The sequence below is a fragment of the Peromyscus eremicus genome, chromosome 11 (assembly GCF_949786415.1).
Source record: "Peromyscus eremicus chromosome 11, PerEre_H2_v1, whole genome shotgun sequence".
NCBI classification, from domain to species: domain Eukaryota; kingdom Metazoa; phylum Chordata; class Mammalia; order Rodentia; family Cricetidae; genus Peromyscus; species Peromyscus eremicus.
This window is the reverse complement of record NC_081427.1, coordinates 28720395-28854717: the sequence shown is the minus strand read 5'-3', so window position 1 is coordinate 28854717 and position 134323 is coordinate 28720395. Positions and strand designations below refer to the sequence as shown.

Here is a 134323-nt window from a genome sequence, read left to right as displayed (position 1 = left end):
TCTCTGTGCATTGTAGTGTGGCCGCGAGTGACTACTTGCTTAGCAGTGTGACTACTTGCCGGACACTTGGTAGTTTTTGGAGTATCATGGCTGTAAAGTGTATCAGATGCCCCCAAAAGCTTTCTGTAGTCACAGAAAGCGTAGATATCGCTGGGGGCTCCGCCGCTTTGGCTAACCTCGGGACCAGCCAAGCAGTGAAGAGCCCGATTTCCTCCGGGAACCGTGAGGGGTCTGTCTGGGGCTACCATGCACGCTGAGCCTTCCTTGTTCCTAGGTAGCAGAAAGAACTAGGACATTGGGGTAAGTCCCAAGTAACTTTCATCCCCAGCCACCGCGGTGGCTGAAGACTCAGCGGACTCCAGTGCTTCAGCAATCTGTGTGGATGGTGTTCACTCTTCTTCCCTGTCAGCTGCTTCTACTCGGTCCTTCACGAAGCCATTAGCAAATGTTTACAAATTGTATTGCTGGGAACAGACATGCTGCTCTCCTGGTTTTACTTCACAGTCTTGATGAGTGTGTTTGGATCTTCAGAGTGGCCGACACTTGGCAGCCAGCCTTGGTTGCTTCTATGGCTGCTACGCTGCTTCTTCCACTTCCATTCTTCATTGCTCTTGGAAAACTCTCCTGCCACCTTCCTCTTAATCCCTCTAGCGGCCCGCGCTGTCTATTTTCCCGCTCCTTTGCCCTTCTTCCTTCTCTCCTCCCTTTCACGGTTTCCATTCTGCAGTCCTCTGTGATGGCACACCAGTCAGATCTACCCTCCACACACCCCGCGCATCGCTGTCTTTTCAGTGCAGAGGGAGACTTCCACCCAGGCTTGAGAGATGGTTGTTCCCGCCGCAGGGCGGTGGTGGCACACGCCTTTAATCCCAGCACTCGGGAGGCAGAGGCAGGAGGATCTCTGTGAGTTCGAGACCAGCCTGGGCTACCAAGTGAGTTCCAGGAAAGGCGCAAAGCTACACAGAGAAACCCTGTCTCGAAAAACCAAAAAAAAAAAAAAAAAAAAAAAAAGGTTGTTCCCGAAGTATTCGCCACAGAGGCTGACCAGGCCGACCCAGGAAACGCTACCAGTTAATTTTGGCTCGGGGGCCCATAACACTCACCAGTCATTATGCTGTATTGGAGAGTAAAACCGATTTGGCAGCCTCATTAGAGTATAATCAGTTCAATTCTTCCCTTCTGGCTTCTTAGAGCAGCGGAGGGGCGAAAACTACCTTTCCTCTCAGCTTTCTGTACTCCTTCTAGGCTCATGTCTCAAATTAAATCTTCCTTCTGCTAGAGCAAAGAATGACTCATTGGTCACCGTGCTTACTGCTTTAAATGTGGTTCTAATTAGTTTCAGAAGCTGTTAAGAGAGCCCCAGGATAGCATCTCCAGTCTCGAAGGTGCCGTTCTGGGGTGTACACTGTATGGACGCTGGGCTTAGATGTTTGGACCACATTCAGTAACAACAGTAATAAGAGCCGTCACTTACCTCACGCTCAGTAAGTGCCGGATGGGTCTGTATTAACCTGCTTAATCCTCAGATCAGTTTGGTAGGGCGTGTACTGTATTATCTGATTCTAGGATGAGGATGCTGGAGCACAGAGGAGTCCGGTAACTTGCCTAAAGTAATGGAGTTATTAAGTGGTGGAATCAAGTCGGAATGTGGGCAGACTGGCTTCGGAATCTGTGCTCGGAAGTCTTCCCTGCACCAAGGCCGTAGAAAGTTGGGAAAGAAGCATGGCACAAAGACAGTGATGCTTATCGGGAGTCATTTGGAAATGAAAAGGGAGCAGTGCATGAGGACATCAAAGAATCCAGCAACAGAGTCTCTCGGAATCCTCATCTGTGAATATGAATGTCTGAATTGCAGTTGTCAAAAGAGACATAGCTGTTAGAAATGATGACAAGCTTGTATTTGACCTGATTTGAGACCCTGGAATGTTCACCCTGAAAGAACGGTGACGCTATTGCCGGAAGTAGGGGTACCCCTAATGTGTGTGCAAGCCTCTGAGGTATTGCGCTTATAAAGTTTCGAAGATGTAGGGACAAAATCTTCTCTAGTGTCAAACACTCTGCCTTCCAAAGGAGGGGCTCTTGCTTGGAGAAGGCAAGAAGAAACTGTAAAGAGACCTGTCCTATGTCCTTCATCTTCTCCAGGTGACTTTCTTCAGGGTCTGTGTTCCAGTGAGTGCCAGGGACCTTAGAGTCCCCTAATGCCCTTACAAGTCCTGGTGGGTGGAGTCAGCAAAAAGAAGTAGAGAGAAATGGTTTAGGGGAAGGATATGCCCATATTTCCCTCTGCTGGACCAAGAATGATAAGACTGGCATTAAGGTAAAGGTGGGAGCTGAGAAGTGGGGCAACTAACAGGACATTTCACCAGCCTTTACTCTGGATCTGGGGCTAAGGGGGCAGGGGAGTCTCAGAACTCAGCTCCCCAGGGTAGGGCTCAGAGCCTGAGACTAACACACAGGTCTATGTTGAAGACTATGCATTGTCCTTTGAGCAATGTCCTCTTCTGTATCCAAAGCAGAAAGCCATCAGTGGGGTAGAATTTAAAGATTCAGAATTCACCTTTGCCCACCATGATTCTAAAGTTTATTTTGTCTATTCAGACTTTAATTCCTTTGTCTAGGTTGTCAGTATTCTAATCTTCCCACATTTTCTCATTTCAAGAAGAGGAATTACATGGTGATAAATATCCTTGAAGAGCTAATAGAAGCTATAAAAATAAAGGCACCTTTCCCCCACGCTCCCAGGAACTTCAGTGCCTGAAAAAATATGGCATTGAAGCCCTGATTATAAGAAGCTTTCATTGCCAATAAACACATTAAAAACTAAGGCTCTGTGAATATTAATAGTTTGGAGATGTAGGTGGAGGTATCAATATTCTTGAACAACATATGTTCACACTTCATCACTTTAATTAGTGAAGTTCTTTTGCTTGTGGTTTCAGCGGGAGATGTCTCAGGGTAAGAGAACAAGACCTGGATTTATGTGAATGAGATTTTTTAAAATTTCATCACTGAATCCAAATAGCATTTTCCTAGTGTGAAAGCAGATGGTAGAGACTTTATTTGTGGTCAAAGGCGCAATGTCTGAGAACAAACCTTGCTTGGCAGGCAGATTTGCACAAATCCAGGAAATGATTTAAGACAGGACATGCCTCCCAGGACCTAATCAATTGACAGGTACTTTTATTAACAGCTTTTATACACTCAAATACAGTGACTAAGGGGAGCTAATTTTCATCCTGGCAAATCATGATTTTTTTTTTTTTTTAAATTGGCCACTGACTATGTATGTGGCGATTAAGATCAACTTGAAAAACCCAGCCAACCTGAGAATAAGATTTTGTAAGTTTCTTACATCCTAGCAGAAGAGTGTCTCCTGACCTGGTTTTTGAGATTTCAGTATATTTGAAAAGAATCTTTTTGCGGAGGAAGTAAGTAAATCTTGCTTTGCTATTTACCTTACTAGTCTCAAAATGGTGATTTTTAGTATTTCTAAAGATGTAAACTTGTAATGATATATTGTTCTTAAAGAATGATGAAATTACAGTATAATCTTAAAAAAATGGGAGAATTCAAGAATATTTGAAATCTCAGTTTACTTTTCAAATATAAGAAAGGATTGTTATTTTTAGAGCATATAGCCAAAATTCTCCTATATTCTCAATGGAATTAAGCAACAAGGAACAAGGTTACCCTTTCATTCTTCTAGAGCTAAACTGGCTTTAGAATCTAAGCAGGACAGTGGTTCTCAACTTGGGTGTCAGATGACCCTTTCACAGGGGTCACTATGACCATGAGAAAACACAGATATTTACATTGTGATTCATAACAGTAGCAAAATTACAGTTAGGAAATAGCAACGAAGGTAATTTTATGATTGGGGGTCACCACAACATGAGGAACTGAGTTGAAGGGTTACAGCGTTAGGAAGGTTGAGAAGCATTGGTGTAACGAACACACACAAGTAGGAGAGAGCAGAAAAGTGTAGTGTGCTGGCAATGGCATACTGTTGTGGTCTATGTTGGGGTCAGTTTTCTTTCTTTGGTGAACTTCTTGGATTATAATTTCTTAATTTTCTTCTGTTTTTTTTTTTTTTCCACCTGCACCAAATAAATACATTGCCTGAGATCTACAGAGTAAAGGAGGGTCAGGTGATACAGTCACCTGGGCTGAGCTCCTTGAGTTGAACATAGCAGAGGTGATATACACCAATGACATCACCTCCCGGCCACTTAAACTACCCAGGTCTCCGTTGGCCTGGCAGGCTCCCGCTTCAGCGTAATGAGCCTCTTCTAGTTAACAATTGTCTAGCTAACAATTATCTAGTTAACAATTATCTAGCAAACAAGACATATATACAAACAAAACCAGGTTCTGATCCAGTAATCTAGGCTGCGACTCAAGAACTCTCCCTAATCATTCCATGCTACTCATGTAGCTGGTTGAAGGGTCACAGTTTGAGAAATACCACATAAGGAGTCCTAACTCCATTGTACCTTCATAGTTAAAAATTTTAATTACAGAGACTAACTACTTTTTATTATATAAAAGCAATGCCTCGATAAACACAAATGAATCAGTGAGAATGACATGCCTTCTCTCTGAGGATTTAACGCTTCTGGTTCCTTCTTTACCGTGATTGGAGACACAAGGTGAGAGTGGATATTGAGATGTAGTTTGGTCACAGAGAACACAGAAAGCAGCGCAAGAATGCAGACCTAAGCTTTCAATTTCTGCCTTGACTTTTAAGTCAGTAATAAACAACTCGAGTTGGCCAATTAGTGGATACACAGGAAACCAGGGAACACACAGAGAACGGTGACATAAAGCAGCAGGGACCGAGGAGCAAGATAAATCATGACAGCTCAAAGAGCTGAGAGTGAGACTGTTTCAGGAGTACAAGGGAGTCTCCTTCTCAAAGTGTTTTTTGTTATACACGTGTGTGTTGGTGTGTGTATGTATGTTCATGGGGGGGTGTGGGTGCATATGCATGTTGCATATACGGGTATGTGCATGTACGTATGTGAGTATGCCAGGGAACAACCTTGAGTCTCATCCTCAGGAACCTAAAAGGGTTTCTCATTGTCCTGGGACTCACCAATTAAGCTAGACTGGCTAGCCAGAGAGCCCCAAGGAACCTCCTGTCCCTACGTCTCCCAGATCTGAGATTTCAAGCCTGTGCCACCAAGCCTGGCATGATGCTGTTGTGTGGCTGTCTTGGGGTTTCTATTGCTGCAGTAAAACACCGTGACCTCGAAAGTAAGTAGGGGAGGAAAGGGTTTATTTGGCTTACACTTCCACATCGCAGTTCATCTACAAAGGAAGTCAGGACAGGAACTCATGCATGACAGGAACTCAAGCAAGACCGGAACCCGGAGGCAGGAGCTGATGCAAAAGCTATGAAGGAGTGCTGCTTACTGGCTTGCTTCCCATGGCTTGCTCAGTCTGCTTTCTTATAGAACCCAGGACCACCAGCCCAGGGCACCACGGCACCACCCACAATGGGCGGGGCTCTTCCCTGTCAATCATTAATTAAGACAGTGCCTTATAGCTGGATCTTATGGAGGCATTTTCTCAGTTGAGGCTCCTTTCTGATGACTTTAGATTGTAATGAGAAAACATAAAACCCGCCAGTACAGTGACTTAATAAATGTGTGGAGATTTGATTAGTATTTCTGTGAGGTGTCACTTGTGTGATGTGTACAAGTGGAGCCCAGTATAGGTGGTATAGACATCTGTTATTCTGCTTACAGTAGGCCTCAATGGGGGTTGGAACTTCCAGATCAAGGCTGGAATGGCTACCTACTACAACCTACAGTACACACTTAGAATAAAATGGAATTATGTCTCTCAGAGCTTCTAGGTAATTTGGACAATATTTCTTGTGTACCTTCTACTTGCTCAGCATAGGACTAGGGATAAAATGACCTTGTAGTGGGTAGCTGTTCCAGCTTTAACCTGGAAGTACTACCCTCAGTGAGGCTTCTGATAATTGCCACGCCTACCCATAGCCTGTCCCTGATGCGAGGCCTGAGACCGAAGCCCGTAAAACCCGAGATCCAGATGTGCCGGCTCTCTTGGTTCCTGGTGATCCTGGATGCTGGATGGTACACTAAACAGAGTTCTCTGGCGGCGAACACCGCTGGACTGCACTCCACCTCTCCCAGATTCTGTAACCTATCCCTTTACTTGTTGTAAGTTACCCCAAAATAAACCTTCATTTTTAACTATGTGGAGTTGCCTTAATAAATCTCCCATTATGACCTGACTCATATTCTGTGTTCACTACCAGCCAGATGGCTTTATCTTGTGTTTTTTAGAACCAAACTGAGGCTGACTGGGTGTAGCATACAGGGTGTAGCAAACAAGGATACACAGGACACACATTTTGTAGTGATTTGGTTTTCATTCTTGTGAAGGGGCCAACTCTATCTCTCAACTCGGAGAGATTAAAATGCTAACTAATTGCTGCCGATCATTGAATTCTAAGCAAAAACCTGAAAACATAAAACAAACAAACAAACAAAAAACCCAAACCACTCAAGAGAGGTGCCTACCTCTGTGAGTTAAACTATGGGCGGGAAAGAGCATTCATGTGCTAATTTTATTGGTGCCGTGACAGGATAACCTCAGGGAGGAAGACTGATGTCAGATTATGGTTTCCGTGTGTTAGGGTGGGAAGGGCATGGCAAGGATGCTCACATCATGGTGGACAGATCACAGAGCGGAGAACTAACAGGAAGAGGCCAGGGCAGGATACAGGCCCAAATGTTTACTGCTTTCAACCAGGCTCCTGTTGGTTTTATGCGGCACAATGTTATTCATTAAACAGCGCTGTATACCGTTCGAGAAAACCCACTATGAGAGTTTATTAAGGGAAGGAACAGAGGGGAATGTGCTTTAGGCCTATGGAAGTTTGTGAATGGAGAGAGAGGAAGAAAAAGGAGAAGAAGGGGGTAGGAGTCTGTGACTTGTTTTTTATAGATTCCTCCCGCACATGTGCATAGATTACGTGATCACGCAGCACACAGATTACGTAGGACCTAAGGCCCCTTGCTTGGTTACTGAACAGTGCATGTACGGTCATGTAGCAACAGGTCCACCCTCCATAGTTCCACCACCTCCTAATCGTCTATTAAAAATTTGAATCCACCGGGCGGTGGTGGCGCACTCCTTTAATCCCAGCACTTGGAAGGCAGAGCCAGGCGGATCTCTGTGAGTTCGAGGCCAGCCTGGGCTACCAAGTGAGTCCCAGGAAAGGCACAAAGCTACACAGAGAAACCCTGTCTCAAAAAACAAAAACAAAAACAAAAACAAAAAATTTGAATTCATCAATGGACTAAACCCACTCATCACCCCGAAACCTTCATAATCTCTGGCAATGAAATGCTGTCTGGAAAAAAAATGGAGTACCATGCCAGGTTAGGAGATTTTTGGAGAGGACAAAAGCCAAGTCAAATACAAGACGCGGTTGGCAGAAAAATAGACATGTGTCTCCCCTGTCAAGCCTTTTGCAAAAGTGGCCCCAAGCTATTCCTCAATTGCTTCTGTGTGGGTTTCTGTGCTCTGACTGCACACTCAGTCAGCCATGTAGTACTGATGCCACCACCCTTTCTTCCCTGTTCTCTAATGTCTACGTTTTGGTTGTGCCTCCTCTGCCCACGACAGATTCCAGTCTCCCTGGCAGCTTCTGATTGTACGTTCTACTTCCTTTATACCTCCTTTCTACTTCACTGTGCTCGGCAAAAACTTGTTGAATTGAGCTTGCCTGGAGAACGATAAATCCTCTCTCTACAGGCCTTATTGTTTTCCGAGGCCTGTGGAGTCGTCCATGACTCTCTAACTATATTGAGACCTCCCAATTAATGGAGCTTGGAAAGTAGCATTTTTAATGAGGGTCAGGGAGCTAGGAGGACAGTGCTAGTGCCTTGGGGTGCTGTAACTTTTCCGTCAGCAATTCATTCTGCACTCTTTGTGGTTGGTCTTATTTGGATTGCTTCACAGCCAGTAGCACTCAGAAGGGACATATATTTAGAATAAACGTCCAGTCTTTTATTAAAGCTTTCTGTATACAAGGAAACACAAATGTTCTGGGCTTTCCTCCACCTAACTTTCCCCCTCTCTGGAGCAGCCTTTGCCTGTGGTAGACACTGTTGTAAGCCATGACTGGGGTGGGCAGTGGTTCACTGGTGGCTGCTAGCTGGATTCCTTTTCAGATGGCAAGCTATCCAACTTATCTTCAGTATGAATCTGGAGTCACCTCCATGACTTCCCCGTGGTGTCAGATTCAGGTAGGCAGCTTGTACATTATACAACTGTCCAGAAGCATCCACACTGCAGCCAATACACCCCAAGAAGGAGGATGCAGTGAATGAAGGCTCACCCAGTTCTACTGAGTCAGAATCTCGAAAGAGGGGACGCTGCATTCTAACAAATTTCTCAGGTTCCTATTATTGCTAAGGTTTGTAAATCACTGCTTAGGGGATCAGTTTGAAGAGAAAAACATACCTGAAGGAAAGAAATGAGGGAACTCATTTTAGTGTCTATGCCATCCGTGGTCTTCTGTTTCTCAGCTTCATGGATAGCTGTGAGTTATCGCCAATCAGAACGCATTTGCCTCATTAGTGATTTATTCTTCCAAGCAGGTCTCTCTTGCTCTCTTTAATTGAGTAGCATCTCAAACACATTGTTTCCTTGGCAACATTCATGTTTCAAGCTTCCTTAGATGCACGTGCCTTTGTCTGGGGTACTCATGGTTGGTGCAATGAATGTTCTGGTTTCCTTCTCTGGCTGTGACAAATATGATGACCAAAAGCAATGTAAAAAGGAAAGAGTTTATTGGCTTATGCTTCCAAGTCATAATCCATCACTGAGGGAAACTCAGGGCAGGAACCTGGGAGCAGGAACCACAGAAGAACGCTGTTGGCTGCCTTACTTTTGGGCTCACTGGAAGGTGCATGCCCAGCTACTCACACAAGAGGTAAGCTGTCTTACACAGGCCAGAACTACTGCCCAGGGGTGGTACTGCTTACAGTAGTCTGGGCCCTTCTATATCAATTAGTCATCAAGACAATTCCCCACAGGTATCTCTATAGGCCATTCTGATCTAGCCAATTCCTTGGTAGAAACTCCTCTCAGATGGACTCTAGGCTGTGTCAAGTTACAATTAAGGGCTATTCAGGACAAGGACCATCTAATTGGCTCTGATATCTTTTTTTTTTTCTTAAAAAAATAACAAAGCCTTCTCTCCCTCATGTGTCTTGTGGGGGGGGGGCAGTGTGTGCCATGGCATGCATGTACACATCAGTAGACGACCTTGGGTACTACTCTTTACCTTACACCTTGTTTGAGAAGAATCCCTCATTCCCTGTTGCATACAGCAGGATAGCTGGCACATGAGCTCTGAGGACTTTCCTGTCTCCACAGTCCCTCTAACCACAGGAGTGCTAGGATTACCAGCAGAGCTACCGCCTTCAGATTGTTACGTAGATTCTAGGCATCCAAATTCAGGTCCTCACACTTGCTTACCTACTCTACCCACTGAACCATCTTCCCAGCTCAGCTCTGGTCTCTTAATAAAGAGTATCTCTTCTTCTAAAGAGATCTGTTACGATTTGCATCTAAAATCGTCACCTAAAGGCTCCGTGGTAGGCTAGCGGGCGTTTCAAAAGTGATTGGCTCATGAAGGCTCTACTTCACCAATGGATTAACCCATTGATGATTTCATAGCTGAACAGATTATCAGGTGAGGTCTGGTTGGAGGAAGTAGGTCATTGAGGGCGACTTTCAAGGGTGTGTCTTGTCCCTGCCCTCTTCGTTTCTCTGTGTCTCTGTGCTTCTTAGCTGCTATGAGGTGAGCAGTGTTCTTTTGCCATGTCTTTGAGCCATGATGTTTCTGCCATGACATGGCCCTAAAAGCAATGGTGTTGACTGGCCGACCATTGACTGAAAAACCCTGAACCTATGAGCCAAAAGAAGTCTTTCCTTCCAAGTGTTTCCTGCTGTGGGATGGTCTGTATGTCAAATGTGTTGCTGATTGGTCAATAAATAAATCACTGATTGGCCAGTGGCCAGGCAGGAAGTATAGGCGGGACTAACAGAGAGGAGAATTGAGAGAACAGGAAGCTGGGTGAGGGAGACACTGCCAGCCGCCACCATGACAAGCCGCATGTGAAGATCCCGGTAAGCCACGAGCCATGTGGCAAGGTATAGATTAATGGAAATGGATTAATTTAAGCTGTAAGAACAGTTAGCAAGAAGCCTGCCACGGCCATACAGTTTGTAAGCAATATAAGTCTCCGTGTTTACTTGGTTGGGTCTGAATGGCTGTGGGACTGGCGGGTGAGAGAGATTTGCCCTGACCGTGAGCCAGGCAGGAAAACTCTAGCTACAGTTTCCTCTTGATGGTTTGTGGTAGTGATGAAAAGTGACCCACACTGGAGCCATGAACATGGCTAGCACTTAGTATTAAGATTTAATAACATAAATACACCACCCAGAGGCATGTCCATAACAGTAAGAGCTAGTGTAGATTGGACCACACCTTGCTTCAGACATTCTTTTCTAAGCACTTTATTAACATTTAACCCCTCAAAACAGGGATTTGCCATAAATGTTTGACTATTCTCATTTTACAGATTAACTAACTGGGGTCTAGAACTTTCCCAGCAGTTCAAAGATGACTCTATGACTGGACGTCACATAGTTAAGGAGCCTGAAAAGTAAACTGCTGTTATTTATGACTGGTAGGCCATGCTAGAAATACAGTGTGTGTGTGTGTGTGTGTGTGTGTGTGTGTGTGTGTGTGTGTATGTGTGTGTGTGTGAATGTTAAGAAGGAGAATACAAGACAGAAATTAGGTCAGAAAGACAAGAATGTTCAGAAATTGCCTCTGGAGTGTGTTAGGGGAGGGAGTTGAATGACACTATAAGGCAGCAAGCTAGGCAGCATTCCAGCAAGAAATCTCTGGTGTGTGTGTGTGTGTGTGTGTGTGTGTGTGTGTGTGTGTGTGTACACATGCATTATGCGTGTGTTCTCTTATTCCTTCCCTGACTTCTTATAAAGCAGTAGGAACGGCATATAATTATCAATGGTTCTTTTTTTTTTTTTCTTCCACATGAAATACCTTCTTTTGGAGTCACACCAGCCAGTACCAGCTGGGACCTGCCTCTATTTGACAGACAAGTAACGGATTTAGGACTAGACAGGAAAGCTGGGATCGGAGTGCATTTAAAGACATCAGAAAGAGGGGGGTATACGCATACTGTGGAGGAGCGTGGAGTTCACAGCAGGAATGTTGAAAGAGAAGTTAACTGTACTGTGATGACTGCTCTTAGGATCCAAGCCCAGAACAGCTACTAAACCTGTAATCCAGTTTCCACCAGTGAGAGGCAATTATTCCAATAATTCAGGTGGAGAGGGAACTATTGAATTACTGGAATAATTATCTCCATTTTCTTTCCTTTTTTGGAGAGAGGGGAGAGGGGAGCGGGGGGGGCAGAGAGAGAGAGAGAGAGAGAGAGAGAGAGAGAGAGAGAGAGAGAGAGAGAGAGGGCTGAAGCTGCCTCCTAAATTAACTTTTTGAGTAAATGTTTTTCTGGGCCTGTATGGGCCTTGGCAAGATCTTGCTCCTGAAACCGATCCCTTTTACCCTTCTTGGCTACCTTTCCCTTTCAATCAGTGTCTTGATAGGTAATAGGGGGAACTGATTTGAAAAGAAAATGGATATTTAGTGTCTCCTGTCATTTGCAAATCACAGACAGTTTCTGCTAGATCAAGAGTGGCTTTCCATCGTCCCGACTGAAGGCAGAGGAATGAATAGAATGAGCCCATCTTCCAAATTCCAAATTGACAGGCAGGTGATGCAGTGGGTAGGTTCTGCCTGATACTTGGTGCCCTGTGTAAAATGAATATGTATATACTCCAAATAGGTCTTGGTGTTGAGAGTGGACTTTGAAGGAGGGGACTGTTGTTGTCTGGGCCAGTTGTTCCTTTGAGAGACACTCACAAAGATCTTCACTGTTTCGGGCAGAGGGATTACTCCAGAGACCTTGGGAGTTTCTAGACAACTGAATGCAAGATAAGAAAGAGGATATCTTGAAAAAGGTAGACTGGTCATCCCCGCCGGGACTCTTCTGTATGGCACATTATTGACTTCAAGGCAAAAGGCCATGAAAGTGCTTTTCTTCAAGACAGTAAACTCTCTGTTTTTGGAAGTGAATGGAAAAAGGGGCTGTTTTGGTTCCCCATATCGGTTTTCAGAAATGAGTAAATTGTACAATGCGCTTCAAACTATAATGCTCCCAAATATCACTTACTGGTACCTGGATGGTTTAGAAGCTCCTTGGGGATCTTAAGATGAACAGAAAATGTTCTGTGCTGCAGCAGGGTGAAGGAGTCCTTTCTCAATGCCATCAAGCAAGCAGAAACAAACAAATACTTTCCCCTGACCCACAACTGTCGAAGGATCATGCTAGATAGGTGGGGAATGTAAAAAAAGGTTTGCAAATAGTTACCTTACATCGGATCTTTGTTATTGCTCTAGGCAAGAAGCCAGTATTTTCGATTAGTAGATCTGCCCCTAATGTCCACCTTACCTGCCCTCTGACATGCGTCCTGCACTGAAGAGCCTGGAGTTCCCAGATTCCTGGCTCTCAGGGTTTTGGATTGCATTTAAATCTAACCACGATGTTGTATGGGTGCAAGGCTGGGAGGACAGACTGAAGTAGGGGCCACCCTTTTGCTGCTTCTATTATTCTTTTACTAAAAAAAAAAAAAAAATCAGTCATAGAGGTATTTGCATTATGGATGTCAAGAGGCAGGCCATAGAGATCTCCCTTTGCATTTGAGGATAAAAGCATGTCTGGCCTGGTGTGAAGCCGACTTCCTGTCCGTGAGAGCTTCCACTCTGTGTGACTTTGACAGCAAGACTGTGGTTGAAGAGGTGGCAGATTCCTAATCTTGGGAGCGCTAAGACCTCCCTTGGTGACCCACTTCTAACATGTAGCTGTGGGAGCTATTTCTGGAATCTCGACCTTAGCCCATTTACTCAGCTCTTCCAATTGTTAAGTGAGCTTTTTAATGTCCTATAGCAAATCCCTTCATTCTCAAACTTGCTAGAATGGCTTATGTCCTCTTCAGTAGAGCCCTGATTATACTCCCATTTGTATCCTGAAGTTTGGGGGCAACAGACTAAAAAAAAAAAAAAATAGAACTCCAAATTTTTTTTTCTGATGTGCTTTGGTATGAAGGCAGCATTGATTCGGTTAGTACTGAAGCACAGAACACTGGCAATGCCTGGCAGGCCATGGCAAAATAGTTATCATCCATTGGTCACTTGGAATAAAGCATCCAGTGAAGGCAAAGCTTTGGTGAGCTGAGTACCTGACAGTAAGATTGAGGTATTCAAAAACTGTGGTGCTGAAGTTTTGCTTCTCCCTACACTGAGAGAACTTAGGAAAAAAATGTGCTGAGACCTAAATATACTGTTTTGAGGCATAATTAGGAGGGTGGAGAGAGCAGGGAGCTTTTGTGACTCCCCAGGAGAATCATTCCTTCGATGTATCTACAAGACTGATGTATTCTAATGCCAAATGCAGTTTGATTCTGTGGGTTGATGACTAACAGACGAATGGAACCCACAGTGTCTCTAGGTCTCTCATACATAAGTTTAGGTATTGACTGGGAAAAAACAGAACTCGGAGAGCGGCAATGGGGTCCTTTGTGTGGGTTCAGTCAAACTTGAGTTCATATATCGACAAAATCCCATCAACTCTCTCTTGCTAGTAGGAGTATTGGCTTTGTCTGATATGCCTAGTCAATCAGTTGCTTGGAGACTCTTATCTTTATAGACTTTGTAAGTAGAGTAAAACCCTAAACAGGCCCCAGAAGGATAGGTACAAAGAGCTTAGGCACAGGTTTACATGTCCAAGGAACTGCAGGATTTTGCTCATTTATATCAGTAAACCCCCAAGAGACTAGATTATAAGAATATAAAATATAGAGAAAAAAGCAAAACTTTTAATCTAACTTGATTCTCTGGTGTGGGGGCATTTCAAAAGACTCTAAATTCATTTTTCTAGTTGTTACAACTTGAAACATGGTTGTGACTCAGCCTTAGTGACTGGACACAGAACCAAATGGTGGTATACTTGGAAGGAAATTGTGATTATACAGGGAGAATTCCAAAGACTTAGGAGCATTATTTGTACATATATGTCATGCATGAACCAGTAACCCACCAAAATGGTCCTTTCATCAAAGTGTTGTGAACTCAAGGGTGAGGAATTCACTCTTGGGCAGTATTGCAGTAAATGTCGTACAGAAGCAGCAGTAGGAGATGCTACTGAGATTCAACGCATCTGTTGAGATACCGGAGTAAGGAGGCAAATAAGAAATCCCTAATGCCAGAAGAAAGGATTGAAGAAATTGAATCCTACTCCCTATGTGATGGTTTTCTGACACTTCAATTTCTTCTAAGTCTAACTCCAGTGGATCAGACAGCTCTGGCAACAGGACAGATTGTCATTTTATCTTTGTTGGTAGTTAATTGATTATGGAAGTCCTGGAAATTAATAGATACCCAGTTTACCAGAAAGACACACTTGAAGTTCTTTTATATCTATATGCATGAGTGTGTGTATGTGTGTGTGTGTATACATAAATGATTAAAAAATACCATAGATCTGAAAACCATTGTCACAAGTTGAATTGCAAGGGTAAAATTGAAAAAGCTTTAATCTAATTTTCAGACCTAAGAAGTTTATAAATTTAGAGCCACTGAATGAAGGGGAAGCCAGGGTCTTGAGCCCCTGTCAAGAGGAGCTAATGTCACTTTCTCAAATAAAGTCCAAGCTATTTGATAACTGAACTCCATCCTGTGAGAAGGGAGAACTCAAGACTTGGGAGGGTGTATTGGTATATTAATGTCCCAAGACCCACAATACCACTGAGGTTCTCTAGAGGCGGCAGACGAGATATGGGTGACAATGTAGGTTTGTGACACCATCTTGTGATTGTGTTCTCAACTTCTGAATACGTGTTTAGAGCAGACATATAAGCAGCAGGAGGATGGCACTGGCTTTCTAGTGTAAAGACTTAATGGTTGAGGGATGAGCAGAGCTAGAACCACTGTCCCCTGTCACAATAGGAAAACAAACAAGAGCACTACAAACCCCAAGGAAATCAGAGATCAGCGCCTCGCAGAAGGCTTTTAAAAATCGAAGGGTTTAGTCATTTTTCTCGAATTTGCCTTGAGCTCATCCAGTTGGGCTTTACATGAAAGCTATGGGTCTTAGAGACTGACAGTGAACCACTTCATCAGATGGTGACCACAATTATACTCACTGTCCCTCATATCAAATCACTGTGGCTTCTGTTCCTGGTATGCAGCTACTGCACTGGAAAATACCCTTTGTCTTAGTCAGGGTTTCTATTCCTGTGAAGAGATGCCATGACTATGGTAACTCTTACACAGGAAAATATTTAATTGGGGCTGGCTTACAGTTCAGAGTTTCAGTCTATTATCATCATGGTGTGACAGGCAGCACACAGGCAGACATGGTGCTGGAGAAGTAGCTCAGAGTACTACATCCTATAGGCAACAGGAAGTGGTCTGTCTCTCTGGGCATATATGAGAGTTCAAACCCCGCCTCCACAGTGACACACTTCCTCCAACAAGAGCACACCTACCCCAACAAGGCCACATCTCCTAATAGTGCAACTCCCTTTGGGGGCCATTTTTTTTTTTCAAACAACCACACTCTTTTTTTTTTTTCTTTTTCCGGTTTCAGTTGGTATGGAATTGTAGAATCAGTTGTTTTTCACCTCACAGACACAGCAGTTCATTTCATCATCTCTGGGCTGTGCCAACCATCATGTTCTCAAGGCCATTTTACGTTATTATTTTACTTACTTTCTTTCATATTGATTGATTGATTGATGGGTGGGTGGCATGTGCACACCACTATGTGAGCGTGGTTCTTTGCTTCCACTTTGTAGAGCCTAGGAGATCCAATTTAGGCTGCTGAGCTTGGTGGTGGATGTCTTTACCTGCTGAGCCATCTCACTGATCAGTTTGATTTTGGCTTGAAGGGACATTACCATCACATTGCGCCATAGAACACAACTTCTTGAACTGTGGGCTGCCATCCCTTAGGGCAGGGGTTCTCAACCTGTGGGTAGCAACCCTTTTGCAGGGGTTGAATGGCCCTTTTATAGGGGTTACCTAAGACCATTGGAAAACGCAGATATTTATGCTACGATTTGTAACAGTAGCAAAATTACAGTGATGAAGTAGCAACAAAAATAATTTTATGCTTGGGGGTCACCACGGCATGAGGAAGGGTCGCAGCATTAGGAAGGTTGAGAATCACTGCCTAATGGGGTCATGGAAGGAGGAGTTGCAAACCACGAGGCAATAGTAAAACATTCCCGAACTTACAATGAACAAATGCCAATTCAGAATCCCACACATAATCCTAGCTGCTTCTGGCAGCACTTTGCCCATAGTGTATCGTGTGGCTTCATGACAGCCTTGGTTCTGAGTGCAGAGCATGTGCACTTAGCACTGTGGATGCCGTCAAGACATGGAATGCCAATGAATGTGCCTGAAACGCTGTGGTCAGAGACTGTGGTATGCTATGAACTGTAGTGTTTTTAACTGTGCTTGGAGAAACATAATGGTTAGATTATGAAAAGCAAACAAACAAAAACTACTCCACTTGTGTGATGTATTGTGTCAGAATGTTTGACTTTCAAAATGGTTGTTATGAGTTCCTGGCTTGAGTTTCCTAACAAATCATCAAACTAATTTTGGCATGGGAATGGGACAGATTTTTTCAACAATTTTTGAAATTTCCTTAACCATATATCTTCCATTTTATACAATATTTGTGTAAAGCCATGTTCTCAGCATTGATGTTTGTCAGAACATGCTCCAAGAATGAAGTTGTGTGAGGAGAATTCTGAGTGCTTGTGAGAAAACGACCAAGAAAACAGACAAGAGTCTTGTGACCTCAGTTTCTTCAAAACATGGGATTGTTCTTGGAATGTGTTTTCATGCTCCTCCCAGCTGCAGCAAACAGGAGTGAGTTTACTTCAGATTTTTCATTATTGCTTGCTGATGTTGTTCAATTACATGTTTAAATTATCCTTTATATGCCCCTATGAAAAAACATGTTTTTGCCATGTGCAGCTCATCCTTGTGATTGTACACTTTACTCATGTGATTCTTCTTAACCCTCAGAGTATAAATTGTCTGATGCTCTGAATAAAGTTGACTATTGCATGGGACTTTAGTCTGCCTCATTTATTGGCTCCAATCTCCCAGGTCTCACTGCAGATCCAGAGCCATGACAGATAATCATGAAAGAAAAATATCAACCAACTCTGAAAAAAACTGAAGATGTTCTACATACTTCAGAGTAAAATATTAAGCCATGATTTCTACATAAAAATAAAGCACACCCACTCACTAGTGTTCAAATTTGCCTTTATCTCTAATAAGTTGTATGTATATCAAATAATTGTTTTAGAAATAAATTTCTTTATGATTTATTGTGGCATAGGTGTTTGACTTGTACATCTATGTTACAGGCTGATATACATGTAAGAATTTCTTGTGTGAATAGAGGTCATGAGTGGAGAAAACATAAGCTCTGCCGTAGAACAACAGATCTGCCCACTGTGTTGATGACATGTCTAAATGAACAAAGACTCATGTGCTCTTGATGACCTAGAATAATTTTTTAATCATACAGATGTAAGGGTTTATCACATCAGTAAAGTTTATGAGAGTCTCTGCTGGTTTGAATGAGAACGGCCCCATAGGCTCATATATTGAATGCTTAGTTACCAGGGAGCTGAACTCTTCGAAAGGATTAGAAGAATTAGGAGGTGTGGCCTTGTTGGAGGAAGTGTGTCACTGGGGGCGGGCTTTGGGGTTTCAAGAGCCCATGTGAGGTCTAGTTCTCTCTCAGCCTGCAGATTAGCATGTAGCTATCAGCTACCGCCCTACACCATGTATGCACCATGCTCCCCTCCATGATGATACTGGACTAAACCTCTGAAACTGTAAGCAAGCCCCAATGAAATGCTTTTTTTTTAAGAGTTGCCTTGGTTATGGTGTCTCTTCAGAGCACTAGAACAGTAACTAAGGCACTTGGTATATTATGTTTCATGGCAAAGTGGAATTAAGGTTGTAGGTAGAATAGAATTCTTAATCAAGACTTTGCAAGGGAAGATTATCCTCATGGATACAATATAACCATGTGATCCTTACACTCTGAATAAGAAAACATGCTTTGGGATCCTCTGGCAGGCTTTAAAACACGCAGTCCTGAACTGCACATTCAGAGATTTTGGTTTAGTTGGTCCAGACAGCCCAAGAATTCCTACTTAATCTAGCATATGTTTAGGATCCGGAGACTAGGCTATGACACTATTTTATTTACTGTGAGGAAATCGGGGACAAGGGTATGGGGAACAGACACCTGGGGATCTCTCCTCCACACTTTTTACACAAAAAAGAGCCATTTGGTATTAAAACTCCCAATGCAGATAAGTTCTCAACATGCACCCCAGGCTGGCCTTGAACTCTCTCTACCTTCTGCCTCAGCCTCCAGTACTAGGACAACAGTTTTGGACCACCACACCTGGCTTAACCATTTTAAAATGAAAAATATTCTTTTTGGCGGTTGTCCTCCCAATTGCCTTACTTCACAGTTAGTCTGCTGCAGGCTAACTCATCTAGCTCCTCTGGGGGCTGTGGCACAACTAATCCACCCAGACAGGTTCACTGGGAAGCTATTACTCATGAGGGCGTTTCTGAGACTTTTTATTTTTATTTTTTTATTTTTTTTTTACCTTGCTGCATGACTGGTAACACATGCTTTGAGCATTTTCTGTGTCAAGAGTGTTAGAGTTATGACCCTTGATATGGGACACCAGGAAGTTAGTACTTCATTGCTGACATGTTAGAAGCTGAGTGTTTCTTCACCAAATCCCTGGCTTTGCCCACAGGTAGCCTATGGTGGTTCTTTTTGTTATCTGGCTCACCTGATGTCAAAGGCATCTGGACCACCCTCCACCGGCATCTCTAACTGCACACTAAGTGGTTACACATTAGTTCTCAGTATGTGTCTGGAGCCACGTTGCAAGAGGATGAGGAGTGGGCTCATCTTCAAGGACACGAGCAAACCCTATCCCACACTGCTTGTCCTGCTGCAGACTCCAGGCCTTCCAGCCTGGTCCTGTGATAGGGGCATACTTGTTGTCTTCCTGGTAAAGCTGGAGGCTCTTGATGTCCCTGGCTTTCCAGTCTGAGGTGGGTCTCCTGGGTTCAGTTCCTGGGTTGGCGTTGGCTGCCTAGAAACTTCTTTCTCTACCTAAATCAAAGCATAGTTGTAGTACCTGTGACTCCCATGGGTTTTCTTCAGTTTTGACTTTCTATTTTCACGCTGTAGCTCTTTACATGCTATTTGTTTACATGTATATATTGTTGTTAAGAAACTCCTTAAAGCCAGGTGGTGGTGGCGCACACCTTTAATCCCAGCACTCAGGAGGCAGAGGCAGGCAGATCTCTGTGAGTTCCAGGCCAGCCTGGTCTACAGAGTAGGTTCCAGGACAGTCAGAACTGTTACACAGAGAAGCCCTGTCTCGAAAAACCAAAACCAAACCAACACACACACACACACACACACACACACACACACACACACACACAAACTCTTTAAATCCTCCATGGACCAACACATGACATAATGTTTAATCCCAGCACTGGGGAGGCAGAGGCAGGAGGATCTCTGTGAGTTCGAGACCAGCCTGGTCTACAGAGTGAATTCCAGGACAGCCAGAACTGTTACACAGAGAAACCCTGTCTTAAAGAACAAAAACAAAAACAAAACAAAATAAAACAAAACTCTTTAAATCCTCCATGGACCAACACACCACATAATAAGTTCTAGGTCATCAATGATTAACACCCAGCTCCATCCCCAGAGAAATAGTGGAGATGAACACCAGCTACTTATCTCACTCCAGCACACTAACAGGCCAGAGGGGGGTTGACTTAAATGTCACCCATTTCAGTACGGAGAGCAAGAGGTTCTTGGTTGCCTGGTGAGAAGGGAGAAGCTTTACCTGATCAACCACACTTTCCAAATATTACGGATAGGTAAATGACCCACGAAACCATAGTACCAGGATTGAATCTCAGGGGTGAGGAGACGAAACAAAATTGCCACCTGGGGCTTTCGTTTTTAATAAGGAAAGAAAATAAACAGGGCTAATTGCATTTCCAGCTTGAGACTGTGTTTTCTGATGTGAATGAAAAGTATGACAATTTTAACTCAGTTGGTGGCATCTAAAAGTCAGATCAAAGTGCTCATTCTGGATGGTGCATCCTGGGTATAAGTTCACACTGGGGAGCTTGGGAAACCCCTCTGTTGGTCTTTTTTTATCTGCCACCTCTTTCTCCCCTTATCCCTCACTGTACATTTCTCCTTCTTACTTCTCCTTTTCCTAACTCTGCGTGGAGTTTCCATGTGGGCCCCACTGCTGTGCTAATAAAAGTGGTAGCTGCTATTAATCACACCAGTACCACTTGCCAGGTGCTACGTGGATACCCTGGCTTCATCCACTCAGTCATTCTTCAGTGCAGCCTTCCCGGAGTATGTATGGCCTTATTTGTGTAATAAGACCAATCTGATGTGGTGTTTAATTGCTCCATTATGTCTTTTGTCAGCACTGCTAATAATAAAAGTACTGGTATTCTTAACGTTTTCATGCTTGACTTAAAATATATTGGTAAATATGATGCTGGCCACTGGGAAAATTAAAAGTCGCAGGCTATGGGGAATTGGGGTTTATGTTTCATTACTGTTTTAAATTTTATTTTCCTTGAGTAACAATTACTGGTGGCAAATGAAAGTTCTGGAAGCAGTTGTTTCACAGTAAACTTTAACAGATTCCTTCCCCGCGGTAAAACAGATACTGGTGAGTAAGAGCATGAGAGGCAAAAAGGCACTGCGCTGTGAACTCAACTTCTCCTGGTAGGTTTGGAATTAGTCATCCTTTTCAATGCCTGATCACCCGAGAAAGCAAAACTACTACAGCTCTGCTCTGAATTCCCCCAGCGGAGACCCTCTACACTGTATCTGGAAGATCCAGCCTTTGGGATGGAGACAATTGAATATGGAGAGGATGCAGCCCACAAAGGCTGGGAATGTTCTCTTTTTCTCCCTCCTGGACTGCACATTACCTTGGTTTTTCCCTGTGCTTTGTACATAGGATTCTCCAGAGTTCTGCTTTACCGGTAAAGCTCTGAAGGCTGCTTGCAAAGCCAGGCCTCTGGAGACTAGCGAATGTTCCACAGGCAGGCAGGCCAGTTGTCACACAGGGGCACAGAGCCAGCTTGCTCAGGCACGGGGTCCCGGGAGCCTGGCCTTGCATCAGCTGGGATGGAGCTTTCGTCAGTTGCTCTGCTTAGGAAGCCGGAGTCCCTGATGCAACAGGACAGAAGGGGCTGGTAGGCTGGGACTTAGGAGACCCTTGCCCAAGGGAAAATGAGAAGCAGTATCTGGAGGGACAGGATTTACCTGGCCAGCCAGCTCCTATACCAGGGAGCATCCCACATCTTCCAAGGTTCCCTTAAAGGGAAGCAGATAAAGTCTCTTGGAGGAAAGTGATGAGGTCTATTAGGAGAGAATTGCCAGAATACATCCCTCAGTTTTGTCATCATAAAAAAGGTGTGGTCAGCACCTCTGTCATTGCTACTGTGAGTAATTGTGTGTGTGTGTGTGTGTGTGTGTGTGTGTGTGTGTGTGTGTGTGTGTAATTGTAAGATGAAAGCTTCAATGTTTCTCGGAACTTACTGTAGTGGGGCTGAGTTACAGCTCTCAAGAACACCAAGTTTCAAACCTTGGAACCTGTAAATGTCATTTGTTGTGCTGATGCAGAACCACAACTCCCACCTCAGAGGGGTCTGAGACAGTTTATTCTAGAGTCAAATGTGAGTGACCACGGCCCAGACTTAGGTTACCCCTAATTCCATGCTCCATTATGGGAGCCGTCTCATGGAGTGTTTATAGTAAACAAATCAATCATTCATCAAGGCACATCAAGTGTATTTTGAGGTATATTGGCAGTTATATCAAGGCAGAGAAATTTCAGTCTCGGGTCTCAGATGTTGTCTGATGACTCTTGGCCTTCCAATAGGTAGAAACTATGGTTTGGTTAAATTAATATACTACAAAAGATTTATATCCGTTAGTCATGAGTGCTAGGCCTGAAACATAAGTGGGCAAGGAATGCCATTTAGGGGGCTAATGATAGCCCATGAAATATAATTCGGTTCTAAACCTGCAACATTCCAACCCTCTCACAGTCATTGACATTATGACCAGCCTATCAGCCTTCCAGAAGCTCCAGCTGTGGGCTCTTTCTGGGAATTTTCATTCGCAGTTGGAAAAGCATCTTTGCAGATGTAGTTAAATTAAGTACCTTGAGGTGGAGACCCCACCCTACCTTACCCAGTGGCCCCAACTGTAGTCAACAATGTAATTTTTACAAGAAGGAAAGAGTAAGATTTGATACACACAGAAGTAAAGGCGACGAGACCATGGAAGCAGATGTTGGAGGGATGTGGCCACAAGCCAAGGAATGCTGCAACCACAAGAAGCTGGAACAGGCAAGCAACAGATTCTCCAAGAGGGTTTTTAGAAGGACCAAGGTCCTGCTGCCACCTGACTGTAGTCCAGTGATACTGATTTTGGAATTCTGGCCTCTGGTACAGTGAGAGGATAAATTTCCGTTGTCTTCGGCCATTCATTAAGTTTGTGGTAATTTGTTATAGCAGCCACAAGAAATTGGCCATTTAAATAACTTGAACCTGATGAGTGTGATCACCTCAGAGAAAATAGTAAATAGTTAATAGGCCTCTTGTGTAGGCTGGACAATGAAGTTAGCTGGGTAGATACTTCTGTGATCTACCCTGCTTGTTTTCCTAACATTTGATCCTTTACAAAAAGAAAATTAATGTACTACTGAAAAAAAAATCTAAGACACACTATTTTCTGTATCCCTTTATGATAACCCAGGCCAGGTAATGGCTGCAGAACCTTAAGGGATTTTTCTAGCATATTTCCAGGATGCAGTATTGTGTGTGTGTGTGTGTGTGTGTGTGTGTGTGTGTGTGTGTGTGTATGCGTGTATCCATGTGGGTGTTCTCAGATATGCAGGTGTACATGTACAAGGTCAGCCTAGGTTGGCATTCTGTTTTAACTGAGAGGAAGCTGCTCTCTGGCCTGGAAACTCACTGATTTACCTAGGCTGGCAGGTCAGTAAGCACTGGGATTTGTCTACCTTCCCTATCCCTAGCATAGCATGCATGCACCTTTGGGCCTAGTGTTTTATGTGGGTTCTGGGTATGACACTCAGATTCTGTGCTTTCAAGGCAAGCATGTTACTGACTGAGCCTTCTCCCCATCCCCAGGATGCAGTCTGGATTGAGACTGATGCAAAGAAGGGCCCAGATTATTCCACAGCAACACTAAATGTTGTAATGTCACACTATCTGACAACAAATGTTAGACTCTAAGGGACTTTGCATCTTACCTGACTTGACCATTTTTCTGGGGAAAATTTAGATTTCTGATATGCAGAAACAAATTCTTTCTTCCTCTTATAACTAGCATAAGACTGCTCTTAATACCATATGAGTATGTAGACACTTTCCCACCTCTTGCTTTCAAGAAAATTATACATTGGCTTGGGAGCTAAAATGAATGAAAAAGCAACAGATGATGTGTTATAGAAAAGATAACTCCATAATCCTAACACATATGCGATTAAATTGTAAAAGCATCAAATGCGGAAAGCGAGGCCTCCTGTGGATGCAGCTTACACAGAGCTGACCAGCGAGCGTCAACAGAAAGGAACCACCCAGTATTCCCCTGGCGCGAGTGTCCTGAGTGATTGCTGCCTACCATTTCCAAACTGTTACTGTAAAATCAACTGGCAAATGTTTATCCTCCACCTAAGACATGTGAATGGGGGCCTACCAAACGACTGTGGTTCTCACTCCAGCTGCAACACTGCTATGCTCAGCTCGAGCTGTGACACATCCGCACTCCTCTGTCACAGGAGACTCCAACATATGCATGCATCCTCACCTTGCCAGCAGCAGTCGGAGCTGAATGGGAGCTGAACTGAGCAGCCTCCTCCACTACTTTTGGGAAAGGGAGAGACCCAACACGTGCAGGGTATCTATTCTGTGCCAGGCACAGTTAAAATCGCTTCACTCAGTCCTCAGGTCAGGACTCCAAAACAGCTACGACATCCCCCAGTGCTGTGGCTGAGGATGAACTTGGACACTTGGGGAAGCTAAGTAACTCATACAGTTGGTGCATGATGGTCAAGCTAGGACTCAGAGCCAAGTCGTGACACCTACATTTATCACATTCATAATTTCAGCCAAAAGAGATAAATGAATTTTACAACATCATGCTAAGAAACTAATGAAAAGCAAAACATAACAGAACTGTGGCATTGGAACTCTACACCCTCGCCTGCCTTGCTCCATCTTGGGCTCATATTGTCAGCATTTCTGTTCTCATAGTCCCCTCCGATCCCTGCCATTTCTCTCCTGGGGTTCATTCTACCCACTGATCTTCTCCTTTCAACCTTCCGCCACTCAGGGACCTCCTCTTTAATTTCCATTAATGATGCCATGAGCTCTTCCATAGCATCCCCCTGATATGTCGTGTTTCCCACTGTAAGGTGTATTAGAGTGTACAGTGTGTTTCTGGTTTGTAAAGAGTGTTTCTGTTTCTTCCATCATATTCTGAATTTATCCCTATCCATCTTTATTTCTCTGAAGTTCAGTTCAATGTTCACAGAGTAAGTGGTTAGCAATTATTTCTCCACTTGAATTCCCTTCTGGCTGTTTTCCAACATCCACCACCCGCTGCAACTTCTCTTCCCCAGCTATGTTTCTTTTGTAGAGTTTCACCACCAAATCCCAGCTCTTCTCTATCCACGTGTTCAGAGTGACATGATGGCTGTGTCTTATTTGTATTCTCCAATGTGGTAGCCACTGGCCACGGATGGGGAATTGCGGCTGAAGAACCAACTTGCTTTTTGCATGTTGGGGATTGATTCGGAATTAAGGATCAGACTGTAGAAGACCGGGGATGTAGTTCAGTTGGTAAAGTGCTTGCCCATCGTGCATGAAGTTTGGGGTTTGTTTCTTCGTGCTACCTAAACCAGGAGTGGCAAGCTGGGAATGGTGATGCATCCCTACAGTCTCAGCACTCAAGGCCATCCTCAGTTACACAGGGAGTTCGAGGTCAGCTAGGATCTTTCTCTCTTTCTCTTTTCTAAGAAAAGAAAAGAAAAAGGATAAAAAGAATCAACTTTAAATTAAATATTCTTTAAAATAACATCAACAGTTCAAATAACTACTGCCCATTGGACAGCACAGTTATCTAAACAGGGAACAAGCTAGTCCCTCAGTCTGAAGCCACACCAGGAGATTAGACACTTGTGGCCATCCCGAAGAAGTGCATTGTTGAGTTTATATGAACTATGTCTGACGGGAAGGTGTTCCATTCACTTCCAGGCGAGTCGTGGTTTGAGGCTTTCTCTCAAATTGTTTTGGGCAAGACTTCATGCAATGAATCTGGGAGCTAACTTGTAAGTACTGTCTACTGCCCATAGGGTGGCAGTGCCGTTAAAATGACAGTCACATCTGTAAGGGAATGTGGGGAGACGCTGAAGTGGGCTGTTACTGAATTGCCCTAAAATCTCTCCCAAGACGTTGAGATACTAACTAGAAAAAATGTCCTTCTCTTTTTCTTTCCCTTCACTTCTGTCAAATTTAATTTTCTTATTTTCTTTTTCTGAAGCTGTAGTAGCTGTCAAGAATGGATTGCTGGAAGCCAAATTTGTCATTTTTATCTCCGGTGGTTGGAGAACTTTGATTTTTTTCTTTCTAGGAGTAATGCATCTCCACTTAGAGGGCAGCTAAGTGAAAGCGCTCTCCGGAAACAAGATTTGTTCTGCTGCCTTCTTTCAATTTGTCAAAAAGACAAAACCCTCGGCAGCCTCACTTGGTAATAATGCCTGGGAATTACTCAGAGCCATCTTCTACCTACTTTTCTTGTCTCTATTATCTTGCATGTGTAGTGGAGAAGAAAGTGAGCACATTTACAACATAACGTTGCTGCTTATACATGGATTGTCGAAGCTGATTGTTCTAAGTGATGTGCTTGTTTATATTAAAGTGACCAGTGCCTGTGAGTATACAAGAACTAAAGACAGAATTTTACGTCTTTTCTATGACAATTAACCCTTTCATGTGCTAACATGGATAAAGGTGATACAAGGCCTTGCATAAGTAAAGGTTGTCCTTCAAACAGGCAAGCTGAATGGTAAACTCGTTACAGAAATTTCTTCGATGCAGTTGGAAAACACATATTAAATAAAAATATCCATTTGCAAAGAAGGATGCTGGGACCACCCATAATTAAAGGATTTTTACTTTATCAACATGCCTGTGTATCAGTCATGTTGAATGTCTATCACAACTTCTAAGCTCTCAAATCCCAGCATATAAGCAGCGCTTTAGGCTGGCCGCTTACTCCCGACCCAAACCTGATCTCTATAGCTCGCATGTCTAATGTTCATAGTGGAGAATAGAAAACTTAGAAAAAGATTTCTGCTGTTTTCCCAAGGTTGGTTAAGAGGGAAAGGGTAGCCCTCTCTGCTCTGGCCATCTGACCAACAGTTCTGGGTAGAGTTCTCTTAAAATCCCAGCCCGTCCCTGTGGTGAGCAGGCGTTTAGTGACAAAGCTATCTGGTTGGGCATGTCAAGCTCATTGACACCCAAGAGAGTCTCCAGGAACTTATGGATGAGATGTAACTGAGAAATCAATAGTGTTAGAGGCAGACTATAAAAACAAAACAGAACACCTTGAGTGTGCCTGACTCAAGGGAAGGTATATTCTATTAGAACTGGAGCCACCTTTCAGCTATAGTGGTTCTTGACCTGGGGAAGATTCTTCTTCCCAGAAGGACAGCTTCCTTAATGAGTTACTTCACCCCAAATTCCAATAATACTTATGCTTAGAAACAGTGGAAGAAGAAGTGCTTACCAAAATAGATGCTAATAATGGCCATTTGTTCTCTCTATATATCCCTTTCATCTATCTATCTATCTATCTATCTATCTATCTATCTATCTATCTATCTATCTATCTATCTATTATCTATCTACCTATCTAAATTTTATGCTGTACATTGAAGTACAATGTGAAATGAAATACTTTTTGGTCCCCAAAGAAAAATCTCAGCTGGGAAAGAAGAAGCATTTTAGTACAATAGTAGTAGCCTGGGAGGCCAAGGCATAAAAAGGAACAATTTGGAAAGACTTTCTGAGAGATCCGCTGCCCCTATTGAAGCAGATGATCAGGGAGAGGGTGGGTAGTGTTTGGGAGTGGGAGGTGTCAGCTGGAGTGGGAGGTGTCAGCTGGAGTGGGAGGTGTCAGCTGGAGTGGGAGGGGTCAGCTGGAGTGGGAGGTGTCAGCTGGAGTGGGAGGGGTCAGCTGGAGTGGGAGGGGTCAGCTGGAGTGGGAGGGGTCAGCTGGAGTGGGAGGTGTCAGCTGGAGTGGGAGGGGTCAGCTGGAGTGGGAGGGGTCAGCTGGAGTGGGAGGGGTCAGCTGGAGTGGGAGGGGTCAGCTGGAGTGGGAGGGGTCAGCTGGAGTGGGAGGGGTCAGCTGGAGTGGGAGGTGTCAGCTGGAGTGGGAGGTAACACAAACATGGGTGATTAGGCCTGGGATTCAGAGAGCCCAGTGCCACTGGGATGGGATAAGAAGTTCAGCATGGTATCCTTTGACCCTGACAAGGGCAAGGGTTGGAGATAAGGATGAAGGGGGACGAGTCCAGAATGACGGCCAGGAAACTCTATAGGAATGTGAGCTCTATCCTGGAGCTGGAGAAGCCAATGAAGGGTTTAAATCAATGGCGGCAGAAACCTGTGTCAGCAGCAATGCCACAGTATTCAGAACTTTGCTAAAATCAGTATTGCCATTGCCTTTACCTGCTGGCCAGGAAATGCGCGGAGGGTCACCTGGGACAAGACCCTTCTTTGTTTATTACTCCTTAACGCAGGGTTATGGTGTATTCACAAGGGCTGGGTGGACTTCCCTTACCAGCGTGGCCTGGTCACAGCCAGTGTCATCAACTGCCAGGCGAGGAAGGACTTTCTGTGGACAGAGACTGCTCAGTCTTCTTTATCACAACCAGGAGGCTGAAATCACAGGAAAGACCAGAAAGACTAGTTAAGGCCAAAGACTGTAACATCAGAACTTCCTGGTTGGGATTCCAAGTTCACCATCTGTTCACTCTACAACTGAGAACAAGTTAGGCTCAGCTTTCTCACCTGTAGACGAGAGTCACGGTAATATAACCATCTCCCAGGGCTTCATAAAGACTACACAGGAGCCGGGCGGTGGTGGCGCACGCCTTTAATCCCAGCACTCGGGAGGCAGAGCCAGGCGGATCTCTGTGAGTTCAAGGCCGGCCTGGGCTACCAAGTGAGTTCCAGGAGAGGCGCAAAGCTACACAGAGAAACCCTGTCTCGAAAAACAAACAAACAAACAAACAAACAAACAAAAAGACTACACAGGAAGATACATGCAAAGTGCCCAACACTTAATAAGGGCTCTAGGAAGGCTAAAAGATATACAGAACTTGATATTGAGGGGCTATTGGAGGGTAAACAAAATAAAATACCGATTCTCACCATAGATGGTCTTCTTCCTATGATGTCACGGGGACTCATAGAGAGTTTGACTAGCTTACTCAGGAACACATGACAGGAGGTGACCCTGACCCTGTGTGACTATAAGTGACCTTGTGGAGTACAGCTGCATGGAGAAGCAAGGTGGTCTAGGAGGAGTGAAACTCTGTTGGAGTTGGAGTTGATACCTTTTCCCTGGGTGTTGACATGCTGGCCTCTCCACAGCCACCAGATGTCAGTGCTGACAAAGGGTTGCTCTCGGGTTCTGTCTCACGAGGTAGTTCCAGAGTGCGCTCAGGTCTTCATTGAGCAGATAAAGCAAGCCTTCTGGTGGTGGCCATCTTCAAATTTACCAGAGTGTGGGATGCTTTTGGGGGGAGTAGACTGGAGTGAAGGGACACCAGCCCACGGAGTGTGTGGCTCTGGCAGGCCTTGCCCTTCTTCCTGTTCCTCTGTCTGTTCCTCTGTTCCGTTAGATTGCATTTCTGAAGCTCGGCACCAAGGTCTATTCCCTTATTTGGCCTGTCCCTCCTCCTGAGGCTAACAAGGTCCAGCTATCAAAGTATTCAAGTCCAGCAATCACAAGCTGCCTTTGGCTCACCTAATGAACATGCCCAGTTAAAATTAAACACCTCATCCTAACACGGGGTTTCCCCTTGTATCTTTATAAAGTGCCATTTTCCTGTGGGCCATGTCTGTCTCCTCTATCCCGAGACAGTCCTTTGTTCCCCGGGACAATACCCCTGCCCCCTTTCTCTTGTCCCCTTCCCCTTCTCCTTCGTCCTCTATCTCTTGTCTTCATGTCTTATTCCCTGTCCTCTGTCCCCCTGGGGCCAATAAATCTTTGTGCTGAGAACTTGGTCTGAGAACTTGGCCTTGGGGGGTCCTGAGTTGATATTTTTCCTTTCACAGAGGACCACAACAACATAACTCAGAATTGAATTTGCAAAACGTGTGGTAGGAAAGCATTTGGCTTTTTACAACATTACTCCCTGAAGTAGAACCTGTCTCTAAACGATGAACCTTTGAAAGCCATGAGTTCTGGAAACCAAAAGGTCCTCAAACTCTTATGGTCCATAAGATGAAAAATTGTTGATCAGTTATTAGTGATTGATCAGCAAAAGCTTGGAACTAAAGCTTTAGGCTTGTGATTCATGAAATATAACTTAGAGTAAAAGCCTATACATGTAAGTGATTGAAAATTTCTCAAAGCAGGAGGTCTTTCATATGTATGATTTTATATTCCTTCATTTAAAAGTGCTATCTAGGGCCCACTAGCCTCAAAACCTACAGAATGTTCTAGATGAAATCCTAGGTGTGCAGTGTTTAGCTGGAGTTAACCTCCAGGGTTAGCGTAGACCACACTACATGCTTTGGGCATAGACATGGTTTAAATTGCAACTTGACCTTGAATAAACTACCTATCCTCCAAGCCTCCACTTTCTCATAGTCAGGTAAATGAATTAAGGCCTATTAACAAGGTTGCTGTGGGTGTTGACATGCAGTAGGCTTTTAGGACTTGCTTTCCCCTTCTGTATGTGAAGATTTCTATACTATACACGACGAGACACTATAATTTAACTAAATCAGGGCATTTCTGATGTGCGAGGGAGATTGAGTACTTACACCAGAGCCCAGAGACTTGTAGGTGTGGAGTAGTCCTGATGTGGTCCCTGTATCATGGTGCTTGGGACCGAACACCTGACTAACTACCCCATTGAGATTTGGAGGGTTGAAGACAAACCTGGTTCATAGTTGTTCCCTGGGATGCCCTGTCTCACCCTCTTCTTATCATGTGAATGTCATTGCTTGTTCGTTTTCCTTGATAGAATCAGTGCTTGTCTAGCAAGTAGTAGGCACACCCCACATATCGATGAATTAGTGCATAATTATCATAAGCCTGGAACTGGTGGGTCAGATGCCTTTCTCAGAAGATGGTAATGAGGGAGTCTCCGGTGGTGGGGAAGATCTGGAGAACCGACAACAATAGGGACCTAGGATTTGTTTTATAGGAGTTTATGTAAGTTGTGGGTTTTTTTTCCCCCGTTTTGAGATTCTCCTAGTTCCCTGAGCAGGGGATTTTGTTGTACTCCAGCTCCTCTGAGTCTTAATCTGTGTTACTTTTTTCTTGTGATGTGTTGATAAATAGTCCTCCTCACCGGAGCATTAATTCCCTGGACCTGTCTTATAATAATATTCCAGCTAAATAACTCACTTCAACGGACTGATCCAGCTTTAGAGCTGGGAAGCACAATGGTGGCGATCTGCTGCCATCCTGTGGTAGCACTGTTCGCAGGGGACTAAGCACAGGGAAGCAGCACTTTGTGAGGACACTGGTACTGACAACATGGGGGTGGGGGGTAGGGAATGGGGGGGTGGGGGGTGGGGGTAGGATGGAAGGGTCTTTGGAGCCGCTGACCTTTCACAGAGCCCTTGTGACCAGAGATGTGCAATGAGGTCCTGCTTAATTTTAGTCCTAATAAAGATAGAGCTTTTTGAGCACTGTAGGTGCTGGGCATGAGCCAAGAGTGTCTTGATTAAATCTCCACCAACTTCGCTGATTCTAATGCTGCTTCCCCGGAGGAAGGGGAGACGCTGGGTACAGAGATGGGAAGTTACTAGGGCACGGAGTCGAGTGTGTCAGAGGAGGAGGCTGGGGGGAGATGGCTCGGCGGGCTGAGGCATTTGCTCTCACGCCCGAAGGCTGGAGTTGAATCCCTGGAACCTAAACAGTGGGAGGAAAGAACTGACTCTCACAAGCTGCCCTCTGACCTCCAATAGTAAATAATACATAAATAATTAAAAAAGGAAAAGAGAAAGGTTCTGATGTGATCTGGAGCTTCAGGCCACAAAGCCAGTGCACAGACTTAGCTGGGGTGACTCCCGGTCTCAGGAGCTCACAGCCAGCACCGGGTGGAGCCGGACAATGTGAGTAGGAGGCGAAGGACGAGGGAGTTTTTTCCTTCTGCTAAGATGTACCCTTAATTTCCTTCTGCACAGTGGGAAGTGGGTTTAAGAGGGGCTGCTGCCGACATCCCATTGCTGCTTCCCATCGGGACGAGAAGCCAGTGGCTACAGACTTCTCTCCTATATCAAAGGTTTCCTCCATCTTTTTGGGGGAAGGCTTGGAGGAGATGCCCGTTAACTTGACATGAAGCCACCTCTCCTCACTAGGGCTCTTTTTATGAGGAAAGAACCAGAGAAGATCCAGACACAATCTATGCCAGGGCAGGAAGGTGGGGCCAAGCTCCTTCAGCATCTGATGTCCAGGATGGCCCAGCTCTGTAGCTAGAGTTTTCCTGCCTGGCCCACAGTCAGGGCAAATCTCTCTCACCTGCCAGTCCCACAGCCGCTCAGACCCGACCAAGTAAACACAGAGACTTATATTGCTTACAAACTGTATGGCCGTGGCAGGCTTCTTGCTAACTGTTCTTATATCTTAAATTAATCCATTTCTATAAATCTACATCTTGCCAAGTAGCTCGTGGCTTACCAGCATCTTCACATGCTGTTTGTCATCGTGGCGGCTGGCAATGTCTCTCTGACTCAGCCTTCCACTTCCCAGCTTCATTCTCCTCCTTGTCCCGCCTATACTTCCTGCCTAGCCAATGGCCAATCAGTGTTTTATTTATTGACCAATCAGAGCAACACATCTCCTTCTTCTGTAGGGGCTCTTAACCTTTTATCTCATGGGACTCCAAAGTCCAAGAAGTCCAATGTGACTTGGTGGCCTGACTTGAAGTGACCTGTGATTTCAAGGGAGGGATGTGTGGAATAAATTATGGAGGAAAAACTCAGCCTGACATAAAAGGCCCAAATAGTTTCATAAGTGAATAAATCTCCAAGGGATAACTAGGAGATAGGAGATGAGTTTTTTAAAAAAACTTGTATGAAAAAGAATCCTAGGGAAGAAATCTCTACTGCCAGGCCCCCCCCCCGCCCCCCCCCCCCCCCCCCCCCCCCGCCGCCGCCGCCCCATAACAATGACATAATATTTGAGGAAGAGCTGATGCAATTTTCTCTTTTACTTCTCAGAATATACTTTCTGCCAAGCTGGCCAAGGCCACTCATTTGCCTGAAGAAATTGGGATAATTACAGGAGAGAGGAATCGATAGTACTCAGATTTTGGTTCTCAAAATAGAATCTTGTCTCAAGGCAACAGGCTTGAGAGCAGGTATTACAGAAGGATCCCATTTGCTAAATTCCCTCATTTCCCGCCTTACTTATCTTGAGCCAGACCACAGGGTTCTTGTGCAAAAGGAGAAGAGGGCAATGCAAAAACCCGGCCCTTTCAGCTGTGGGCATGGGTGGAAAAATAAGGATGCCACAAGGGAAGTTTCTGAGGAGAATGAGGTATGCCCTGACCTCATTCCCTGACTGTGTCTTGTGCCTGACTGACAGAGGGTGACTTCCCCATCTGAGTTTTTCTCATTCTTGTGAAATGAGGATGATGGGTTGAGAAACGGAGTCTCAAGGGGCCCTGTCTTGATGGGCCAGCCAGGGCTGGTTGAAGAATGTAGAGAGGGAGCAGAAAGAACAGGAGACAGTGTTAAAGGATCCCAACCATCTCTATAGAAAGTGGGCTGACTTACCCCGAAGATTTGGGCAAACACTGGGATAGTCAAGCTGGAGGACAAACAGCAAAGTGACGTATTATCTCAGTCCCATTTGCTATAACCAAATACTCGGCACTGGGGAATTTGTAAAGAGCAAGGGTTTACCTTCCCACAATGCTAGAGGCTAGAGAACTGAAGATAAAGTCTGGTGAGGAACTCATCCTCTGCAAGCAAAGAACACTGCCCTCCCAGGTGGAAGGCTAGAATGTGAGCGACCCAAGGCCTCAGGGAGCCTCTTTGATAAGGGCCATTATTATCCTAGTCACTGTCCATGAAGGAGAAGGGCCCTTGGCCTACTTAGGTCTTAATGGCCCAATGTTATCGATGTGTGAATTTTGGAGGAGGCACATTTACATCTAAAGAAAGGATCTTTTAGCCTTTCATGCCCAGAGGCATCCCACCCTAGGTAGACCAATGTCCACCTCCTCCATGTGGTTTATAAGACCCTCCCAGATGGAGCCTTGGTCCTTGTCTGACTCCATCCCCTTCATCCAGCCTCACCGGCTTCTCGTGGTACTTTACTTCTTGGGCAGCCCACACTGCACACCTGAGATGCCTTACCACAAGCTTTTTCTCCCCTCCGAGGCCAAAGCTGGTGCCTTACTTCCTTAAGATCTTTTACACAAGACTTCCCCAGGAAGCCTCCTGGACCACCCTGTACTCACAGTTCTCCAGTCCGTCTCCTGGTCTCATCCTCTACTGTTGTTCTTGCTAACAGTGACTATACTTATCCCATGTTTCAGTCCGCTTGGGCTGCCGTAACAGAACACCACAGACTGGGAGACCTGAAGGAAACACACTTACCGGGCACAGTCTGGAGGCTGAAAGCTCTTGGAGTGCCAGCATGGTTGACTTCTGGCGAGCGGTCCTTTCCTGGCTTTCAGATATGTGGCCTGTGCGCTGAGCATGCATGTCTGTGGAGGTTGAATTTCATATGCAAATGTTGGAAGGGAGACGTAGTTTAGTCCTCAGAAATCTATTTTACACCTGAATAATATAGAGCTCCACGAAGGGAGAAGCTTTATCTATAGTGCCCATTTCTGTGCCTGGCACATGAGCAAATTTATTAGCTCAGAATAGTAAGCCCTTGAACAAGATCCTTTTTTTCAAGCATATATATACACAAGAGGGACTTTCCCTCAATTTTGTATCTAATCTATTCCTCCACAATCCCAGAAAATAAAAATGAGCAAAGAGAGGCGTGGGAATGTTAAGCAACCTGCCCAAGGGCCGGAGCACATCGCCAAGGAAGGAAAAGGACGCTGGTGGTCAGTTCCACAGTCTCTTCCCTCTCAGACTCGGCATCAGTGGTCCTAAAGCCTTGGTGTGCAACTGTCTTGTTAAAGCGGACTGCTGGGTACCACCTTCCAGTGTCTGACTCCAGGTCTAGGAGGGCATTTCTATTAAGTTCCTATACTTTGAGAATCACGCCGCAGACACAGACTTCATCAAGTTCAGTTTTCATTCAGACTTCTGAGTTGTTTTTTTTTTTTTTCTCAACCCACAGCCCTCCTTCGGTGTTTCTAGACGGTGTGCTGCTCCGGGCGGGCCTGCTGGAGGCCCTGGCCACGTGGTGGCAGCAGTATTCCAGGCTCAAGAGTGGCCTTCCTCTCTGGGTAGTTTTAGCATCGCATCCCCTGGTTCCCACCAAGGGGAGGCTTGACTGGCTTTTCCATTACTTGGCTGAGAGGACAGGACGACAGAGGAAGGGGGCCGGCAGAGCCAGAGGTCACCGGCACACAGAGGGGCAGTTTTGTTCTCTGGGAGACTCTGGGAGAGGAAGCTGGGTGGTCTCTTCAGAGTGTCTGAATTATGCGCTTCACAGAACCACCATGCAGCGCCAGGCCGCTGAGAGAACCAGGCCTGACAAAAGCTTGGCAGACTCTGGCAAGGGACTGTTGGTGTGCCCGGCCCCCATCCCCCACCCCCACCCCCGTGCAGCAGCGCCTGGGCCCCTCCTGAAGAGCCCTGGCAAATTTTGGAAATGCTGGTTTCCAGGGGTGACGGGACTCCTCCCCACAGCCTCTCTCCCAGGAGATGCTGGGTTTACAGTCTTCCCATTAAGTTCCTTCCAGTCCCCCCCGTGGACTCAGGTGGAGCCTCGCACCGCTGCTATTTCCCCCACACCCCCCACCACCCCACTTCAGTGCCACCCCGAGGCCTTTTCTGCCTTTACTGGCCTATTTTGTTGTAAACATTTTTAAGAGTCATCCTGAGTGCCAAGAACTGAGCTGAGAATTTGATAAACATACACAGGCATGCACATGATGAATATGTACTCCGTTTACTCTCCATTGCCACCCCCCCTGCAAAAGGAATGATTACATTCATTTCAGATGAAGAAGCTGGACTTTATAATGTGCCAATGTTAGGGAACCATTTAACTAAGGCTCAGGTTATGAACATCCCTTCCAACATATGGTAAGCCGATGTGAAAGCTAGGTTTGGAGATACCGGGCTTTACCTGACCCCCACTTGTACAGATGGGTTCACTGAGGTATTATGGTGGAGAGTTACCCATTGTTGTGTCCACATTTGGGTTTAAACAACCTCTGAAAGTTGGAGGCCTTTAAATTTTAGGAGACATGAAGCTTTCTTTTCTTTCTTCTCTCCAGTTGAGATAGGATCACTGGGTAGTCCAGACTGGCCTCCATCTTGTGGTACTTTGGCCTCATTCTCCCAAGCACTGGGGTTTTATAAGAGTCATAAGCCACCATGCATGCCTGGTATGATGTATACACTACCATGCCTGGCGTTACATTTTCCTGAGGATAGCTGTGTTTTCTGTTTGTTTGGCTCACAGTTCTTCTGGGCTTAAAGACAAGACTGGCTCTCTGGGCTCCTGTAGCTTCAATGCAGTCGATCTGGGTGACAATTTTCAGAGGAGTATTACTGACAGAATCTTGGCCGGCCACGTTTCTCCCCAGGACAGGCCATCCGATCGGCTCACACTGAGCTAAGCGGATCCCTAAATCGTCTTTATTTTCTCTCCCAATGGCTATGTCTCAAAGCTCCTGGCTGGGCACTTCCGGGACTTTTTTATGATTTCCTGAACCTCCAGAGTTAGAGGAAGGACTCCTAAGTTGCCAGCTGACGCCATTTCCCAGGAGATCCACCCTGGTCTCGAAAGCCACTGAGTGCCTGCCATCACTGGGGAGAATGTGACTCTCTCTCTCTCTTCCTTCCGCAGTCCCGGTTGGTCCCTGCTCATCCTGGCCCCCAGGCCTGGCTTAATGTAGGGGCTTCTGCAGAGTAAATGCCATTCACAGTCTCTGGAAAAGATTTTGAAAAAAATGCCCCATTTCCCTCTTTATGGCCACTGGAAAATAGTCAGGTTTGAGTAGGACAGGATGACAGACAGGCAGGTACTTTTCTAAAAGCCACCCCCAAGTAAAAAGAAAAGTGCTCCGTCTCTTGAAAGCAATGTTAGTGACATGCCTGTGTTTTAATGGATTTCGGAAAGTATTCTATGTTGGAGTCGGGACAGAGAGGGAGTAGGGGGAGGGAAGGGAAGGGGAAAATGAGACGGAAGCAAAACAAAGCAAACGTGAGCCTTCAAATACTTCCAGCACGGATGAGCTAAACATCGTTGAACTTATTTAAGACAGAGGTTGCAGAGCCCCGAAGGTGATCCGTCAGGCTTTTAGAGGGCGGCCACAAGATTCACAAGGACATGATCAGTGCTAATGATGCCAAGAGAAATAAACGGTAGAGAGTTCTAGAAGTGGACGTTTTAAAGAGTGTTTTCCCTGTCGATGAGCAATTACAAATGGAAATGGGGATAAAGAAGACCCCCTCCCCCAACACACAGACTCCTTCACATATTACATCCAAAACTGTGCTGAGGCAAATAGAAATCATTTTCTAGGGCTGGAGAGATGGCCCAGTGGTTAAGAGCACAGGCTTGCTCTTCCAGAGGTCCTGGGTTCAATTCCCAGCACCCACATGGCCGCTCACAACTGTCCTAACTCTAGTTCCAGGGGATCTGACACCCTCACATCAATGCACAGAAAATAAATTTAGAAACCGTTTTTCTAATTTTCTTTTCACTTGTACGTGGGCCTCCCAAGTCACCAAATAATATGGAATGTCCAGTGCCCCGTTTTGCATCCTCAGTATATTATTTATTATTTAATGCTTAGACTAAAACAATATTTGTTACTTATCTGAAGTTCAAGTTTAATGGAGTGTCTTGTGTTTCATCTGACAACTCTATTTACAGGGGTAGAATTTAATGAAATGCGAATGTCCTAAAAGTCAAAGCTGGAGCAGCAGTTTTGTGGGTAGAAGGCCCCTGCCCAATGGTTGGGAGGTGTTGCCAGGCTGCTTTCAGAGTGCTGGCGTCTGGCTGAGAAAGTAAGAAAGAGAGAATATGGGAGAACGAGAATCCGCTACACTCCAGGACAGCGGTTCTCAACCTTCCTAATGCTGAGACCCTTTAAGACAGTTCCTCATGTTGTGGTGACTCCCAAACCCTAAAATTATTTTCGTTGCTACTTCATAACTGTAATTTTGCTACTGTTATGAATCGCGATGTAAATATCGGTGTTTTCCGAGGGTCTTAGGTGACCCGTGCAAGGGTCGAGACCACAGGTTGAGAACCACTTGTGCAGGGGTTCCTGAAAAGCGATGCCTAGGAAAATGGGGCCTCTTGGAGAGATTTTGCGCAGGTAGGGAGGCAGAATGAAACCGAGAAAAGAAGACCTTCAGGAATTTTCCGGCACTTGATGGCTTATTACAGATTAAGCCCGCTTGTTACTGCAGACTTCAGAATGAGGCGTCACTCAGGTGAATTCTCCGGCAGCAGGCCAGAGCCTTCTCCGTGGTGGTCTTGAATGGGCTTCCGTGATAGCTAGCGGATGTTCCCCGGATTTCTCTTCACTTCCTCCCTTGGGACACTACTCGTGGTCCCTTTCCTCTCCGTTCCTTTTTTTTTTTTTTTTGGGCTTATTCATTCAGAATGTGCCCTAGTCGGGACACCTCTCAGCTGCCCTGGCCCGGAGAGGAGGCCACACAGAGCTCGGCATTGTTGCTCCAGATCTGGGACCACCCGCGTGGGAGCAGAGGAGACACAACCCACTAACACAGAGGCCTGATGACTGACAGCAGCTTCGGGTCAAGTGCCCAGCGGGCTGCCCGGAAAGAGGCCCTGTGTTCCGGACCCCAGCGGGGTCTTGCCCACAAAGCTCCCCTCCAGGGGGAAGCAAACCCTGCCCCCCAAGCTCCGTTCAGACTCACACAAACGGCGGTGATCCCCCTCCCCCTTAGGAAGGACTCCTGTTGCTTTGGACAGTGTGGAGTGACAGGTTTACGACAGGAAAAGGAAGACATGGACCCTATCTTCTAAAGACCTAGACATTTTTAAAAATGTTAGGGGGAAAAAAAAAACCCCAAAGCTAAATATATGTACTTAGAAACAGTGAAAAATGTTAGCCTGATTTTCTTTTTCATAGTTCTGTTTGTGAGCAGATTTATGACCACCCACGTGGGGCTCTCTACCCGTTTCCGTCTCGTTCTGGTTAGACTGGGACTGAGGTGCCCTGTTCCTCAGCCACAGTGACCTCTCCACAGTCTCACCGACCAGGCTCTGGGGAGAGCCTCCACCTTAGGATGCAGAGCGAAGATAAACTGCTTAAGGAGCGAGTACTTTCTAGCAGGGGGGTGGTCTGCTGTGGCACCTCCCAGAACGCAATCCAATGTCCAGAAGACTCCGCAGGCTTGCAGATAAACCGCTCTCTCCAGGGTGACCAGGTTTTGATATTTTTAGATGTGAGCAATCTCCTTCCTAGTCCCAAATCGGCCAAGTGAACATCATCTATGCCTTGGGAAAAGGTTCAAATACAGTGATTTGTAAAAACTCCCATCCTAATAGCCTATACAGAAACTAATGAAAATTAAGGAAAATGCAAAATGTACAAAACTTTATAATTCTCGGCGCTGTAATCCCACCGAAGCCTTGCCAAGATGGCCTAAACTCCATGGGCTCTACGCAGGAAATTTTTCTGTAGGTGACTGCCCCCTGCTGGTAGCCGAAGAGATTAAAGAATCTACCGCTGGCACTTCAGGCTGGAGATTTCATGATACTGTCCACCAATCCTTTATTAAGAAGTTGGAGGGAAAACAGTCCTCCGTAAGTGGTTATTAGTAACTAGGACTGCTTTTGAAATACCTTTTGGGATCTAAGTCTGTTCTTTTCCTAAATGGCAGCGGTAACCACAGAGATAAATCTATTTAATTCGAAGGCCAGACAGGAAATCACTGTTTCAAAGAGTGCCATGGTAGCTAGCGTTCGCTGTTCTGGTTCCCAACACAGAAATGATTTCCTTTATCTGAGAAATCGGAATCCGACCTGGGCAACTAATTGCAAGTTGTCACAGCATCGTGCATCCCACCTCTCTTCCTCTTTTTGGCCTCCCGTTCTAGGAGGTGAGCTACAGAATGTATTGCCTCTCGGGTGACTCCCCCCAGCTGGTTCTGCTAAGATTTTACCGTCCAGAGTCGCATCTTTCCCCGGCATGCCTTGTGCTCACTACAGCATTTACATAAATGGGGAAAAAGAATAATAACAACATGCAAGTACGTTAATGTAAAACTATTTTTTTCTTTATTGAAAATACATCTACAAAGTAATGCTTTCCAGTCCATAGTGGGTGCAAGCGTAGGCAGAGCCTCTGATAGACTGGCAAAGGGATTACCTTGGAGGATCTGTTTTCATAAGAAATGGTTAGTACAAAAAAACAAAAAACAAAAACAAACAAAAAACCTCACACGGGGTAACAGCATTAACTTGACATGATTAAGTTTTGTTCTACTAGTGTCTAAAAAACACTGCCACATATATTAACTTCTGTAGTGTATTTCCCAAACAGAGTTTGCCGTTATTAAATGATTACTCCACCATAGCCTAGTGTTAACCTTTATATGCGTGGAATGCTCAAGATCTCTATAAAATATCTCTAATTGTAGATTGGGAGACGCATTTCTAGATACTCAGTTTGTTAGCATGATTATGTCCATTCATCATTTTCGGTCAGAAACTAAAGCAGCTGGTACTATCTGATGGCTCCTAATGAGTATCTTCGACTGAATATTCCTAAGGGGGTAAAGATACTTAATCTCTTTTAAACTTGGGAGCTGCCTTGCCTGAAAGTAATGCCCCTGCTGTCTTTTCTTGTGTCCTCATTGACGTTACTTTCATGCTGACTCATCTACCATGTTTTTGTAGGGCCACAAACAAAGCTAAAGCGAACTCCGTTCTAGATGAGAATTTCAAACCATTTGCCAAGTGCCATTTCTATACAAAGAAGTATCTTGTTTCTTTCGTTCTAAGCACTTCTGTTTAAATTGTAAAACAAAACAAAAACAACAACAACAAAACTTCCCCCAAACTAGAAAACATTTTCAGAGATGAGAACATCTATCCAGTTCGTGGATATGTCCCAGAAATCTCATTTGTTTGACTCTGAAGTATGAAAGAAGTGGCATTATATGTCATTTCTTTGGGGACTGATTGGAAACTGAAGACCTGAAGTGTTCAGGTTAACAAAAAGGGCCGAGATGTCTCTCTCCCTTTTACTCCTCTGAAAGAAGACCAGCTGTTCCTGATCTTTATAAAGAATCCTCCCTTTGTAATGTGGGCCATGCTCTGTTCTTTCTCTGCTCCTTAGTGTTCTGTAGTAAGACCATGAGCACATTTGCTAATTGCTAGTCTTCAGTTTATTTCCTAAACATCTAATTGTCAGTTGAGGAGTGGCGGGAAGCTTTCTTAGAGCCATCCCTTGGGTTTGGGGAGAATACCCAAGAAGTGAGTGCTTCTAATATTGGTAAACAAAACAAACCAAACAAAAACAGGCAAGGGGCCCCACAAATAATCCCACTCCTGGAATGGCCTTCCACATGTCTACTTATATAAAACCAACATTTTGGACCCAGGACCTAGTGAGCCACACACAGCCTGCCCTTAAAGAGAACTCTCCATTTCTATTACGTGTCCTCTTTGAGATCTCCATGTCATACAGGGCAGGATCTTCCTGGTGTCACAGAAATCTCAGCTAGAGAGGCCCAGTGTGTCTAAAGGAGTCGCTCATTTTCAGAATGAGAATACTTAGGCCAAGGCATGAGATGAGTCTCACTCAAGACCACACTTTCTGCTCTTCCTCAAGGCTGTGCGTGTGGGCATTGCCCTGGTACTGATGAAGTGTCAGGCGAAATGGGGAAACATCTCTGCTACCCAAAAGATAACTGATAATCGCTCATTACGTTGTTACGTTTTTAAGACTAAAACTCAATTGTGTTCTGAAGGGTTTTTAAATTTTGAAAGTTGATTCTAAAATTTTTTTTTACTTATCATTTGTTTAATGCTTTTACTTATAAAACAATCACTTAGGATTGTTTGCCATCTAAATTTGTAATATCAAAACGATGTTTGATTCCAATAACTTACTTGGAAAGAATAATATGAAGCGATTTAAAAATTCCAAATGTGGTCTGAAACCTATGTATGTATGTGCCCTCCCTTGTTTTTGGATTTTTCCAATCCTATCGGAGTAGGGAGGAAATGAGAAGGGGTTCACTGCATGAGCGAACTCAATGAGATGGACACACTGCAGAATAGTTTTTCCAACACCTGGTGCTTGAGAAAGCACTCCTGTGCTGGTCTACATCTTGGTTTCACTGTCAGCCACGGGTTTCTCAGGTTCGTTGTCCTGGGCAATCAGCTGATAGGGCTTCTTCATTTCGTTCTCCTCAATCACGGAGTTCCCCATTTCAACATCTCGGTTCTTTAGTTCATGTCTCGACAAGTGCTCAACTATCCCTGCTCCGAGGGAGTCACCCAGCACGTTGGTGGTGGTCCGGAGGCGGTCCCTGCAGGTGGGGCAGGAAGGGAGGAAAAGAGAGGGTCCCATGAACACCGGCCAGATCCCAGCTTCTAAGGATGAACTGGCTAACTGCAGGAGGCTTTAGAAGCATCTTTTAACTCTTTGTAGTGTGTACCCCTCCAACGGAATGATTTCATACTTGACACACACCTTCAACGGTCACTATCAAAAGTTGTAAGGACAAGTAGATGGTAAGTTTTCAGTGATTAGTCTGGCTATAAACAGAAGGTGAACAGTAAGGGCTGACCCCCCCCCACACACACACACGCACTCCCTGTGTGTGGGTGTGCACCCGTGCGAGCGCGCACGTGCGTGTGTATGTGTGTATGTGTGAGCTCACCTGCACACACACATGTGCGGAGCCCAGCAGTGTGGTCTTCAATTATTTTCTACCTTACTTTTTGAGATAGGGTCTCTTGTTGAACCTAGAGCTCACCGATCTAGCTAGACTGGCTCGCCAGCCAATCCCAAAGGTCCTCCTGTCTCTGCCTTTCCAGTGCCGACGCTGGAAGTATAGGGGTGTGCCAGTGCGCCCTGCTTCTTTTTACTGTGCTGAGGATGGAACTCAGACCCTCATGTTACACGGCAAACTCTCATACCGACTGAGCCACTTCCCCAGTCCCCTTCTCTGTTTCCATTTAACATTTTCTCTTTCCTCCATTCACCTGCCGTTGGACTAATGGTTCTCAAAGCATGGTACAGAGGCTCCTTGGGGAGGTGTCCTGGGATACAATCCATTTCATAGGAACGCTATGGTCTCATTTGCTTCCTTTACTCTTATTTTCTCAGGAATTTGTGGTAAATCTTGCATGGACTACATGGTGTGCAACCTCATAGCACACTGCATGCAGAGGTAGTCAGGACAGTTGCAGCTCTCTGATGTTAAGCAGGACGTGTAGGGGACTTACAAAATGTAACCCAGTGTCGTTCTTCTCGTCTACTAGTGATTATTTTTCACACACAAAAAATTGTTATTTATGTCAACCCATAATGAATTATTATTCTGGCTTTTAAAGGAAATGAAAACACGCGTGAGTTTTCACACCATGGTAATGGGTGTAAACCATATACCTTTAATATGCTGCCCATTTCAATCAGTTTTATGCATGAAGATTGAAAAAAATCTTGAGAGTGGAAGCTCGTATTCTACCAAAGTCCCTTTTGTTTTTGTTGAGACAAGTTTTCATTTAGCCCAGGCTGACTTTGAACTCATTGTGTGGCTTAGGAGGATGGCCTCTAACTTTTGATCCTTTTGACCTCACTCCCCACGTGCTGAGATTACAGGTTTGCACAGTCCTCCATCCATCCCCTCCCGGTTTATGGGGTGCTGGAGAATGAAGACAGAGTCTCGTGCACATTGGGCAAATATTCTGCCAATTGAGCTACATCCCCAAAGTGTTGGTGCCAATTGATGTCTCAGAGGTGTATCGTGGACTGAGTTTTTTCTTACCTGTCATTGAATGTAATCCCTAGTGCCAACAGGAGGCAGAGAACACGGGTATCTCCACTTTTAGGGAGGTGGAAGCTCTGGTGGTTAGGTAGGCTGATACTGTCACGGGGCCTGTGGTGATGACCCAAGTAACCCAGGAACTCATGCTCTGTCCCCTGGCCTTGGTGCACACTGTTGGACTCTTCCTAGCTCTAGTGAAGTCATCCCATGTAGACTCCAACATCCAATGTGTTTTCCTAGATACTCTCTTCGGGCATCCCTTAAACAAATTTTTTTTCCCAGTAGATGGGAATTTATGAGAGACTAGGGACAGACAATATCCCTGGAAGGGTGAGAGAAGAAGGCTTGAAGACAGACCCTACATGGTGGGGATCTAAGAATGTGGAGGCTACATTCCTTGGGATTTTCCTTAGAGTGCCAGATCAATTCCACTAGATGATATGAGCTCTCTGTCTGCAGGGCTATCCCTCACCTCATGGGTCTCAGACACAAACATCTGCCCTGAATTACCTCCACTGTTGTGGGAAGCACAAGGAGGAAGGACTGGAGCTGGCATGTGGGGTCTGTAGCTCCAGCTGCTGAGGGGATGTGTTGTGCAACCCAGAGAGAGCCTGGCTGACTGATGTCAGCTTTGCAGACAGTAGGTTTCCTAACTCTGAGTGACTTTATGGAGTGGGAAGGAGAGCAGCCAGATGTGCCCTACAGGCTGAGAGAGGAGGGAGTTTGCATGGCATGTTAGGCTGGGACTCGAGATAAGGACTGGGGACCAGGTCATAAGGAAGATTTAATTTCCAGCCTGTGTGTCTTTCGCTCTGTTCTTCTGCGGGTCCATTAGGCTGTTTGTTGTTCTAGAATTGTGAGGGTGTGGGAAGTGGGGTGGGCTTGTGGGTGGGAGCTACAGGGTGAGTCAGAACACAGTCCCCGATACTCACAGAAACCAGTCCACTGCGATGATGAGTGTGATGTCATCCGTGGGCAGGCCCACAGATGTCAGCACAATGACCATGGTGACCAGGCCCGCCTGAGGAATCCCAGCTGCCCCAATGCTTGCAGCCGTGGCTGTGATGCTGTTGACAGAAGGACCCAAACAGAGAAGTTTACAAATGCCTCCTAATGGAGAGTACCTCGCAAAACTCACATTCCCACGCTCGAATGGAAGATCTGCTATAGAAAAATGGAACTATGTAAATAAGAATCATCCACTGAGCTAACAGTCATACTAACTAAAATCGATCATGCACTTTTTATTACGTGTCAGCTGATAGGCCGGGCATGGTTTGCCTCATTTGATCGTCACAACGACCCTTGTGAAGTGAGCTTGATTACTGTGACCGTTTTTAAGTAAAGAAATTGGTGGCTATATCCTTTTCTATGTTCTTACAATCATTTTGTAAGGTCTAAAAGGAAGCGGGGGTGGGGGTGGGGGTGGGGGTGGTGACTCAGTGGTAGAGCAATTGCCTAGCACGTGCGAGAACTCACAGGTGAATCTGTGCTTTAAAGTGCCATAGGGTTGTAGTGACAATTTCTTTCTCATAATTGCCTTCCTCAAGAGGCTAAGTTTCCACGATTGTTGTCGCTACAGAATTAAATTCACTAATTCAAAAGCAGAATGATTTCTGAGCGAAATTCTATAGTGCTATAATTAAATCTCTCTCTCTCTCTCTCTCTCTCTCTCTCTCTCTCTCTGTCTCGTGTGTGTGTGTGTGTGTGTGTGTGTGTGTGTGTGTGTGTGTGTGTGTGTGTGTCTTCAGTATGGACCCAGCTACATGTGTGTTAATTGTCTAAGACTTATTTGATAGAGTGATGTGAGAGTGTGAAACTGTCTCCTCACGAATAATAAAGTATTGGCAAGATCTAAATGGCTTACGATTCCCCCATACTCCTTCCCTGCTGGGGCACTAGAGCGGCTAGTTTGTATGGCCACCTAGAATGAACTCAACACTTCCCAGCCTCCTAAATTCTGGATCATGACACATAGATGGAAGTGACTGGCCAGCCTCCGACTTGACTTCCCCTCTTCCTGCGGGCAAACATTTTAAGTGGTGAAAAGCCATCACGGCCCCCTGGCTGAAGGGGCCACCTAGAAACTTGGGAACTACAGCCTGCGTTTCCTACATTGTGGAACACCGACCAGCCTTGAGGGTTTTGTGGAGTCAACCTTAAAGAGAAATGTGTTTGTACCTTGTTTAGGTCACTGAGACCTTTTTCTTTATTAACTCATATACAGCTGCAGCTTTATCTTAACTCAGGGCTCTTCAGCCAATATGCCAAGGTGTGTCTGAGAACAGGCTATAGGGCACTGAGACACTGATCTCCAGCCTCCTGTGTGGTTATATTGGGGCTCCTGATCCCTGGAGATCCTACAATCCCAATCGCTGGTCAGCCTATGATCCCAATCGCTGGTCAGCCTATGATCCCAATCGCTGGTCAGCCTATGATCCCAATTGCTGGTCAGCCTACAATCCCAATGCCCGGTCAGCCTATGATCCCAATTGCTGGTCAGCCTACGATCCCAATTGCTGGTCAGCCTACGATCCCAATTGCTGGTCAGCCTACGATCCCAATTGCTGGTCAGCCTACGATCCCAATTGCTGGTCAGCCTATGATCCCAATGCCCGGTCAGCCTACAATCCCAATGCCCGGTCAGCCTACAATCCCTGATCATAATAGCCTAACCCCATCATTTCACTCTGTGTACACTGCAGCTATTACCCCTTCCTAACAACACACACCCAAATACAGAACATAACACATTTCTAAATACACATAAGAAAAATGTGGGGTGGGTGATAGAGATGAAACTCTTTTCCAAAGAGATCCAAAAACATACTTGAAGGCATAAAATCGAGATTTGATCTTGATGAGAGAGAGAGAGAGAGAGAGAGAGAGAGAGAGAGAGAGAGAGAGAGAGAGTTGAGAAGGACATGGGGGGTGCAGCTGCGGAATTCTGACGATAGGATGGGTATTTTGGAAGTCCTTTTGAGATTATTTCTTGTGGGTCTGTAGAATAAGTTTATTTATTCTTAGGAGATGAATGATGTACAAGTGACATATTGTGGCAGGAATAGAGAGGGAAGAAAGAAGGAACGAGAGAGGGAGAGCACAGACGTGGCAAATGTTAATTTGTAGGTCTAGGTAGAGGAGATTGTAATATTGTTTCAACTTTTCTGTATCTAGGGAAACTTCACTAAGGAGCAACTGTGGGAACCAAGGTTTGATTTCTAATATTGTTAATATTAGCTAAGTTCAAGCCCACAGCAGTGAAGGGCGCAGCTGCTCTGAACTTGGAGTCTTAGAGCCTCCTGCACTTGGTCCTTCCGGCTCCTTGCGTTTGCTCCGGTAGTGAGAAAGGACACAGGATTAAATCTGTACCTACGCGAGGGCTGTCTTTGGCAGGAATGACAGCTGCCCCTGCAGAAGGAAACTAAGAGATTGGAGAAAAGCACAAAAAAGGAAAAGTGCTTTTCACTGGACACCTTAAGTACGGGTTAAATGATTCTCCATAAAACTGAGTTCTCTGCCTTCCTTGCGTGGTCTGTCATTTATTTTATACTGTCCAAAAACTAACTCAAGAGAATAAACTAATCCAGTTTTCAAGGGTATTTTTGTTTTCCAATATTACCTATAGACATAGTTTAATGTTTTCAAATTTGGAGCATAACTTAATGTTTCTAAAACAGAATTTTTCTATACTATACATTTCTGTAGATATTAAAAATGAGCTAGGTATATCTGTAAATTCTGTATTGATAAACAAACCAATCTAGGGGTGTGGGAGCCCATTCTCGGGTTCCTCGTGGCTTTACCCAGCAGGTCCACATAGAGGATGATTGGACCACGGGCCTGAGTGCAGGTGTCTGAGATGGTCTGCACTTGGCTGTGCTGGGGGGAGGTCTTTTGCTCCACCCCTTGGCATTTCTATAAATACCCTAGGGCACAGAGAGTCAGGGCCCGTTGGAATAGGTTCCAGGCCCTCTCAAGGTTATCCTGTATTTTCTATCTGTTTATCTCCACACTCTAAATCCTTCTGTCTAATATTTCCTGCTGCTCTCACTCAAGGAAACTCTGGGGAACTGTGGGGTTGGTGGGCAGCTGCCCCACAAAGGGGTACATGGTATGTGTGGTACGGTTAATTACTAAAAAAGAAGTGTGTACATGTCTTTGCACTGGAAAAGGTCTTTGGAAATCAGTCATGGACAATGGTTACCTAACAGAAAGATTGAATATGGTAACAGGTAAGTTGTACTTTCCATGTCATACACTTCTGCATTATTTGAAAGAATATTTACACCTGAAGTTAAAATAGCTGAAAAATACGTAAACCCAAAACTGCTCCCTCCCACTCCAACCTCCTGTTTATGTGGGAGCCCCTTCCCAATCAAGTTCTTTGCCAACTTTGCACATTCAATCATTGGTTGAAACCATTCTGAAGGAAACATTGAGTAGAAAATCTTCTCTTGTACCTTATTGTAATAATCTGTCCAAAGTTCAGGTCAAAGTTGTTAACTTGAGCGATGAAAATGGCCGCCAAAGCCTCGTAGAGGGCGGTCCCATCCATGTTAATGGTGGCCCCCACGGGGAGCACGAATCTGGTGATGCGTTTGTCCACACCGTTGTTCTCTTCTAGGCACTTGAAAGTGATGGGAAGGGTGGCAGAACTGAGGACAGCAAAACAGGGCATGTCAGCTGAGTGCCCCCAAGAGTTCCGCGTTTTGTCTTTGGTCTTTGGCACAGACAGTTCCTTCCTCTCTCATGTCCTGACTAAGTCAGCACGTGTCTACATAGGGGTGTAGTGGCCTCACAGGGTCATGTGGCCACTCTTCTGTGCCTGGATTCCTCTGAGGAATTACTTGTGATTATTCCCGTACCACAGATGGATGCCTGGACCACATCATTTCCTCCCTTTCCTCTCAGGCAGACATCAATGGAAGACAAAAGGCCAGTGGCTAGGAAAAGGGTCTTCCTTCCCCTTCTCCCCCATCTCCTCACCCCCAAAAGGATTTACAGACAGCCGTTCCCTGGATCCCAAGGAGGTATGATCAGTGTCAGAAGTGAAAAGAGCCAGTTCAATATTCCCGAAATTTAAAACCCTGAATGAAATGCCTCTACTTACCCCCAACCCAAGAAGCTCAGGTCCAAGGTAAAGGCTTAGACACACTTTCTCAGAGGAGTAAGCCCTACGCGTGCACGTACCTCGAGGAGGTCCCCAGAGCGGTGATAAGGGCTTGCAGCAAACCTCCAATGAAAACCCAGGGGTTCTTCCGGGTTACCAGGAAGTAGAGGAGGGGCAGGACAATGACCGCGTGAATGAGGAGGCCGACAATGACTGTCACTGTGTACATGGCCAGCTGCCCCCCAATCACGCCCATGTCTTCCATCTCAACGATTTTCCCTGCGATCAAGAAGAGGATGCCCAGAGGTGCATACCTATGGAAAGCAGCGCATGCTCAATTAGAAGTCTGATCCCTATAAGTTGTTGCACGTAAGTTACCAAGTGGGTGGGGTTAATGAAGAGGGAAAGACAGGGCATTTCCAAAGTCCTGTAGAAACTACAGATGCCATTCTTTACTGTTTAAAATACACAATCCCCCAGATATTTCTAAGTTATTCTGAGTTGCTCTAGGACATCCCACCCTCTCCCCTCCTTAGGAAGAAGAATTTTTGGCTCTCTTATCTCCATTTTCCTAGACACAACTGGGGCCCTGCTTGGGTCTTCAGATGCCTGCAGTTCCCCTTCCCTCTTGACTCCTGCTAGGCACCTGGAACAGGCCACTGTACTAATATCCACCCTTTCCAGAACGTTTTCCATACCACAGCCTGCTTCCCGAGCTAAAGCAGGAGGCACGCTATGCCCTATAAGCTGTGCCATCATGTGGTCAGCTTTCTTAGTCTAAAATGGTGTTTCTCAATCTGTGGGTCACGACCCCTTTCAGGACGACAAATAACTCTTTCACAGAGGTTTCCTGTGACCATCAGAACACACAGATATTTGCATTACAGTTCATAATAGTAGCAAAACTACAGTTATGAAGTATCAACACAAATGATTTTATGGTTGGGGGGTGGTCACCACAGCGTGAGGAACTTTGTTATAGAGTTGCAGCTTTAGGAAGGTTGAGAAGCCCCGCTGTAGGGCCACTTTATTGCTTTCTCTCATAGCTATGTTCCACTTAAAATATTACTTGGTGATTTTCTTCAAGTCACCTTTTATACTTAAGTAAATTTCCTTTCACAGGAAATTTTATGTTACTATGCAAACTAAATACTAGTACCACTTACCATAAATAGAAGACCATAAAATAAACCCAGAGCTATTAAAATTAATAAAGTGTGTGGATGTACGACTGCAGTTGGGTTACAGGCATTTGCATTAAGTAATTATCCACAGGCTGTTACTCACGGCGCCTGCAAGAACGGGCAAATGACCCTATAATGACTCACACATACTGGACTAACCCTACTTGCTCAAAGGGGTGACTTTCAACTCCCTTCGCGTGATGTGTGCGCTAGGCTGAACCACACTGCCAAACGCAGAAGCCAATCACCCTTAAGGAGAAAGGTCTGCTGGGAACTGTGGAGGACTTGCTGCTGCAGCTCAAGCAATACAACACTCCTTTCAAAGGTCCTTAAAAAATGCAGGCCAGGAAGTCACAGAAGTACCTGTTCTCAGAAATGTAATAATTCAATGTCGAGTGTGTAGGCGAATGTACAGCTAGAAAAGCTACATGTGAGGTTCATTCAGTGGCCTTGAATGGGCTCCTTTCATGGAAGGGGTGAAAGGTGGAGGCATTTTAATAATCTGAAGATAAATGTCCACTTCCAGCCAGGCCAGGGTTTCAAAGCAGCCTTCCAATTGAAGGCTCCTGTGGGGACCACATTCTGACCTGTCTTTGTGCCAAGTTCATATTCGTCTTGTGCAAACTCCTAAAAAGTGGATTTCTATGGGCTTCGGGGGCATTAGAGACAAAGGATAGTTTTAATCATGTTGCTGAGTGAATGCTCTTCTCAGCGATTGATGCCTTCCTGCCCCAGGTGCCAAGAAGGACCCTAGATATTAAAAATAAAGGATGAAAGAAAAGCAACTCCCACATAAGGCCTGCGCCAAGCAAGGGGCTCTCTCCGTGCTGGGGACAGTTTACTCTCCAAAGTCAATGCTCTCCCCCTGTGGGTTTAGTTTTTCTTTTGTCCCCTGCTCTGAATTTTATTAAAGGAAGTTCTGTTGTAAGTTGTGGCTGAGCAGTCCATAATACTTCCTGTGAATCCTCTTGCAGGCCGCTACAGCTCTGCGACATAGATTTCTTTCTTAGGGTTCAGCTAGAAGGGAAAACTCATTTCCCACCCCCTTCCAATGTTCTAGGGCCTGTGTTTGCTTTTTTCTCCTCCTGGGAATGCTCTTTTTGTACAACTGGATGTGCCTAGTCATTCTGATCTGAGCAAAAATGTCACCCCAAGCCTTCTGTATCACCTAAAGCAAACAACACGTCTTCTCCTCCCTTTTACTTTTTTTTTCCACCACACTATGACTCAGGAATATGATATTTATTTGCTTGCTCATTGTTTGTCTTCCTTAAAAGTGTGTGAGACCCAGTGTGCCCTTGTCTGCTCTCTCTGTTTCTGCGGCTAGTATGCTGGGCCCTCTATTCTTATCATGGAGTAGAAACTCAATAACTGTGTGAATGAATAACTAAGCCCGTGTGGAGTGGGCGGATGGGGTGAGGAAGTCGAACCTTTCCAAAACAAGGAAGTACATTTAGGTTCAGGGCCTCTGCAGTGCCAGAAACACACCAACTTTCTTGTGGTTTCCAGGAAAAGATCACTGCTACCATCTGTCTGACTCATTGGCATCCTTCTCAAAACAGAGCACACACCCATTGCAATAGGGATCTTATACACAGCTAGGAAGCACATAGAAATACGTACCACATGATCACCGCTACCAATCTCATGATGGCTTCGTTAAGAGAATCAAAGAAATCTCTCAGGGCTTGGCCCTGCTCCTTCATGTTTCCAATCACAAACCCGAAGCACATGGAGAAGACAACTAGGCCCAGGGCATTGACCCCATTCACAGATCCAGGAACCGGTACCATCTCCTCCCGGATCCGGGTCAGGGTCTCCATGGCCTCTGACACGTTGTTGATCACGGCGCCCAGGACTGTCTCGTTGGCCTGGATGGGTACTTTAAAGCTCCTCTTCTCATAGCTGGTTTTAAACTTAAAAATGAGAAGCACAACAAGAATCAAGTGATTTTTATTTGTCTTTTTATACTTCCTTGCTGTCCAAGTTTCCTGTCATGATACATGTTATTTTGTATTCAAAGGACAGTGTTATGGACAGTATCTATACACCTACCCATGTATTATCTATCTAAATTGTGGCAAATCCCTATTTCTCAACACAGACACAGACACACTGAAATACATATGAACCACAATGCACACATATACACCCAAACACATGACAAATTACAATAAGGAGGGACTATCTGGCTAAAGACGTCAGACTCAGCGCACACACACCTTTGCTTTCTTCTGAAGTCTTCGTGAAATGACTCTAATGAGATTTTCAAACAGCCACAAATTCAAATATTCCTAAGTCCTTTTGTCTTCTATGGAGACCATGCACAAATAACTTACCATCCTTCATTTCATATCCTACAGCTGTGAAACGGGATAGCCACTGATTTTACCTCACAGGGTTGTGGCAATGGCCAAGTAAAGCACCACAAGGGACAGCATTGTGTAAAATGTAAAGTACAACATTAATGTGGACTAATGATATTCAGTGACAATTCCCTTCAGCAGTAGACTTGTTAGAAACTTCAGAGGACAGGAAAAAAAAATCGCAAACAACTGATCATCGGGTCATTCCTAATTCCTGTTCTTTTTTGTTGTTGTTGTTTGTTTTTCCAGACAGGATTTCTCTGTGTAGCTTGCAGCCTGTCCTGGAACTCACTCTGTAGACCAGGCTGGCCTCAAATTCACAGAGATCCGCCTGCCTCTGCCTCCTGAGTGCTGGGATTAAAGGTGTGCACCACACCACCCGGCCATAAATTCCTATTCTTAGTAGCTCCCTGCTTAGTAAGTGGTGATGATAATCTTCTTGCTCTAAGACCATGCCACTTCTCTCCTAAGCCAAGTCTTGCCCTTCCCCCACAACTCCTGTGTAGATAATCCAGTCAGCAAGTGCTGAGAACATTACTATGGCCACAGTTAAGCCTATCCTGCTATGATCTCCAGAAAAGTGAAATCCCTACCCTGGCCTTGATAGCACTGGTCCTAAAGCAACAGTGAGTAGCAGTGTGTGATCGTTGACTGGGTTTAGAATCTAAGGAAGAAGGCATGGCCACACATGAAGTACTCGGCTATTTTTGTACCAAGAATGAGCAGGAGACTTTCTGGTCTATTGGAAAGCTACCATCTCCAAACAAGGCCCTGGTCAGCTGTCAATACGGTGGATTGCTGGTCATTTTAAAAACACATAAAATTCTATTAACAGTCAACTCTCAGTCTCTTCACTGGGGTATTTGTGGATTCTGTGGATTCTCCAGGGTACATTTTCAGGCCTGGTCATCCGGTCTTAAGCCTCCTACTCTTCACCTTTAGATGTAGTTTAGAGCCTCCCCAGAAACCTTATTTACACTCTAGTCTAAGCCAAATAGATCTTAGGGCAACACATTTGCTTCCCCCTCACAGTCCTGCAATTGCACCCAAACTAAACACAAGCCTGTAAAGGTCAGCACTTTTCCCGTCTAACAGATCTAGAAATCAGCATTTTTGATGTCATCCATTGCCAGCTCATGAACAGACAGACTCACGATGCTGGGTTGGTGTGCTGGATTGAAAGGGATTTATTCTTTATTGTTGCTGTAGTTCTTGAAAAAAGGAAGTTAGATTTTTGGCTGCCTGAGCATTTTTTTTTTTTTTACTTTTGTGGTCCTGGGAACTAAACTCGGGGTCTTGAATGCGCTCTCTAAGCACCCTACACCTAGTCTGTGTCCACATCTCTCTTTTTGTTACACACACACACACACACACACACACACACACACACATGCATAAAATTAAAATTTTGTTGCATTTATTTATCTAATGGGGGTATGGGCACATGCCATGGAGCACATGTGGGGTCAGAGAGCAATTTGGGAGGGTCATTTCTTTTCCTTCCAACATGTGGGTCCCAGGGCCTGACTTCAAGTTATCAGGCTTGGTGACAAATGCCTTTACCAGCTAAGCCATCTTGCCTGCCCTTTGCTTTATGTTTTGAGACAATGCCTCATTAAATCACCAAGGGTAGGCTTGAACTCACTCTGTAGCCCAGGCTAGCCTTAGGCTTGTGATCCTCCTGCGCTCTATTGGCTTTTTTTTTTTTTTTAAAAGAAGGGAGTGTGTTTTGATCTTGCAATCTGCTTGTGCATTAGCTTTTACAAATAGTCTAAGGGAGGGGGAAAGATGGTGTCTCACATGTGTACAACCCAGTTCTCCATGAGGTCAGGGTTTGATTTTACTTTGTATATCCCAAGCAGAAAGATTGGGTGAATTGAACCACGGAGAGGAGTGTTTGGGAAGTAGCATTTAATCTACAGTATATTTCCCCTTTCACAGCTTGGGCAACAGAGCTTTTTTAATCAAGTGAGGTGAGGAAGAACTATATTTCCCAATACTAGAAGATATTTGTACCCATCAGGTAGAGAGCCAAGAATTGCTAAGATAAGGGGCAGAAAGGGCTGGACCTCACCATGACCTCCAGGTAGAGTCTCTGGGTTGCTTTCTAGGAAGCAACATGGAGCGGTAGGAAGAGGATGGAAGTCACAGACCTGAATTCTGGGTCTGCCATTTACTACTTGTGAGAACCTGTGCTTATTACGTAATCCCCCCATTCTCATAAATGAGCAGCCTCCTGAGTGAAGACAGTGCTACTCACTGTGTTCCTGGGAGGACTAAAAAGAACATTGGTGCTTGGCACACAGCAGGCATTTCATAAATGATGATACCATTCCTTTCCAATATGGTTCTTCTCTAGAATCCCTAGGACTCTTCATAGACTTTTAATAAGCAGGCCGGTGATTTTTAAACCAAGCCCAGAAACCAGAATAATCTGTCTAACTTTAAAGCAAGTTGTTAGTACATTTATTTATATTTGAATTTACTCGCTTTGGTGAGTTTTTGCATGGGAACCCAAGGAGAGGAAGAAAGAGAGGGCCTCCTAATTAGTCCTCTTAAAGATAACATAGACTAAATGTGCTGTTTGTGTGTAATATGAGTGTGCCTGGCAACTAGGACACCTTTAACACAAGTAAAGGACCATGTTACCTAAGTGTCCCAGGTAATCCTGGTGCTTTCTGTATAGTTGGCCAGAAGTATTTCTTACTGTAGAGAAGGAAAAGGCAAGAGAAGAGGGCCCTACTGGCTTGATATGTCCAAGAGGTATTTATGTTTTATTATTTTTAACCGTGTGTGTGTGTGTGTGTGTGTGTGTGTGTGTGTATGTGTGTATGTGTGAGTGTAGGTATGTGTGTGTGAATTCAGGTGCCTGGAGAGGTTAGGGATGTTGGATCTACTGGAGCTGAAGTTCCTTGGGTTGTGAGTCACTGGACATAGATGCTGGAATCGGAACTTGGATCCTCTGGAAGAGCTGTCAGTACTCATAACCACTGAGCCATCTTTCCAGTCCCCAAAGAAGAATTTAAAAGGTGACTTGGCAGCTGGAGAGCGTTTACCTGTTTAAAGCAGGCTTCCACCAGATTGGGAGGGAACATGTTCCTGCAAAGAAAGCAGCAGTCATTTGCAAAACTTCCCCAATAGGAACTTTGTTTCTTAAATACTGCACCATTGTGTCTAAGGTAATGAATGAAGTAGCAAACGGAAAAACACACATTGTGACTTGAAACTGGATACATGGTTATTCCTAAGTATGGCCCATGCAATTCAACCCAAATATCCTCCTCTTAGCCCATGGGAGTTTTTCATTCAGCCATTAGATTATTTAAACCTCCCTCCTTGGAAGAAACAGAACAGAGATGATTACTCCATCAGCAGGGTGGCTGACTCTGTACATATCCAAAAGTGGTTATGTTGTGGTGGTGCTATGGGTCTAGGGATCAAAAGATATGATTCAAAAGACATGATTAGTTGCACCATGGACTATTTTCCTCTGCAAGCTTTCAGGGAGATAGAGACAGCATCCCAGAGAGTCCCAGCTCTTTGGGAGTCAGTGAAGAGCTTGACCCAATATTTGAACTTGAGGCCTCTGTGGCAAGGTTTGTCACTTCCTCAGAGATTGTATCAGAGTGATGATTTGAGGAGGAGAAACAGTCTTGCTCAGGAATGTGGCACTGGCCAAGTCAAAGACAACCACTTGTGTCTCAGTTGATTCATCTACAAAGGAGGAGAGTGGATTGAACTACCATTAAGACTCTACGATGGGAGACTGGGAGGAGACAGGACTCTTGAACTGGAGATTCTAGAGATTGTGTGCTGTCAAACTCATACTTTAAGGCTATAATTGTTTGACTCTTTCTTGTTGCTATCTGGACCCTCCAGTGTCCTTTTCCTTCCAATCTTCGCTCTGTGGGTTTTTTCTATGACACAAGCGTACATTCAAAGAACTTCTAACATAAATGCCCAAGTGAAGGAAGGGGCAGGAGAGCCACACACTTTTTACTGGGGCCAAGGATAGAAACTTACGATGCTCTGATGGGCCAACAGATATAGGCCGGGGATAACAAGATCTCAATTTTCAAAGGCAAAAGTGACACAAAAGGACAATATAATATTCCTAACCCGAACTAACCATTTGTTCATAGGAAACATAGTAAAAGTTGTAATTAGTTCCATGAACTTAATAAAAACATAGTTATCAGTTACTAATTTGCAGGGATCTTTTTTATAATACTTCTTAACTTTTTGAAATTATAATATAATTATATCATTTGCCCTTCCCTATCCTCTCTCCACCTCTCCCCAGGGACATGTATCTTTGTTATTGCTCTCACCGGGCAGGGAATAGAAGGCAGTTAGAGCATTGGGATGTACTCTATGAAAAGGCTTTCAAGAATCAGTCCCTTGAAGAAGCTTCTTTCAGACCAACCATTGGGAACCCTTGGGAGTGGCTATCGAGCATAGGCAACTTTGGGTCTTTGCAGGTAAGATGTAAAGAGAAGAAAAGGTTAAGCTTTGATGGGAAGGACTAGGGCCACAGAGTTAGAGAATGCAAAGCAGTCAGGAATCTAGAGGCCTGTGTTAGGACATCCTCCATTTGCCCTGCTAGATCCATCCAGCATTCCGTGCAGAGCTCTAGGATCTAACCCGTAGGGAACACAGCATATGGATTTGCTGGCTTTCTGATTCCTTTTGGCTTTGTTTAGTGGCATTTGCTGACAGCTTACAGGGTAATAAGAGAAAAAAAAAAGTATATCATATGCCATCAGTCCCTTGCCCTGTTCAGCTTCCTACTTGTCTCATTATACCTTAGGGCCTCCCTGAATCTGTTCAGAGACAGGGTCTTGATATGCAGCCCAGGTGAGGCAGGCTTCAAATTCATGATTCTCCTGTTACAGTCACCCAGGGCAGAGATTATAGTTTGTACTCTTGTAAATATTATTTTAAGGTGTGTTACTTTTGTTTATGTTGCATTTGTTTAACTCTGTGAAGCCGTGTTACTGTGCCTGTCTAAAACACCTGATGGTCTAATAAAGAGTTGAACCACCAGTGGCGAGGCAGGAGAAAGGATAGGCAGTGCTGACAGGCAGAGAGATTAATAGAAGGAGAAATCTGGAAAGAGGGAAGGAGAAGGAACAAGAAAGGAAGGAGGAGGACTTCAGGGGCCAGCTACTCAGCCACCCAGCTACACAATCAGCAACAGAGTAAGAAAGAAAAGTATACAGGAATAGAGAAAGATAAAAGTCCAGAGGCAAAAGATAGATGGGATAATTTAAGGAAAGCTGGCTAGAAACAAGCCAAGCTAAGGCTGGGCATTTATAATTAAGAATAAGCCTCCATGTGTGATTTATTTGGGAGATGCATGGCAGGCTCCCTAAAAGAGCAAAAACAAACAAAAGCATTGCACAGCCATGCTGACTTTCAGAGTTACTTTTGAATATATAGAGTGCTTGTTGTTAAGATCTGACTGATCCAAGGGCAGGTATGTAGAAAGAAAGAAAGAAAATGTCAGGCTCAAACTTTGTCTTGCTCTGATGATCATCAACTCCATTTCAAGTGTTGGGTAAGACTCAATTGTAATCAGCATCTTGTTTGTTTATAATACACTATTGAAGAGCATCCTCAGACTTTTTATACTGATCTGCCAAATCCTTTCTTTGCAAATAGTATAAAAGAGGGAACATTAGTCAGGAATGGTCAGATGAACACGGAAGTCCCTGCTGAACCACGCTGTGGCTTGTACTGGACAATGATACAGGCCAGGGAATCTAAGGACCACACTATACTTTGCTAAAAACTATCTTACAGAGCAAGACTTGGGGAAAGAACATCAAGAATTATCCAGTTAATCCAGGATGAACTGCACCGTGGAGACAACTCAGAGATGAGATTTTTGAATCCCACAGCAGGACTCTCCAGATCATCTCCTTCTTTTTCATCTCACCTCTTCTGCATGAGATCAGAAGACAGAGCCTCAATATCAACTTCCGTTAGCAGGAGGGAGAAATGTGACTTCCACTTCAAGCCTGACAGGGCTGGTCCTGTCAGATAACCTCTTTGAGAGTTTGGTTGGCTTCCCAAAATAAGAAGTGTGTGGTCAGTGTATACCCTAGGGTCGGGTTACAAGGACATACCTGATTAAATCCAGGAAGGCATCTGCGGCAGTCACTTGTACAATTTTACCTTCTCTGTACATGTTTTCCTTTGTGCCCTTTCCAGGATGGATGATGATGACAATGATTATGCCAATCACCACAGCAATGATGGTGGTAGTCATGTAATAGACTACAGCTCGCATGCCCATCTTCCCTGATGCCTTACTATCTAGGGCCGCCATTCCTGGGGAACGCAAACAGAAGATTTTCAGGAAGTCAGTTTGAGGGATTCTCCAGTGGAAGACAATGGGAACCTCATTTCCTTCTACACCTGCTTCCCTTCATCCCTCCCAGAAATACCAACTGTGAGAATTTGTCAGTGAACATGTGATCACCCATGTTCTACTCCAGATTGATTTCATGGGACCAAGTGACACCAGTTTCCTAAAAGCTTGAGGTGTGATTGATTTCTTCCCTTAGTTATTATAAGTTGGGGGAACCTACGCGTGTGAGTAGTGTGTGTTCGTGTATGAGAGTATGAGCATAAATTTCCATCAGGATAGTGTAAGTTTACCCAAGTCTAAGCACTGTGTTGAGTCACATACATAAGCTGCCATTGAGTTATTATTTTATATGTGTGTTATGGAGTCTTTTGGATGTCTTTTATGTAACATTTGTTTTTAATACAAGCACTTGCCAATCTATCTTCAATTTGTTTTTCAGGCAAACATTGGGTTCTAAAGGCCAAAGTTTTCATACCACATCTCTGCTCTTTTATTTCATCTCATTTAATAAAGTTGAAAAAATTATTCTTTGTGGAGTTCTCCTTATTCTTATACCCCACCTCCCTCTTCCTTGTCCCATAGGACACCTCATGACATGTTAAAAATACCCCTTCTTCTTGTTTTAAAGACATATTCAGTGTCTGCTTAAGGGGAAGTCCAGTGTTAGTCCAGTGGAAAAGGACATATGGCTTTTAAGGGCTCCCAGTGGTACAAGCTAAGCTGCCCAGTATGGGTGGTGGGAACCGAACTTGGGTCCCCTGGAAGATCAGAAAGCACTCTTAACTACTAATCCATCTGTCCAGCCCCACTAGTTACTGTTTGTGTTTTTATAAATGTATTAAAAGGTAATAGTGCATTTCTTTTTCTTTTAATGATTTATTTGCTTTTATTTTATGTGCATTGGTTATTGTGTGCATGTATGTCTGTGTGAGGTTGTTGAATCCCCTGGAACTGGAGTTACACAGTTGTGAGCTGCCATGTGGGTGCTGGGAATTGAACTTGGGTCCTCTGGAAGGGCAGTCATGGCTTTTAACTTCTGAGCCATCTCTCCAGACCCATTAGTGTATTTCAATAATAGATATCAGTGCCCACATTTATACAAACATATTTAGGGTAAGCGTTGAAAAAAGTATCCATGATTGTTAAGTAACTGGTTAAACTTGTCTAAAAATGTTGACACAAAGGTACTGAAGGAGAGATTGAAGTTATGACTTTCCATTTATAATTCCAATCATATTTGAATTGTATCACTTATAATTTTTATAAGCATTTACTTAATAATCACCAAAAGTCTAAGGTTCTAGTGAATAGCAAGTAGAGTGTAATGGAAAGTCAAACTTAGACTTTATGTAACTAAGTTTTGTAAATGTGATGCCCCTGACACAACCAGCCACAGCTCTCACAGATGAGGAGGCTGACTGACTTTAGTGCGTGACCTTGACCTCTTATCCTTGAAACCCAGGGTTAAGTGTCCATTTACTGAGATGACACCACTCAGGGCTTCAGCGACATTATAACTGGGCTAATATGTTCTCAGCAGACCTGTTCATGCCCCATTTTCATTCTCAGGTCTGATTCATGTGTCAAAATATCTTTATGTGGCTGTAATTGCTATGCTATTTCCTCTAAGGGGCCCACTCTCTTGCAGGCTTGCCTGACTAGACATCACTGGACTACGTCATCCTCAAGGCTCTTTCTCTGTCTACTTAGTGAGTAGCATAAGTGCAATGGCTGATATCTCTGCTAGGAGGTACCAGGTGGCAGTATTTTCTTCCTCTCAGAGGAGGTTTTCTTTTCCTCTGCCTCCTATCCTGTAGTCCTTTTCAGATGTCTTCTCTGATGCTTCTGCCCATGACTGCCAACCTATAAGCTATTTAAAGAGAACACTGGTGGTCAAGATAGCATTGGGTCCAAAGTTGCAGACAGAGGAGGAGGTTTCCGTACCCCTCCCCCTCCCCATGGCCAGAGGGATGGGAGCATTATCATAGTACCCACAGCTATAGGGACAGTACCTTTAGGAAATGGTTTATAGGTTTCTAAAAACATGCTTTGAATGAAAACCAACATGAAAGTATCTTTTCATACTTTCTAATTCTGAAATAACAAAGACAACCATCAGAAGGTGTTTTCTTAGCAATAAGCACAAAATGAGAATCATTAATCAAAGAAGAGGTCTTGCCCACATCTGCATATTGGCCCTTTAGTTTTGAGAGAATATAGGCTGCTATTGTCTCAACCAAAGAAGATCCCATCACTAACCAATTCTCCGTGGAAGTCCTTCTCCTAAAGGGAGCCTGATGTCCTACACAGGACCACTTGCTCATTCCTGCTCCTGCAATACTTCGGCTTCTAAAACTAAAGACGCTACCGAGAACAAGGCCATTTGTTGTTGTCAGGGAAACAGCAGGACAGATGTGTACAACTTGTTCCTCACACAATGGCCTTGAAACTAGTGGGGCCAGGAAAATGATAGGAGAATTCTGGAAGACAAACCTCAAGCAAGCAGGACATTGTTCTTCCTCTCCCACACCTGAACTCTAACCACCCTCCCCTGCCCTCATGATGAAATGTGAGAGACCAAGTTCTACGGCAGAGACTAAACACACATGAAGAGAGTCTGGGGCAAGGGAAGAGAGACTACTAAATCACTTTGTAGAAAAGGAAACTTTGGCAGGAATGTCCCAAATGTTTAGAGAGGGAAAGTTTGCATAGATCCGTGTCATTTAGTTTAAAATATAGGGGAGAAAAGGTCACTGAGGTGATGGGAGACAAGAAGTCACTTGGGTAGGGGAGTGCGTTACGATAGCCGTGCATTCGTCTAACATGTCTGAAAAACGCATTCCAGAGTGAGTTGTAAAGATAGTGATCTCACTAGCCTTTTTTTTTTTTTCACTTGACATCTCAACATCTGTATTAGGAAAAAACCTGCCACCAGAATCCTGAAATCCAAAAGAAATCTTACATTGTGTTCTTGTAAAGTATCATGATGGCTCTCCCAGGTACAACAACATGCCCATATGGTTTGTATACTTTGAATTAACCTCTACGTTAATCTGTAGGCTCATTCATAAAGTCCTGATGCCGTATACTCATTTAATTCCATGGCGTGGCATAACGCTGATATCATTGATACAGTTTTGTAGGTAAAGAAACAAGAGCCCAGAGAAGTGAATGACTTGCCCAGTGTTTCACAGCTAATAACCGCAGTGGCAACATCCAAGCCATGCCTCTGAAAGACCACCTTGCTGATTACATCCTCTCAGGAGTTGCCCACATAACACTTCTTGTTCTCCATGTGGACTCTCCCTAGCTTTCATGGGCCGAGTTGAGACAAAGCCCTTGGTTTGAGAACACTGTTATAGGGATGTAATTATGGAAAGTCTCTGCTCAGTTCCTCTCCATGCCTTAGAGCTACCCAAGGGCCAGGCTGAGTAGTCCTCGTCATGGGAAGGAATAGCTAGAGAGCTGATCTGGCAGAGCGAACCCTCCCTCCACTCCCGGAAAAGTGGTCCAGAGCAGACAGGCAGGTAGTAATGGAGGGTGGAAGGCCATTGATTTTTCTGGCTTCTGAAAAATCTATTTATCAATAAGCAATTATCATGCAAGTAACCGTTCCTGAAATCCTTCAATATATGTAAGAGTTAAGCACTGAAAAGAGATTAAACAGGATGCTTTCTAGACTCTCAAAGATTAAAAAATTGCTACAAATACTTGTGTGTCTTAGGTGGCAGGCCCTTGAAGATAATAAGAAGCAAATGTCTTGAAGCAAATATAGAATAACTTTTTTACTTATGAAGAAAGCCTTTAGGTAATCAGTTTAGTACAGCAAATATGCACCAAAAAATTCATGGGATATTTTGAAGGGGGAAGAGAGGAGTATTTCCTGCATACTATGTGGACCTCTGAATCGTAAATTAAATTTCCTTTTGATACAATGTTTTGTATGACTTGGATAAATGAAATATGTCTTCAGCCAAGTTTTAAAGGGGAACATAAATAACGCCAAGCTCCCGAGGTTCTGTCATTTTCATGGATTCCACTCTCCCATCTGCTAAAAAATCTATGCCTTACAAATGGACGTGTTTCGGTCTGCTTCCCTCACAATTCCAGTCTCTGGTTTTGGCACAAGAAATGCAAAGCAGCCTTCTGTTTTGAATTGTCTCTCCACGTATTCTCATGACACTTCATTGCTCTTCCAAGGCCCCTGGACCAGGCCCAGGAGGGACAGAAGAGGGCAGTGGCAGCTGCTGATTCAAGATGATTGCTCTGCTTCGGTTCCGAGTTCTTCTTAGACGTGTTCCTTCTTCACAATGCACTCCCAAGCCCTCATCTAATGAAAGCCGCCTGTTTCCAGCCCTCCTAGAATTTTAAGATGGGCAAGCTTACAGCAGAGGACTCAAGGATGAACATGTACCGTATTCATGGGAATACAAGGTGATGTGGCTTTTAAAGATGGGAGAATTAAACTCTAAAAATACCATTTATTTCATGTGCATATGGTAGATCGAGAATTGAGTCCCGGTGTCTTGAGCAGCTGTCTCCTGCTGAGTATTGGGCAAACAGTCATCTACAAAGGTGTTGGAACCAGAGGGTCAAAAGGTCACAGAGGGAGGGGCAGTGGAGGTAGGGTGTGAGCACCCAGCAAGTCATTTTAAATCCCTGACTAAAACTCTGTGGACATCTTTTGTATTGCAATATTTTCTTCTGGCTCTTTACAGATTAGACAGTAAAGAACACGAAAGTTCTACAGTTCTATTCACCTTTGAGCCCATCTTTAAAAGTCAGCTTTCAAATTGTTGGTAGAGAATGGTGTGTTGTCACACTGGGCCTGGTGGTATATAGACCTGTAGATTCTAGCTACTCGAGAGTTCAGGATTACAAGTTCAAGGTCAGCCTGGGCATCTTAATGGTATTCTAGCTCTAAAGGGAAAGTATGAGGTGGGCCGGGGCTGTAGCTCTGCGGCAGAACATTTGCACACTCCTGTCTTAGTTTCTCTGCTTGCTGATCTAGTTCATTCTTTCAGGCGAGCACACAGGAGTAATTGCTACTGTTCTATCTTTCCGTACTTTTGATGGAAGAGTGAGTGAGTTAACAAACAGACACCAAAAGAAAAATAGACAGAGAAAGGTGAGGACAAAAGGTGAGTGCTGACTTCTCAGGTTGTGAAATTGGTTTAGTTGGTCATGACCGCATTTTTTCTTAATCAACTCACAGAGAAGAATAGCACAGGAAATACTAGAAGGTACTAAATGTGGTAAAGACGAGCAGTGTTTGGTGATGTTTTTCACCTTCCTGCCTATCGATAGGAATGTGCCAGGCCACACTGTGAGATGCATTTCTCATTCTGGGTTCGGATTTACCAACACTGGTTATATCCCCCCCTCAGCTGGCAACAGGGGCTTTAAAAAGGAACCACAGACTGTTGTGTTCCCCTTCTCTTCTTCGTCATCACCAGGGACTCTGGGATACTCCTCAGACCTCGGAACTAGTGTCTTTTCATGAGCGGCGGTCAAAGGAGTCAGGGTGCTGGCTTCCAGCGTCTGCTCCTGGTTGGAACAGAAATCTTTCAGGCATTATTGTTAGAATTCTGCCCTCACTCCAGCTGCATGACTGCACATGCGCAGTTCAGGAGGTAAGCGAAGGGTCTTGCATCTTACGTCATTAGTGTGCACTAGTGACTATGTGCATGTGGTGTGGTCACGCAATCAGCGCATGCGTGGTGTAGATCTGTAAGCCTGCTTGCACATGTTCATGGGGAAGCCTTAAAAAGCCAGACACAGACACCACTCTCTCTATTCTGTTCTCCATCCCCCCCCCACCTTTCTTTCTGCTCTCTCCATGTGCACCCCCCCCCCCAGGCCTGGTTCTTCTGCCTCCACCCCTCTTCCTCCCAATAAAGCTCTGACACTGGGTAGTCGAGGCTCATGACCTCTCCGTGCGGTAACCAGCGCCGTTTATCATTCTTACAATTATGATAAGGGAAAAGCTTCATTTCATAGAATTTTCTGTAAAGAAGGCAAGTTCCTCTGTGTGGTGTGTGTGTGTGTGTGTGTGTGTGGGTGCCTGAGTTTGTGGGGTCTGAAGGAGGTACTCAAGTGTCTTCCTTTGTTGCCCTTTGCCTTAACCCCTTGAGAGAGGGTCTCTCATTAAACCTGGAGCTTGTGAGTTTTTTTCTGGGCGAGGCTGGTCCAGCAAACCCCAGCACTCCTCTTACTTTTGTTCCTTGTCCTCATGGCCCTTAAGTTATAAGTACATATAACTATAGTAACTTTTTTCTTTTAAAATCTAATTTCCATACAGTACGTTTTGATCATATTCCTTCCCTTCCCCAACTCCTCCCACATCCTTCCCACTACCTCCCTACCCACTCAACTTCACATTTATTCTTCCTATCTGTCTGTCTCTTTCTTTCTCAGCAAAAACAAAACCTTGAAAATCAAAACTATCTTCAAAAAAAAAGCAAGAAACCAATAAGACAGAAACAAAACAAAATAACCAGGTACTTTTTGATTGGATTTAAGTCCCATTCCAAAGAGATAGAATCCATACCCAACAGCATTAAAGTGGCCGAGAACCTGAGACTAGAAAGGTCATGGGCATAGGGGAAAACCTACCACTATTGTCCTGCTAGATGAGCACAGCAATAAAATGAGTCCTAATGACACATTGCTATACCATAAATCAGTGCCTTGATCAACCCTCATAGGAGAAGCTTTTACAGCAGATGGTAATTAATATAGAGGCCCACAACTGGACAATGTGTGGAGAGGTAGAGTCTTTGGAGCACTCTGCCCTTCCCCTCAAGGTTCAGAGACTGATGTGAAAGAGAAGGCAGAAAGATTGTAAGAGCTAGAGGGAATACATGACCCCAAGGAAACAGTGTCTTCCAGACGTAAAAGGACTGGTGCTCGTAGGAACTTGTAGAGACTGTGACCCCATGCACTAGACCTGTAAAAGTGCAAACCAGACAAAATCCCAGCACTGAGAAAAGGAAGTACCCATGCTTAACCAAGAAGCCATTTGCAATTGGTACCTCTTGGCCGGGGAAAATTGGCTTTGTCAAGTGGAGCATCACTAGGTACACAACCACAGTCCAGGACAGGCCTCGTGCCCAGGATTAGTCGGCCAACACAGAATGGACCCCAGGGCCAACTTTTGAGTGCTGGGCATCCAAATTTAGGTCCTTATCCTCATGCTTGTACCTCAGACTTTCTTAGTAAGTCATTTCCCAGAACTTTTTTTTCCTTTTTGGGACAGGGTCTCACTATGTAGCCAGAGCTAACCCAGAACATACTATGTAGCCCAAGTAATCACGACAACCCTTCTCTCTCAGCCTCCTGAGATTGCAGGCTTGAGCCACCCTGAACATTAAGTTGTCTCCACAAAGACTCAGAGAGATATTACAGCTTTCTCTTCAAGTTCAATTATAAATATTTTCACGTGTTTTTTTCTTTTTCTTTTTTTTAACCTCAGCCAAAGTTTCCTTCCTGGTGATGGCTGATCATATCGAGGAACCTTTCTTTTTGTTATCCTGAATGACATTTAGCTTTAGAAGGTTGTATACATGAAAGCAACCGGCGCTAACACTTGACGGCATATATGACGGTATATAATTTGTCAGGAAAATTGATTTTTTAATTTGACCTCTAAAACTTGTTAACCACGTCTTTGAGCTCCAGTGTTCCCTAGAAAAAATGAAGCATAGGAAAGTAAACAAGGAACACTCATTTTGAAAGATTGGTCAATGGGAAAAAAAAATCAGTGGAGCGGACAATATTACTGGTGGCAGAAAAAGCCAAATAAATCACTTTTTTTTCCCTCAGATTTCGAGGACTAAGCAGACGGTCTTTTTTCTTTTTCTCTGGCCATAGCTGTGGTGCAATTGTTTTGCTTTGCTTTTCGACTCACATAGACAGAAGCAGAGAGGGGAAACTGAGGTCCATTATTGCTACCTCTAATACCAGCGCCAAAGTGTCTGTTGGCGTAACCTTGGCCTGGAAACTCCTTCTCTTGGCCTCAATGGCAATGAGATCCCTGAGTGCCCACGCTTTCGCTCTCTTAGTTCTGGTCCTAATCCAGCCCTGTAATTCTGGTGACGCTGTTTACTCTGGACCCTACCCCAGGGACTTCCTGTCAGTCTCAGAGAGGTCACCGGAAATGGTCGTAGGGGGCAACTCTGAAACTCTTGTCTCAGAGGCTCCCAGCTGCTGGTGCGAGGCCCCCTGTGAGGTGGTTTAGATGCCCATTTACCCTTCACATTAGCCCATCCTTTACTCACAGTGTTGGAATGTGTCACACAATATGCTTTTTGGAAGAGGAACCAGAGAGTAATTTATCTTCTTTATGTGTGCTAAGCAGGGCAAGAGGGAGAGGCGAGTGGACCCACGACAGGCAGGGGAAGAGGGATTAGTAACAGCTGACAGCCTCAGACCAAGACCTTTTCTTCAGTTACCTCATTGTAACAGCCCAGCACAAAGGAATCACTGTCTTCCTGCCAAGATTTAGAAACCCCAGGACCATGGAGAAAAGCAGGAAAAAGACAAGTGTGTGCTGGGTAGAGGGGACATCAGGGTGGTCAGAGACTCCTGGTCATACCTGGAGAGCTGACTTTGAAAATAATCCCCTTGCTTGTGGGAAGACGTGCCTTCCTCTGCACGGTAGGCCTCTAGTGGCCCCCACCAGGAGCCCTAATAGTGGGAAAGTAGGTGAATTCACTAATAGAACGGGCCTGCGGAGGCGGTCAATGGCTTTGGGTTAATGAGGGGAAGTTCTTTGAGGGCCAGAGCCCCAGCTGAGGGCCCCCTTCTGTCTTTCCCCCCTCCCAAATCACAACTGGCAACCAACCACTGGGTGAGTAGTTTGTGATTTCCAAAAACAGCCCTTTTTACAGTTGGGTTATGTTTCCTGTCATGGAATAGACCTTCCTGCAGGCCTTTTTTTTTTTTTTTTTTATGAAGATGACCACGACAGTGTGTCTCCTAACTGCCGGAATGCTAAATGGCCACGAACGGATTTTACAACTGGGCTCCGCTTGTCCAAAGTTAGCCAGAGGATGTGTGTAGTTGAGAGCCGAACATGGCAGATGTCAAGTGGGGGGTAGGTTGCTTTTTTCTTCCCACGCAAGGCTCGTCCCTCCCAGAAGGAAAGGAAGTGTAGTGAAAGCCCCAGAGAAGTTGAAAACAGCATGGATGCTGAAAACCAATTCAACCTGGCCCAGCTTCCCCAAAGAACAGCTGAGGCACAACAATGGCCCCAGCCCAGGGTGCATCCTCCTACGGTCAAAAGAGCCACACACGGCCACGCAAACCCATATCCATCCATCTCCCACCCCCACCCCATTCCTTGGCACGCCACGATTCTGGAACCAGAACCTAATTTGGAATGGGATTGGGGTTCAAGTTCACGGCCGGAGCCTGAAATGAGGAATTTTAAAGAAGATGCATTTTTTTTTTTAAATCAATCAGAATAAACTTTGCTCATCTACTTCCTAAATTAAATGTGAATCTTATTTACTCTTTAAAAGAATATATTTAAAAGCCAAATTCAGTTGCGCTTTCTGATCAGGTAGAGTGTGCCAAATTCAGTCTTTGGGGATGGAGTTTGGGCTGGGAGGGGAGGAAAGAAGGGTGTGTGGGGAGAAGGGAGTAGACGGACTGACAGGAAGAGAGGAAAGACAAAAAACAGAGATTGGGAAACTGAAAAGCAGAGGAAAAGGGAAGGTAGAGGAGGCAAGTTCAGTAGGTGCCTTTCTCTCGGTATTATTTCTTGGCTGTGGCTCCCTTTCGGTTCTGACTAGCTTTCTCAGCATTTAAAAGCTCATCGATTGTTCTTATCTAATCTATGAAGGAACAGACACACCCAGGGAGTCAGAGATTATATTCGCCCAGCTACCTGAGCCAAACAATAAAGCAGTATCAGTCCTCAGGTCTGGAGCCAGTCAGCCTTCCCATCTCTGTCCTTTGCCGGAGTATGACCGTTTCCCACCTTGTAACAGGAAAAGCTGTGTTTCTGCCCCAGGCACAGGGGCAACAATGGATTGAAGGTTTCCTGATATGTTCCACCAGCAGTGGCCAACACTTTCCCAACTGGCGGCTTTCTAGAGAAAGGAGCTGGTTCTGTGACTGCTGCTTGAGTTCTGCAGCGCTCATTTCTTCCTTTCGTCCATCACTTTCCTATTTTAAAGGTTTTTTTCAAGGAGGTGATCAGGATTCTTAAAAAAAATTCTCCAAAGAAAATTGGACAGTTTCCTACATTTAACTACATTTATTACCAATGGACCAGGGATCCTAGGAGTGATCTAGGATGGCCATGTAGCCCTGGCTGTCCTGAACTCTGTCTGGCTCTCCGTTTATGTGTCCAAGTCCTTGAGGCTAGAGACCAACAATGTCTCTTCCTCGCTTTACGGCCAGCCCTAGTTTGCACACTGCCTGCTCGAAACAGGAGCCCCATAAATGTATCTTGGACTGGATTCAACACCCTCTTAATAGCTAGTCTGCTTTGTCAAAGTCCCTCCTGAATGTGCTTGGAACCCAGCACGTTACTCCCAACTCAGTGTGTCCACTGCAGAGTAAAGCGAACCATTAATATGTCTACCATGGAAGCACACAGCTATATTCATTCTGTTTAGCTGTCCCTTCCTACCGTTGGTTCTTATTAAGCGTTTAGTCACAGGAACTGCTGCCAAGCTCAGTTGCTCCCATCCTGTAATTGCGCAACTGCCTTTTGAATCTAAAAGTAGAAGTGTACATCGCTTGCCCGCTCCAGTTCATCTTGCTGGTTTCCATCCAGCACTGTAGCCTATTGAAGTAATTCTCATTGTGAGCGCAGGCGTTTACAGCGAAAGCCTTTTTTTTTTTTTTTTTTTTTGGTGGTGGGGTGGGGTGGGGGCCTTATGCCATCTGAAAACACCAATGAGTGCTTTCCATGGCTTTGAGCTGTTGATAAGATATGAAACAGAATAGGTATTTCTGGGGAAAGTACACCAGAATATTTTACGAGGGATGTTCCCAGGTTAATGTGGAACCTGAAATACTCGAGATATAAATGTTCAGTGGGGTTACAAATCTAGCTCATTACCTTTTGTTATTGTTTGTTTCTTTGTGGGAGACAGGGTCTCAGTGTGTAACCCTGGCTGTCCTGAACTCACTGTGTAGCCTCGGCTGGCCTTAAATATGCCTCAATCTTTCTGTGTCTACCTTTTGAGTGCTGGGATTACATGTATATTCCACCACATCTGGACACCTCACTGTTTTTATAAAACCCTGTCTTACTGATAAAGGGATTAAGGGAGATTCTACATTTTTCTGAATAACTGATATCAGTTATAAATTGTATCAGAAATCCCACAACCAAAAAGTCATTATAGTAAAAGAGCATTTTTTTAAATGATAGAAATAATTCTTAGTACACGGAGCAAATGCAAGATGTTTTGTGAAAAAACTTTGAGGCTGAGCTTGTAACTTTAGGAAATACATTTTATAAAGTATCACACAGTGTATATGCTAAGTATTTACGTTCAGTAGCTGGTATGCCGTTTATACTCAATAACTGTGGACAATTGTGCTGGGTTAAGTTATGATGCCACCCATCAATCAGAAAATCATTAACCAGATTAAAGTGGACAGCTGAGTGATCTGAGTGACAATAACACATGGTTCAACATTCATAGCTTCAGCTGCAAGCTGCATATCACATAATTACTAAGAGCTACTAATGTCCAGACTGGTTCCAGTTTAAGTAAACCATACAGTATGACTTTTAACTTGCCTGAAACCCATCTATCTATCTATCTATCTATCTATCTATCTATCTATCTATCTATCTATCTATCCATCCATCCATCTATCCATCCATCCATCCATCCATCTATCCATCTGTCTATCTGATACTGGGTTGAACTCAGAGCCGAGAACAAGTTGAAGCAAGCACCCTCATAGAGTCACATTCCCAATCCTGCCCTCATTTTTATGCAAAGGAAACAGAGTGGCAGAGAACATAAATCCACAGGGAATCCACAAACACCCTTGGAAACCAAGTCTGTCATCAGAAAGTCAAAATTAGCCATCTAAACCTAGGGCTAAGTTAGAGCCCAGGCCCTCCTGGTTTGGCAAGCAGTACCAATGACCCCAAAAGGCTCACTGATGTACAAAATGACACCATTTGTTATGGGCGTAACCAGGACTGAATGAACGTTTCACGGCCTTTGCTAACACAAGTCAGCTCAAGGCTGCGTTTCAGAGTACTAACATGAAACCTAGTACACTAACAAAACCTGAAATCTTCCCGATCTCACCAAGTCACGTGCTTTCTTGGCAAACTCCTTTTTCTTTCCCTTTCCTTCTCTCTCTCTTTTCTTCTTCTTTAAAAAAAAAAAATCTACTGTAGAAATAAAAAGGTGCCACTTGCTTACTTGGGGCGGGGGTCACAAGAATTAGCTTTCCAGTGAGCAACCTCCACAGTTATAGTGAAGAAGACTCAGGAGGCATGTCAGCTGAAAGCAGCAGAGAAACACACACACTGTCATCTCTGAAACTGGCCATCAATGGCCAGTGGGGATGCCAGGGGGACCTGGGCCATGGCTAAAGACATATTGCTCTCTGGGCTGTCTCCACATATAAACCTTAGGTCTGACATGCTCCACCAAGGAAGATGGAAAGTTTCTAAAGTTCATGTTCATGATGCTAAACAGAATCTAAGAGTTGTGATTATCACCGGTACTAGTCCAGACTCAGGTTAGGTGGCTTACAGCTGAGGTCTCCACTGAGCCCACCTCCCGGTGCAAAGAGTCTTTATGATTCTCACTGCTACTACAATTCCCACTGCACAAATGAGCCCCCAAATGTAAAAATGACTTTCACAGCCAGTCAGGGCTGAGTCTAGTATAGAAACTAGTCTGGTAGCCCTTAAGTTTATTTTCTTAAAAACCAAGCAGGAATAACCAAAAATAAGCCCACGGTAGCCTGAGTATTCTCTGTACCTTTCAATGGGCCCCAGTTTAACTTTTCAGGTGTAAACATCTTGCTGCAGAGGAGAGACATGAAGGGGCTGGAGGCCAAGGTTAGCAGCACTGAGCTTTCCCTCATCAATGTCTTGCCAGAGGAGCTCAATACTGAATGAATGAATCACCTAAGCTAGGCAGTTTGGTGCTGTGCAAAACTCGGAGCACAAATGCAACGCGGCCCGAAAAAGGAATGAAGCATGAACGCATTTGCTGTCCGAACTATTTACAGCATGTTCAGTGATAGCTCAGAGCTATACAGGGTTTGACAGGGAGATAAAGGAAAGGCTGTAGTTGATGCCTCCAAGAAGCCTATCAACTGTCCTTGGGAAGCCACAGTACTTTGCAAAACGCCTCCTGGATGCTGTGGAATATCTTTCAAAAGAGGACAAATAGGCAAACTATTTTAAATTGGGAGGTGGGGGAAAGATGAGTAGGATAGTAATGAGTGAGGATTCGGAACGTAAGACAGGCAGATGAACCTTAAGTTTTGTTTTGAATGGAAGTTTGAAAGTGTAAGAACATCCTCACTGGTGTGGACAACACACCCTGCACTTTCAGTGCACCTGAAAAACCTGGGGTGTACTTCTCAGCAGTGGAGGGACCTCACAGCTCACCCCCGAAGTGGATTCTGAGTCTTCTGAGGTTAAGTGGATGATGAAGAAAGCATGAACATTCTTTATCTTCTTCTTTTTTTTTTTTCCATAGCAATTTTTTTTTAAATTTTTATTTTGCAATACAATTCAGTTCTACATATCAGCCACAGATTCCCTTGTTCTCCCCCCTCCCGCCCCCCTCACCTTCCCCCAGCCCGCCCCCCATTCCAATCTCCTCCAGGGCAAAGCCTTCCCCACAGACTGAGATCAACTTGGTGGACTCAGTCCAGGTAGGTCCAGTCCCCTCCTCCCATGCCGAGCCAAGGGACCCTGCATAGGCCCCAGGTTTCAAACAGCCAACTCATGCAATGAGCACAGGACCCGGTCCCACTGCCTGGATGCCTCCCAAACAGATCAGGCCAATCAACTGTCTCACCCACTCAGAGGGCCTGATCTAGTTTCCGTTTGTTTGGCTATTTGTCTCTGTGCTTTATCCGACCTTGGTCTCAACAATTCTCGCTCATATAAACCCTCCTCATTCTCGCTAATTGGACTCCCAGAGATCCACCTGGGGCCTAGTCATGGATCTCTGCATCCAGATCCCTCAGTAGTTGGATGAGGTTTCTAGCACGACAATTAGGGTGTTTGGCCATCCCATCACCAGAGTAGGTCAGTTCGGACTGTCTCTCGACCATTGCCAGCAGTCTGTTGTGGGGGTATCTTTGTGGATTTCTGTGGGCCTCTCTAGCACTTTGTTTCTTCCTATTCTCATGTGGTCTTCATTTACCATAGTCTCCTATTCCTTGTTCTCCCTCTCTGTTGTTGATCCAGCTGGGATCTCCCACTCACCCAAGCTCTCTTTCCCTCGACCCTCGCCCTTCGCTACCCCCACTCATGTCCAGGCTGTTCATGTAGATCTCATTCCATTTCTCTGTCGTTGGGCGATCCCTGTGTCTTTCTTGGGGTCCTGTTTTCCAGGTAGCCTGCCTGGTGATGTGAGTAGCAGTCCAGTCATCCTTGTTCCACATCTAGTATCCTGTTATGAGTGAGTACATACCATGTTTGTCTTTCTGAGTCTGGGATACCTCACTCAGGATGATTTTTTCTAGATCCATCCATTTGTCTGCAAACCTCATGATGTCATTGTTTTTCTCTGCTGAGTAGTATTCCATTGTGTATATGTACCACATTTTGTTTATCCATTCTTCAGTTGAAGGGCATCTAGGTTGTTTCCATGTTCTGGCTATTACAAACAACGCTGATATGAACATAGCTGAACAAGTGCTCCAGAATATATAAGGAACTCAAGAAATTAGACATCAAAATGCCCAACAGTCCAATTAAGAAATGGGCTATAGAACTAAACAGAGAATTCTCAACAGAGGAAACTCAAATGGCTGAAAGACATTTAAGGAATTGCTCAACATCCCTAATCATCAGGGAAATGCAAATCAAAACAACTCTGAGATACCACCTTACGCCTGTCAGAATGGCTAAGATCAAAAACACTGAAGACACCTTATGCTGGAGAGGATGTGGAGCTAGGGGAACTCTCCTCCACTGCTGGTGGGAATGCAAGCTTGTACAACCACTTTGGAAATCAATATGGCGATTTCTTAGAAAATTGGGAATCCATCTCCCCCAAGATCCAGCTATACCACTCTTGGGCATATACCCAAGGAATGCTCAACCATTCTTTATCTTCTTATCTAACCATCCTTGGCTTATTTGAGATACATGTATTGACCACATACTGTATGCTAGCTGTAGGAGAAATAGACAGAAATGCGACACAGCATGTGTTCTCAAAGCCTGACCACCCAGGGGAGTACAGTGTCTTGCCAGATCTGTCTCACAGAATGTGACGTTGAGAAAGAAGGACCAGTATGTGGCAGAAGAAAAGAGGCGACCCAGAGACGAGGACTTGGAACTAATAATGTGTAAGTTGGTGTTCTGGCAACGCCCCTGCAGTTGGCTGGAGAAGCTTATCTCAAGAGAAGGAGTGATTTAACTGCCAAATCAGATTTGTTCATGCACGTTTACCAGATCTGACCAGGAGCCAAGGATTTAGCAGTGATCTTGTCAGAACCAATGAGTAAGTAGGTTAGGAGAGCCGGTGAGGGGAGAAACATGGAGCCAGCAGTTGAGAGTTTTTTGTGACCATGCGAACATGTGAACACATGGAAAGCCTGAAGGCTGCTGAAATTCTAAATAGGAGACATGAAATAACCCAACTCTTGAGGGCTAGCATCTCTCATGACGTCTAGCACCTGTTCACACCTCTCGTATGAGCCATCTCCTTGGGGAGGAACATGAAGGAATGGAAAGCAGCTGTTGAGAAGTGTGCTGCTTGGGGAAGCTGCTTCCATACTGCAGACTTGCAGGACTGTTACGGGATACCGCTCCTGAGCATGCGTGTTCAGTCAGGATCCAGGTCTCTGGGAGGTATGGGGAAATGTAAGGAGTCCATCTCAGAAAATGCTTCAAGAAGCAAATGAAACTTCAATCTGAGTTCTCACACGGCTTTTCTAAGCTGTGCCTATGTTCTCTGGCAGAGACACCGTAGTTTTCTGCACTTTAACCTAGAGCATTTCACAGGACTTTCGGTGGCCCTACTAATTTCTCCAGTTCAACTTTTGGAGGTATTAACTTTATTCTTGATCTGGAAACCGTATGTGTATAAATTTCCTGAGCTTCTTGCACTGTGCGTTTCCGTCTTATGGTGACTCTGGAAGGAACCACTTGTGATACAGTAGTGTTGGTAGCATGTAGCCAGGTTGGGGTACTTCCCACTGGCCCAGTTCTTGCTCTGTGGGTAACTATGGGAATTCTCTGGAGGCCTCCAGAAGACGTGAATCTAGCCCTTTGTCTCAGTAACTGTATACCTGTTATTGATGCAGAGGATGAACAGAGCACACCAATCACACGTTGTTCTATTTTTAAGCGATGGTACTCAGCTCTGGGAGAGGGAGAGCTAGCCTTTCTCCCCTTGAAAGTTACTGAGAGACAGCTATTATATTGTAGTATAAATGAAGCTTCTGAACTTTGAAGACATGTAGTCCTAGGTACTGAGGGTGAGCAAACTGTGTGTGTGTGTGTGTGTGTGTGTGTGTGTGTGTGTATGTGTGTATACATGCCCACTCTAGTTGGAGCTGGGATGCCAAAACATCTTTCTTCACATCCAGAAATGCCTGTCAGAGAAGCAAGCTAGCTGGCAGACAGAAAACTCCTGTGTCATGCTTACTGTTTTTATGGCAGACTGGCACACTCCCGTAACCTAGGGCAGATTGCATGCCACAGCTTTAAGTAGGCATTCCACCGATATTAACTAAAAGATTGAGTCAGTGAATCTTTCCAGGAAAAGCATGACAAAGCTTTCTGTCTGGGAGGGAGGGAAGGAAGGAAGGAAGGAAGGAGGGAGGGAGAGAGAAAGGAAGGAAGAAAATCCAATTGCATAAATTGGCAGTAAGAAACAAAACATCTTTTAGGTCAATCTCTCTCTCTCTCTCTCTCTCTCTCTCTCTCTCTCTCTCTCTCTCTCTCTCTCTCTCTCTCTCTCTCTCTCTCTCTCTCCTGGTCTAATACTGCCCAAGGAAGCAGTTCCGAGCAGACCTTGGAACATTGATCCCTTCTCCCCCTCCCAAAGGAACCTCTGTCAACTGCTGTGCAGTATAGACTGCTTTCGAAAGTGAAAGCGGAGACATTCACAACACTATAAAAGAACTTAAGGCTCTCAGGAATCTCCAAAAACTACAGTGGCCAGTTCTTAGGGATGCAAATGTTGAACAAAGTGGTCCTGGCATTCGGGTCACAGTTGGGTGGAGGAGGTGAAGGCAGACAGACAGTGGGACTACCTGCTTATAATGCAAAGGTAGAAGAGGATTCCTGGAGCGAGTGGCTGGCCAGACCTGGGAGTGAGGCAGGATGTCAGGTGAAGAAGCAGAGAAAAGAGTCCAGGTAGACACATTGGCAGGAGTGCGGGGAGTGGCTGGCTGGAACGAGAACCGAGATGGAATGTAGACAGGACCCACACCAAACCTGTTAAGAAGTTTGGACTTCATTCCAAAAGCAATGTGGGAATAAGCTCAGAGCTGAGCTTTGGAAAGCTTGTCCTGGCTTCATGTAACAGAGAAAAGTGTACAGGAAAAGAGCCAGACCCTGGAGAGAGGGATTGGGGGGAAAACCAGGGAGACCAGAAGGGAGCTCACTGCGGAGGATCGGGATTGACATGGCGTTTTCAGAAGTGAAGGAGGGGGCCATAGACAGAAATCAGCAGTAAAGGAGGTAGACTTAGCCAGCATGGCCAATCGGGGAGCAACCCAAGGATGGACCCACTTCCTAGCTTAACCTTAGTTTCTGTATTATCTATGACTTTTAAAAAACAGACTTTTTAACTCTTTTTTTTCCTTTCAAAATCTAAAATAGATGACTTCTTCCCCAGGTTTATGTTCTTTTTCAACCCCCCCCCCCCCCCACACACACACGAGAGAGAGAGAGAGAGAGAGAGAGAGAGAGAGAGAGAGAGAGAGAGAGAGAGAAATGAGAGAGAGAGAAATACTGGGCATGGTGGCTCATGCCTTTTATCCAGGTACTCAGGAGGCAGAGGCAGACATACCTCTGTGAGTTCAAGGCCAGCCTGGTCTACATAGTGAGTTCCAGATCAACCAGAGCTATAAAGTAAGAGCTGTTTAATAAAATAAATTTAAAAAAAAAAGAAAGAAAAGAAAAGGAAATGGAGGGCTATTTTATTCTTCTTTTTCATTTTTTGGACAGGGTTTTACAATGTAGGTCGTGCTGGCCTCACTTACTATGTAGACCAGGCTGGTCCTGAACTCAAGATTCCATTGTGTGTGAGGCCTAGAGATGGAGATTTTTGAAACTGGACTGGCCAATGATAATAAAGGGCTCTTGGTAAATTTTAAAGAACGATATGGTTATTATAATTACATTTAGGGGAAAAGGAAACTTCCTTTAAAAAAAAAAAGCTATCCTTCCATTTTAGAGGCAGATAAATGATTCCAGCAAAAAGTGATCTTTCTATCAGTCTGGCTTCTGCCTCCACCCCAGACTTGATGTGTATGCGTTTACCCATATATTTATTCTTGTTCCTCCACAGGCCTATAGTGAAGACGCCATTGGCTTTCCAACTGTAAAATAGACAGACATCTCCGAGCTCAGCTTTCACATTTGCTCAGCAATATATTCCTCAAGGTAGACTACTGATGCTTCTTAAACTTAGAGCCAAAAACCTAAATGCATTAAAGTGATCTGTGGAGGAACAGTCTAAAGCTTATTATCCTGTGAAAACTAACACTGAGATCTCCAATTGCTGAGGCAGATTTCACTCAAGTGTTGAAAGACGGAAATGAGTTGTCGGGGATATTAGAGTAACTTTCAAAGTCTCTACAAACCTAAGTTTGCATAGCTCACCTCTGCTTCTTCCACCCCAGCACTAAAAACAGAATAAGTGGTTCCATTACTACCCATTACTGAGAAGGCAGAGGATGCTTTTGTTCTATCCTGTTGGGACTGACACATTTTCGAGGTGCTCTGATCTGGACTTTTCTTTAGGGTTTTTTCTCAAAGTGGATTATTTCTTGTCCTTTTAGCATAATTGGGGGTTGTTTTAGAATGAATCTGTTGAAATAAAGCTCCCGAAGAAGATAGAAATACGTAAAAACAAAAAACAACAGGTAACAAATTACAGAAAGGCTGCAGCCCTGCTCTTTATGCCTCTTTTTTTATCCTAATTGCCTCTATCACACAGTGCTGGGATTTATAGGCATATGGTCTGACACACTTGGCTTTATGTTATGCTGAGGATAGAACCCATGGCTCTGTGCATGCTAAGCAAGCGCCATGCTACCACTGAACTACTTTCCCAGCCCCCAGGAGACAGAGGAGTGCTATGGAACAATCTTTTTGTACACCATGAATATGTATTACTCTCATTGGTTAATAAAGAGCTGATTTGCCAATAGCTAGGCAGGACTTGGGGGGCAGAGGAATGCTGGGAGAAAGAAAGGTGGAGTCAGAGGAGGCGCCATGAGATGCAGAGCAAGCAGGGTGGGAAGTATGTAGATGAGGTAAACGAGCCTTGGAGCCACATAGATGAATAGAAATGGGTTAATACTAAGTTATAAGAGCTAGCTAAAAACAAGCTTAAGCTATTGGCTGAACATTTATAATTAATATTAAGTCCCTGTGTGGTTATTTGGGGAGTGGCTGGCAGGACAGAAAAGTCCACCTACTATGAGGCTTAAGGAACTTAATGTGTAAGTATGTAGAAGAACAAAACATGATTCCCTGCATCTCTCTATGTGATTGGTCCTCAAAGAATCGAACCCACACAAACTAAGCAGTCAGCTTAATGCCAGTGGGTGCTTTCGCCAAATGAGACAATTAAAAGGCCACACATGGCATTCTAACTCCAATGCTGTAGGAAAGTACTGATGATTCAAATAACAGGGCTCCATAGCCCTTTCCAAATCAAGGTTTCGATGAAGAAAAACTAGAAACAAAAAAGCCATGGAGTTACCGTGATAAACTGAGATGAAAGAGCTGCTACAGATGATAATAATTGTGGCAACTGCTGCCCTTTCTCAAAAACTGATTCTAGTTATAAAATTGTTGTAGAATATTATTTTAAGGTGTGCTACTTCTGTTTATGTTACATTTGTTTAACTCTGTGAAGCTGTGTTACTTTGCCTGTCTAAAACACCTGATGGTCTAATAAAGAGTTGAATGGCCAATAGCAAGGCAAGAGAAAGGATAGGCAGGGCTGGCAGGCAGAGAGAATATATAGAAGGAGGAATCTGGGAGGGAAGAGAAGTAACCAGAGAAGGAGGAGGACTCCAGGGGCCAGCCACCCAGCTACACAAGAAACCACAGAGTAAGAGTAAGATTTACAGAAGAGAACAGGAAAATCCCTGAGGCTAAAGATAGATCAAATCATTTAAGTTAAGGAAAGCTGGCTAGCAACAAGCCAAGCTAAGGCTGAACATTTATAATTAAGAATAAGCCTCCGTGTGTGATTTATTTGGGAGCTGGGTGGCAGGCCCCACAAAAGAGCAAAACCAAGCAACAATATAGAATAAAACAGATCTCTGAAGTCTGGATTCTTATTAAAGAAACATCCTTCAGTTGAATATACATCTCCCTTCTTCTATAGCTAACAAATCACCATCACTGGAAGGTTCATTGACTTTTTAAAATTTTGTTTGTTGTTTGTTTGTTTGTTTGTTTGTTTGTTTTAAAGATGGTTCTATGTCATCCAAGCTGGTCTTGAACTCCTGATCCTCTTGCCTTCCTCTTCCAAGTACTGGGAGTATAGGCATGGCCACCACACCAGGGTCTGTCCTAAGTTTACAATGGATAGAAAGGCAGAAATCACTTGCCAAGGAAGATTTTACTCTCACTGATGCATTTGTTCTTTGGGCCCCCCTTCTTTGTTTGGCCAATGTTTGGAGTGATTTTTGAATGCCAGAGGAAATACTCCTCTTAGTTCATTTGAAATTGAGTATATCTTGATGGGATGTCAAAAGTGAAAACATTTGTTTGGAAGGATCAAGGATGCTTTGTTCCAGTGAAATTCATGGCAGCTAATGTTGCCCTTTGTAAATAGAAAATAGGCAATTTATTTCATTTAACTTATCTTAATACGTTTCATTGTGAATGGTATGAGGCTGAAAATGGAAACTGGCCAACAATGTGTGTTTGCTGAGAACTTGCAGGGCCAGAGGGTGTTCCAAGAGGAAAACGATCAAATTTGACTCATTTGAAATGAGAGAGAGAGAGAGAGAACACATTTCCAATAGAGTAATTAAAGAAAAACAAACGAAACCATATTGAAACCACATTTCACCATAGATAGTGTCCGCTAGCCCCTGTATTTTATTAGAACAGATATATAAAGGGTGCTTGACTAATGACATGAGGGCCTTAGAATGGAGATCATTTCAACCAGAAACATGCTACGGACACAGTACTATCCCTTTGTACTCCAATAGCACAATTAATATGGGTGAGTATAACGTGCTTTTAATTCTTGCCAGTACCTCTGCCCCCCTCACACCAACCACACTCCGTCTTCCACTGAGGCAAGGTTCAAAGTATTTTGTTTTCTCAGAAATAGCCCTTTCAATATGACTTTTAGGCGCTGTTGAAACAGAAAAATTCCAAAGACTTAGGGGTAATGTCGGATTTTCTCCTGTATAAACCGCATTATCAAACTGTCAAGTATTCCCCCCTTCTTACTAGGAGGATGAGGCATCCTCACGACCCTTTGCATAGGTTTGCAGAGCGCCCAGCCGTGGGTGCAAGCTGCAGGGCCAGGCTTGACTACAAAGTTCAAAGCAGAGCCACTTCTCTGCCATCATGTAGCTGGTGCTTGGAGAGGAACTGGTGCCGAGCCACCGAAAGCAAAGCCCGTGGCGGAAGAACAAAGCCCATACACATACCAGAGTGTGGTTTTGTTCAACCGCAGCAAGCGGACAGTGTGAAACAATGCCTAACATTCAGATTTCTGAGAAGCTTGGGATAGTTTGTTTACTTTTTTTTTTTTGAGGGTTTGTATTTTATTATGCCCCCGTGTAGATTTCAACACAGAAAAGATAATCTGCAGAAGCAAAATAAACAGAGGAAACCAGTTGTTAGTGGAGAACAGACATCCCTTGTCATCAAGGACAGCATGCAAGGTACAGCCAGTGTGCCCTTGGTCTGACTAATAATCCATTTGGTTTCTGACACTCACACCAACCAGTGTTTAAGGGTGACAATGTGGCCCTCCTTGGCACCAACTTTGAAAGACCCGACCATCTTTCATTTCCCCTTACTGGCATAGCTCTGGTTCCTTAAAGATCACTTAGTAGCTCCCATTTTGATTGTACTAGGGATTCTTCTGGGGGTGTTTTCTCGAATGAACATAATGGAATGACCTGTAATCTACACATGCATTAGTCTGGCTTCCACGTCTATGGATGTCACACCTGTGGAGTCAACCAACCACACACAGAAAATACTTGGGAAGCACTTTCATTTGTCCTGAACATGTGCAAATTAAAAAAAAAAAGTCTCTAGGCCTTAACAGTGCTTAGACAGAAAGTCCGTCACGGGTATTATAAGTAACCTATAAGGGGAGGATTATGTAGGTTACACACAAACACTACACCATCTTACGGCAGACTGGAGTACACACACAGTTTGAAATTTAAGGGGGACCCTGTTACCAGCTAAAGTGAATACTGACTTTGTGAGGCAGGGTAGAAAAATAGAAAAATTGATAAGGCGTGAGAAGGGAGGGCTCCTCACTCTAGAGTCTGGTTGAAGGCGCTTGGTAGCTCAGAATCAAGAATTCTAACACAGTTCATGGCGTATGCTTAAGGCCTTTCTCCCTTTTAGCTATTAACCTACACTTTTCTAAGAATCATATAAGAAACACCACACACACACATGTATATATGCACACACACACATATAGAAAGACATGTCAGCTAGGTGTGGTGGCACATGCCTTTAATCCTAACACTTAGGCAGATGCAGGTGGATCTCTTGAGTTGAGGCCAGCCTGGTCTACAGAGTGAGTTCCAGGACAGCTAGAGTTACACAGAGAAACCCTGACTTGAAAAACCACAAAAATGGGGTTGGAGAGATGGCTCAGCGGTTACGAGCACTGGCTGCTCTTCCAGAAGTCCTGAGTTCAGTTCCAAATACCCACAAGGTGGCTCACAACCATCTGTAATGAGATCTGATTCTCTCTTCTGGTATCCCTGAAGATAGGTCCCTCATATACATTAAATAAATAAATAAATATTAAAAAGAAAGAAAAACAACAATAACAAAAAGACATGTCCCTAACCCTTCATGCAATCCTAGTAGCTCCTGGTTTTACCTTATCAGATTATTATCCCATTCAAGGCATCTCTAGAGCCACCCTATAATCCTACTCATCAGAAAAAGAGAGAAACTGAACTGGAGAAATTTCTCAGTGGTTAAGAACACTTGTTCTTGCAGAGGACCTGGGTTTGGTTTCCAGCACCCACACCATGGGTCGCAACTATCCATAACTCCAGTTTCAGGGGATCTGACACCCTCTTCTCGCTTCTGGGGTCACCAGGCATGTACATGGTGTCCCTGCAGCCAATCAAAATGCAGAGTTGTGGAGCGCAGTCCCCATGGACACATCTGCAAAGCAACTCTCAAACCAAAGGCTAGGGATCATTTTGTAAGAGGGGGTGGAAAAATTGTCAGAGCCAGAAGGTCAGGGAGTGTGCTGCGAGACTCTGTCTGCTGGTAACGTCAGAAGCTACACTGTAAATTCTCACCAACAGGACTGCCCAAACATGACCTGGTCAAGGACAACAACCAAAAACATGTTAAAATGGATAGGAGAAAGCCTAAGGAAGGCCTCAACCCTACACAAAGAACTGCAGGCAATTCTGGAATGCTGACAGCAGGAAAAACAGTCTTCCCTCAGGGAGAGCACACCAGTTGGCTATCTAATGCCAATGGTCAATCCTGAAAACATATGAACAATATTACGTAGACTGAGCAGGTTGCATTTACGTATTTAGGAATATATATGTATATACATACATGTATGTAACAAACAATGAAAAAAGAGGTCATGAATGTGAAAGAGCAAGGAGGAATATAGGAGAGGGTTTGGAGAGAGGAAAGGGAGAAATGATGCAATTATGTCATAACCTCAAAAAAATATATAATTAAAAAAGGAGGAAGATACCTGATGTTGACATCTGGCCTCCACAGATGCACACATGCACATATGCACACACGTGTATTTGCACCCATACCTGGACACACACAATTTTGGGGGTCATCCTTCTAAGATGCACTGCATAGATTTGGGTTTGAAGCCTTATTTATGCTTTCAAAAGAGAAAGATACTAGAAGAACACTAGTAGAGGATCCTTTCTGGAAGACATTTACAATGGAGACCTACGGAAGACAAATGCTTACTTTCTGAATTGAAAACAACAGGCTTTGAGTTGTAACTCATCAGAAACAGAATTATAAAGAATATTAATCCAATCTACTTTCGAAGACCCAAACAGAACTTGTAGCAGCAGCAGCATTCTGTAAGTTGAGCTGTACCAGGGAACGAGGTAGCCTGTAAAATCCACTTCATACCAATGAGATTTGTGTCAACATTCTGGTCTTAGTATCCACATTCCTTAGTGGGAACTCCTGCAAAATCCAGTAGGTTTTACGCTGAAGTTTGTGCCTTTCCCGACACCTTCTCTGACCCCCAACCACCTCCTCCCACTGAAGACTAGGAGACAGCTAGCTGACCACTGCCCCCAACATTTCTTATTCTGGATAACTCAAGTATTTGAAAGACTCATCTCAGAAAGTATAACCAGACAGGGGGAAAGCTATCTAACTCAAAGTAGCAACTGATGAGCTTTGAAAGCTTTTTCGAAAAACCGAAAACTAAACAAGACACAGAAACAGCAGTAACAAAATTGACTGAAGTAGGTTAAATTGGTAGGCTAGTACTAAACACTTAGAATGCTTGTAGGGTTTTGCTCAGCCACAAGAAAATAAAATTGCCACGTATGATGGTGTACACCTTTACTCCCAGGACTTGGGAGGCAGAAGCAGGCTGATATCTCTGAGTACTGAGGCCAGCCTTATCCACATAGTGACTTCTAGGCCAGCTGGGACTACATAGTGAGACCTTGTCATTAAGAAAGAAAGAAAGGAAAGGAAAAAAGGGGAAAAAAGAAATGAAGAAGAATTAAACTATATTGTTTGTTGGAAAGCAGATGTAACTGGATGAAGATCATCATATTAAGTGAAACAAGCCAGACTCAGAAAGACAAACACCATTTTTTCTCCTCCTTTGTGGATCCTAGATTGCCTATAGCTACATAACACACACACACACACACACACACACACACACACACACACACACACACATCTGCACACATAGTAATTGCTATGTAATCTAGTGTATTTTTTTTTTCAAGACAGGGTTTCTATGTAGCTTTGGAGCCTGTTCTGGAACTTGCTCTGTAGACCAGGCTGGTCTCGAACTCACAGAGCTCCACCTGCCCCTGCCTCCCGAGTGCTGGGATTAAAGGTGTGCACCACCACTGTGTATTTGATTTTTAAAGTATAATTTTAACATAGAAAGAAATGATTAGAGTTCAAAAATAGGAAGACAATATGACTAAAAATGGATAATAAATCTGAACAGACATCCTTCCAATGAAGATCTAAAAGGCCCACACAGATGTGCGTATGTATACATATGACATGGGGGTAAAGCAAGACTGTGGGGATCAATGTAAGTAGCTAGGAGAGAGTAAGGGAAGGGTGGGGAGGTATGGTTAGAGAATGCAATATATTTGTATGAAAAATGTGTTTATGAAACAGGGGGCTTTTCCCTGGGGAAGGCTGTTTTTCCTTTTCTCAGCATTCCTTAGTTGCCCATAGTTGTCTGGGGTTGGGGCTTTTAAGTTTTAATTGCATAAAGTCATATAACACAATTGTCCACCTCAACCTTTTTAAAGCACATAGCTCAGTAGAGGTAAATAAATGCATTCAAACTGCTGTTGTGTGCATCATTTTCTAATTAACTTCATTTTTATTAATTGTAACTAAAGACGTTAATGCATACTGTAGTCGATTCTATTGCATAAAAATATGCAATTGACAAATTCAGAATCTATACTTCAAAGAAGTTCAGCCAAGTGTACATGAACCAAGACCACTGTCCCACAGGTGTCTAGGTTTTAGCTAAAACACAACATGCATGACAGCAAGAGTCTCCCTGTGCGTTAGAGGAACAAAATGTAGTTTAAATCACACATCGCCATATTAGACAAAGCCATCCGTAGTTACTTTCTAAAGGAAGGGATACATTTTATTTCAAAAGTGCTTGTTAGTTTAGAACTACCAGCTTTTGCTAGTGTTTTCTTCTTTGCATTATGTTTTGTATTCAGTATTTATGAGTGCTTACATACAGCACTAACTAAAGGATCCTTCTCAAGAATAATCATGATCATCTTATGACAAATTATGCACCTGGCAACTGCTGTCATTATTTTGTGTATGAAGGGTGTTTTTTTTTTAAAGTATAATTTTAGCACAGAAAGAGCAATTATAATTCAGTACTAAACAGAAAGTATCTGAAGAGCCATCCCTCCAAGTTAATGGACAATAGCACATGAAAAGATATTCAATATCACCATCTGAAAAATCCAAATTAAATCACAAGGAGGTAGTGTTTTGTATTGGCTTTGACAAAAATATATGTCAACAAAATGACAGTTCCTAGCAAGTATTGGCAATAAAGTGGCAAATACAGAACTTTTCTACTGCTGGTGGATAAAATAGTGCAGCCATTAAAAAAAAATACACTGAATTTTTTAAAGGCAAAAGAAAACTGCTATAAAGCCCAGTAATTCCACTTGTACATACCCAAGAGAAATAAAAAGATATGCTTATAAATATTAATAGCATCCTTCTTTATAATAGTTAAAAGCAAAATAACACAAAATGAAAATGAGGACAATTCAAATATCCACTCATGAATTGAAAGATAAATGTGAAAAAAGTCAATGGAATATCAATCAGCTATAAAAAGGAACAAAATTTTTATGTGTGAAAAACCTCAAATGAATCTTGAAAACATGCTACCGTGAAAGAATGAGTCACAAAGGAACATGTACTGCAGAGTGTTCTCTTTCCATGAGATGTCTAGAATGTGTGATACGGAGATGTGTGAAGAATGAACATTGACTGTGTGTCTAGCACCGAGACGAATGGAGGGATTTGGAGATGATGGCCAAATAATATGGTTTCTTTCTGAAGTGATGAAAATTCTTCTAAAATTGATTGTGATTATGACTATGCAAGTTTGTGATTATGGTAAAGGCCATTGCATTGTAGACTTTCACTTGTATGTATAAATAAATCGTATGCATGTGAATCATTCTCAAAAAAACCTATTAAAATATGTGCAATCAAAATAAATCTAAGTCTACCAATAACAAGCAATAATTTTAGAGAACTCATAGAAATGAAGTAATCTGTTTTTCAACTGTGAAGTAAGTTTCTGTCATTTAATGAATAGGGCCAAGCCACAGAGGTGACAACTCTGGACACAAAGTATGTTCTAATAATAGAAGGTATGACACACCTTGATGCAATCACATCTGTTTCAGAAGTTCTCACTGGATGGACACAGCATTTCCCAAGAAGTTGATCTCATTCGCTGAAGTTTGGATGTTTGTTTAATGGTAAATTATATAGTGACTGCAAGACATGTCCCTACAGAACACCTATGGTCTATAAGCTACATGCAAATGCTTTCTGGTAAAATAAAATAATGATGCCCTGTGCCCATTTCAGGAGAAAAATAATGGATTCAAGGTAATAGATCAAACTGTCTCAAGCTTAAAGACTTTTTTTTTTTACCATAAGATTTTCTTCACTCCTTCTATCCTTCTAATTTTTTTGAATACTAACAGAAACGGACTTGACAGTTCCGAAGCAATACACATAAATGATGTTGGAAAATTTGAAATTTTCAATATACTTAGATTTAATAGCTTTATGTTCATGGAAATACAGCTTTGTTACTGTACCTCATAGGAGTTACATGTTCCCATGGTAAATACTTCTTTATATAGAACTTAATATATAAACATTTTTAATTGTTTTCACAACAATGTTATGAAATTTTATTTTGCTTAGGTATTACTACATTAAAGTCTGGCTTCTGGGGGTCCAAGTCAAAGGAATGAATATGATGAATATGATAAGTCAAGTATTTGGTCCCAAGACATGGCTCAAATTCTAGTCTCAAGTGAAAAGAAGCCAAGTTATAAATATAATATAGAAGTGGCTGATGCTTCCATTTTTCATAAATACTCAGTGTGTGGTGTAGGAATGCTGCTACTAAGATTTGCTTTTTATATTGATCCCTATATTTCAATTTTGGAAATTTCTGCAATATAGTTTGAGAAAGTTAGCTTTAAGATAACGACAGACCAGCTCTTAGCACACCCTTAAATCAAAGTGTTCAAGCCAGGCGGTGGTGGCGCACGCCTTTAATCCCAGCACTTGGGAGGCAGAGACAGGAGAATCTCTGTGAGTTCAAGGCCAGCCTGGTCTACAGATCGAGTTCCAGGACAGGCTCCAAAGCTACAAGCAAGCAAGAACAACTTCATGCATGGTCTGAAGGCTAAGCTGGATCTTGGAGGAGTCCAAGAGCCTCAGTAGGGCTGGGGAAGAAGTCGTGCCAAGAGACAAAACACACAAGGAGGAAGGATGGAGTGCTGAGGGCCACAACATCGAAAGAGGAAACTGTCAGGGTAGCTGCGGGCCACAAAGCTGGCACAGCGGCACGTGAAGTCTGTCAAAGGTCTTGCTTGCCTTGCCAAGAACTGTCTTTAGGCAATGCAAAGGATAGATGAGGCAAAGACACAGCACTCTCCCGAGGCCTCTGTGTGGAGACAGATGGTGTTGTAGTAACTGTGAAAAAGAAACAAACCCATGCCTTTAGGAACTAGGAACTCTGCTAGAGCAGAGGTAAGGGAAAGCCAGGAAGAGGCTTCCTGGAAGAGGGAGCAGCTGAATTAATTAGAGTTGTTTGTAACTAAACGGCAGCCCTGGGGACCCTAGCACTGGAAACCAGAGGACAGTCCTAGAGAAACTGTAACACGGTAGTTCTCAACCCTGAGTCCACAGTAGAACCACCTTGAGAACTATTAAAAAAACAGTCATTTCCAGGCCCCTTTTTGAACCAGTTAATTGAAGAACTCTTATGGGAAGAGAGATTTGGGGCCCAAGTGCTACCTCCAAATGGTCTGATGAATCTGAATGGGACAGTAATTCTCAGATCACGAGCTCTGGTCATCAGGAGGGCCTAAAGCAGTTCTGATAGTTACTTTAAATCAACAACTTGGTATAACCTAGAGTCATCTGGTAAGAGAGCCTCCAATCAAGGACTGTGTACAACAGTTTGACTTGTGAACATGCATGTGGGGGATTGTCTTGATTGCCATAACCGATAGAGGAAGACCTGTCCTAAATGTGGGTGGCCGCTTGGTGGCTGCCCAGATAAAAGGACACAGAAGAAGAGTCATTTGCTTTTTGCTTGCTTGGCCTTCATTCTTGTGGTCCAGTCCATCCACTCTATTCCTGACACTTCTGATTCCTTTGCTAGTATCAGAATCAGCTTCATCATGCTTTCAAATGGACTGAAGACCACTGGTTCTCCAGGAATGTTCCAGATTGGGACTACTGAAACACCCAAATTTATGTACTGACCAACTGCTGGGTTCTTGGCCTTTCAAGTATGAGATGGCCGTTGTTGGACCCTGTTGTATAAGCCAACCTAATAAATTTGTTTTAATGCATATTCACTCTACTGGTGTTTCTGTTAGAGAATCCGCACTGACACAATGATGTCCCATTTTAGGATCATCCTGCCCCCTTTAGCCACCTGCTGTAATCAAGCATAGACCTCCATGACAGGATTCATCCTGATCTTACTGTTACGGTATCAAGAGCACAAGGTCTTCTATTTTTCCCCAGGCACCCAGAGACCTGTGTGGACTGCAGGTCTCGAGGAGACCACCACATAGATAACGAAGGTGAGAAACATCTGGTTTTTCTTAGAGGAAAACAGGAGGATTTTACATTTTCGACAATGTTTTCTAAACTCGAAATGACCCGAGCCACCAGCTAACTTGAGGTTACTGAAAGTCACAGATGAGAATTTTTAACTAACACAGCATCCCACCCTGCACCTTGAGCCTGTGACCTCGAGGTTTCAAACGAAGAATTGTTTCACTTTCATCATAAAAATCTTTCCACAACATCCAGTTCTGTGGGACTGACTGTTCTTTTGTAGCTGGGCCACATCACTGTCCCACCCACCCTGTCACCTGGCAACTGGGGCAGGGTCAGTCCTGGGTACATGCCTGGGTGTGGGAGGTGGTCGGGATGGTGGATGACTTGGGGAGCAGGCCCATTAGAAGCACAGGGACACCTTTCGGGGATTCAGATACCCAAGAGACACCAAGTGAACACTGATCTCTCTACTCTCCACATGGCATAATTAGGGCCAGCGGGCCGCACTTGAAGAAAGTGAGCTGCAGCTGGGAGCCAGGTGTAGCTGGATAGTACCTTCTGAGGTGCTGGGTTTGGGGGCGGGGAGTGCCTCTCTGAGCAAGACAATACAACATTGCCTCTACTTCCTTTTTAGCTCAAGGGTTCCCATCTCCTACCTCCCCTGTGAAAGGGACAGTTTCTGTCACTGAAACCTCATCAGGCACCCACCCCTCTCCCTGACTTTCTGTGAGGCCACATTTCCCATAGTGACTTTTGCTGGGACTCCAAACTCCTGTTTTTCAGGACTCACGGGGCCCCACCTCCAGCTCACATTGCATTTAATAGTGGATGACTCAGGTAACCAACCAAACAAGACCTTTTCCCTGCTCAGGATTATTTGCTCATGTGGAAATCTGAATGCTGGTGAGGAAAGAGAGAGATGGTAGCACTATGGTTCTTTCACAACATCCCCCGCTAGGGTATTCCACCTGTCACTGTTACCCTCCATACCCCAACTGTGGATTAATCTCCACAAACCAGACTAATAACTCTTGGATGATAGGGACCTTGTCTTCTTCATTTAAGAATCCTTAGACCCTGGTAACATAATAGTTGGCATATATGAAGCTTCAGTAACTGCTTATTGAGTGAAGTAGTCATATCGGAAAAATAACCATTTCTGTGACAACCAGATTTCAATGACTTTGTCTATCTATACCTTACCTCTACCCAAACTCACGGGCATAAACATTGCTCTTATTTCCTTTATACCTGATGTAAAAAGTGAGGAGATTGACTTGCCCCTTGGGCAGGCTTCTCTCACTATATCCTAGGACTTCCTTTTTCAGGCAGGCGTTGCCTACCTGAAATGTGTCAGCCTTCTTTTACACGTTTGTGAACAGTAGACGACATAGGAACAGCCCACAGACTTCAAATGAGGCGCCTTTATGGCCGACTCCTTCCAGGCCTCCGTAAGTTGGGTTTGGATGTTAAGGTAGATGGTGAGTTTGCCCAAAGCTTGGTGACCTAAAGCTCTGCTCTTAGAAGCGGTATTCAGTTCCCAGTGAAATCGAGGGTGCGCTACATGGCTGAGTCTTTCAGGAAAGACTGGGAAGTTACATAACCAACGATAATATTTAAAATTATGCAGCTGTGATCAAGGAAATGGAATCTCACGCTGCAGGGCAGAAACCAATCGCCCCCAGGGGTGAGGGAGGAATTCTCTTTGGCTCCACACTGTTTCTGGATTAACTTTACGGGTTCTTTAATTTACTTTAATAGGAAAGTGGTCACTGCAAGGATCGTAGACGAAGGAGGCTTGTGGAAGCAGCAGACTTAATGACAAGCCCACCCACTCAAGTTCTCGGTCCTTACCGCTGAGTTTTCATGTGTGCAGGGAGAGAGCCTTTCTTACTGTCAACAGCTACCACGAGTTCTCATCCAGGGGCCAGACTGAACCCTCCCACCAAGCCTACAGCACACATTCCATCATGTTACTGAAAAAACGAGAGCGAAGCCTAAAGACACTCCTCTCTCCAGAGAGCTGCCTTTTATTCTAACTAGTAGACATGAGTAGCCTGCCTTGAGTTCTTGTCCATCAGTGCCCAGAGTATTCAAATTGGCCTTAGATGCACGTTAGACGCTTGGCAACTAAGAGTTCAAAATATTAAATTTCCCTCAGCTGACCCCTGCTCCCATTTTTGCAAGCACTTAGCATATGTTTCGAAAGCCCAGAACTACAAGTTGTCGAGCTCACGCTCTTGTTTTGATCCCTTGTGTTAAATGACAAAACCTTAGTTTGCTTTTGTTGTGACTTTTATTTTCCTGAAGCTGAAGTGCCCCACTCTGAGGTCCGTTTACTGCTTTCATTTTCACTCTGTCCTCAGTCAGAAGAATCCTTTGCTGGCGATTCCAGCTTGTCGGCTTCGAATGTTGTCAGCTCTCCTCTCCCACAGGAGTCACTCACTGATGTGTGTATTGGAAAGAAAAATGTCTAAGTAATATTTGATCACAAGAGAGCCTGTCATGTGGAGAGGGAATTACAGGCAAGTAGGTATTTTGTTTTCCTGGTTCTTTAATTATTATTATTATTATTTTTTTGCTTTTTTTGTTTTGGGTACAAAAAGAACCCTTAGTTTTACAAGGGCAAATGAGTTCCAAGGATCTCCTGTTCCTGGAAATGTCTGGGCAGAATCTGGACAGTCATTTGGAAAAGAAACTGTAGGCATGGGTGAACAACACCAGTATTTCCCAACCAGGGGTAAAGATAGGGTTCTGGAGGAAGAGAAACTTTCCTCATTTGTGTGAAATCACATAGAAAGTGAGCAATTACTTTTCTGCTCTTTGGGTTAGAGGAAAGAGAAAGCCCCCAGGGCTAAGGTATACTTAACATCTTGTAGACGTTTGCTAATTATTTCTCTTTTCCTTCTTAAAACATGATAGTGAGGGTCTTGGGCCCTCGGAGTCCATGTCAGGCAGTGGTGTCACTTCAGAGTGTTGTAAAACAATAATTCATTACCTCCGCCCAAAGGCAACAGACAGGAAATTTCCATTGCTAGCAGTGATTTGAAGCTGTGTAAAAACCATGTTAACTTGAAGAAATGTTTATGGGGAAATGTGGATGACATCTATGCTGGTCTAAACTCTGGAGTAGTTGACATCAGGTGGGAGATGCCACAGCTGTAGAAAATCTGGTTTGGAATCAAGTTCTAAAAAGTGAGCCAGCCCAGCAGTGGTGGCGCATGCCTTTAATCCCAGCACTCAGGAGGCAGAGGCAGGTGGATCTCTGTGAGTTCGAGGCCAACCTGGTCTACAAAGTGAGTTCCAGGACAGCCACAGCTGTTACATAAAGAAACCCTATCTCAGAAAAAATAAAATAAAATAAAATATGAACCAAGAGGAAGGTGAGGGTGGATATGATCTAAATACATTGTATACATACATAAAATTACCAAAAAGTAAAAACAAAAACAAAAACAAAAACAAAAAACCCACCAAAACCAAACTGCCTTTCTTTTTGGGCATACAGAGAAGCAGTGAACTTGGAACAGAAATTTGCTCATGTATGTTGTGACTATATGCGGTGAGGAATTTGGGAAGCCTCTCTCTTCCTACCCAGTGCACATCTACTTGGGTATTCAGGTACCTCCGATGCCTAGCCCGGTGTCTGACACAGACTACAGCTGCAAGTGAATGAATGAATGGAAGTCCCAAGATGAATTTCATCGATGTTGTGATCTAACCTCTGCTATGCCCCCAACGTAGGCTTCAAACTGCTGTTTTTCATAACTGTGCCCAGCGTTCCTCTATCACCTCTTTCACTTACAGTATGCTCCACTCCTAAGAGACTATCTGCCAACTGCTTTTCCCTTCCTTCCAAAAAGCTGGGGTTGACAGTGAAGCTTTCCCGTGTGGTGAGGGATTGCAGGAAAATGCACACTTAGAGTGAAACACACAAGAAAGCACCAGTTCTTGAAAAAGATTCGGCTATGTTCACTCAGTATAACCAGACATGGCATTTAATTATTATCCTGTGCATTAAATCAGGCCGAGCCAGCCAAACCAACTCATATTTCTGGCATGAAATAGCTAGTTTGGCTGTTTATCCTGACCAAATCAATAGAGATTGGTGCCAAATCCTTGTTTTATTGTGTGATGTGTTGGCACAGGCATATTCCTCTTGTTCAAAAAATGAAAAGAAAAAAAAAAAGGTACTTGAGTACAAATGTAGCCATTGGGCTTCCTCCCAGCTTCTCCCTGGAGCTTCTGGAATGCTAATACAGACCAGGGATGTTTGGGAAGACTGGATTTCAACTCAGGACAAGAATGTGGCTTATGAAGCGTTAATGCCTCAGCTCACAAACACTAGTGTTTCAAATACGAAAATCTGTTGTAGATCTCTTTAGGTTAGTCTGGGAACATAGCTTAGTGGTAGGTAGAGTGCTAGGTAAACTAGCTTTGTTTACTAGCACTACAATAAACACACAAACAAATAAAATTTCAAGAAACAAAATAAAATGTGACTTTGGTGGCTCTAACTGTTATGGTATATTCTCTAGAATCTTCCAAAACTTCATTTCATCTGCACATACCCCCAAGGCCTTTGAATGTAAGAGCACGAAGGCCGTGAAGTATTTTCTCACAGGAAAGTTTCTTACATAGCAGTGTGAGCTCTGATTCCTTACTAGGATGCTCATGTTTGATACAGACAGAACAGCAATGATCCAATATGACCACATTCAGAAGATGGAGGGGAGAACCTTCCCATTTGCTGCTTCTTTAACAGCCAAGAACGTGGTGTTTAGCAGCTTATTCCCCATGGAGTAAGCTCTGTTTAGTTTAGGATTACCCGCGCGTGAGTCAGGTAACACCAGCAAAAGCCTGATGGAGGTTTGGAAATAGTGGGGCATTTCTCAGGCAGTAGCACTGATATGCAAACAAGGGTTTTGATATTAGTAGGGTTGACTGAATCAGTTGATGTACTTTGCTTGGCCACATTGTCCTGTTTTGTGAACTGTACCAAAACTGAAAACTTGAGAAGGTCCCTTAAAACTTTGTAGAATTAAATTCTCTTCAAAACATGGTCCTATTTTGCTCTTGTGGACACAGAGCAGCAACTGGCTGGAGCCGATTAATGATTATCTTATAATATCTTATATTTCTCAGGTCTCAACAGCCTCCTTGCCCGACTTGTGTCCACATTATTCTGCAATGCAGTCACTCTCTATTTAATCATCTCTCTTAGCCCTGCTCTTTCTCCTGGTGAAGAAAATATTTCTCTGTATCCATGACTATCAAAGTAGGAAAACAAAAAGTAGCCTGAAAGGGCATCTTCATATGTACACGTCACCCACTTGATGACTGCGAGCTTTTGAGATTGCTTTTTCATTCTTGAATAACGGAGCTTCACTTTGTTACCTCCCAGGGCAACATCCTACCCCAGGAACGGCTCCCAGTAAAGCCCAGGGGATCCTCCAGGGAGTCTGTGTAATTTGCAAACATTTCCTCCCTACATTCCCACTTTTAGAATGTTTTGTATTTAAAACCACAAAGGAACGTCTCATTGAATCAATCATTCATTTTAATTGATTGCAAGTATCTAGATTACTGTGTAGCTCAGGGATTACTCCTTGGAAAAGAACTCTGTAAAAACACCTTTGACTGAACTCTGCCTCAGGCCCCTTTCCTTGACCCAGTCCTGGATAAGAGATAAAACTCTTAATGATCCCATGTGATAGCACTCTCAACATGCACGTAGGTTATGAGTTCATTTTATATTGACTCCTTTCAACTTGCCGTTCTGTTGTTTTCTGTTTTTTTTGTTTTTTAACAGTCATATTATAAGGGCTGCTAATTTCCCCAATGTTTGACCAAAATTTTCTTTTGAAGCGCTGAAAGGGATTAGATCAGAGTAATTTTTTTTTTTTGCTGCAAAATTATTCAACCAAAGCTCTTGTTCCTTTAATAAAGTTGGTTATTAAGTATTTAAAACACCAGGGAATTCCTCTTCAGGGGAGAGGGCGACTGTTTCTAGGGGAAGCAATGTTTTTTCTAACTGTGTTGTAAAAGAGTTTCTGTGTCTCAAAAAAAAAAAAAAAAAAAAAAAAGCACAATTGTGAGAAAGCAGAAACATGGGTTCCACTCTAGAAGAGATAGTAGAAAGGAATCCAGACACATCAGAGTGTGTCCAGAGGAAAAGCAGGTTCTCAGCCCAGAAAGTCAGCTGCTAGAAACGACACAGAGGGATTCACTGTTTCACTCAATAAAATGTTGGAGATGGGCTCTGACCTCTAAGTCATTTCTACAAAGATTTCTTTTTTGAGAAAAAATGGTTAGTACATGAACATGTGCCCCAGGCCAACGTTTAATACAGCTTCTGTGATAAGAATTGTAGCTGCCGTAATTACCCCTAGTCTGCAACTGACCAGTCCAGTTTCATAAACAGGCCCCCTAAAGGTGACAAGACTGGTTTGTGGGCCGTTTATCCTCCGCTCTGAGCTTGGGTACATGCAACTACTTGTTTAAGGCCCCGGACAAGTGGTAGCCAGCACAGATCTGTAAGGCACTGAGGAGTAATCGGACATAGTTTCTGTGCATGTAATGGCCAGCCCTCTAAGGCATGCAGTAGTCAGAATGCTGCCCCATGACCTTTGAGTTGCTCTACGAAGTTCTTGTTACACAGAAAGCTTGCGAGAGTATAACTCTCTTTGAACACTCATAGGAAGAGGCGGGGAGAGGCAGCCCACACAGAGGTAAACTGGCCTGCTCAAGAAGGACAATGACCACAGGTAGAAAAAGAAGCCAGGGTCAGTAAGTAGTACCTGAGGTCTGGAGCTTTAGCTACAACCCCAGACACCATCCCGTTGGGGCAGTGTTTACGGAAGCTCTTTCTCCAAGTCAGAGATGTGCTGTGGGGAAAGAGAAGAGTGGGCGGGAAGGAATGTACAGTAACATTTTTTCTTTCTGCACCTTCTCACCCCATCTATATTTGTCAAGCACACAGCTAAATGACTCTTCCACCTGCACCCATGTAGGCGAAAGCTGCAATCTCACGGTCACGGTAAAGAGATCCTATCCTGTGAAGCTTCCACTGCTTGAAAATCCAAGTGTCCATGGACGGGGTAGCCCGTGGGGACACCTCCCACCCCCTCCCCATTCTCCCGCCAGCTTAAAAGGCAATGGGGGTGGGCGGGGAAACCGGAGTAGGAAATGAAATCATGCGGGTACACCAGGAAAAGACAAGTGTTGGTGGCAGCAGAGTTGGCGAGTGTGTGGTGGGCATTACCTCTTGATGAGGCTTCCAGGAAGGTTCCCGCTCATGTCCTGGTGGCTCTGAGAACAAGCATTCTTGCATCAATAGCTAATAGGCTGTCCAACCAGATGTTATCTGGGTGGGATAAGAGGGTGAGAAAACAGACCTGTTGTACGCTGTTGTCAACTACATCACTGTGGTCAGAGAAGGCGGGGTGTGTGGTGTTTAGCAGGGTACCTCGTTCATGGGGAGGCAGACCAGATTACGTGGCTGTTTAAATCCATTTCCTCTTGTGATTGGTAAAAATACGAGAGTCATAATCATTCATGCATTACTAAAGCCCTCCTTTCCATCATTTCGAAGGGATTTGTTTTATTTTATTTTTCTAGAACAGAGCATGCATCCAGCAGAAACCTAAAGCGTTGACTTTTCTAAGCATTCCTTTGCAATAAGCACACTTAAAAAACAAAAACAAACCAACAAACCAAAAAACAAAAAACCCACACAGCAAAAACTGTCCGTGACGAGTACCTGTGACGAGGCTGGAGATGATGAGAGGTAAGACCAACATCTGCAACATCCGCATCAGAAGCTCCCCAGGAAATGAGAAGTATTTGACTTCCCTGTAGCTCATTTTATATGGTCGGAGGGCAAAGCCAAGGATTGTACCTGAAGGGGGGAAAAAGATAGAGAAAGAAAAATTGAGTTTTCAAACTAAGGCAACAATCTCTAAAAATGAGCAACTATCTGGCTGGTGGTTACTCAAGTCTGACATGAGTCATTTATTTTAAGTAGCAAATATTTATAGAGTGTTGGGAGCGAGGGATGGATCTGTCTTAGCAGGCATTACGTGGAAGTCCTTTCAGTGGCACTCACAGAAAAAGCGATTCTAAGCTGAGCAAATGAAAAATGCCTTTTGTCTAACCCAAAGGCAGTGGAACCCGTTTTGACACAGACCCCGTTTGGACAAGCCTCGGTGTCGGAATGAAGACTAGAGTATAATCAGGAGACCAATCACACAGTCCCCAGCAAGGTGATATGGAAAGGAAAGGCCTCCAGAGAAAGCTGCAGAGGAACAGACGGTACAGCTGCCAGTATAACCACTCATAAAAAACAATTCAACTTTCCAATTGCAAAAAGCCCTGGCACCCCCATTGTTAATCTGTCCCACCACCTCCCTGTCTGTACACACCACATTTTCCCTCTCACTCGCTACATGGTCTTGACATTGCCTTGGCAACCCTATCGTACAGACTTGCTATTTGCTGGCAAGAGATGACTTCAAAATGAGCAAAAAAAAAAAAAAACTTTCCCAAAGATTTCCTGTTGAAAACTCAGTGAATGATGGGTACAAAGAAAAGACAGTAGCTCCCTCCTTAGCTTTCCTTCTGTCTTGAAATTTTAAAATATTCTTTTAGAATAATACATTTCTACATAAGCATGAGACCTGCTGACATTCAGAAATTAATACAGCTATCAAATACATTTACTCCCTCTCCTCTTTCTCCAACTTATTTTCTTTGCCCAGGAAAATTTAGTCATTCCAATATTGTAAACACTTTCAAATATTTGCCTTGCATTGCAACTTCACATTTTAAAAAGACCAAATAAATTATCGGGAAAATAAAATACCTAATATTGAGGTAACCAGAAGCCAGAGGTCAAGGGTAGGAATGGGGAGGGGTGAACCCAAGGTTTTCCTAGGAATGCAAGAAGTTCTTACAGAAACTGAACTTTCCCAATTTCTTATGAAATGGCTTCTCTGCCTTATGAAATGGAACACGAAGTTCACGTCAGCCACCACTTCAGCTCCAATGCCAGTTCTTGGGTCTCAGTAAACCACGACTACCCATTCTCCAACTGTGACCTTGTAAGAAAAAGCACCTCGATGTATGTGACTAGAAAATCCAGCGGACCCAGGTCTCGGGTCTTCAGGAAAATACTTAACAGTTTGCTGAAATGCAAGAGTAATAGGCAAGAGAGAAAAACAGATTCTGGAAATGCAGGGAGCTGGGAGTGAAAGTGTTGACTCCATGTTTAATAAAAAGGAAATCATTGATGGCCCCTGAGCTCTTGCTACAGCTTAAATAAAAAGGAACTCATTGACTCTCCCTGAGTTCTCACTACAACTTAAATAAAAAGGAAATCATTGACACTCCCCAAGCTCTTACTCCATGCCAGACATCGTAGTCAGGACTTTCACCCTGTTAGCAACAACCCCAGCATGCAGATGCTGTTTCAGCAACTTATAGGTGGAGAAACCTGATCATGATGAATGTAGAATTTGTCCAAAGTCAAATACACTCTGGTGGCAGAGCTGGGATTTAGGACCAAGCCATTTCTACTCAGACCTCATGTTTTCCCACCACCTCTGACACTTCCTGCCTCTCCTGGCAAACACTGTTAGTGGTTCATAGTGAGATTATTTCTGAAATGCTCTGGTACATAATTTCATATATGGGCAGCGTGTAGCCAACCAAGTCCCTTCGTTCTGACTGTCAGATCGATTCAACAGTGCACACGACGGACAGTCAGGGAGGCAATGTCTCAGGAGGTGGTGACATTCTGTGTGTCTCCTCACAGTCAACAAACTGGTCCTGCTGGACAGTACAGCCCACACTGCTCCTCTAGAAGGTGCCTCAGTTTCTCTGTGGGTTAGCATACAAGGCAATGGGTGCAGTTTGGCACTTTCACGCACATTATCATTTCCCTCTCTACCTGCTCTGCGCTCCCATCCCTGCTCTGGCCAGTTTCCTGTATCCCGAGATGTCACCACCTTCTGCTTTCTTATATGTATATTCCATTTTCCCCTCCTCTTCCTTCCCCTCCCTGAAGATCGAGCTCTTCCTCCCCTCTCCTTTTCTAGTTTCGTGACTTATAGAGCCACGGTGTAAACACACACACACACACACACACACACACACACACACACACAGAGCAATAAATATGGATGTACAATTATCTCTACGATAGGAGGCCCTTTAAAATATCTCATTTTAAAAATCCTCCTCCTCCTCCCCCTCCCCCTCCCCCTCCCCCCCTCCTCCTCCTCCCCCTCCCCCTCCCCCCCCCTCCTCCTCCTCTAGTGCCGGGGATTGAAGTGGGGCCTCACGCATGCTACGTATGCACTGTGAACTACAGCCTTCTTTGTGTGCTGCATCTAACAGCTCTTCTTTGTGGTGGGAACAGCAGAGACGAAGCAGCCTTTATTTGTAAGGTATCGTTTTAGGACCAGTGCTTGGAAGAGTGAAGGTGTGAAGGATGGAAGCAGATTGCAGATGCACAGTGAATCAGTTTGGTCCTGGATTGTATTTTGGTATGTTTACTATCCCTTCTTTGCCAAGTGAGTCATTTGTACTCTTGGGAAAGAGAGGCTTATGCTGGGGAAGGGGATATTTATTGGGACCTTATTATGTGTTAATGGCAGGGTTTGGCCCTCATCATAACTTTACTGGGCAGATATTATCACATCTACTTTAAAAATTAATAAACCGACGCTAAGTCAGATAACTTGCTCGAGCTTAAAAAGCTGGTAAGTGGCTGACATGGAAGGGTCTAAACACAAGCCAGTACTTTTCTACCACGTCCGTTAAGTGTCTCCAATACAAATGTGTCTCTGTAGCCTGGGCCTGAGGGTAGTTTTCGGGCAAATTTAGTCCCTGGGTTCTCAGCATGTGTCATGTTGCTCACAGCCTTCAGTAATGTTGGATTGCCCAGAGCTGCCACAGCGGCACCTGGCACATTATGGACCGTCTACAGATCTTCTCAACTGCTTTGCTTGCTTTTCTTCCTTCCTTCCTTCCTTCCTTCCTTCCTTCCTTCCTTCCTTCCTTCCTTCCCCCCCCCCCTCTCTCTCTCTCTCTCTCCTCTTTTTCTCTCTAGACCAATGTTGCTATGTAGCTCTGGCTGGTCTGGAATTATGTAGCCCAGGCTGGCCCCGAAGTTGTCATCCTCCTGTCTCAACCTCCCAAGTGCTAAGATCACAGGCATGTGCCACCATGTCCATCTTAACAAATCCTCCTCTTCAGGAATAGTTTAATTAGCTGAATGATTTTATTAAATAAAACAGCCTGTCTTTTATTCTCCCTCTCCAGTGTGCTCTTTCTAATCACCGGGGAAGCATCAAAGGTGGGGGCGTCAAATTCAGTCACATTAAATGAATAAAATGTTTCAGAGTTCATAGTCTCTCTCTCTCTCTCTCTCTCTCTCTCTCTCTCTCTCTCTCTCTCTCTCTCTCTCTCTTCCTTTTTTTTTTAATTTTTGCTCTTGTGTTGAAAACAGATTCTTTTCTCATACAATACATGCTGGTTACAGTTTCTCCTCTCTCTACTCCTCCCCATCTCCCTCCCCTCCAGTCTCTCATTAGACAAGAACAGGTTGCTGGAGTAGGGCAGGTGGTGGTGGCGGTGGTGGTGGCGGCGGCGGTGGTGGTGGTGGTGGTGGTGGTGGCGGCCACAGCACGCCTTTAATCCCAGCACTTGGGAGGCAGAGGAAGGCGGATCTCTGTGAGTTCCAGGACACCCAGGGCTACACAGAGAAACCTTGTCTCAAAAAACCAAAAAAGAAGGAAGGAAGGAAGGAAGGGGCTTCTAAGAGATAACAACCAATTATAACAATAAAATACAAGATAAAACAGAAACCATCACATTGAGGTTGGACAAGGGCAACCCAAAAGAAAGAAAAGAGCCAAAGAACAGGCACAGGAACCAGAGACGCACTCATTCACACACCCAGGAGTCCCGTAAAAACACTGAGCTGAAAGCTGTAATAAATACACAGAGGACCTGCTGCAGACTCTTGTAGGCCCTGTGCATGCTGCTTCAGTCTCTGTGAGGTCGGTCATACGAGCCTTGCTCAGTTGTTTCAGAGGGCTGAGCGTTCTCCTGATGTCCTCCACGCCCTCTGGCTCTTACATCGTTCAGAGCTCAGTCTTAACAAAAGCAAATCATCTCTGGGCGAACGGTGGGCGACAAGGCCTCGCAAGCATCTTGCGTCACAAATACTGTTGAGGCCAGAACTATTATTATACACATCTCAAAGAACAAGGGCCATGAGAAGGCAGGTCAAGCCCCAACACCACACAGCTGGTAAACAGTGCAGCTTCGGTGGGGTTAGAGTCAGTCAAGCTGTCTGCCTAAGGCACACAGTGACCAGCTGAAGGGCCCCGGCACCCAGACTGTCCACTACACAGCTTCATCCCCTCACTGTCCTTGGCCTCTCGAAGTCACACTGCTGACTTAAGGAGCCAAAGTTTTCACATCATATCTGACCAGCTTTTTGTTCTCTTTTAGAGCAGAACACTTTACATGTGAAACAGACTGTTTAGGTCAACTAATTCTGGCGCTTAAGTGGGAGGAAAGGGCTGTCGGTTTTACCCAAGGAAGCTTTCACCCTCATATGCTGAGTGAGTAAACAGAAGACATTTTTCTTCAGTTTTCTGCTTCAAGCCAGTGGTTCTGCTCCAAGCTATCAGCACCAAATCAAGAGGAAATACTCTCAATGGGAAAACTGCCCCCCACCCCCTGCTCTTTTGTGAGCAGTTAAGGTTTTCTGTTTTCTGATTGCTTTTACCCCAGTAATGAAAACAAACAAACAAAACAAAACCCAACAAACCGAACAACAACAACAAAAACCTCTGAAATCCAGTGTGCCCCAGATGTCTGAGAACCCTTATTGCTCTGCCCTTCCTACCAGTGAGGGGCAGCAAGGTGAGGTCTTTGGATGAGCTCTGATAAGCTGGCTTCCCTTCAGTCCAGCAGCTGAGTCCCTGAAAAGCTGATCCCCATCAGTGGATACTTTAAACCCTGCCTGATGGTCCCAGAGCCAACACAAAGCCTTTTGATGGTCACCAGAATGTCAGTGTGAAAAGACAGATCTTCATTGTTGATTGGTCTGCAAAAATCAGAATAATTCTGTAAGAGCCAAAATTTACTTAGCCAAATTTGTAGCTCGGTGACATATAAACATGGATGTCATGCTGCTCGCATTCAGTCTGTGATCTTCCAGGATTCTTAAGTATTTTAAAAAGAAGCCTAGAGTCTAGTAAGGGTCCTAATTGAGATGTTTAAGGTGGTGGAAATTCTGTGTGGCTGGATCCTAAGGATACTGGTGCATTTTTGCCTAAAGACTTGTAAAACGCCCCAGCAGGAACTCCAACAGGCATTTGGTGTTTCCCTGCAGAGGGCACACAAGCATTTCTTCAGAAGACTGATATCATCTCACTTTCTAAACCAAGACAAAGTGGGCTTGTTTTTTAAGGCTCAATATGCACAACAAATTAAGAGCATTTAGAACTTGCTAACATGTCAACTGTCAAAATCACGGAAAACTTGAAAATGACAAAAAAGAAGAATGAGAACGTGAGACACAGTTGAAGTTAGATGTGGATCAAATCACTCCAGTTAGCTTTTGGTGAGTGTCGGTGTTTGGAATAGCAACATTTTCCTAAAGATCTTTTTTACCCACAAACTCTTGGACTGAGTGGATTGGCAGACTGAAGCCTTCTAGCATTATTCCCCACAATGCAATATGCTCCGAGGCAGGAGCTGGAGAGGACAGGTGGAATGCGAAGGCACAAAGGAACTTATGCTTTGCTGTGTTCTGTTGCTTAGAAACAAGTCTCAAGCCCCGGGCAGCTACATGTCAGGGTCTCTCAAAGCTGAGAAATCTATGGGCCTCCTTGCTGCTGTGCTTCTAGTGTGGGAGCACTCACTGAGAATGCTTTATAGGTAGTGATGCTCTACTGATGGTTAGTGATTGATGCTGGGATGCTAGGCCCAGCCATGCATCACTTTTTACCTTCCTCCATGACCCTGGGCATGCCCTTAACCTCCTATGCTTTGATTACAATGTGTGTGTGTGTGTGTGTGTGTGTGTGTGTGTGTGTGTGTGTGTGTGTGTTTGTGTGTGTGTGTACGCATACATACATGCATGTCTATATCCATCTATCTGTCTATCTATATATCTATCTGTCTATCTATCTATCTATCTATCTATCTATCTATCTATCTATCTATCTATCTATCTAAATGAAGGCTTCAGCTATCAACACTCCTCTTTGCCTGGATTGCTATAGTAAGTAACCTTCCAACTGGTTTTCCTGCTTCTTCTTAGCCTCCCTAGTAACTTGATGTCCAAAGGGACCCCTTTAACATCTAAAGTAGGATGTCACTGATACCTCCCTCTGGTGGCATCAGATCCTTTTGATTGACAGCTCTGCAGAATCAGGAAATTTCCTCCTCCCCTCCCCTCCCTTGATTCTGTTTCCACCTTTGCCCCTCCTTCGCTCACGTTGGATTAATCCCATCATATGCTCTTTGTGAAGAAGTTTAGAAACAGGGAAAATTATGGGGATGTGGAAAGGGAGAAGATTCCCTTGCCCTGGAGTTTGGCTGAAGCCTCCAAGAATCAAGCTGAGAATCAAGAATTCCAGCACAATTAGCATTTACTTAAGGCCCCCCCTCCCTTTCCTAGGTTATAAACCTACCATCTTCTAGATATCTCACTAGAAATTCCGTTTACAAAGTTGTCTCCTGAACCCCTAGTGCAACTCTAGTGGTTCCTGGCTTTACTCTACCAAATTACAATCCCATCCAAGACACCCCTGGAACCACCCTGTGATCCCCCTCATCAAAGAGCAAAAAAGGAGAGGTTTTTAGCAACCCTTTGAGATATGACTTGAAAGTCACCCAAACAGAGTATACGGCTAATGCTAAAACATGCAACAAGGGGCTGGAGAGATGGCTCAGAGGTTCAGAGCACCGACTGCTCTTCCAGTGGCCCTGAGTTCAATTCCCAGCACCCACATGGTGGCTCACAACCATCTGTAATGAGATCTGGCGCCCTCTTCCGTATACATAATAAATAAATAAATCTTTTAAAAAAAAACATGCAACAAACCAGCCTGCCACCATCTCAGGCTTAAAAGCTATCTTCTAGTAAAGACAAGCTAGGTTCATTCCTCTTTATCACTAAACCTCTGTTTCTCAAGCACTGGGCTATGACCCACCTGTAATCTTAACTACACATGGTTCTGTACTGCCTGTTCCAGGAATGGCAATCCTGTTTTTACTTCAAAATGTTGTTTATAGCCATCTTGCATCCCTACGTTTGCTTCAAAAGTTGTATGAGAACCCATGACTGCCTTGTGTTGTCCACATTACAACCACGTCTCTGTTTCAGGAGGGACTAACTTGTTATGCCTATGCTCTGCTCCTGTAACCCCACCTATTTTGCCCACCAAATCCCCCATTTGGAAACCTCCTACCCCTGAGCTATAAAAGCCTTATCTTCCTCACATCCAATGCTGACCTCTCAAACCCCACCTTACAGGGAAGCAGTCCGTGTACATGAATAAAAAAGCTTGCTTCAATTAATTGCTTGATTTAATTAATCTGGCCATGATGATTTGGGTCGGTGGTCTTTCTCCTCCCATCTTTGGGATTAACACGTGTAATGGTGACTCTCCCTTAAGAAGTTCATATTCACACTTTGTGTTTACAAATCTATGTTAAAACATCTTTAATAAGTGGCAACTCTTCTTTGAGAAGCTTGCCCCATGCCACAGTGTGCTGTGTTCTTTCCTTGGCAACTTTCTTTCTATTTTAAATGAACTCCAGTTCTGCTTCAGGCTGACTTGCATGTGGACTTTTCTTTCCTGCCCACCATTCTCAAATAACTGACACAGAGACTCAATATTAATTATAAATGCTCGGCCGATAGCTCAGGCTTGTTACTAGCTAACCCATTCATATTAATCTACATTCTGCCACATGGCATTACCTCTCTTTCATCTTGCGTCTCCTGTTTCTTCTCTGTGTCTCACTGGCAACTCCCCTGACTCTGCCCTTTTTTGTCCCAGTGTCCTTAGTCTGGTTTTCCCACCTAACCTTACTTATCCTGTCCAGCTATTGACCAGTCAGCTCTTTTATTGAACCAATCAGAAGGTGCCTTGGCAAAAACACATGATGTACAAAAGGATCACTGAAGCCCTGAATCTTGGGTTTAATCTGAGTTGAGGTACTCCGAAATTAGGTGAACTCCACAGGCTCCTACTGGTGACAGTGTGGAAATGTGCCTCCATCCTCCTGCTGTTGACACTCACTGGGATCCTCTATCTCCTAATACACTGTTCCCAGGTAGTTAAGGGCTGTATTTCCATTAAGGATAATCTCCCCATGAAACCTGCAGGGTTTATCACTTTGCTCTGATGAGGAAACTGGGTGTGGAAGAATAAACTATTTGTATTGTAGTAAGCAATGCTGCAAAATGAGCTTCCAAACTGTTTCCCTGGAAGTCTTCAAATCATACAATCTCACCAGAGGGTTTTTTTTTTTTTTTTTTTAACCTGCAAATGGGACAGGGGTAGGTAGATTGGAACAGGTGGTATCTAAGATCCTTTTGAGCTTTAAGATTCTCAGCTAAATGCTCCAGAGTTTAAAAGAATCATGCAAGTCCAAATGTAAATCTTAGATATTTCATTTGAACTCAGCTTATTTCTTCTAATGAATCCTAATATCTTTCATAGTACATTCATGCAAAAAAAAAGTTTCATCAATTTCACTACTACATTTAATTTTAATTTTTAATTTTACGTGTACAGCTATTTTGCCTGCATGTATGTCTATGTACCACTTGATTGTCTGGTACTCATGGAGGGCAGAAGAGAGCATCAGATCTCCTGAAACTGGGGGTACATATAGCTATGAACTGCCTTGTGGGTGCTGGGAACCGAACCCAGGTCCTCTTGAAGAGCAGTCAGTGCTCTTAACCACTGAGCCATCTGTCTAGTTCCCTATTATAGTTTTTATGGTAAGAATGCAATAAATAATTATTTGAATGGTCAAATAAATGTTTCTATTTCAGGGTTTGCCTCTCAATTTGGAGAAGTCATAGGCCAAGTTCAGGCCAATCTGGTGAATCTGGTGGACATAAGGTTCCATTAGCTTGTTTTTACAAACAGGTCAAAGGTATCATGGTGAATTTACCTGGCCAAGAGTTCTGCTGGGCCCTTGCCCCTGATCTTTGTTTCAATTCAAACTTTCAGATTATTTCCTGCTAAGAAGCTTCTCTGTGTTGGAGGCAACCTCTCAACTCTCCCCCACATCCTTCAGAGGTTCGGGACCTGGCCTGGGTCACTCTTTGTCCTTTGGTATTTCCTGTTGCTGAGGTGCTCCACCGTTAGTGCTCAGAGGAAACAGCTCAGGATGACTGAGGGATGACCAAGGTGCAGACCCAGGTCTGGATGGGGGACCAAGAACAGTCGCAAAACCTTTCAGTTCTGAGAAAAGCCGGGGAGAGCTCTCTTCCTAAAAGCATACAATCCTACGTGAGGTTAGCGGTGTAGCTCTCTGTGAATGGAAGCACATGCTTACTCTGGGTTCAAGTCCCAGCATCATGCCCTCCCTCCAAGCCCCCAAAAAAACCAACTCAGTGTGAAATGAAAATTTAATTTTCAAGTAATCAGAAGGGCCTTTTACATATTCAACACATTGCTGTTTAAATAAAACAAAAAACTAAAATTTACTCTAAAAATCAACATCATCAGAGTCTGTTGACTTCCTTGAGAAAGGTATTGTTATGAGTGAGAAGAAACTCAAAACGAGATTCAGGCAAAAGTTGCCGGTTCCTCATTGTGCCTTCTGCTCCCATGTCCTAAGCTTGCACAGTCAGTGAGTCATTTCTACCCACTTCTGTTCCTTCAGAGTCTCCACTCATTCAAGTACATGTGTCTCTGCGTGCTACAAATATTATAGCTTACTCCTTCTTCTCTGACATTCAGTGAGACCTTCCAATACTAGATTCTCAGGCTCCTGGCACAAGGATCCTGAGAGTTTGTTTATGGGCCGGATGCCCCATCTAAGAGCCAGGGCTGGCCTGGGAGGCAGTGGCTCTCATTTTTTTTTAAGAGTCCGAATCCCAGCTGCCTCTTTCAAAGCCCCTGCTGCTCAACACGCCACCATCTGAACTTCTGTTAAACTGAAGGAGAGGTTTGAGGCCAGAAAGATTAAACACCAAAACCTTGCTCCATCCCTTTGGGTTTGATGTGAGGATTGTAGATGGTATGGGATAAGAATGTGCTTTGAAAGCTGAATGGCTCATACAAATAAAAGCTTTGGGTATTTCATCTGAAATAAATCCAAATTGTGAAAGGAGACAGAATACCTGAGTTTGCTTAATTCTAGCCCCCAAGTGTTTTCTTTATATGGGTTTCCTTTTTTTTTTTTCCCAACAGGCCCACACCTAAAGCTTACCCCCTCTTAAATCTTGCAGTGATATCAGCAAGGAACTTAAAAACAAAACAAAAACATACAGTTCAGAGAAGCAAATTGATATAACCTTTATGGGACAGAAATTATACAGACTTATCAGAACTTCTTCAGACTCAGTAAGTTCATTTCTAAGGATATAATCTACACATCTATTTTACCAGCATGAAATAATAACATGATATTTACCCAATACAATATTATCCACCACAGTGTTTTTACAATGATATATAAAGGTTAAAACAATCCAAATGTCCATCAACTAGGGATGCTTAAAAAATTATGGTACCCACATACTCCATAGCTCAGAGAGAATGAGGAACTTCTACGTGTCAGTAAGGAATAACATCCAAGATATAGGGGAAAATAGAAAGGCAGAAAGCAAAATTTTTATACCATGCTATTATTTGTGTATAAGAGGAAAAAAACACTCCAGAATTATAAAAAAGAATAAATATATTCTTATTTTTTTGTTCACTAAATTTCTCTAAAGACATACGAGAAAGGTCTAAACCATGAAGACTCTCAACTTTGAAAACACTTACTGAATTTGTTCCTACATTACCTCTTTATTTCTAAGAAGCTGCTTTTTCCTTCTGAGTTGGTTTCTCCTGAGTTCTGCTTTAGATGGGTTCAATGAGGACTTTCCTTAGTTTGAACAGCAGAGAGAAAGGCTCTAGGTGGAGCTTGGTAAGTGGATCACTTGGACCAACATCTCTCTTTTTCTAGAGGTCAGGAATGGAATCTAGAACAACCCTGAACTCAGCTGTGGTTGCTGGCTCATGGGTTGCTTCATCACTGAACCCTTCAACTAGAGGTACCCACACGTGCCAACTTAAATTACAGTACCTCACCCAGCAAAGGCGGGATGCTCCGCCACCACCCGTCGACTTGTGAAAAGCACCAGAGTGGTGGAACTGATAGCATAGTAGGAGCTTTGCTGAATAAAGAAGTTTTAGTTTGCTGGCAGTATTGCTCATTTTCCTTAAACTTAAAAATGAAAGTCTAAGAAAGCAAAGACGAATCAGCAGCAGAGAAAGGGCAACTGTGATCACAGGCCTCTGAAAAGTTCCGTCTTGACGCCTTCACTTTCGAATTCACCAACAAGAACAAAGGCGATGTGGGTCACAGGCCATCTCTGAAGAGACCCCTAAATCTTGATGCTTTTCGTTTCGCATTCATCAATAAGCTGGAAACCCCAGCTAGCCTGTCAAACACAGGATCCCTGGAGTCTGTCCTTCTTGCTGTAATGATGGGCTTAAGGGATGCAACGTGAACAACGTGGGCCACCCTTTTGGAGTGAGAACTGCCCATCTCTACCCTCATTAGGGATAATTGCGCCTCTTCTTACAAGGTTCTCTCGCTAACAAAGCCCTGTCCTTAGTTGGTGGCCTGGAGGCCTAAGAAGGGGAACCTAAGAAGTCTCTTGGGGAGAGGAAGAATGGAGCGTGGCTTCTCTGGAGACAAGAACTCAGCCTTGAAATTTGAAACTCAAAACTCGATTGTGCTTCTCAATCTGCTGCTTCTAATTTCCTCTTGGATCCTTGATATCGTACACACACGAGGAAAAGAGGGAGCGCCTTCCCCTCCCTGCCTCAATCTATCTCTGGGTGTATCTTTCTCATCTAAACCTTCCTACTTGGCACTTTTATCCTTCCCTTTTTTTATTTCAAAACTTCTTGAGTATCTCCCTTTCATTCTTTAGTATGTGAATAGTTCATTAGGATATTTAACTTTTTTAGAACTGCAAGAACTAAAAATTACATTTTTTAGTTTACATATATGAACGGAAGGCATTTTTGCTGTATAAATCTACTGAGTGACTCTGTGTTCTTCCTTGAGCTGAGCAATTAAGCTTGAAGAGCATACCTTTTGATTGGTCATAGCCATGTGACTACTCTTGGCCTAGAAAACAAGTTCCGGGCAATTTTGATAGCCCTAAACCTTGACATAAAACTCATATTTCTTACACTTAATGAGTCTAATGGCTAAACTTGCTGCTCTGAATGCTTGCTGTGTTTCCTCATCTCCTGGCAATAATACTGCATCGCAGCTGCCAGACCGAATACCTGATGAGTGATAACATCCCAGTGCTCTCACACCTGGAACGTACAACTTGGAAAAGACGGTGCTTAAACTCTGGTTGCCTCCCCTACACAACGTGGACTCTTTACAATCTTGTTTATATGAGTCCAAAAACAAAGACTCCCTATGTTCTATTGCTGAACCTTGATGGATGAGTACAGGTGGGTTTTGTAGTATGCTTCCCCCCATGTCCTTAAACCCTGGATAGGAAACATCTATCATCAGACACATGGCCAGATACATGATGACTTTCTAGAAGTCACAAGGAGATAAGGCTTGTTTCAATGGAGAAACTGGCTCCATGGAGTAGGAAATCATCCGGCCCAGGAAAAGGGTTCTGCTGTGGTCAGTGTTGGTATGGAAATAAACACTGTTCCATACGTCCTAATAATTTAGAGGAAGCAAAAGCATGCTTCAATATTGTAACGTAAGTGCTAGAAGTGGACATTAGTTCATGCTTAAGTGTTGAGGAGAAATGAGGCCAAGAGATTGGTATTCAATCATCAAGTAAGTGTGTGGAGAGCAGGGGCTGTATCCAGGACCTTAAGGTTCTCAGTGTTTCTCAGCTGCATGCTAGAGATCTGCCAAAAGGAACCAGACTGTGGGTGGGCTGGCTGTGGCTTACCTACTACAGGGAATAAATACGCACTTCGTAAACTTCGTAAACTGTAACCTACTGAAAATGGAAGGCATTGTTATTGCAGGTAATTGTTCTGAACAATCTGATCCCCCACTCAAAAGGAAAATTCGAAACTGCATGCTCAGTTTTCTCTATATCTGAATTAACAACAAGGAAAACATAGCAAAGTAAAACCCCGAGATAATCTAAGAACATCAAGTCTTCAGCCTCCACATCAAAATAACCTGACCCAACTCTCTGGGGAAGCAGTAACATTTCTCTCGCCGCTCTGTTCCTCCTGCCAGCCCCAACTCCGATGAGCGGTAGACACAGAAATACTAGAGAAAAGAAAGAGTAGGGTGTGTGTGAGAGATTTAGTTCTCCCTCAGGCCTCGAGTGGTGTGAACCAAACCCAAACTCTTGACTATGGCGCATTTATTAAAAGCACCACTCCCAGCAATGACCAGCTTTCCTGGGCCAGTCACTTCCTGTCAGGAGCTCCCTCCACTGGGTAGGCTGTGCTCTGATAATGGCTGCCTGGGGATTCTCTCTGGTTCTGCTCAAGAGGCCATGGTAGAAAGGGTCAGATTGTGACTGGGTCACTCTCTGGCTTTCATTTCTGCCTCTCAAAGCCCTTCACAACGATCAATTCTCTTTCTACTCTCTTGGCTCTCTTCTCCAGCCAAGGAAATCCAAACCACATCTCTTAAGCCTAAACCAGGTTAAGTGTCTTCTCTCATCCCCACGCTTCGTTCTCCTAAAGCCCGGGGTCTGGCTTTTCTAGCTCACGAGACCTACCAAATCAGTGCATAATATGGATCTCTGCCATGGTAACAAGCAAGCAGAACACAGCTTTGCATTTCCCATGGATACACTTCGGGCAAGCACATAGCGAAACCATTTAAGGTTTTATGGCTTGCACGAGGCCGAACTTGGATACAGAACTGGGAAGAGAGCTTTTATATGTAAAGAAACGGAGGCTTAGATCCAGAAACTGGGCTATAGAGCTAGGTTGTCTGAGTCCAGAAGCCAGAGCTCTGATCTCCATTGTTCCTCACGGGACCATCAGTGCAAAGCTGGTGTCTTCCTGGAACACTTTGTGAGACTGCAGGAGACAGAGACAGGTTCCGTGTGCAGTTGGCATGTGTGTGGACATTTGCAGCGTCAACTCTGATCATCTTTCTGCAGTTCGGCTTCTGAGTGCGTGTGTGCGTGCGTGCGTGCGTGCGTGCATGTGTGTGTGTGTGTGTGGGTGTGTGTATGTGCGGGTGGACCCAGTCCTTCCTCCCAATCCCTGTGTTACTTCGCTAGAGCAAGGACTGTAAATCATGGCTTCCTTTCCTTCCTAGTCCTCAGCTCCAAGAGCCTCCGATTAATGGCAGCATGGGTGCCTCTGGCAATGTCAGGGGAGGGCTGGCCAGGGTTATCATCCCTCCCAGCTTTCTGAAGTTCTGTTGGCACTTTCCAGAAGTGTTGAAGAGATCAGGGAACCTAAAACCTGTCTACTATTCTTTGGATTCCTGTTGTGCAGCCTGGCTGGAGATGTTGATTGCCAGGGGCTTCAGGAAGCAGAGTGACATCAGTATGGGTATCAATCTGTGCCCACTCCCTGACTCAAGCAGGTGACAAGTGTGGTCTCACTAGCAGTCTCCTTGGGCCTCTAACTGAGAGTAAACAATGTTATATCCATATGGCTTACTCTGTTTGGCTAAGCCAGCCAACTTGAGCAGGGCCCGTGTCTGAGGCTCAGAATCCATGGCAGCATTTCTGAAAGATGACCACTTTCAGGCCTGAACGAAGGACCAAGCTTACACAGGACAATGGCCTGATGCACTAATTACTCATAATCTAAAGCCATCCCCATGCTCCACAAGGTGATAGGAATACCCTCCAAAAGTGAATCCCGTCCACTGTAGGATCCAGGATGTGCATTCTGACTCAGACTCAATGGGAGCCCAGACAGCTTATTAGTGGAACACACTCTGATTCCTGGATCTTTCTCCTGTTTTCTAACCCTTGTATTCAACCTCTTAGTCATCTAAGAATAAGGCCACCATCCTCTTTCATCTAGTCACCAAGTCTCATGAATGACCTTTCTAATGACCTCAGTTTCTCCTCATTTCTCACATGGAGAACTCAACGCAGGTCTTTAGCTAATCGACAGCACAACAAGGATGAGCAATCCCTGAGAGCAGGGACCAGAATCAGGACACAGAACAGTGTGAATGCCAGTATGAAGCTGGAGCCACACGAGTGAGCTCACACATGCGTGTGATGGGCTCTCTGACTCTTGAACCGGAGTGATCCTTTGGCTCCAGCATCCTGAATGCTGTGACCACAGGTGTGTGTCACTATGTCTGCCTAGAATCATCAATAGGCATGGACACTGAGTGTCTGTGCTTTCGTTTCCTCATCTACAGAACAAGAGTAAGAATGGTGCTCCCCTCCCTGGGTTAGTGTGACATTGAAGCAAAGTTAATCCAGAGGAGGGTGTGGCGACCACCATGAGAAGTGGCTGACATTGTTAGCTGAATCTGACTGTGATGAAAGCTGAGGACACCAAGCTTCGGAGAGATAATTAAGTACTTTGTTTAGGATTACATACATGTAGAATAATACAACTACTGTAGGAATCCAGGTACATTTTTTATCAAAAGCTCAAACTCAGTTATTATTAATTTGGTACATTGAAGGGTTCCCAAAGGAGGTGTTATGAGAAAATGGAACCTCTGGGGTACCAGCAGGCAAAGAGGGCATCTACTATAACAAACTGTGCATGCTATCTTGTTTTAGAGGTTCAGATTACAAACTTCTCTATTATAACCTTTGGCTCTGCTATATTCCCCATTCATCTGACTTTTATCCATCCTTCCCAGTAAACTACCCAAGATCTGGAAACCCACTGCAAAGCACAGGACCAATACACAACCTTCAGCAATGGTTAAATTGGTGAATAACATTGAATTCTTAAATAAGTAATTTAACTTATTACTTTAGTAGAGAGAAGGTAACAGTTCATAGTATATGTATAAATGAGATACAAAATTCAAACTATACCAAAACTTAATCAGGGGAAAGTAATATCCCATCCACCTAAATCCCAGATACCCATCTCCCATTCCAAGAGGCATCCACAATGGCCACTTTCTGGAGATGTTATTGAATTACACTGAATTTTTGTTTGCTTAAGTTTATTGTCAAAAGAAGTTAGAGAATGGGAGGAAATGATTTATAAAAATGTAGTCAACATATTTTCTTTTCTGAGAAGTCAATTTCTTTCAAACTCAGGTGAAGGCTATGCTGATGTCAACTTACTGTGTGTGTGTGTGTGTGTGTGTGTGTGTGTGTGTGTGTGCGCGCGCGCGCGCGCGTCTGCAGCAAGATCAGCAGTAAGTGAAGACACTACTTGTACAAGCTCCCTCAGGCAAAAGAGGGAGCTTGTGCTGATCTAGGCATCGCTATGTTCAGGTTCCCATCCCTTGCACTTAATCTCATGTGTTGCTCGAATCATGTGTTGAGGATCAGGCAAGTTTATTAGGGTACATGATATATCACCACACTTATGACCCTTTACTCCTGGTTATTTTGTTGTGAAAACACACTCCCTTGACACGGTCACATTCTGTGCCTTTCATAAGACAAAGAACTTTCTTTTAGCAAGATGCAAGGTCACTGTAACATAATCAACCCCGGTTGGGAATGACAAAGTGCTTTCTAGATGAAGGGAAACAGCGACCCCTCTTTTTAGTGTGTTCTTTCTCTCAAACAAATGTGTGCAGTAGCCCAGGAAAACACACGCCGTCAAAGGCTTTGCACACAAACTCTTCCGAAGGGACTCGGAGCTTGGTGCCATATCTTCTACCACCCTGCCAATTCCCCCAGGTCATATGAGGTTTTGTCACAGCACAGCGCACTCACATCTTGCTGCTGCTTAGAGATGACACCCAACTGCACGTGTTCATACTTGCAGATAGGATGATGAATTAACTACACTTCTCTGTTTTATTCTGGAGTCATGGATTCCCACGTCTCTATCCCTAGTCCATGATATTTTTGTCTAGTTTTCGTTTTCACATCAAATGCATATTCACCTTATTAAAAAAAAAAAGCAAAACAAAATGAATTGGATAAACTTTTGAGCACCTTTTCCTGAGAACTGACAACGCCTAAGAATTTGGAAACTAAAACCTATGGTTCTCAGTCAGGTTTTGGGGAAATGACTTCTTTTTCACTTGCTAGCAGCTGTCTTGACTCCTTTCCCCGTAAGAACTGATGTCCAGACATATCCCTTCCCCATTATTTTGTTTAGGGCTTATATAGACTTGGACTCCAATGACAAGGGGAGCCCTTGTTTCGGCTGGGTCCTCTGAGGAAGACACACCAAAAGATAACCAAAAGGCTCCTTCCTTTTCTCCTAGATCTGTTTGCTCATAAGCTGTGTGTTTGCTATTCAGGACCTTTGGTGGAAGCTTGGTGGTCCCTTCTGACTGTCAATGAGCTTTTTGTGTTTCTTTGTCAGTGCCTTCTTGCTGCTTCTAACTCCTCAGTTTCCACTAGCAAAGCCAACCATGAGGGCATCCAGCCAACTTATCTACCCCAGCCCCGCCAAGTCGGACTGCAGTTCTCACCAATCTGAGGAAAGGCCCCACTGGGCTAGGAAGTGAGTGCGCTGGAGAAAACAGACCCTTAATTCCTGGCGTTTTCTTCTTGTTAGGAGCGATGCTATTTCTCTGTATTTAACAACTTCCTTCTCTATTATTCTGCCTTCCATGCTCATGTTCTACTCCTTTCCATTCCTTTATTCTTTAATGGAAATCTTTTCGTCATACGGATTGAAGTCTTGTTGTTTAGAACACCATTTTGAATAGCTCCTTCTGTCTCTCTTCCAACCATACTGAGCTCCATACATATTATAGTCTTGCCAAGCAAGTGGTTATTTAATAATTAATTGGGTGTGAGGGATGAGACTTAGTTGTAGAAGCATGATCATTCTCTTCCTTGAGTTTAGTTGAATCAGTCAAATGGTAGAGTGCTAACGCACTCCACATGCATCTAGCATGTGGCCTCACTGGCCCTCATACCATATGACATTTTCCTTCTTAGCATTTCTCATACAAGTTAGTAGCCAGCAGAACAAGGGCAAGATGGCTCTTTCCTTATGAGGACAGTGTCTGGCACTAGACTGACTTTGCTTCTCTTCTCTAGCATAGTGACTTTGGGCCCGCTGCTTGATCTCTTTGTGACCAGTTTCATCCGTAATATGAGGATGTCTGTAGTATTATACCCGTCATCATAAGTGAGAGCACGCGAGACCCTACCTGGCGAGACTAGTCTCATGTAAAGACTCTATTATGCTGTCTTTTGGCTTGACAACAGCTGGGATTCAGGGCCTAAAATAAGGCAAGAGTATTGCAGTTTGCATTGACTCCCAGGACCAGGACACAGTGTTGACTCTTCTTCCTGGAATGGACTCATAGCTGGGAGCCTACTAGGTAAAGCCATTAATTCTCCGGCTCCATCAGGACAAGTCACCTGCAGTATTTCTATAACGAATCAGAAACTCACTAATCAGCCATCACTGAAAAGGGCCAGAGGTGCTAAAATGGGATAAATCTAAAGTTTATGACAAACTTTTCTCTCTGGCTGTATTTCTCTCTGTCTGCCATTATAAAGTCAACTTCCTTGACAAAGTTATGTCTATATGTTATACATGTTTCTCAATTTTTATGAAGTCAGTCATTCTTTAAAATTTATGGATTTCTTGGCTAGTTACAAAGCAGCAATTAAAATTTGACATGAATGCCTTTTGGTGGCAAATTGGTAGAAACTTACTTTAGGACTTAGTATGCTGGTTTATATGTTTCCAGCCTAAGGATGTCTACACTGGTTTGGACAAAAATTCCAGAAACCTAGTTTTTTTTTTTTTTTTTAATCTGTATTTTAAGGTACGATCTGTGTTGTCTATAAGTAATAAACTAAAACTTCAAATAGCCATAAACCAAACAAACCGAAGTTTTATTAATACAGATTGCTGTCAACCATTCTAAATTAGTAAGGGACTGAAATATTTAAAAAGTGACGTAGCTAGCTATGGCAGGCGCTATGAGGCGATGAATGAAAGAGACCTGTGTTAACGTTTTCCCAATTTACCTTCCCAAGTCACTGAATGAGAGCATGCAAACACAGGCCGACTTGACTTCCATTTTTAAGCACGGGACACTCAGCATCGAGTCTGCACTAGCTAGGGTATAATTACTACTAGAGGTTCACGATTCATCTTGGGTTCACTAATTGTATAAATCAGTTCTAAGTAAAAGTGGCATTGTATAAGGATTCTATTTTGGCCAGGTCTAGCCTGCTTATTTGTTTTTGTTAGTATTTAACTACTCATGCTGAATGATTCAGTTATCACTCCTTTATCCTCACATGACTTGGGAAAGCATTTATTTCTCTTATCTTATCCACACAACCAGTGGATGCGCACAATGCTTACCGACAATTCTTTCTGATTAGCATATATATGACTCCCAGCAAACTGTTTTTTCTTGTGTGGGAGGAGGGCAGGGAACTTCTTCAAAAGCAGAGGAGACCCTGAACTATCAATTTGAATACCTACAATCAGTCTATCTGATAACACTCCCTGGCATTCAAGTGTCCCACAGAAACAGGATACAGGCTTTTGTAATTTGGGTTTTGGTCAGATGACTCACCCACAATGACCGCGGTGACAGTGAGCAGCACAAAAGCATTCCGAAACAGGTAACTTTTAACATCCTCCTTGGTGATGTTCTGGACTTTCTTCTTTGCCAAAAGTGTACGCTTGCGGACTCCTTGCTGGAATCTCTCCATCCTGCCCCCCATCCTGGGCTCTTCTCCGTTGCTTTTTGTCATGTTTTATCTTTCTAGGAATACAGTGTCCTTTACTTCAGGGTCTTGAAATTGTCCCCAGAAAGTGAAATCTCCTCTTTGGTGTTAGAGAATACCACTAGAACGGGAGAGAAAGAGATAAAAGTTACAGCTTCCTGGGCTGAGAAATCAATGTTGGCTCATGCCAAGGTGGGCACTGGGTTAAACTGAACTAGAAATCGAAGATTGGAGAGCTACAATATCAGGCTAGATTGTGTTTATTTTATTGGACTATGTGCACAAAAATGGACATACAATTAGAATAGATGGGCAAAAAATTGTGTTCCGATTTCCAATTTGCTCTTTCCCCTCAGTGAGTGAGGGGTTCTTCAGAGTTGGACATGATCGAGCACCCACGCTTCCACTCTGTTCCTCAGCGCCTAGCCAAGTGCTTTGCACAACCCACGCACTCAATAAGTGCCCAACTGAGCTGAACACACAGAAAATTCTACTTGACAAGCACCTGTCTTGTATGTGGTTGAAAATATAACTATATCAATAAAAATAATTGAGATAATTGAGATATTGACATGTGGCTATCGATAGATGTAGTGAATCATTGGTTTTATTTATTAATTTCACTAAGAAAGAAATAGGAACAGATTAACTTGTAAATATGGTCATAAAAAGAACATATGTGCCCAGGGGACAGCAGAACTGCATTTGAGGCTTTTACAGGGTAACTTTTTCCATGAAATAAGCACATTGCCCTAGGCACATCTACAAATTATCAGAAATCATAATCCATTTCCATATTATTAGAAGCAAGAGCATAAAGCAACATTTGTGTTTATGGCAAACCCAAAAGTCGCGCGAGTCTTCTGGGGAGACCATCACTGCCGTCTCCGTATTTTGAAATTTAGGATTTCTCGAACAGATGAGGAGAGAATCCAATTTTCATTCCAAACATTACAGCGTGTGGTTTCTGGTTTCTTTAAAGTGCTCTTAGGTTATTCAAATACAAACGTCTAAACCACTTTCCTTGCTGGAAATCATGGGCTTCCTCCTGCTGCTGTGCAAGATTCTTAATCCCTAGTCTTTGGCGGTGATCAGTTTTGCCTGTGGACGTGTGTATCTGGCAAAGCCAGAGCCAGCGTGTGCGTCTGTGGGGGAGGCAGCTGCAATCCAGCTACTCTCTGGCTTTCGGCAAATGCAAGGGTGCAAAAAAAAAGATTTAACAGTTTGACTTTTAAATAAAATTGCAGGTTGAGGTCATTGATAGTAAGACCTGCAATGTGTTTAAGACTTTACACTAGATTAAAAAGCTTAGAGAGTGTGGAAGAAAAGGAGAGAGGAAAGCCCAGATTTTTTTTAAACTAACAGTTCTGATGTCCTTAAACCGTCAGTTCCCCTTAAAATACACCAGCTCAATCTTGATTTCACTTCTAGAGCTCGGACCTCCATTTACCCCACCCCCCGAGTCCACCTTGAACCACTGGATTTCAAATCAAGAGCGGACTGGGCTTGGCTAGTTAGCACACGCTGGCGGCACTCAGTCCTAACAGGATCTTACCTACCACCATGGCTAGCTTTGCTCGGCGGCGAACAGAAAAGTGGGACACGAAACGGAGCCCCGCGGGGTACCGGAGGCTGCGCTTACCTTTTCTGAGTCTGTGGCCGGTGGAAGACACCCCAGGCAGTGTCAAGGTGAGTTCCCCCGCAGGTAGCTCGGAGTAACAGCTGAGCGAGCGAGCGAGCGAGCGAGCGGCGGGGCAGGCTGGCCCTGACAACATGCATGTGCTCTGAAACCGCCACTTACTATCAAGCAACTTAAGAAAAGAGGCGGAGCCTGGGCTGGGGAAAGGGGGAGTGGGGAAATGGAAGCAGCAGGGGGAGGAGGGGAAGCCGGAGCTCTCCGGAATATTGATTAATCTTGGCACACCAGAAGCATGCTCGCTCGCTTTGTTTTGCTCCTTAGACCTCTTTCACGCTTTGTCAGTTCACTTTTATTAGAAATGCAAAATCAGAACCTGGAGAAAAATCGAAAACTAAAGCGCACACACACACACTTGGACGCTCCGAGTCCTGATTAGGACGTTTGGAAGACTTCTCCAGGGCCATGTTTAATTACCTCACTTTATTTCAGGTTTCCTCCCCTTCAGGAGACGTCAGAGGGTGTTCTTTTGCCTGCTCATACAACTGTTGTGTATCTCCCCTCCAACCCCACCCCCAGCATTGGGGACATAATTGACATTTCTTGGGAGGATCCTGAATACAATTAAGTATAGTGAGGAGAAGGCTTACTGCCGCCGCCTTCTCAACTTGTATAAAATTACTCAAAACACAAGGTGAGGCATGCCCTTGTTTTAGCAGTTTAAAACTCCAATACTACAAATCTAATTGAGCTCTGGCTGCCTGCTCTGCAGACAGAAAGGTAAGAATCACAACAGTACCAGGATCGCCGCCAAACTATAAAGTAAACGGCGTCTTAAGACCAAGAGTCACGATTTCCAAAGGTAAATTGCTGTTCAGTTGCTTCCTCCGTCTCAAAGGATGCTGGATGTCCCCGTCCCCATTTTTACAAGTTAGAAAGTTCTGGTTTTGATATTATAACTGGTACTTTCCTCTCTCTCTCTCTCTCTCTCTCTCTCTCTCTCTCTCTCTCTCTCTCTTCTTTTTTCTTTTTTGTTTGCTTTTGGGGCTTTTGAGACAAGGTTTCTCTGTGTAGCCTTGGCTGTCCTGGAATTTGCTCAGTAGACCAGGCTGGCCTTGAACTCAGAGCTCTGCCTGCTTCTGCCTCCCAGGTGCTGGAATTAAAGGCGTGTGCCACTACACCTGGCTGAGCCGTTTTTTCTTCAAAGGAAAATGGACTGCACAGATAAACAACCTATACATTAAAAATGAATTGTTGAGAGTGACTTGCCCCTCCCCCCCCAACTTAAAACCTTGTTTAGGTGAAAGGAAACAGCTCCTTAGAAACCTAAAGATCCCAGCCAGCGTTCTGTTTGCGTGTTTGCTAAATTCCCCAAGCAAAGGCTGCTCAGCTTTTGTGTCTGTCATCCAACACCAAAGTATGTATTTTTGTTCCTCATTAGCAAATCCAGGGAGCTAGAAAAAAAAATGTTCCCTGCCAGCCTTAATCGGTCATGTATGTGCTTTGGACCGGCTACCAGTTGGAAAGCAATGGCGAACTCTAGGCGTGCCCCAGATGACAAATTAGCAGCAATTATAACAACTTCCTAATTTGACACCCCTTTAATAATTTAATGAAAATACAGTCTCCTGTCAGTCTCAGCCCGTGGTGATCTTTCCTTTCCTCTGATCCCTCAGATCTCATAATATCCACACCCTGTTGCTTAACACTTAAATTACACCTTGCCTTGCCCTGCGACCTTCATTTTAAGATCATGTTGAGTCTGGGCTTCTCAAGTGAAGGCGAGAGCCTGTCTTGTGCCTGATGCACAGGGAGCATTAAGCAATTCTTATGAATGGCTGATATAATCTGAGAGATTATATCACTGCTCTACCACTTTCTGATTGTTTTTCTGTTGGGAGCTTGGACGCATAACGTAGAACATAGACAGTCATCTTCTCCTGAGTCATGCATTTGGAACTATGTTCACTTTTTTTGTTGTTGTTGTTTCTTTGTTTTGCTGTACATGATTTGCATTTTAAGGGAACTTGAAAGAGAAATAGGACACTTTTAAGTGGAGTTTCAAATCAAAAGCATTTCTTCTCACACTGCCCACCTCCCAAGGCCAGCAAGCAAAGGGCCCGGAAAACCACGCTGGACAGCATAGAGGAAAGCCTGGTTTGCTTCCCTTTCCTCTTTTTTCCACCCTTTCCAAATCCCTAAAGTTTAGCTAAAACAGTTTTATTATTTCAATTTGTGCAAACAGCAAAGGGGTCTGGTGTTCATAGAGAAAGGAAGTAATTCACCCTTGAAAGTTTTGTTGGTTGTAATAAAAGCTAATGAGAAAATGAGATGCAAAGAGCCTCGGTTCAGAGTTCATATGAACCGCAAGGTTTGGGTTTGGGCCAGATATTGGGAATTACTTCTTCTGGGCACTACTTTTTTGGAGAACTGTAACAATAATGTCCCAGGGGCAGCCTAGATTTGTTCTGAGTATTTCTCCCACTGCTCCCTCCACTTTATAAGCAGGACCATTGTTGAACTTTAAAATGATTCCCCTGCTTCACAGAAGCATCAAATAAACAAAAGATCAAGACATCACGAACAAACCTCTGCCTGGTGTATTACGTTTAAAGCTACTTGGACACTGGACACAGAACCCAGGAAGCATTAGCGTTAGAGTCCCAGATGAAAGCAAATAAAACCCCCTAACAAACACACCCAGGGAGCAAATGCTGATCGTTTTGAGAAAAATTGACCAAGTTTTTCTTTCGGGCATGCAACGATGACGACCTGGGAAAAATAGGCTAATGTAACAACAGAGCATCTGCAAATGAAGCACCCCGTTCCCTGGCTTGCAGTATGAGTGATGGCGACCATAAGGGCTGATCTTGCCACCTACAGGACTGTCAGAGCCTGTAATCTAACTCTAGGGAAGTGGTTTTTATTGTTTGTGCCCCAACCCCCAGAAGGAAGTTAATTAAGAAAATTTAAGCTTTGTTGAATATCTCCTACTTTGATCACTTAGTTTTAGGAGGAATTTTTGGTTTTGTTTTCTTTTTCAAGACAGGGTTTCTCTGTGTATAGCTCTTGCTCTGTCTGTCCTGGAACTCACTCTATAGACCAGGCTGGCTTTGAACTCACAGAGATCCACCTGCCTCTGCGTCCGGAGTGCTGGGATTAAAGGTGTGCAGCACCACCACCACCCAGCTCAGGAGGAATTTGTGTTATTCCTTCTTCAGACAACTAACACTTCAGGATCTCCTAAGAAGTGTCTATTCTTTTTACAGTTTGGAAATCAGGACTGTTAGGATAATGAGAAGAACCTGATCGGCCCTTAGTGCGCAAGTGTAGATGAGCTAGAGAGAGCAAGAATAGATGCATGGCTGGAGGCAGTTTTTCGTTTTGTCATATATATTTGTCATACACACACACACACACACACACACACACACACACACACACACACACACGAAATATCTGTGGTGAACCCCATGCTGTTGTTTTTAACTGACTGGATTTCATTTTAAAACTCAAATGAAGACGGAAAAACGCAACTCTTCTCACTGTAGAGGTTAATTAGTTTATCAATCTTATTCATTCATGACTTCATTCAGTCAACATGAAACAATCACTGGGCTTCAAAGGCTGGTTTCTTTCCTAACCACACATTCATAAACACTGTGCAGCAGACCAGAGAATGTTATAGAAATCTCCGGGGAGCCCTATTAGCCAGTTAGTTTGATAATAAGATTGAGAACAAGATGAGTGTGAGAGCTATGTGGACTCCTGCAGGATACTCAGTCATGGGGCTGGCACTGGCCGAGAAAGTGTAGCGTTGCGGGTAGGGTGGGAATTCCTTCTGGAGAAGAGGTAAGGACGGCTCAAAGCATCACATTGAAGACCTTACACTGAACCATGTGCCATGTCTCAGGCCTGTAGTCCTGATACTAGGGAGACTGAGGCAGGGCAATAGCCCAGAGCTTAGGCTGCTCTAGGCCTTAGCATAAGACCTAGTCTCACGGGGCGGTGGTGGCACATGCCTTTAATCCCAGCACTTGGGAGGCAGAGCCAGGCGGATCTCTGTGAGTTCGAGGCCAGCCTGGTCTACAAAGCAAGTTCCAGGAAAGGCGCAAAGCTACACAGAGAAACCTTGTCTTGAAAAACCAAAACCAAAAAAAAAAAAAAAAAGACCTAGTCTCAACCCCACTCTCTCAGAAGAACTTGAACTATACTTTCAAGTAGTGGAAACAGTAAAATATAAGCACATGGTTAATTTTAATTTTAGATAGGATGTAAAGCCTTTAATGGGCACCCCCTGAGTTAGAAAAGAAAACAAAAGAGGGTTCACATACACACGAAAACTTGTATTCTACTGAGGAATGGGAGAAATCTCACCACATCAAAGGCTTTGAAGGCGTCAACGATGAGGAGTCAAGGGCACTTCTTAGGGATACTTTCTCTCCAGGCCTGTTAGCCAGCCCACTTCACTCTTTTCTATTACCAACATGAGTCTCTAGCATAGTTGAATGGTTTGACCTTGTATGGGGTTTAAGATAAGGTCAGAGCAAAGGGAGGGGCCCAGAGAACTTCCGTATAAAGGAGAAAATGAAAATGATGAGCCCCTCAAACAGATACCCAAATCGCTAGAAGTTAGGCCAATCATTTTTATTAAAAATTAGTTCAGAGTTGGACATAATCATGACTTTGATAGATTTCCTTTATATGACAGCTACTTTGTAGTACAGATTACATTATTGCTATTAATATTACTTATATTGTAAAGTACATTTTCCCCAGTTGCTTAATACAAGCTAAACTTCTATAGTTCTAAAGTCTCGATTTACTGGGAAAGAGCAAAAAGCAGCCAATGATAACCACAGGGTTTTCTAGCTTTGTTAGTAGTTTAAAAAGAAAACTGGTTTATTTTATTTTTGTTTTATGTGTATGTGGCCAGACAGCATCAGCTCCCTGGAGTTGGAGTTACAGGCAGTTGTGCATCACTTAATATGGGTACTAGGAACCCAACTCTGGTCCTCTGAAGGTATAGCAAGCACTCTTAGCCACTGAGCCATCCCTCCTGCCCTTTTATTAGTTTTTTTTTAAAGACTTATTAATTTATTATGTATACAGTATTCTGCCTGCATGTGTCCATGCAGGCAAGAAGAGGGCACCAGATCTCATTACAAGTGGTTGTGAGCCACCATGTGGTTGCTGGGAATTGAACTCAGGACCTCTGGAAGAACAGTCGGTGCCCTTAACCACTGAGCCATCTCTCCAGCCCTTATTAGTATTTTTATACACACTATCTGTGTGTGTGTGTATGAAAGTGGCCCCTCGGGCGGTGGTGGCGCACGCCTTTAATCCCAGCACTCGGGAGGCAGAGGCAGGCGGATCTCTGTGAGTTCAAGGCCAGACTGGTCTACAGAGTGAGTTCTAGGAAAGGCACAAAGCTACACAGAGAAACCCTGTCTCGAGAAAAAAAAGAAAGAAAGAAAGAAAGAAAGAAAGAAAGAAAGAAAGAAAGAAAGAAAGAAAGAAAGAAAATGGCCCCTATAGTCTCATAGAGAGTGGCACTATTAGGAAGTGTGGCTTTGTTGGAGGAAGTGTGTCATGGGGGGTGGGGGGAGGGTGGGAGGTGGGGGGTGGGGGGGTGGGCTTTGAGGTTTCAGATGCTAGTTTCTCTCTCTTTCCCCGTTGCCTGCTGATTGAGATATAGAACTCTCAGCTCCTTCTCCAGCACTGTGTCTGCCTGGGCACCACCAGTCTTCCCACCATGATGATAACGGCCTAAACCTCTGAACTGTAAGCCAGTCCAATTAAATCGTTTCCTTTATAAGAGATGTGTTGGTCATGGTGTCTCTTCACAGCAATAAAACCCTAACTAAGACACCATCAAATTTGACCTTCATGATTACACTTTTGAGACAATTTCTGTTAATCCTAGTCCCGTGGGCCCAGATGTTGAAATGGAGATTTGTAGAGATTAAGCAGTTTCCCCAGGATTATAGTAAAAGAGGGGTCCTGCTTAAATAATTCTTGGAACTTCAATTTCTTATCTATTCTTATCTCCTTTTAAAAGACATTTTCAGTAGTTTTTATTAAAGACAGATAGGAAAGAAAGTTAAGAAAGTTAAAAAAAAAAAAGAAACCCTGTCTCAAAAAAACAAACAAACAAAAAAATTAAAATGAAAGTCCTTTATCTGTGTTTTCTTCTGGAAAGTCAGCTCTAAGCCCCTCCCACCCCCACCATGTCTCCAAATCCAGCAGAGCTGCTATCCCTCCTTGTGCTCTCTAGACCCTTGGGCGTACATTTCTGAAGTCATTACCACTCAGCGCTTTAGTACTCCCTCTCAATCCATCCACGATGCTAACACCTGTGGAAAGCGTAACGGTAAACACCAAACTTCAAAAGGAAAAAAGGCCAAGTGTTCCCCTCTTCTTAATCATCGCCATATAAAATACTCACAGGCGGGCTGCTCTCACTGAATGGGTCACGTGTTCACTTCAAGCCTCCCTCCCGTTAGCTCCTTTCCTTTCTCTGGAGTACCTCCCGAGTCTGTGGGTTGATACTGTGCTTCACAGTTTGGAAACAGATCACAAGGAAGTCAAGTCAACATTTGCCATAGTTCTTGACGTGTCAAGTTGAGGTTTAGAATTCGGGTCCCTTGACTCCTGGTCCCACGATGTTTTCAATCACAAAACTGCATGCTCTCTCTTCCAATTTTGAGTGTCATCCATAAAGTTAGATTCCACCAAATTTTTTTGTCTCAAGTCGCTTTTACCATTCTAAATTGCATCATGCTAATAATGGCCTTGCCGTCTCCTCTTTGGTCTGTTTAGTTAAGGACACACATTTTTATATATGCTCAATGATTAATAGCTTCTCATTAGGTTCCTCGGCTGCAAATTAAACACAAACATAATACAGCCACCAGAGAAAGCTTGTTGAAAGGCAAGGGTTTCATGAGGCAGAGCGATGACATGAGTCTTTTATAACTGTTTGCGGGTAGAGAATCATAATTACAGCAATCAAGACAGATACACATCTTTTGTAAGGAAAAAAAAGTAATTATAATTTAAAAGCACACAGCTCAAAGTTGCCATCACAAAAACGACTATTATAGCAACTATTCCGCATTTGGACATTTTTTTGGCAGGAGGTCTGAGCATTGTTTATTGTGAATCAGAAACAGGCACTGAGAAAATATGCAAATTTTTAAGCAACAGAAAATGCAGCTTTGAGCTGAGAAAGCAGGGGGATGGTAGAAACTGTCTGGGCCTTGATCACAAATCGACCTCAGTGGCTAAAATCATTTTTGATCATTTGATGCTGTTACAGCAGTCTGGCGGGAAGGTTGGAATACAGTTAGTTTATTCGTTAAAACATACATTTAAGATTTATGTTGTGCTCCTGAGCAAAAGTTCCACCTTCTGCCAAGTCTAGATGGATGCTAAGCTGAAAGATTAGGGAAGAAAGGATACTCTGGGCTGGCTGCATAAGGGAAATGTTACCTTCGTGAGACAATTCACTTCCGGGTTATTGAAGATGCAAAGGAGAGCCCCATCCAGCTGCCTCCCCATCAAAGAAAGATCATAAGTTGCTGAAGTAAAATTAATACAGGTGACCTGTCACTCATACAATAGGAAAAATGGGTTGTATTAAAACGGAGCTGTTTGAGAGGTTGATCATATGTTTTATGGCCCTGTGATCTCATTAAATCCCAGGAGGAAGGTGAGAAATGTAACAACAAGAAATGAGTTTGCCCAAAGTCAACTAAGTGAATGGCAGCACCAAGAACAGAATCTAAGTTTGGTAGCCCAGTGCTAATCATTTTCAGAAAAACATATCATTCTATGGTACCAGTTACATGGTGCAGATGTCTGGTACCACAGGATTTCTGTATGAGGCAGGAGTTTTGTGTGTAATGCTATGAAGTCATGGTGCTCAATCTGATAGCTGCCAGTCACTTGGAAACTGAATTCAGTTGGTAACTGGGATACTCCATTTAGGTGTAAAGCACACATTGGGTTTTGAAATACAACCCTCTCCCGAATGCACAATGTCTCATTAAGAACCATTTATATTAATTTCGTAGTATAATGATACTATTTTATTGTGCTGGACTAACCAGAACATGTCACCCTTTCCTTTTACAGCCATTGTTGGAGCAGCCGCTGCCAAAGTGAAGAAAAGATGTCCTGGGCTGGCTGCATCAGGGAGATGTCAATCTCCTGGTAACTCTTGGCTAAAGCGAGAGTCCTGAAAGGCATTTCAGCACACCATCTATAGCCGCGGGAAGGTTGTGTCTTACTCTCTTAACAAAGACTTGTGACGAAATGTCTGATCTACACCCATCCAAAAGAATGAAATTCTGTGTGTGTGAGGACAGGATAGGTCAGCAGGCTAGCAACGCCGGGTTTCTAGGAAGAAAGCTGTCCTTTCCATTTAACAAGAACAGCAGGAAAAGGCTAATGGTGCAACTGTCCATGTGGGCATTCACTCTGGCAAGGTGCCTATCGCCAGGTAAAACTGGACAAAGGTAGGAAAAAGCAATAGAGAGCAATCTTGCCAAATAGGAAAGGAAAAGATCACTGAGACTATGCAGGGATGGAATGATCTTGAACATGACTCTCATTGAAAACAGGTGAAATAAATAAATAAATAAATAAATAAATAAATAAATGCATGTTGAAATTAATCTCACCTGTTTCCTTTGCTCCTGTTAAAATAACTAGTGGAAATTTTAAGCCACACACGCGACTCACGTTCTATTTCTATTCAGTAGCTCGTCTACAAAATGATTGCTCCTTACAGAGCAGTGTTAGAAGATGGAATTGGCAGGACCAGTGAAATTTCCTCTCCAGACCAATTTACTTAAATAGATTAACACATGGTAAGAATATTTTGGTTTCTGTACAGAGGTTCAATGTTAAGAATACTGTAATAACCATAAAAATATCGACCACTCATTAAGTCTCTTCTATGCCGGGCACTGTGCCAAATCCTTTATATTTGCCTCACTTGCTTGCCACAACAATCTTATTGTTAGCGGAAGTTCTATTATCCCCACTTTACCAGTGAAGGAACCGGGATTCCTAGAATTAGCAACTGCCCGAGGCCAGAACCTGGTTGAGGGATGGTGCAGCTGGGACCCACCCCGAGCCTCTCAAAGCTCAGGCGCATTGGTGCCCTGCAATTGTACTTCACTGAGATAAAATTCTCAGTGAAAATACCACCCTCGGGGGTCTGAAAATTCTCAGGACTCTGGAAAGCAGGGTAGGGAAGCCGGTATGCAGAGAGGGCCAAAATATCTGCAGGCCTTAAGGATCTTACAGCAGAGCCGGGAAAACAGGCAAGATCAGATAAAGACCAAGGAAGTCCTGATGGGAGAGATTAGGTAATAAATCCCCTGGGGTGCGTTGCACAGGAGGGTGGTCCCAGGTAACAACAACACTGCACATTTCACAAGCCCAGAAGAAAGGAGTTTGAAAGTTTTCACTATCAAGAAACAACCTATGTTTGAGGAATAACTATATCTGACCCGATGTAAACATTATACACTGTATAAAGACATTACATGGCACCCAATTAACACGTACAACACTTGTATTTTCATAAATGAGTCAACAAAGTAAACATTGGTTGATTAAATTAAAATTCCCTAGGAGATAGGTTTCATAGAAAAGGCAGAATTTAGGATGGAACTCAAAAGAGGAAGGTTTTTTTTTTTCTTCTCCCCCTCTCATAGTGAGGAACATCAAAGAAAGGCATTCCTGATTGGGGGAAAAAATGTCAGGAGCAAAAACAGAGTTGAGGGGGGCCCAGCAGAAGGCCTAGGATGTGCACTGTTTGCATACCACAAAAAGAGAGAAAAGGTGTGTGTGTGTGTGTGTGTGTGTGTGTGTGTGTGTGTGTGTGTGTGATATGGGGGCAGAGAAGGACACTATACTATTTATGATAATACACGCTGGAAAGCAACAAAAAAGAAACAAATATATCAAATACACCTCATGTCTCCAGTGGACGATCACAACATTACGTCTCCAGTGGATGATCACAGCATTTAGAAGATCCAGGGTAGGTTTGTATCGATGCACACTGTAGAAAGCCTTAAGTTTCCCTAGCATTTGCCGTAACACACAGCAATGGTCTAAGAGCTGTTCCACCTCCACGAGGCACAATGAACAGTGACGGACAGCAAATGGGGATTGTTCAACCACACCCACCAGACTCTATCCCCTTCTCCCACCCTTTTCTACCCAGGCTTTGGGCAGAGCCCTGGTTTTTCTTCTGATTCATTAGAAGAAGCCCTGTTGTGAGAATGATAGATTCACCAAGGAATAAAAATCACTAACATTTCAGACTACAGAAAAGACTACAGAGAGAGCCTTTTGCTACCTAGAGCAGTGATTTTGTTGTCTGCAAACCGTTTTAGATGTAATGCTTGATTTAAAGTAAACTTACCCCTCATAGCCTGGATACAGTGAGTACCATCTGCCCTTTAGAGAGATGGCTACAGGGATGTTTATCTTTCCAAAAATCTGGTGTTAGAGCTTTCCCTTCTATCTGGTTTCAGATTCCTCCAGGGCTCTTTCTCCTGCTTCTTTAGAGAAGTGTAATACTTGAAGGCTGTATCAGTGGGATCCTAGCCTGGGGCGTGCTCTTGCTAACTTGCATGGGATGGTGTATGAACAAGAGGCCCGCAGAGGGTAACTTCCTGTTGTTTGTCTTTTTCCAGGCAGAGCCTAGCCCGTCCATCAAGAGGCCATTCACTGAGGGACATGGTGGTGCCAGCACTTGAGAGGCAGAGACTAGAGGATTGCCACAAGTTCGAGGATAGCCTGGCCTGTCTCAGGCCAACCAGGTCTGCAAAAAGCGAGGCCAACAACAAAAACTACAAATAAACAAAACCCAAAACAAACAATTACAAAAGTAGGACTTTACAGTCAATCCTGCAGTTCTGGGGCTGCCATAAACATTTCATTTAGCCACTAGAAATAGAAAACAAAACGAAATCCACCACAAATCCTTAAGTGCCTGGATGCTGGCACAGAATTCGTTGCCTCTGTGGTGGACGGTGGGTATAAAGGGGAATCTTGAAGGGCGAAGCTGGGGTTTTAAACCTGGGTTTAACTGAAGTGAACAGAATCAGAAGGTTCAGGCTGTGAAGAGCCTTGTTTGGGGTCCTTTCAAATCTCCAGATGGAGATGCCCAGGTGGCACGACATTCTAGAGAGATGAGGCTTGGCACTCCGCATTTGGGACTTGTCACTCACATGGAATTTGAAGCTCTGAGTAGATGTGCCAAGAAAGCATGAGAATGTCTGGCATTTGAGACAATTCATAAATACATGGGTTGGAAAAAACGGGAAGTGAAATGAAGTTATTTTAACAATGTGCTTTCGAGTTCACCAGGAAACTACAAAACCTGGTGGAATACCTTGTCAAGCTCTGCTATTCTGCTTCGTATTGTTGACAAATGATCTTAAGCATTCATTGGCTCTCAAAGGACGACATCCAGGATTTTTGGCCTGAGCAACTAGAGGAATGGAGTTGTAATGTACTGATTGGGGGAAGATGGGGAAGAGGTTGTGTAGGGCGTGGATGAAGAAGCTCCAACAAGTCAATCAAACAGGGAAGTTGGGAAGGCTGTAGATACAGAAGAAAGAATTCAGGGGAGAGGCAGGGCTAGAGATTAGGTTTGGTTTTATTAGTATATCCATAGTGCTTGAATGGGATGTGAACAGAGCCGAAGAGATCATCAGGGGTCGTGTCCTCACTTGGGTCTACAAAGGAGATTTGAGGGCAGTGGAAGAGTGCAGCGAAGTCATGAAGGAAAGAGCTGAAGTGGTGTCTAAAATGCCAATTATCTTAACTATAAAAGAACTTAAAATGCCAAAGACTCTCACATGCTTCCTACGCTCAGAACATCCATGGAATGTAGTTGGTTTGATTTCTGCCATGTCTGCATTTAAGCTGAAATCTCTCCAGATTTTTAGACACACACCTGATGAGAATGTAATTACACCGTCCAAGCCATCTTTGAGTGGCTTTCCCAGAGCAGACTCTTGGAGATCATGTGTTCACTTACAGTGTTGCCCATTGTTTAGGGTCTTTGGTCCTGTGATAGGAAGTTGGACTCTGAGGGACTGCCACGCTCAAGCACTCTTTAGAGTCTCTTCATCCTGTATTTGAGGGAGAAGCGCTGGATGATCACAGAAGTGAATGCCTGGGGGTTTTGTTTCTTTGCTAACTTTAAGCAACTTGAGTGATAACAACTTGATTGGAGTTTGAATTTTGTAATTTACCATTCCTAGTCCTTCTAGATTATGTCAAGGTCTTTCTCTGGAATACTGAACCTTGTATCACAGAAAATTTCCAAACTGTATATCTAGAACCCATGGGTCCATTAACTTGGGTAGGAAAAGCATTGCATATTTATTTGTGAACTTTCTAATAAAACCCAACATATTGTCGGGCGGTGGTGGTGCACGCCTTTAATCCCAGCACTCAGGAGGCAGAGCCAGGCGGATCTCTGTGAGTTCAAGGCCAGCCTGGGCTACCAAGTGAGTCCCAGGAAAGGCATAAAGCTACTCAGAGAAACCCTGTCTCGAAAAACCAAAAAAAAAAAAAAACAAAAAAAAAAACCAAAACCAAAAACAAAAAAAAACCAACATATTTCTTCCTTGATGGATGGAGGCAGCATATCACATCACCTTCTAGACTTTGTCACCAGCTGAAAACCACAGCTGTCTTCACATTATCTCCCAAATGTTCCAGGAATCTCCAAGGCTTTAAGAGAGTCGCAGTATTTCACAGACTTGGTGCTATCTCCTACTGGCTTACAACAAAGCACCAGAGAGATGGCTCAGTGGTGAAGAGCACTCGCTGCTCTTCCAGAGGACCCAAACTCAGTTCCTAGGATTCACATCATGTGGATCATACACCTCTAATTCCAGTTACAGGGGATCTGATGTGCTCCCTGGGGTACCCACATGCAGACACACACACACACACAGCACAAAGCACACATCTGTGGGTCCCTCTGTGATCTTTTGGATTTGGCTTTGTCCTAGTAGGCATTTCATTATGGTCTGAGAAGTGATTTCATTGGTCTTGCTGGAGCAATGAGGCTGATAGGCTAAGTCCCTGCTGCCTATGAACTTACATCTTTTATGCATTTGCTTCTTATCCAAGGTGTCTCACCTTGATGTGGTATTCGTACTAACAAGGACATCAACTTCATTTATGAGGTTTTTTTTTTCTTGCCAGAAGTTTGATGTATTATAAGATGAATCTCTTATTCTTCCTTGTTTATTTATGGCTTCTGGTTTTTGAGTGTTTCTTGGCAAGGCTTCCTCCATTCACAAGTTATAAAAGTATTCCATATATTGGTGGAAGTATTAAGGCAACTCCATGTAGTTAAAAGGGAGGTTTATTTTGTGGGGTAACTTACAAGTAAAGGGATAAATTACAGGGTCCAGGAGAGGTGAAATGCAGTCCAGCGGTGTTCTCTGGAGAACTCTGCTCGGTTTACCTCCAGCGTCCAGAGTCCAAAAACCAAGAGAGCCTGCACATTCGGATCTCAGGTCTTAAGGGCTTCTCTCTCGGCCCCACCTCGTAGGCATGACAGTTACAGGAAGCCTCAATGGGGGTAGTACTTCCAAGTTAAAGCTGGAACAGCTACCCATTACATCTGTACTCTACAACATTTTATTTCAATTTTTTGTTCATTTATATATTTGTTTCTTTGGGGGTTTTGTTGTTGTTGTTTTTTGTTTTTTCGAGACAGGGTTTCTCTGTGTAGTTGTGGTGCCTATCCTGGATCTCACTCTGTAGATCAGGCTGGCCTCGAACTCACAGAGATCCGCCTGCCTCTGCCTTCCAAGTGCTGGGATTAAAGGCGTGCGCCACCACCGCCCGGCTTGTTTCTTTGTTTTTTAAGACAGAATTTCTCTGTGTAGTTCTGGTTGTCCTGAACTCACTCCATAGACCAATCTGGCCTGGAAGTCAGAGAGCCCCCTGCTTCTGTCTCCTGAGTGCTGGGATTAAAGCCATGGGCCACCACACCTGGCTTAATTTTTGTTTTTTGAGACATTGTTTCCCATATAGGCCTCGCTGGTCTGGAATTGGCTTTGTATGCCAGACTAGCCTTGGACTCGAATAATGCTTCTGCCCCTGTTTCCATAGTGGAGTGTTAGACACTGGTCCAGCTTCTTCCAACATTTTAATAGGGCTTTCATTTTCAACCAATGCATTAATCCAACTGGAATTTGTTATAATGTAAGAAATTAACTTTTTATTTGTTTTCCTAAAAATGGTAGCAAAATATTCCATTAAATGAATAGTTAACCTTTTCCTAGCTCACCTTATTTTTAAGAATCTTTATAGTATATTGTACTATATACTATATATATGTATACTCCATAGTATACTGATATACAGTTAACATGTATAATTTGGTAAGTCTTAACTTACTTTTTTAAAGTTTTAACTTACATATAGACATGTGCAACCATCACTATGATAGAGATAGTGAGTCATTTTTATTTATAAACGACTTACATTGCATTTATTTATTAATACATATATTTGTACAATCCATGATTCAAAAATACATTGTTATGTATTGAAATGTTTCTGTGTTACTACACACCTAACCCCAGCTCCAACTCTTTAGTTTCTTCTCTGGGCGTAACGGATGTTATTTGCTTCTTTTGTGTTTTAGTGCAAGTACTTTATATATAAATAAGGAAACATATAAACATCATACATATACACAAAATAGTATAAATGTTGTTTTTCACGTTTCTGTTTTTCCTTATTAATTTTTTTTTAAACCAAGAAGGCAGTTTTTGTGGTTTTGTTTAAACACAAATAAAACACACACACCACACACACACACACACACACACACACACACACACACACATCTACTCATTTTCTTCACTGCGTAGCCTGGCGTTGGGGTTGGTGACTCTGATGGCCGGCTGTGCTGCTCTTTCCAAGATGGCTTTTCGGTTCTTGGAGGAAGCGCTGTGAGCAATCTCAGCACGGTAAGATTTGTTGCACATCAGCAGCACTTCCAGCTCCTTGACATTGTGGACCAGAAACTTCCGGAAGCCGCTAAGCAGCATGTGCTTGGCTTTTCTCTTTCTTTCTTTCTTTCTTTCTTTCTTTCTTTCTTTCTTTCTTTCTTTCTTTCTTTCTTTCTTCTTTCTTTCTTTCTTTTTTTCTTTTTTTTTTTTTTTTTTGACAGGGTTTCTCTGTGTAGCTTTGCTCCTTTCCTGGATCTCATCTGTAGACCAGGCTGGCCTCGAACTCACAGAGATCCACATGCCTCTGCCTCCCGAGTGCTGGGAGTGCTTGGTTTTCTTGTTGCTCCAGTAACCAATGCTAGACATTAGAATCTGGCCCTTGAATCTTCTCCACATCCTGTTGTCAATACCTCTGGGTTTCTACCAGTTTCGCTTAATTTTGACCTATTGTTCTGACTGGTGCCAGATGAACTTGGTCGTCTTTTTGACAATCTTGGGTTTCCCCAGAGGCTAGAGGGCAGCCATGATGCCGCTGAAGAGATGGCAGCCACCTCGCAGGTAGCGCCGAGGAAGAAGCCCCTTATTAATATTTGAATCTCATTTTGTGTCTATATTT

General features: G+C 43.9%; 1 protein-coding gene and 1 pseudogene across 1 annotated transcript; both read right to left on the bottom strand.

Annotated features, from left to right (window-relative positions):
- Positions 1 to 40054: 40054 nt before the first annotated feature.
- Positions 40055 to 118839, bottom strand: Slc1a3 (solute carrier family 1 member 3). The gene is made up of 10 exons (XM_059276490.1): positions 118694 to 118839; positions 116898 to 117172; positions 96748 to 96885; positions 58536 to 58740; positions 55461 to 55503; positions 51662 to 51954; positions 48935 to 49168; positions 48205 to 48399; positions 44674 to 44808; positions 40055 to 42277 (listed from the first exon to the last, which is right to left on the bottom strand). Exons 2-10 carry the CDS (start codon positions 117076 to 117078, stop codon positions 42070 to 42072), a joined length of 1632 nt encoding a protein of 543 aa, XP_059132473.1. The 5' UTR covers positions 117079 to 117172; positions 118694 to 118839; the 3' UTR covers positions 40055 to 42069.
- Positions 118840 to 133602: 14763 nt separating this feature from the next.
- Positions 133603 to 134232, bottom strand: LOC131921967 (large ribosomal subunit protein eL32-like; annotated as a pseudogene).
- Between the last annotated feature and the right edge of the window lie 91 nt (positions 134233 to 134323).

What these genes read in the sequence shown, in the direction of transcription:
- Slc1a3 (XM_059276490.1), bottom strand. Translation starts at nt 117,078, where the DNA reads ATGACAAAAAGCAACGGAGAAGAGCCCAGGATGGGGGGCAGGATGGAG. An exon ending in TGTCACCGCGGTCATTGTGG is followed by an intron (nt 96,886 to 116,897) that starts GTGAGTCATCTG and finishes TCCCCCCTTCAG; the next exon opens with GTACAATCCTTGGCTTTGCC. An exon ending in CATCTCCAGCCTCGTCACAG is followed by an intron (nt 58,741 to 96,747) that starts GTACTCGTCACG and finishes TGCGTTCCCCAG; the next exon opens with GAATGGCGGCCCTAGATAGT.